The 122,841-nt window shown below is 39.4% G+C and overlaps 1 protein-coding gene and 1 non-coding gene across 4 annotated transcripts; both read left to right on the top strand.

Moving 5' to 3' along the window:
• The first annotated feature begins 34,279 nt into the window (after positions 1 to 34,279).
• On the top strand, positions 34,280 to 110,322 carry RAB10 (RAB10, member RAS oncogene family). Of its 3 annotated transcripts, none has more exons than XM_036872841.1 (7): positions 34,805 to 34,943; positions 47,684 to 47,763; positions 84,256 to 84,316; positions 98,553 to 98,691; positions 102,729 to 102,818; positions 103,162 to 103,263; positions 107,798 to 110,322. In XM_036872841.1, exons 2-7 carry the CDS (start codon positions 47,742 to 47,744, stop codon positions 107,879 to 107,881), a joined length of 498 nt encoding a protein of 165 aa, XP_036728736.1. In that variant the 5' UTR covers positions 34,805 to 34,943; positions 47,684 to 47,741; the 3' UTR covers positions 107,882 to 110,322. The 3 variants fall into 3 exon arrangements, with proteins under 3 accessions (XP_036728734.1, XP_036728736.1, XP_036728735.1); XM_036872840.1 differs by lacking the exon at positions 47,684 to 47,763 and adding an exon at positions 42,656 to 42,741; XM_036872839.1 differs by lacking the exon at positions 47,684 to 47,763 and having other exon boundaries at positions 34,280 to 34,943; positions 107,798 to 110,278.
• TRNAR-UCU lies at positions 99,440 to 99,512 on the top strand. Its single transcript has one exon. It is a non-coding gene; the product is annotated as a tRNA-Arg (tRNA).
• Positions 110,323 to 122,841: the final 12,519 nt, after the last annotated feature.

Here is a 122,841-nt window from a genome sequence, read left to right as displayed (position 1 = left end):
GATTCTTAACCACTGCAGCACCAGGGAAGTCCCAATTTCATTCTTTTGGTGGTAACTTTTTATAACCAGGATTCCTTAATTTTCACATAGACACATTTATCAAATTTTTTCTTTGATTAGCACTTTATGCATTTTACTTAAAAACTCTTCCTCTACCCCAAGATCACAAAGACATTCTATATTATTTTCTAAAAGCTTTATTGTTTTGAATGGCTACTTAAGTTTCTGATTTATTTCAGGTCACTCTCCGTATTGAACAGTTAGGATGTGTCTGATTTTTTTAACTATTATAAATGTCGTGGGAACAACACCCATCACTCTTCTCCGTCTCATTCAGCCCCTCAGGGACTCAGGGAAAGGAAGTGGAGGTTGTGGTGGGGTGTGGGCTATCGTTCTAGCTTTGCTCTCCTTGAATTTCAGATCGCATCTCCCACTGCCTGCCGCCTTCCCTCTGGAATGCTCGCCATCATCACCGACTTGAGGGGAGGCTCCTACAACAGAAACTCGGGACACCTGAGTTGAGGCCAAACTGGGGCCACCCGGGCATTTGACCTTGACAGGAAAAATACCCGAATCTCTTGGCCTCCTGCGGCTCTGATGTAGATCAAGGCGCAGAGTCCCGCATCTCGAGACTGCCCGTCTGGTGCCCTTTCCCCTGACTCACACACCACCAATCAGCAGTCAGACCGAGGGCCTGGCTTTCGCATCCTGGAATGCTGCAGAGGCGGTTTCCTGGTGTGATTCACGAACGGCAAGAATGTTTCAGTCCGACTGGAGACCGACTTAGGGGAGGGGGACCGGGTGTCCTCAGTCAGGAAGCTGCCTCGGAGGCTCCCAGTCCCCAGAGGTCTCATACTGTCTTTTATCCAGGAGGGTCATCGTGTCGCCCCCTTGAGAGGGCGCTCACGCCGTCCTCTTTGCTGTTATTTCCCGTGCGCCGCTGTTTCTCCAGCTGTGAGCAACTCCCGGTCAGGGAGCAGGGCTGTGCTTCCGCGCTCGCCCTACCCCAGAGGCTGGACGTGGCTGACACTCCCTGGTTGTGAGAATGCGCCATCAGATGATGTTTGTGTGGCACTAGGCATCAGCACACTTTGTGGCTAGACTCACACCTGGAGGAAGGATTCCAAAATGATCCAAAAGACCCACCTCTGTCCTGGTGGTTGGCTGACCACTGACACAGAGGAGTAACAAAGGAGCCTGGGCAAATTCCCAAGGGCCCAGGGTGAGTAGATCTTCAAAGACCAAGCCTGTCTCACTGGCAAAAGCTCAAGTGTCCCCTGAAATAGCCCCACCCAAAGGCCATGATAGCCGCCATGGGGAAGGTCATCATCCCCTAAGAAGACCCTGCCTGTACCCTCTGTAGGTTTAGAATCTAAAGAAACAACATCAGTACGTGCTGGGAGCGGAGCGGCTCCAGGAGCTGGGAGCAGGCCCCACGCTGAGGTCAGGAAACCTGAGCTCAGGCCTGTCTCGGCCACATCACGCCTGCCTGGTGACACCGGACCTTCTGGTGACTTCACCCCTCTGAGCCTCTGCCCTTATATGCCCAGCAGGGGGCAGCCCTGCCCGGCCCCTGCACAGGGATGGTGTCAGAACAAATGACACAATATATATTAAAGTACTTTGAAAAGCGTAAGGTGTTATAAATGACATAAAGGATTATTAGAAAGAAAAGCACTGAGAGATGAAAGGAGTGGGCCTCTGACACTTCTCAAGGTAGTTTCCTCAATAGTAGGAACAATCCCTTATTTGTTCAGTACTTGATAATTCACAAAGGTTTCTAGGCTCTTTATCTCACCTGAGCCTCCCAATAACCCCATGAGGCAGGCAGGGCAGGTTTTATCCTCCCTGACCACTGACCAGGTGAAGAAAAGGAGGCTTAGACCATGATTTTCCCATGGTCCTATAGTCACGGACCTAGGGCTAAAACCCCCCCTTTTTTTTTTTAATTATTGTATTTACTTATTTATTTGGCCACTCAGTTTGCAGGATCTTGGCTCCCCGACCAGGGATTGAACCCATACCCTCAGCAGTGAAAGCGCAGAGCCCTAACCACTGGACCGCCAGGGAATTCCCCTTAAACCCCCTCCTTGTAGCTCTCAATGCTCCTTATGATGGGCCTGTTGTGGTCCTCCCTCTGTTTCACTTGCTGCAACCCCATGGGGCAATTTCCCACAAGAGCTGTGTGAACACATCCTATCAGGCCTCCTATGACTGGAAGGGGTGAGGAGGGAGGGGGAGAAGAGGGAGGGGGGATGTGGTTATCCAATGAGTAACGCGAAGTTATTAAAACGTTTTAAGCAGAGAAATACTATGATCAGGGCTGTGCTTTAAAAAAAAAAATGCTTTCCTTCTCTACCTCCTCCTTCCTTTCCTACTCGTTTTCTCCTCCCCCCATCTTCTTTCTCCTTCTCCTCTTTATTCTTCACTTTATGTAATTCCCTAGGAAGAGAAAGAAAGGAACATCCTGGGACCTTCCATCACCAGAACCCTTGGGGTTCCCTGACGGGCTGGCTCTTCGACTTTATAGGGTGCCAGTGTTCAGCCCAGAACTCAGGGTCCCGCCCAGAGACTCCCTTCCTCATGGGGACAGTTCTAGGAGTTTCATGCTCCAGGAGCAAGGCCAGGATTCAGTGAATGAGTATGATGTAGCGGGCATGTGCCCAGACTGCTTGTCTCCCCAAAAGCTGCAACCGGTCCCTTGGGTGCCTCCCTGGCCCTCTGGGAAGCGTCTTGCTTCGAGAACTGCCTGAAGTGGTCAGAACCTGAGATCCTGGCCATGTGCCCTTCTCCACTGGGTGCCTGCCATTCAGAGTTACACACTCCCCAGGCCACTAGCAAACGGCCAGGTGATGATGTGTACATCCTGGGGTGCCCCTCCAGGCCGTCTGGCCCCTCTTCCTCCCCAGCTTCCTTAGGCTACTGGCCTAACTTCCTTCTCATTTGTCTGTGTCCCTCAAAGATCACATGCCTGGCAGCTGAGTCCCTAGTGGGAGGCTCTGGGGAGGATGTAAGCAGAAAAAGCAAGTGTGTGTGCCTGCGTGTGTGTGCGTGTGCATGTGTGCATATATGAGCATGTGGCATTTTGGGAGGAAGAAGTAGACACTGTCTCTGTAGAGAACTTCTGCCTAATGGATCTTGCTCAGTATCGTACCTCCAGCACAGGGAAAGTAGTTGGCTCTTAACAAATATTCTTTGAATCAATGAATGAATGAACAACAAATGAATGAAACAAGATTAGAGCTGGGGAGTATCTGTTGCCTGGATATGGCGACCAGAAAGTCCTTGGAGACCTTGCTAGCACACTTCTAAGGAGTGCCAACAGGGCAGGCATGGTGCTGAGGGTGGAGGAGTGCGGAGGAGGTGAGCCAGGGAGCATGGGCAGCTTTTAAGGAGTCTGAAGTGAAGGAAGGGAGGTGTAGGGGAGCTGGAGGTGGGCTGGGGATGGGAGAGTCTGTTTGAGCTGAAAGGAAGAGTCCGGTAGAGAATGTCACTGGCCGCAAGGCCTTCTCGCACCCTTGGACACATCAGATCTTAACCTTGCTGCTTCCCTTTCCAGGCTAAAACCAAGCTCTCTTTTCTGTGGCTTTCCTCGAACACAGACCTTACACCTTGTCCACACCAGGAACTGTTCGTCACCCAGTTGGTCACTTCTAGACATATTTGACAGAATTTCCATTGGTGCCTTCACTCAGCTTCTTTGACAGTGGCCTTGCCTCCCTGTGGGGTTCGCAGGGCACTCCAGCTTCTGCCAGGTGGGCCCTCCCTCCGAGGAAGCAGAAGGACCTGGTCGGCAGACGCAGAGAAGAGCAGAGGAAAGACCACATGTGCCCCAGAGATACAGAGGGAGGAGCCTCCATTTTTGACTTCCCAGTTCCCCACTCGAGTTAACTCAACGAAGCTTCTGTTCCTTCCAACCAAACGATATTACAAACCCACAGTTTGTTTCCTTTTTTTTTGGCTTCACCTCATGGCATGCGGGATCTTAGTTCCCCAACCAGGAATCGAACCCGTGCCCCCTGCAGTGGAAGCACAGAGTCTTAACCACTGGACCGTCAGGGAAGTCCCCAGACCCACAGTTTGGATGTTCCCACCTGAACAAGTTCAAAATGTAACCACATACACGCCCCCTTAATATTGCCAACCAGGTCCTTCCCTCTCAACTACCCTGCCTCTGTCATCATTACCAGTATTTGGAGCTATATTTTTCTCATGCCCTCATTCATGCCGGAAACATCTCTCACCTCTCCACCCCCCTCCATCCGTATTCCTACTGCTCTACGCCATCCTTCCTTACCCTAAGCCTCCATCTCACTACCAGCTTCCTTCCTGCATCTCTCATTTCAAGGTCTCTCTTCTCCATTCCATTCTGTAATCATCACCTCCACATTATTTATTTTCTTTTTCATTTTTCAAAGTTACACATTATATCATGTTTTTATTCAGAAGAGAGTAAAAACATATATGCATAATTTAGAGTGAACGTATGTGGGCTATAACCATTCCCCATGTTAAGAAACAGAACATTGACTGTACCAGTATTTTCTTTAAATGTCTTTTTTAAATTGTTCAAGAATCTTTTTTTTTGTAGAATTAAAAAAAAATTTATTGGAGAATAGTTGATTTACAACGTTGTGTTAGTTTCACAGCAAAGTGAATCACTTATACATATACATATATCCACTCTTTTTTAGATTCTTTTCCCATATAGGCCATCATAGAGTATTGAGTAGAGTTCCCTGTGCTATACAGTAGGTCTTTATTAGTTATCTATTTTATATATAGTAGTGTGTGTATGTCAATCCCAGTCTCCCAACTTATCCCTCCGCAACCCCTGTCCCTGCTGGTAACCATAAGTTTGTTTTCTACATCTGTGACTCTATTTTTGTTTTGTAAATAAGTTCATTTGTATCATTTTTTTAGATTCCACATATAAGCAATATCGTATGATATTTCTCTCAAGAATCTTTTGAGGCTCCCTATTCCTTGTCTAACTTCCTAGCATGTCGTTTAGTCAGGCCCTACCAGGCTGACCCCACCATGCTTAATAATCCTTTCCCACACTACCATCACTCCAGTTATTATACTTAGTTTAAGAGCACAGGATTAGAATTTAAATATATGGTCTAAGCTTTCTGAATCAGCCAGGACTCTGTTAGTAGCAAGTAACAGAAATCAGATTCAAACTGGCTTAGAACAAGAAGGGAATGTAATGGCTTACCCTCTCAGAAAAATCCTAGGATAATGCTGGCTTCAGGCACAGCTGGATCTAAACACCCAAACAATGTCAACAGAAAATGGTCTCTTGGCTCTGCTTTCCTCTGCATTGGCTTTATTCTCTTCCCCAGTTTTCCAGCAAAGGTTCTGGATGTGAGTCTCATTGGCCTACTTGGGTCACATGCCCATCCCTGAACTGCTGTGGTGGTAGTTCAGTAGTAGACCAGGTCTGGTTAGGCCCACCCTGGATTCAGGGGTGGAGTCAGAACACTGGTTGGTCTGAGAGTGGAGAGAGATGTTTTTCCAAGGAAAACCAGGATGCTAGATGCAGAAAATGGGAGAGAGGGAGGCTGAGCAAACAAAATCAACAGACTCTCTCCAGTTTTCACTTTCTTTGTGAGTGGGAATCTCTGTTCTGTCAGATGCTTGAGGCTGCTGAGAAGATCAAAAAAAGAGCAGGGCTATTAAGTTTCTTTGAAAACTTTAAAATTCAATGGAAATGGGGGTGATTTTGAAGGTGTATATTTCTTTGCCTTTTCCTCACACTGTTCACCTGTCCAGATGCCCTTTGTTTGTTTATCCCAAGCCTACCCTTCCTTCAGGCCCTGTCCAGCAAGAATTGGACATTTCCTAGCAGCTGGACCCTCTTGGGTACATGTGGATCCCCTGAGCCCACATAGATTAGCATTTAATTAGATATGGTCTTTCATTATCTTGTTTAGTCATTTTTTTAGGGATATCACGGTTTATTTGACAGTTCACACACGGATCATCAACACTTACGGATGAACTGGAAACAATTCTGAGTCCCAGGATCAGGACACCTCCTCCCTGCCTCCTGGGATGCTTCACACTCTCACTGTTGCCCAGCTGGTGGCTGCTCAGGGAGTTCATGCTAATTTTCATTTTGGCTTAAAATAGAAACAAAAAATCATATCAGTTGTACTATTCCTTAGGCGTTTCACGTGCCTTGTTCTCCTCTCTCTGATGACTTAGTAGCCTCTTTGAGGGGAGACCCTGTGTCTCTTGTTCTCTGCTCCTCATAAGCCTCAAGCCACAGGGAACACATTTTAAGTGTGTACCCCTGTTGGTTGATTTAAAAGTTGACCTTGTGGGAATTCCCTAGCTGTCCAGTGGTTAGGACTCCACGTTTCCACTGCAGGGGGCATGGGTTCAATCCCTGATCGGGGAACTAAGATCCCGCATGCCACACAGCGTGGCCAAAAAAAAAAAAAGTTGACCTTGTGAAGAAGCAGAAAAATAAGCCAAAAAGCTAGGTTGGAAAGGTATCTATTCATACCATAGTTAACTTAGTCCCAGGGCCAAATCTCCAGTTGACATCTGATCTTACCATGTACACTCTAGTCCCAGAGTTCTGGTGCAACCATGGAACATTTCCCAGGTTCCTTGCTTTGGCTTTTGTCTCTTCCTGGGGAGGTGCCATCTTACCACATCTTTCTTTCTTTTTTTTTTTAATACTGCTTTACCGGGGATGTTCCATCTTTTTTGCCTGATTAATTTCTAATAACATTATCATTAGTTTTTGCTATTCTTCTAATTCAATTTACTATTTTTATTTTGTTTTTTAAACTTTTTATTTTATATTGGAGTAGAGTTGATTAACAATGTTGTGATAGTTTCAGGTGTACAGTAAAGTGATTCAGTTATACATATAAATGTATCTATTCTTCTTCAAAATCTTTTCCCATTTAGGTTGCTACATAATATTGAGCAGAGTTCCCTGTGCTATACAGTAGGTCCTTGATGGTTATCCATTTTAAATACAGCAGTGTGTACATGTCAATCCCAAACTCCCTAACCTTACCACTTACTTCTCTAGAGCTACTCCCTTTTTTGCCAGAGCCAAGAGAGAGTCTCTCTCTGTCATTCCCTGGAACCCTTGCATCAGTCCCAGTTTCTACTTTAAGGAATATATTGTCCAAGTACTTTTTGTCCGAGTAACTGGAAGAAAGGCAGAGCTTGAACATGAACCTCTCCTTCCAGAAGAGACCCTGCCCTCTCTGACAGACGGTGGATAGTTCCTTCTAACCCAACAGGTAGCCCTACTTTAACCATTTAATGCCCTTAATAAGCATACCACACACACACACACACACACACACACACACACACACACACACACACACAAAGTGTAATGAGGGCTTATAGACAGAGTGTCGACCCAAAAAGTATCATTCCTTCAGAGGGATACCCTTCACTCTGGCAGGTCATGGGGAGGTATGTGGGGGACCTGGGATGTTCCTTTCACTTTCTTGTGCCTTCAGAAACCACTTCCAGTGCCTCAATGACACAAACCTAGGTGTTAGGTAGGTGGGCACAGCGTCCCATCCAGGGTTACCAATTTTCCCAGGCACAGGAGTGTGCTGAGGCTGCAGGCAAGAGAGGAAGCCCAACATAGAGGAAGGACAGGGCGTTGGTTCCTCAACTTGCTGAGACCAGAGTCGTGTAGCAAGACAAGCTGGAGCACACTCAGCATTTCTCCTTCCTGGCTTGGGTTTCACCCCGGCCCCACTTCAGTGGCAGCCCTGTTGGCTCAGAGGCTGAGGGATCCAAGAGGAGGAAGCTTGTACAATCCCTCATCTAGTAGGGGTGGGGGCAGGGTGGAGTTTTAAAGTAAGCCTCTGTCAAAATCTGAGTCAGTTATATTGTCCCAGTTCTGGATCTGGCTTCTCCTACTTCTCTACCCCACCCACCCTGCCCTCCAGTCACAGCAAATTTCGTATCACCCCTGACCATTATAGGCATGGCTGCTGTGTACAGATTGATGAGTTGTGCACTGCATAATTCCTGGAGGTGCCATTCCCACAGACAAAGAAGTGAAAAGCAATTCTAAGAATCATGTACAATTGTACCAGGTAGCCCTGAGCCAGGTCCTTTTATGACTTCCTTTCCATGTATTGCTTCCTCTGCCAAGAATGCCACTGTTTGCCTTCCCTCCCACCATATCTTCACCTGGTGAATCATCAAACACTTAGCTTTCAAATTCCACTCAAATAATGTTGATGAACACAAATGTAACAACCGAACGCTTTTAGGAATGCTCAAAGCCACTGAGAAGAAAACCTTATATACAGGAGTCTCAAACTGGCGCACTGTTAGCTCATTCCACCTGGTAGTTTTATTATGTCTGCAGCGTGTTCTGAAAGGCAATGTAAGTAAAATCCATCAGAATGGCTAAAAAGAAAACGACATAATAGCAAGTATTGGTGAGGATATGGAGCAACTGGAATTCTCATATAAACCTAGAAGGAATGTAAATTGGGATAACTACTTTGGAAAACTATTTGGTGGTATCCACTAAAGTAGAAAAGATGCCTAGCTTATGACTCAGCAGTCCTACTGAAAATACATACATATGTACACAAACAATTTGTGCAATCATGATCATAGCAGCACTATTCATAATAGCCCCCAAACTCAAAATAACTCAAATGCCCATCAACAGTAGAATAAATAATGTGGTATATTCATAAAATGGAATGTTACACAGCAACGGAAATGAATTGATTATTGCTTCACATAACAACATGGATGAATCTGACAAACATGTTGAGTGAAAGAAGCCAGACATAAAGTACATACTACAGGATTCCGTTTATATAAAGTTCAAAAACATGCACTGTGGTGCTACAAATTAGAACAGTGGTTATTCTGGGAAGAGAGGTAATGACTGGAAAGGAACATGAAGTTTCTGGGGTGCTAGTGATGTTCTAGTTATTAATATGGGAGGTGGTTACACAGGTGTGTTTATTTTGTGGAAGTTTATGGAGCCATTCACTTAGGATTTGTACATTTTTATGTACGTTTGCTATGTTTCAATAAAAAGGATCACTTAAAAGAATAAAAGCAATGTCTACTTTTGGCTATGATGAAGTAGCAGGACCTAGATTTATCCTCTGCCTTAGTCAATTATAAAATCGAACAAAAGATATAAAACAATGGTTTTAAGACTTTGGATAACAGGGGGGATAGTGATCCCTGAGAGAATGAAAACAAATGAGATGAGTCCTACCAATGTCCCTGCTCACTGTCTGGAGAGAGTTTCCAGGCTACCACAGAGAGAGAGAGAACTCTTGAAGAGTTGGTGTTCCCACCAGCCAGAATAGAAAGACCTCCCAACACACTGGGCACAGATACCAAGCCAAATTAGCGCCCATCTAAGAGGTGTTTTGGACCCACCTAACAAAGCTTAAAAGCGCACAGTAAAAGGATTAAATTGTTTCCAAGTAACAACTGCATCCCATACTAAACTACCCAAATATCTAAAAGAAAAAATCCTAAAACAAAAAAAAATATACTAGTACCCAACAACATAAAATTCAAAGTATCTGGCATCCAATTAAATAATTACCTATCAGTCAAACAAGCAGAAGAAAAATCAACCAATAGAAACAGATCCAGAAATTATACTTCTAATTTTAGATAAGGACATTAAAACAGCTACTATTAATACATTTCAGATGTTCAAGAAGGTAGAGGAGAGCATGAGCATCATGAGAGTGAAGTAGAAGATATAAAAGAGGCCCAAATCAAAATTCTAGAGATGAAGAATACACTGAATGGGATTGATAGCAGATTAAACATTAAATAAGAAAAGATTATTGACTGTGAAAACATAGCAATAGAAACAATCCAAAATAAAACACAGATAGAAAAAAAAAAAAAGACTGGTTAAAAAAATGAACAGAACATCAGTGAGCTGATATAGCATTAAGCAGCCTTACATACATATAACTGGAGTCCCAGAAAGAGAGGGTGGGGTGGAGGAGAGGACAGAAAAGATATTTGAAGAAATAATGACTGAAAAATTTCCAAATTTGATGAAAACTAAAAACTCACAAATCAAAGAAGCTCAACAAACTCCATGCAGAGAAAACATGAAGAAAACCACATCAAGGCACATCATAATCAAATTGCTAAAAAACCAATGATAAAGACAAGAATGTTGAAAGCAACCAGAGGGGAAAAACAGACGATGTGCAGAGGAACAAAGATAAGGATGGTAGCAGACATCTTGTTGGCCATGATGCAGACCAGGAGACAGTGGAGAGACATCTTTAAAGCACTGAGAGAGGACTTCCCTGGTGGCTCAGTGGTTAAGAATCCGCCTGCCAATGCAGGGGACACGGGTTCGAGCCCTTGTACGGGAAGATCCCACATGCCATGGAGCAACTAAGCCCGTGCGCCACAACTACTGAGCCTGCACTCTAGAGCCCGGGAGCCACAACTACTGAAGCCCACGTGCCTAGAGCCTGTGTTCTGCAACAAGAGAAGCCACTGCAATGAGAAGCCTGCGCACCACAATGAAGAGTAGCCCCCGCTCACCACAACTAGAGAAAGCCCGCATGCAGCAACGAAGACCCAGTGCAGCCATAAATAAATAAATAAATTTATTTATTAAAAAAAAAAAAGAAGCACTGAGAGAAAAACTGCCCACCAAGAACAAAACTATCTTTCAAAAATGAAGGTGAAATAGAAATACAAAAGCTGTGACTCTGCTTCCAGGTGTGACAGATTAAGATTCTACCACATGAATCTTTCCTACAGAAAACAGTGGTAAAATCTGGGCTCAATACCAAAAGGAACTACCTGAAGATACTGGAGACTCTCTACCTACCTCTCTGACCCACCTCACTGACTCATGAATGGAGCACACAAAGTAGCCCAGCTAAAGGCAAACTGAACTGAGGCTGGAGCTGGTACTCTGCAGGTAGTGGAGAGTAAACAGAAGCAGATAGACTGAGCCCAAGGCCAAGTGTGTCCCAGGTTGCACACAAAGGGCAGATGGGTTCACAAGGAAAAACACACAGTCCTCATGGCCTGGGAAACCAGAAAAAAGAAGCCAGGAAAACAGTGAAGACTGAAGACAGTAGAACCTCAGAAAGAAGAGAACCAGAGAGGAGATCTCCAAACTCTGTCTACTCATATCTCTGACTGATTCTTGAACCACATATGCATGGAACAGACTCAAAGTAGCTCAGCTAAAGACAAATGACATGAACAAAGGATGAAGATGCTGCACAAGAAACAGGATTTGCCATTCCAGCCCAGCCAAGAAAATTTCCTGTTAAAACAAAGGAAACATACTCATTGGAGAAAAATAACTGTACCAGTCAGGGCTCTCCAGAGAAAAAGAACCAACTGTGTGCGCGTGCATGTGTGTGCAGAGTGTCAATTGAACAGACACTTCATAAAAGAAGATATGCAATGGCCAATAAGTACATGGAAAGATATTTAACTTCATTAGTCATTAGGGAAATGTAAGTTAAAACCATAATGACATACCACAACACACTCACTAGAAATGTTCAAAATAAAAAGGCTGACAATACCAAGTGTTGGCAGGACTGTGGAGCAACTCTCAGTTTTTGTTGGTGGAAATGCAAAAATCATACAGCCACTTTGGAAAAGAGTTTTGTAGTTTCTTATAAAATTAAACACACATTTACCCAAGAGAAATGGAAAAGTGTGTCTTACAGAAACATGTACATGAAGGTTTGTAGAAACTTTAGTTAAAATAGCCAAAACCCAGAAACAACACAAAAAATCCACTATTAATGGAGGGATAAGCAATTGGTGGTATGCCCATTCAATGGTATGCAATTCAAGAAATACAACTGATACATGCCCAATAGAATGAATCTTACAAGCATTATGCCAAGAGAAAGAAGCCAGACAAAAAAGACTACAGAATGTATGGATCCATTTATATGAAATTCTGGAAAAGGCAAAACAACAGTGAGGGAAGTAGATAAGTAGTTGCCAGGGGCCAGAAGTTAGAGGGAAAGGATTGACTGCTAAGGGCCACAAGGGAGCTTTTGGTGTAATAGAGATATTCTATATCATGATTGTGGCGGTGGTTATATATCTGTATGCACTTGTCAAAAGTTATTGAATTGGTAAATTTTATTGTATGTAAATTACACCTCCATGAAGCTTACCCCCCAGAATTAAATACATAAAGGCCCACGTTACACACGTAGATTAACTCCTTGCCTCCTCTCTGTCTCCAGCATGCATACGAGTTTGCAATCCCTGACTAGTACTTTGTTTTCAACGCTCTTTCACATGCTTTAGAAAGGCAAGCAGAATTTGCCTTTCAGAACTTGTCTCCTTGGAATCCAAGAGGAAGCAGAAGTTATAAAACTTGTTAAGATGTAAAAAGAGGGGAGGAAATACATAGGGCAAGGCCAGGGCTGCCACTAGGTTCTGCAAGTTAGGAAAAGTGTCCCCTTCCCCAAGTTAAAAACATTTTAAGTTAGCACATTGTTTGCACAAGCCGTGCAGTAGCGTGTGCTGGCTCAAATCCTGGGCTTGGCCCAGGCAGCCGGTCAGGGTCCTAGCATGAAGCATCCGTGGCTGCATTCAGGCCTACTCACACCCTTGCTCTTTCACACATAACCTAACGCCACTTCTTTCCCTTTGTCAACTTGTGAGCCCACCACAACCTCATCCTTCCCCCAGCTTCCTAGGTGAACTATGTCAAGTTTAGAGTTGGGGGAGGAGTGAGTGTTAGAAGTTGGGCCTCTGAGAGCAGCAAGTGGTGAGAAAAGAGACCTCAGGTCCACCCACCATGCACTTGAGACAGACATGGCTGGGCACTGGCTGTGAGCATGTGCAAGTGTTTGCTGTCAAGTCTGTGCATGGCTGTGTATGCAAGTCGGGGTTTACATAGCAACCCTCCTGGGTTGCTCCAGCCAGGAGGCCTAGAATGTCTGCAACTGCTTGCCCATTCTCATTCAGGTTGATATATGTCTGTCTGGCCATGAATGTTGCCTCCTTCAATGCGGTGCCTTTGTGGAGTGCACTATCTTAACCACTGCACCTGGTGGCCCTGCGTAAAGATCCCTAAAACCTCTCCTTCTTCCTGAGGAAGAACCCCTCCCAGTCACCTGAGAAACAATAGGTAGAGGTGTCAAATCTATTTTCTTTCCACACCTCCCTGAATGCTAGTTATATGATACATGTCTCAAAGTCTCCATGCCAACTTTTCCACACAGTACCAGGAGGAGCTCTCTGGGCGTAGATGAGCAACCCCTACTGGCTACCTACATCCCTGCGGCCAGGCCACCTCATACAGCAGTCGGAGCCTCCTCCGTCCCTCATACCTGACCACCCAGAAGCCTCCTTCTTCCTTCTGACACCTTCTCTCCCAGAATAGCACAGTCGTCAGTCTTTGTAGAGTTCACACTGTTGCTAACAAGTGACAGGAGACCTCAGCCTAGCATGGCCCCTTCCTAGGACCCTCTCTTTTCCACTGTGCAGATGCTGGGCCTCAAAGAAGGAACTGCCTTTTACGCTTTAATATTCAAAGGCTCATCTTTCCATTACATCTTGTTCCTTTTTTTTTTTTAATTAACAAATCTATGTTGAGCAACTATTGTCTGTCATGTGCTGGCTAGATGCCAGCAATATTTCAATGAACAAAAGATATATATAAATATATACTGGACTTCCCTGGTGGCACAGTGGTTAAGAATCTGCCTGCCAATGCAGGGGACACGGGTTTGAGCCCTGGTCTGGGAAGATCCCACATGCCGCAGAGCAACTAAGCCTGTGCACCACAACTACTGAGCCTGCACTCTAGAGCCCGCAAGCCAAAACTACTGAGCCCACGCGCCACAACTACTGAAGCCCGCATGTTGTAGGGCCCACGTGCCACAATTACTGAGCCTGCGAGCCACAATTACTGAGCCTACGTGCTGCAACTACTGAAGCCCGCGGGCCTACAGCCCGTGCTCCGCAACAAGAGAAGCCTCTGCGATGAGAAGCCCGTGCACCGCAATGAAGAGTAGCCACTGCTCGCCGCAACTAGAGAAAACCTGCGTGCAGCAACAAAGACCCAATGCAGCCAAAAAAAAAAAAAAATATATATATATATATATATATATATATATATACTTTCATGTTTTTATCTATTACATCAGGTAATAGATAAAGCAACCTAAGGACAATTGCCTTTACCAAATATTTTCTCCTCCCTGTGTTCACTGTCAAGGTAAATCTTTGCCCTCCAAAACTAAGTTCAAATAGCAAAGAGATTGGAAGGTACACACCACCAAGTTGTTATCAATGGTGTCTTTATGGGTGGCTTTAAACGCCCTTTGTTTCTGTATTTTCTCAAATTTCAACAATTGTTATTTTTGTAAAGAAAAAAATAATAGAAGTTACTTTAAAACAAACAAAACCTCAGTTTAAATATCCCCTCCTCAGAGACACTTTCCTTGGTCATCCATCTCTCCAGTATGACTTAGGGACCCTCTTCTGGACAGACAGCACCCGCTCTTCCCTCTCTCCTCACCCATTGGAGAAGCACAGGAATCATTAGTGTGTGCCTCCTCCCTTGGACTGTGAACTGAAGGGCAGGGACCACGTCTTAGTCATTTCTGAGTCCCCAGCCCCAAATTATTGGTGCCCAGGAGGAGTGCAGAAAGTATCTATTCAGTGAACAAATGGATGAGGTTATCAAGTCATGGCCTAGGAAACACCACTGAGGTCCAGGGGCTAGACCTCCAGCAGTGAGGGGGGCAATGGATCTCACTGAAACACACCCTCTCAGGGTCCAGGTCAGACTAGAAAGGAAATTTGATGCTGAACACTCTGAGATGGGGCTAAAGCCTCTTAAGTCTTCCAAGTGAGTATGGGAGGGGGAGGTTTATAGAACTTGAGGTATAGTTGAGCCTGTGGGAAGGAATTCAGTAATCCTAGGTGAGGAGTGTCACAGTTTGAAATGATCTATTGATTTGTTTGCTTTTCAGTTACGTGGTCCCCCTCATTAGTGTGTGCACTCCATGAGGATAGGGATCTTATCTGACTTGTATCACAAGGGCTTGGACCAACGCCTGCTGCATGGATGGCACTCAGTAAATATTTGGTGAATTAATACTGAATGAATAAACTCACTCTAAACCAAACTCATGAGGGAGAGACCAGATACAGCATTATTCATTCATCCTGTAAAATATAATTGACAATAGGCCTGAAGAAACCCCAGTCAGCACATTCTTTACTCTGTGGGAAGGCGTAGTTTAGAAGCCAGAAGTAGATCTGAGAGTTGCTTGGTAAATACGGAGTCGGACAAAGTGACTTGGAAGATCTTAAGAGATTGTGTCACTGACCTGTGGCACCCCGATGAGTCATGCTTTCCCACATGGGGACAGACGTCCCTTGCCAAACAGGATCCTGCCTTGCCCAACGCTGCCATCCCTTTCCTGTCACTGTAGGGGAAACACTGACAGTCTGTCCTCCCCCATTCTTCCTTCTCCGTGCTCCTTATCAGTAATAATGCCTCAGTCCTTTAGGCTTGACCTCATGTTACAGTGTTGAGGATTACACAGTGTCCCTTATTGGTTACATTTTCCATTGTGGCTTCCCAGGGAGATTTCAGCCACAATTTCACATATCCTGCTCAAGATAAACAATCCTAGACCCCAGATCAAAACTTTCCACCAACTGAGCTGCACAGTCACTGGACCTCAGTTTCCCTATCTTTAAAAGGTGAAATAATAGAAATTTTTCATGTATCTCACAGAGCTGTGAAGCCAAAGAAATTGAAGACTATGAATATGAGAGGCTTAGAAGTTGTGCTTTGACCCTTATGATTAAAGTTCTATACCAGATTTGCCATTAATGAGCTACATGACATTAAGTCATTTTTATGAGGTACTTAGCTCAGTGTCTTGTTCTTAATAAGCCTTCACGAGATATGATATGATAAATCATATGATATGGCTCTATGACCACGGGATGAACTGAGACACCTCCCACTTTCCCAAGGAGAATGCTTGAGGAAAAGTAGTCGGTTGCTTTTCAGGTAGCTATTGTACTATTGCTTTGTTGAGTGTGTATAAACTTGAAACCAGGGACTTCCCTCAGTGGTTAAGACTCCTTGCTCCCAATGCAGAAGGCCTAGATTCGATCCCTGGTCAGGGAACTATTTCCTGCATGCCGCAACAAAGGATCCCACAGGCCACAACGAAGCTCCCACACACGGAAACGAAGATCGCGCCTGCAGCAACTAAGACCCAGCACAGCCAAATAAATAAATAATTAAAAAAATAAAAACAAAAACAAAAAACCTTGAGACCATAGTTGAATGGCTTGGGAAAAAAGGAGGAATTTCAAATGAAGTTGTATAGTAGGAGAGATGGAGAGAAGAGACCTGACAATAGGGTGGCAAGGGAGAAAACTTTGGGCAGAAGAACAGGTCTAGCTAGTCAAATGGAGGGATATAATTTTTTCATTGTGGTGTGCGATGTAATCCTCTTCTCCATCTTCCCATGAAGCCTTCAGTAAACTCTTATTAGTCATAAGTATTGTTGAATTTGAATGTATTGGGGAGGATACAAACAAAGCGCTCAGGCTGGCCTTGATGGTTAGAGGGAGTGAGAGCAAAGCCAATCATCAATTTAAAAATGAGGAGGTGAATTTATGACCCTATGGGCTCTTCCATTTCTAATGTTCTGAGATTCTATATGTGTAAGAGACAGAATGTTCCCAGGAAATTCTGATGCAGTAGGTTGGGGTGGGGCTTGGGAATTCCCATTAAAAAAAATTTCCCCAGGTGATTATGATGCACACTAGCATTTGGCATCATTGTACATATGCTCATCATCTTCTAGTCAAATGTTTAATCACCCACAGAAAAATCACCCTCATCCCCAATCTCCAGCACGTCACATTGCTGACAAAAGCAATTGGGGTGTGATCAGAGAATATAAATTTACATTAATATTGTTCTAAGTAAAACATGTTTACAAAAACAATGTTGTATCCATGGAGGAAAGCATATAACAAATGGTTCTGGGGCAATTGGATAGCCACACACAAAAGAATGCTGTTGGACCCCTACCTCACACCATATTAAAAAAAATTAACTTAAAATGGATCATATAACACTCCATTGTAAAGCAATTATACTCCAATAAAGATGTTAAAAAATAAATAAATAAAATGGAACATAGACTTAAATGTAGGAGCCAAAACTATAAAGCACTTCAAAGACAAAATAGGAGTAAATCTTCTTGACTTTGTATTAGGCAATGCTTTTTTTAGACATGATACTAAAAGCATAAGTGAGAGGGGAAAAAAAAAGGTAAATTAGACTCTATCAAAATTTAAAATGTTTGTGCTTCAGTGGATACCATCAAGAAAGTGAAAAGAAAACATAGAGAATAGGAGAAAATATTTGCAAGTCATATATCTGATAAGAGACTGCATAAATAACTTTTATAATTTAAAAAGACAACACAAGTCAAAACTAGGCAAAGGTTTTGAATATACATTTCTCCAAAGAAGATACATAAATGGCAATAAGCACATGAAAAGATGCTCAACATCATTAATCACTAGGGAAACGCCAGTCAAAACCACTGTAAGATATTACTTAACCCATTAGCATAGCTAAAATAAGAAAGACAAAATAACTTGTTTTGCTGAGGATGTGGAGAAACTAGAATGCTTATATGCTGCTAGTAGGAATTTAAATGGTGTGGCTACTTTGGAAAATAGTTTGGCAATTCCTCAAAAAGTTAAATAGGAAGTTACCATATGGCTCAGCCATTCCATTCCCAGGTATGTACCCAAGATAACTGAAACACATGTCCCACAAAAACTTGTACGTAAATGTTCACAGAAGCATAACTCATAATAACCAAAAGTAGAAACAACACAAAGGTACATCAATGATGAATATATAAACAAAATGTGGTATTTCCACAGAATGAAATATTATTCATCTGCTACAACATGCAAAAACCTTAAAAATATTATGTTAAGTGAAAGAAGTCAGTCACAAAAGTTCACATATTGTATGATTCTATTTATATGAAATGTCCAGAATAGGCAAATTCATAGAGACAGAAAGTAGATTAGTGGATGGTAGGGGTTGAAGGAAGGTTGTGGGGGGAACTGGGGCTGGAAAGTGATGCTTAATGGATACAGTTTCTTTGGGGGTGATGAAGATGGTCTAAAATAAGATGGTGGCAATAGTTGTACAACTCTGACTATACTAAAAACCACTGAACTGTATATGTTAATAGATGAATTTTGTGGTGTATGAATGATATCTCAATAAAGGTGTTTTTTTAAAATGTTGCCTATACCATGTGACCATACAAAAAGTTCTTATACAAAATGGAGGATTTTAGATTATGCATTCCATTGCTCAACTGACAACACACACTCTATTAGTCAGGACTTCTTTTGCAAGTGACAGAAATCTAGTTTAAACTGGTTTAAGAAAAGAATAGAATGTATTGGCTCATGTAGCTGAAAATTACAGGGGTTGCTGGCTTTAGGCATAGCCAAATCTAGAGGCTCAAATGATGTAATACATCTTTCCATCCCTCAGCTCTGCTTTCCTCTGTGTTGGCTTCATTCTCAGGCAGACTCTCCCCAAGTGATGGCAGGATGGCCACCAGTGAATATGGGATTACAACCTAATTTAGCAGGGAAAGAAAATGTGTTTCCCAACAAAAATCCAGGATTAGACTTTGACTGTTGTGGCCTGGGTCATGTGTGTGGAAAGGGAGGCGTATTGGCCCAGCATTATGGTAGGGGACAAACTATAGTGAGTTACTGTTGATGCTTTCAATTTCAGAATTGGATTATTTAGAACAAGTCACCTTTGGGTGTTTTGGAAAAGAAAGATGGATACTTGGAACTAACATTAATTCACTTAAACAAATGGATCAAAACTCTTAATTTAAAAAAATAGATTGCTAAAGTGGCAGATAAGGGTAATGCTTGGCATTTTGCATTTTGATTCTTGCAAGGCACTAGACAAGTTTTTCATGATATCTTTGTAAACAAAGACTGGATAATTGAGTTAGGTGGGATCATGTTTCATTGATCAGCCATTTCCAAAAAGGACTGACGAATGAGTCAACCTAGTAGATCTTGGTGGGTCACAGAGATCTGCTCTTAGTGCTGACCTGGTTGACCTGTTTATTAACTACTTAGACACAGATACAGAAATCATGCTTATTAGATGGAGAGAGGTTACAGGACTAAGAGCAGTTAATACGTTCGATGACAGAGGCAAGATTCAAAGTAATTTTCTTTTAATTTTTCTTTAGGATAATTTCAAACATTCACAGATTTAGACATTATAGTATAATAAACCCCATCTACCAATCATCCAGCTTCAACAACTTTCAACTTATGGCCCATGTTGTTTCTCCTATTCTCCTACCCCAACTTCCCTTCCCTCATTTTATTTTGAAGCAAATCCCAGACATCCTATTTGTTAAAAACAAAACTCTAACACTATTATCACACTTAAAAAGAAAACACAATAATTCCTTAACATCATAAAATATCCATTTTTCAAATTTCCAATTGTCTCACAAATATTAAAAAAAGTATTTTTTGCAGTTTATTTGTTCAAATCAGGATCTAAACAAAGTCTATACACTGTAATTGGTTGATATGTTAGGTCTTTTTTATTCTACCAGTTGCCCTCTCTACCACTTTTTACCTTGCAATTTATTTGAACCAAAATAATCTTGATAACAAAATGACAGTTAGTAGAGATAAATAGATGTAATACTAAAATTAAATCTTATAAAGTCAGCTGTAACAGTACAAAATGTTGGAGACACCTGCAGTTCGTGAATAAAGGTCTAGGATTTTCAGTTGGCCACAAACTTAAAATAGTCAACACTATGATATAGTTGCCAAAGTCCCAATATATACTTAGGTTAGATTAACCCCAGTATATACGCACACCACAAGACGTGGTGGGTCTTTTCTACCATACCAGGTCAAATCCTGCCTGGAATATTGTCCTGATTGTGCCTCCCAATCCAGTTTGTCAGAGGGACTGAAAACTGGCACACTTAGACAAAGCCCTGATCCTGGTTAGAGAGCTGAAACACACTTCCTTTGGCCAGAGAGCAGCGAGGGGAGAAGGGAGTGGGAGAGCTAGCTGTTTATTTGGGTGTGTGACTCAAGGCAGACAGGGTCCTTAGAAACTGGGTATGCACAAGGAGATGGTGCTGGGAGAAGGAACATTCTTCTGGAATATTCACATTCAGGAGTTTTGAAGCTAAAGAAAGGGAAGAAGAAGCTCATTAGTTAGTGGGCGACAGAGAAATAATCAGGTGTGACTGCATGGTGGTAGCCAAGGGAACAAATTAAGAGTATGTAGAATCATGGCGTCAGGACAGTGGTGTAGTGTGGTCTGGGCTGGCAGATGATCAGAAAATGACTGGCCCATGTGGGAATTATGGGAAAGTAGGTCTGAGTACCCAGAATTGAGGCACAAGAGCTGGGGCAAGCACTTGGTTTCAGGCCTGAAAACTTTGATGTCAGTCCAATTTGAGCAGAAGCCAATCCCCAGGTAGAGTGAAGGAAACTGATGGGTGTTGTGCACCTGCTAAGTGCTATACATACACAACATTGTCTGACCCTCACAATAAACCTGCAAGGTAGGTATTTTATTCCTACTTTACAGACATAAAAACTGAGGCTTGGGACTTCCCTGGTGGTCCAGTGGTTAAGAATCCACCTTCCAGGATTTCCCTGGTGGCACAGTGGTTCAGAATCAGCCTGACAATGCGGGGGACACGGGTTCGATCCCTGGTCCGGGAGGATCCCACATGCCACGGAGCAACTAAGCCCGTGAGCCACAACTACTGAAGCCCACGTGCCTAGAGCCCATGCTCTGCAACAAGAGAAACCACTACAATGAGACGCCTGCGCACCGCAGCGAAGAGTAGCCCCCGCACATCGCAACTAGAGAAAGCGCGAAGGTAGCAACGAAAACCCATCGCAGCCAAAAGTAAACGAATAAAATAAATAAATTTAAAAAAGAATCCACCTTCCAATGCAGGGGACGCAGGTTCGATCCCTGGTCGGGGAACTAAGATCCCACATGCCGCGGGGCAACTAAGCCTGAGCTGTAACTACAGAGCCCATGCACCACAACTAGAGAGCCCGCATGTCACAACTACTGAGCCCATAGACCGTAACTACTGAGCCCATGGGCCCTGGAGCCTGGGCGCCACACCTAGAGAGAAGCCCACGCACAGCAACTAAGAGCCCATGCGCTGCAACTAAGACCCGATGCAGCCAAAAAATAAACAAATAAATAAATATTTTTTAAAAAACAAAAAACTGAGGCTCATAGAGGTCAGTTACTAGCCCAAGGTCATGAACGCCTAAGTGGCAGGGCCAGGATTCAGAACAGGCTGGCCTGGAGGCCAGAAGGATAGAGCTGACATGGGGGAAAAGCTAACCTTAGTGACTTAGCCATGGGGTCAATGTCTGGATCCTCCAGTCGCGGTGCCAGGGCACCAACACCTGGGGAATATATCATGTCAGCACTTGCTGTAGCTTCACATCTAGACCAAGAAATGGGTATAATAAGAGGACAATGGGGAGGGATGGGCTGGGATTTTGGGGTTAATAGATGCAAACTGTCATATATAGAATGGATAAACAACAAGGTCCTACTGTATAGCACAGGGAACTATATTCAATATCCTGGGACAAACCATAATGGAAAAGAATATAGAAAAGAATGTATATATGTGTACAATTGAGACACTTTACTGTACAGCAGAAATTAACACAACACTGTAAATCAAATATACATGAATTTTAAAAATTAATTTAAAAAAGAAGAGGACAATGAGCACTCTCCACAAAACACAGACCAAGAATTTGGTCTTCATGTTGCCCCAGCCCTGGTCTCTTCTGGGTTTGAGCCTAGGCATGGAATCCTCCTCTGTAGGAGAGGGGAGGTTTCTTTGTATTTTCCTCTGCTTTTCTCCTAAAGCAAATCCCAGAGTCACCAAGCAAAGGAAAACTATCTTTGGTAGATGGTGGGAGATGCTGGGGCCCAGCTCATCCTTTCTACCCAGGGATAGATTCCTGAGCCCTGTCCATATCTCCAACAGCTCGGGGGTGGTCTTCAGCTCCCTTCAGAGCTGACAGGGGCAGTGCAAGGGTGGGAACCCCAGGTGAGAGTAAGGGAGCAAGAAGCCACCCACGGAAGAGGATGCTGGGATGGGGCAGGGCTGGGCTGGCCCAACCGGTTCAGCCCAGCCAGGAAAGGGCAAGTCAGATCTGGCTCAGCAAGGGGGACTGGGTGGGGGCGTGGTGCTGACTCAGGACCTGGCAAGTCAGGTGACGGCCAAGGACAGCTGTTGCCTGGGTGTTTTTAGAAAACTGGCTGCCAAAGGCTCTCTCATGGGCTGCTTCTGCACCTACTCAGAAGCAGGCAGAGAAAACGGGGGCATCTTCTTTATAATAAGCTGTAGGCGTGGGGAATTAATAACCCGACCATACCCTGTTGATTCTTGCTTTAATGTACCTAGAGAACAGGAGCAGAAATTAGTCGAGTCTTCTGAATTCCCTCTGAATCCTTTGAAAATCACTAATCTGTTCCCCTTAGATCTTTTTAGGTACCTTGCCAGGAATCCAGTGCAGAGGTTAAGAGAGCAGGTGCTGAAGTCAGGAGGGCCTGGGATCAAAACCCAACTTTATCACTTATTATTTGTATGACTTTGATCAAGTTTCTTAACTTAAAACAAAACATACTTTTAATTATGGAAAAATTCAAATATCTACAAGTTAGACATAACAGTATGAATTTCCATATGCCTGTTATCCAGCTTGACAGTGTGAATTTCCTTATACCTGTTATCCAGCTTGAACAATTATCGACCCATGGGCAACTTGTCTCATCCACATCCTACTCATCTACCTCCCTCCAATTATTTTAGAGGAGATCCCAGGCATCATCTCATTCCATCCCTCTTTATTCCTTTAAACTTTTGTTTCCTCATTTGAAAATGGGGATTATAATAATCCCCACCTCAGAGTATTAATGTGAGGTCATGCATGTAAAGGGCCAGCACAATGTAGGAACTCAGTAAATGACAATTTATAGTATTAGATTTAAAATATAAAAATAGGAAATGTCTCTGCTACCCTCCCATCTCTCTGCCTGTGCCCTTCTTTCCTCTTGGTGACCTTTCCTTCTATCTGAGGACTCTCTCCCCTGGTCAGTACTAGGTCCAGTGCTGACATCACAAAAGGGTTAGGATGACTGCCCAGCTGTCCAGGCCTCAGGATGGGCTGGGAGCACAGGGTGCTTGAGCCCTAGGGAGGGAGCTGGAGGAAGGCAGTGGAGACACAGGAAAGAGGGATCAAAAGTACAGCAGCCTGGGAATTCCCTGGAGGCCCAGTGGTTAGGACTCTGTGCTTTCACTGCTGAGGGCTGGGACTCAATCCCTGGTTGGGGAACTAAGATCCCACAAGCTGTGCTGTGCAGCCAGAAAAAAAAAAAAGTACAGCAGCCTTGGGAGAGACACCAGCAGACAGGGGCAAATTCTGAGCAGGTCCAAGTGGCAAGGGCAGCAGAAGATAGGAAAGAGAAAGTGGACATGGTGAGAATATCAGGCAAAGTTGGAGTCACCCTAGGAGTTCTACCAGAAACAAGTGTGTCCATCAGGAATCCTGGTTGCAGCACAGACTGACTTTGGCAAATAGAAGCAGAAAATAAATTTACTGAAGGGCTATTGGGAAGCTCTCAGAATTACTGGGGAGGCTGGAGAACCAGGCTAAGGAATTGGGGCGCAGAAACAGGCCACACATGCAGTCTGTTGAGGCCAGACAATGAGGTCATCACTGCCCTCTCCAGACACTAAAGAGATTCTGCAGCCGGCAGCAGGGCCAGCACCGGACGGGGGATACACCTAGCTCTGGGGCCCACAGGTGCCCTGGAAACCAGGTGCTCCTGCTGTACCCCACTGCCTTCTCAGTACACTCTCCACTGCGCCTGCTTCTTTGGGTCCTAAGCCCCTGTGTCAGGGTTCTGGGCTGGCGCTTGAAACTGGTAGAGCCCCACTCATGTCCCTACAGCCTAGGTGTGTGTTTGGGGGTGCAGTGGGGGTGGGTGTTGGGGAGGAGAAGATAGTGGGAGGAGGGCTCTGCGTACTGAAAACTCACGGTGGAGAGTTTCTTAGTCAAAGAAGGGGGTTCAAGGCTGGGCAGCCAAAGACCTGTCAAATGTCCATTACACAAGGAAGCGAGTGTGAATATGGGTGAGGGGTGGCAGACTGGCACTGGTAAGAACAAGGCAAAGAAACAGGATCTCCATGTGGCTGCCAGGGACACCAGAGCCCTGAGGTAGGGCAAAGGGTAGTGGAATGCTGGATGCACAAGCTACATGGGAGAGAGCCTCGCTTCCTCCTGGGGGTATTTTGGACAAAAGAGATGGCTGAGCTCAGATATTATCTTGGCAGTGTCTAATTCAATTGGTATGTAGCATGAGGGCTTTTGATACCCTGCGCTTCTACCCTCTCTCTGGCTCTGGGAAAGAGGTGGGGCAGCCTGCAAATAACTGGGTGCTTAGTCTGAAAAGCTGGGACCAGACAGGGCTGGGCAAGGGCTGACAAGGGACAGCTGAGAGCAGAGTACAAGCTTTGTGAACAGGCAAGTCCATGAAGTCTGAGCTTCCGTGATCATATAAATGTGAACAAATCAATCTGCCACAAATTTTAAAATCTGTATAACTATTGTTATGCTATGTGTCAGTTAGGCATAAAAGCAAACAGCCAGAATCTGTGTTCTTTTTATCAAACTAAACCAAATATTTAGGGTTTTTTCCCCTCACTTTACTATTATTCTGATATCTATAAGGAGTATCAATATCAGTTTCCTCTATCTCCATGTACAATGTTAATCCCTTCCTCACTTTTTTTAAAGTCCTTGTTTATTTATTATTATTATTATTATTTTTGTTGTGCAAACATCACCACCATTTATTTCCAGAACATTTTTATCACCGCAAAAAGAAATCCATGCCCACTAAGCAGCTGCTCCCATTTCCCCCAGCAACCATTAATCTGCTTTGTGTTTCTGTGAAATTGCATATTCTGGATATTTCATGTAAATGGAATCACTCTTTATTTCTTTTCATACATGTGAAAATAAAATATTTTCATACTTATGAATCATATAATACGGCCTTTTGTGACTGGCTTCTTTCATGTAGTGTAATGTTACGGTTCATCTGTGTTATAGCATGTATCAGTACTTTTTTCAAATAATATTTTGTTTATCCATTTGTCAGTTAATGGACATTTGTGTTGTTTCCACCTTTTAGCTATTGTGAATAGTCCTGCTAAGAACATTTATGTACAAGTTTTTGTTGAACACCTGTTTTCACTTCTTTTGGGTGTACACCCAGGAATGAAATTATGAGGTCATATGGTAATTTTATGTTAATTTACTAAGGAACTGCCAAACTGTTTTCCACAATGTCTGTACTATTTAACATTTCCACCAGCAATGAATAAGAGTTCCAATTTCTCCACATCCTTGTCAACACTTGTTATTTTCCCTTTATTATTATATCTATCCTAGTGGATGTGAAGTAGTATCTCACTGTGGTTTAAATTTGCATTTCTTAATGACTAATGATGTTGAGCATCTTTTCACATACTTGTTGGCCATTTGTATCTCTTCTTTGAAAAAATGTCTGAAAAGACATTTTCTGACATGAAATGATCTGAAGAGACACTTTTAATTTATCTATTATTAATTTATTTTTTGGCTGTTCCATGCGGCTTGTGGGATCTTAGTTCCCCAACCAGGGATTGAACCTGGGCCATGGCAGTGAAAGCGCTGAATCCTAACCACTGGGCCTCCAGGGAATTCCCCCTCTTGTTTTATCTCATTTTATATTTTTCCCTTCTTCCCTTCTCAATGTCCTCTCCCTCCACAGGTTCCCTCTCTAATGTTGGATGGGTGTTATTAAATACCTATGAAACTTCATAAAATATAGTTTTGCATGTTTTTAATTTACATGAATGGCATTGTACTATAAATCAGTTTGTTTCCTTTGTTTCAGTTTTCTATGTTGCTGAATGTGTAGCTAGTTAGTAGTTTAATATTGCTATAAGGTATTCAATAGCATGTGGGGTAGGCCATGGGCAGGCCTGCTACAGGCCCAATAGTACGACAGGAATTTTCTTTTCTTTTAAAGTATTATTTAAAAAAAAATATTTGTGTATATGTATTTATTTATTTGGCTGCGCCAGGTCTTACTTGAGGCATGCTGGATCTTTGTTGCAGCATGCGGGCTCTTAGTTGTGGCATGCGGGGCCTTAGTTGTGACATGCGGGATCTAGCTCCCCGACCAGGGATCGAACCCAGGCCCCCTGCATTGGGAGCACGGAGTCTTAACCACTGGACCACCAGGGAAGTCCCCAACAGGAGTTTTCTTACATGGTAGATGGTAGACCCTTGAATGCTGACTCAGCCCCTCCCCAAGCCTAATCTTATAAAAACTTAGTCCTGACTGAACTCATTAGACAAGTTTTCTCCCTCTGAAAAGCCTGCTCTGATCACCAGAATTGGGGCATGTTTCTGTGAGGAACTAGGAAGGCATTGTTCTTTGCAAGTTTGCTAATTTATTAGTAAACTGAAGTGATAACAAACTTGACTTGGGTCTGAGTTGTCATATTAGCCAATTTTCAAACCCAAGCCAACTCTTTATCATCTGGACTAACTCAATTTGCATCCACAATGTTTTATTTACTCATCCCCCTAGCAAAAGACACTTAGATTGATTCCAACATCTAGCTGCCACAGAGAAAGCAGTGATGAATCTATGTGAGAATTTCTCTTGGACACACCCAAGAGTGGTATTGTTGAATCACAGGCATGTATATCATTTAGTAAATATTGCTTGATTGCTTTTCAGAATGGCTGGACCAAATTGCACTCACATCAGCTATACATGAGAGTTCCTGTCTCTCTACATCCTCACCAACACTTGGTATTATCCATCTTTCTAATTTTTGCCATTCTGATGGGCAGAAAATTTTACCTTATTGTTGTTTTAATTTGAATTTCTCTGATTACAAGCAAATTTGAACTTTTTTTAATATATTCTTCTCTTACATCTGTGAATTGCCTGTTCCTCTCCTTTGTCTATTTTAGATTTGTATATGTAAAATGTAATTTATATGATAATTTATTGAATGGCTTTAGTAACTTAATGGTTACAATGCAAGGTTGATCTGGAAGGCAGTTTCTTTTTTCTTTTTTTTTTTGGCCGCACCTTGCAGCTTGTGGGATCTTAGCTCCCCCACCAGAGATTGAACGCAGGCAGTGAAAGTGAGGAGTCCTAACCACTGGACCACCAGGGAATTCCCCGGGAAGGCAGTTTCTTCTCAGTCAGGTACCAAACCACCTCAGCCTTACAGAGTATCCCAACTGGCCCTTACTACTATAATAAGGTAGCCTGATCTGGGCATTTTCACAGGGTTACGTTATCAACTCAAGCACAGTGTTCAATTATGGATGCCACATTCGAAAAGGGACATGTGCAAATCAGAAATGGTGGCACTAACAGTTATCTGAGGGTCATCTTATTTGAAGAGGGTTAGTTTGGAGCAGTTTAGAGGAAAATACCAATGCTATCTTTAAATAGCTGAAGAGTTGTCAAGTGAATATAGGGGAAGGTTTATTCTGTGTCGCTCCAGAGGACAGAATTAAAACAAATTGATGATATGACATGGAGGCACACTTAGACTCAGTATGTGGAACACTCTTCTGTCAGAAACATCCAGCCCTGCAATCAGCCTTCTTGGCGTCAGCAACCTCACTGGCAGTGTTCACACAGAGGCTGGACAGGCCATAGGTTGGTTTCGGCATTTCTTCACAGAGCAGAAATCAGTTTAGATGACTTCCAAGCTTTCTTCTAATGCAGACACAATTCAACCTAATTAATATTTATTGAGCCCCTATTACATGCAAGATACTGGGCTGGGTATTATAGGAGATACAACAGTGCTTCCTTAGATGATTTACATCTTATGGGGGAAGAGAATCAGTATTTAATGAACCACTTGTTCTCCTGCCAGGTTATTTGCATAGATTAGTTTAATCTTTACAATAGCTTGAATTTGGTAGCTACTGATAACCTCAGTTTCCAGATGAGGAAACTGACTTTCGGAATGCTAAGAAATGGTCTAAGATGACCCAGCTAAAATGAGACGGACCAACGATTCAAGATCAGATCACTGTGGGGACTTCCGTGGTGGTGCAGTGGTTAAGAGTCCACTTCCCAATGCAGGGGACATGGGTTCAAGCCCTGGTCCGGGAAGATCCCACATGCCGCGGAGCAACTAAGCCCGTGTGCCACAACTACTGAGTCTACGTGCCACAACTACTGAAGCCCGCGTGCGTAGAGCCCATGCTCCGCAACAAGAGAAGCCACCACAGTGAGAAGCCCACACACTGCAACTTAAGAGTAGCCCCTGCTCACTGCAACTAGAGAAAGCCCGTGTGCAGCAACGAAGACCCAACACAGCCAAAAATAATTAAAAAAAAAAATCAGATCATTGTGACTCCATCATACCATGCCATGAGTCTACGAATTTATGTTAAGTGTAGCTTCATACTTCTTGTCTTGGCAAAGGGTCAAAGCATTCCCCTCTTGTCATTGTCTTTTTAAGTCGGATGAATCCTCTAGGTCTTGATGCTTGAGATACAGTTTTCTGGAGAGATATCTAAGTTTCTGTTCCATTGGGGTTCCAAGTCTTTCCTTGAGCAGACCTCTTTCCTCACTTTGCCAATGCTCACAGCTTGTCAGTTCCAATTCTTGTTTCTCCCAGTTTTAATCTTTCATTTCTCCTTCTGACCTATTCCTGTTCTTAGTTCAACTTCCTTTGGCACCATTTTTTGTCCAGGATGGCTTGTTGCTTTGATCATTTATAAGTATTCTAAATTTACTTGTAATTTTCTGCTTTCTTTTTCCTTATGGTGCAATTCATTGCTCCTATCTCTTAGTAATAATAGTAATCATTTATATTTGCATAGTGTTTTACACTATATAAAGTACATTTACTTGCATTATCTTATTTAATTTTTAAAAGTCTCATGAGGTACTATATTCTTTTGATGTATGAGGCTTAGTGAGGTTAAATGAATCACAGAGCTAGTCAGTAGCACGGTTGGTTTTTTTTTAATTTTTATTTATTTTTGGCTGCGTTGGGTCTTCGTTGCTGCGTGTGGGCTTTCTCTAGTTGCAGTGAGCGGGGGCTACTCTTTGTTGTGGTGCGCGGGCTTCCCATTGCGGTGTCTTCTCTTGCTGGGAGCACGGACTCTAGACACGTGGGCTTCAGTACTTGTGGTTCACAGACTCAGTACTTGTGGCTTGCAGGCTCTAGAGCACAGGTTCAGTATTTGTGGCGCACGGGCCCAGTTGCTCTGCGGCATGTGGGATCCTCCCGGACCAGGGCTCGAACCCGTGTCCCCTGCATTGGCAGGCGGATTCTTAACCACTGCGCCACCAGGGAAGCCCACACAGTTGGTTCTTGAGTCTATGTTATCTGATTCCAAGTTAAGTGTGCATTCCACTATATCACAGTTGCTCCATTAGTCCTAACAGTATTTCTTGTTCATAGAAATAAACTCTAAAATGGAGTTAGGTGAGTTCTTCATGTATTCTCTAAAATTAATAAAATATTGCTCCAAAGGTATTATCTTCCCATTCACTTCTTTTGAATTTTCAATTCCACCCCCCACCCCACCCCCAGCATCTTGAAAGTTTCTCCAAATTAGTACTGCTTTCCAGGAAAAAAAAAAAAAGTGAATCTCTCTCTGAATTTCATTTGCTTTTTCCTTCACTAAACATGTTTTGATGTTCTGATATATTCAAGGCACTGTGCAAAGTGATGTATGCAATAGTCACAGCCCTCAAGGATATTCCAGTTTGAGAAAATAAGATATGTACATAAATGTCTTTCAGAAAATGTATAAAATGTGTCATAAGAAATGTCTAAATAAAGAGTTGTGGGAAGAAGAATATCCACATAGCTATTCACCAAAATGCTAATAGTGGTTATCTCTGGGGTAGAATTTTTAATAATTAAAATTTTTGTTTTGATTACCTGCAGGTTTTAAGTTTCTAAAAGTAAATATGTATTATTTGTGGAAATGAAAAGGAGGAAACATACTTGATTTTTTAGTGCTAGGGAGTTCAAAGGAGGAACAAGTTCCTTCTTAGAGAGTGTGCTGGGGAAGACAGGCTATGGTGAGGACATTTAAGTTGAAGGGATGTAGGTGGGGTGAGGAGTAGCGTGCATTGTGCATGGAGAGAACCACAGTAAACTAAGCATGAAATCAAGAAGATACAGAGTAACTGTGAGAAAGATGAGTAGTTCAGCCTGTCTAGAGACTAGTAAGTGGAAGATAGATAGGGTAGGAAATAAAGTTCGTTGGCTGGGGCCTGAAGCTCCTTAAGTGCCAGGTGAGGAGGCCAGCATTTCAGAACTGAGATATTCCTGGAGATAGAACAAACACATCCAATGTGCTGGGGAAGGCTCATGGGCCAGTAATTCTCAAACAGGAGGTAGGACTAAATCAAGATATGAAGGCAGAGCAGAATATTGGCAGGCTATGGTGATAAGAACAGTGGGTGGTAGCCTCTGGGCAATCAGTACTTAACATCAGGAAGGTCAAACAAAGACCTTCCTCTAAGAAGGCCCTGGGGAAGAATGAGAGTGTGAACACAGGAACTAGGCAGTAGTAAATAGGCAAAGTCCCAGGAACTGGAGGGGTAGGTTTTACAGCAAGGTGATGACTTAGCAGTGGGGCTGCCATTCAAGGGAAGACGTCATTCTTTTTTTAAAAAAAAAAAATTAATTAATTAATTAATTAATTTTTGGCTGCGTTGGGTCTTCGTTGCTGCACGCGGGCTTTCTCTAGTTGTGGCGAGCGGGGGCTACTCTTCGTTGCGGTGTGCGGGCTTCTCATCGCAGTGGCTTCTCTTGTTGCGGAGCGCGGGCTCTACATGTGCGGGCTTCAGTAGTCGTGGCACGCGGGCTCAGCAGTTGTGGCTCACAGGCTCTAGAGCGCAGACTCAGTAGTTGTGGCACACGGGCTTAGTTGTTCCGCGGCATGTGGGATCTTCCCGGACCAGGGATCAAACCCATGTCCCCTGCATTGGCAGGCAGATTCTTAACAACTGTGCCACCAGGGAAGTCCCTGGGAAGACTTCATTCTTAACACGAACAGAGAGAGCAAGGGGCAGGGAGATTAAAGAGGAAGAAATCAGGGAGACAGACTGGAAAATGTATGTGGGAAGAATGATAAAGACAATCCTGAGTCAGTATCTTTTCACGCAGGGATTTCTTACATGTTGTAGAGGCAGGTCCTGAAAGTTGAAGCTGAAGACTGGACCCATGAGCTGGCCAGCTGTGCACTTTCTAGAAAAATATAGAGACAATACCTTAATTACTGGTATGAACATATAAATATACCTATTTTCTTTCTTGGCTTTGCAAATATTTGGACTAGATTCTGTACAGAGCAATTTTTAAAAACAGGTATAAGCCCCAAGCTACTACTAAATTGGCATTTTCACTGTTTCAGTTATTATCAAATATTACTTTGCAACTCTAGGTTTACCTTTAGGCCTACATAGACTCCCATTTTATTCTTATTTTCTAGAGTCAGAGATCATGCCTGATCACTCTAGTGGCCTTCAGTGGGAGACAGGGCTTGAGGCTTAGGCCTCACTGCAGCAAAACCTTTAATTAATTTTAGGGAAGCCAAACGTTAAGTACTGGCTGAGCCTCCCAATTCTCACCTTCTTGCAGTATGATGTCCTGTAGAGGTGTTCTTCCCTTTTCCCTTGCGCATATAGTGGCCGGCTCTGCCACTGCCAGTGTGACCTCTGGCGAGTCCCTAACCTCCCTGTGACCTCTGGCAAGTCCCTAACCTCCCTGAGCCTTAGACTCATCTGTAAATTATGTGCAGGAGTTGAATTATGACTTAAAAGATATTACAGCTCTAAACTTCTAGGATCCTGATCCAATACTAAATAAACTTCGTTAATAGTATAATTAATTACTAAAGTTCCAGAATATTGAGTGCATGGAGAAAAGGCTCTAACTGATAAAACTGTTGGAAACAACTGGGATAAACAAAGAAATTTTTAAAAAATTATTTTTCATTTTTAGTTGCCCACTGTCCCCAACATTTATGTAGTGGAACTAATTAGGATTTCTATGTTTAAAAATCATAACTTTCTAAAATGCTTCACAACATTGGGGCTTGAGTTAATCGTAGTTCTTTTGAAAGGGAGAATCATATTAATACTGATGATTTTCCTGAATGTTATAACTCTGAATTGATGACAAACCTGTGAAGCACTGACCATAGCTCATTTTGTGATTTGCATGGCTAGGCTATTTTAGAATTGTGGCATTATTCCTAATAAGACATTCCCAATTGGAGAAAGAATGATTCATAGAGGATAAGGTTTAAATGACAAGAGCAATCCCAGAAACAAACTGGAGAGTGAGATTAAAGAAGACAGGCATCTTCAGAAACGAAGCTTTAGGGGTAGCTGGAAAAGAAGAATGTAAGACAGGTCTTCAAAGAACGGGAGACTGAAATACGATTACCCTACTGCCTAAAGACTAATTTTAATTACATATTAAATACACAAACATTTTGGTGGTGGTGGGGTGTAAAAATGCAGTTTTTACTTCTCTTGCAGTTCCTGTTTCTTGCTTTCCAGATGTCTCAGGGTTTTCTCCTGTATCGGGTTGAACCAGCCCACCAGGTTCAACTACTCTGCCATCACATCCTAGGTGTGCTTTGGAGCCATGACGCACACTAAGAAAGGTAGGGCAGGAGTATGAACATTTAAACTACAGAAAGGAAGAAGAAAGGGAAGGTATACCTGAGACTGATGGAAAGAGAGGGAAGGAAGAGTGCTAGGCATATGAAAAGAAAGTGCAAGGAAAAGGCAGCGGGGTTGGGGTTGGCTTCACTATCTCTCAATTTGGTACACTGGTGGTTCGACTCTGGCAGCAGGGAGGGGCCCCGCTTCCTCTGCACGGTGCTCTTGGGCTCTCCCTATTGCAAAAGGGTGGCCAAGGGCTTCCCCGGTGGCACAGTGGTTAAGAATCTGCCTGCCAATGCAGGGGACACGGGCTCGAGCCCTGGTCTGGGAAGATCCCACATGCCGCGGGGCAACTAAGCCTGTGCGCCACAACTACACAGCCTGCGCTCTAGAGCCCCCGAGCCACAACTACTGAGCCCGCGTGCTACAACTACTGAAGCCCATGCTCCTAAAGCCTGTGCTCTGCAACAAGAGAAGCCACCGCAAAGAGAAGCCCGCGCACCGCAACGAAGAGTAGCCCCAGCTCGCCGCAACTAGAGAAAGCCTGCGTACAGCAACGAAGACCCAACGCAGCCAAAATAAAAATAAATAATAAATAAATTAATTAATTTTAAAAGAAGTGTCCAAGTTCTGGAGCCGGTTCTCCACGTAGACCACAGCACCGGCGCTTCCACTTGGCGGGGAGGTTCGCCCTGCACCCAAGTGTTCCTCGGCCCTCTACTCCTCGCCCTGGAGGGCAGATTACATCATCCCAACTTGAGCAGCGTGGCCAGTTTTTCCCATTTCAAACTCCTGCTCTCTTGAACGCCAACTCTGGTTCCTTAAGTAAACCGGGACGGAGCTTAATGTTTCCCCCGCCCCGACTAGCCACGAGAGAGGGCACTCCAGGATGCGCCTCAGTTTAGCAAAGAGGCTATTAAATGACTCAGGGCGCTACTTTTTCTCGCATTTACGAGCTACAGCTACACAGGAACACACGGCGACCCAAGCCCTTGGCTGCGCCAAGACTCTCAGCGAAACACACGCGCCAAATGCGGCCCGAAGCATCCTCAGCTGAGCCCGGAGAGCGACCACAGGAGGAAAACAGGGGGTGTCAAGGGGCTACTACAGCATGCCGCGCCTGCGCAGTCACTAGGCAGCGCCCCCCGCGGGGCGTGCTCATAACGCCGCGCACCCTATCAGACGGCCGCAGGGAGCGCGCCCGCGGCCTCGCCCTCTCTCGCCCCTCCCCTCTCTAGTCTCCGTCGGGCCTTAGACTGAGGCTCGGAGACCTAGAGCTCCACTCCTCACCCCCGCGGGCCCCCACACCCTCTGGCGCGCGTGCGCAGAGGCGGCCCGCAGGGCGAGGGCGCGAGGGGAGGGCGGGCGTACGTCCTTGCGTGCGTCTCAGGCAGCGCGCACGCCGGCGTGAGAGGGCACGGGGAAAAGGTGGCTCTGGTCGGGGCGGCTTGGCTTCCTGTGGCTATGTAGCTGAGCTCGTCGGCTCCGGGTCCTCCTTCGCTGCCATCGCCGCGTCCTAGCGCAGAGCGGCTGCTCGCGAGGGATACTGTCTTCACGCCCGCCGCTCTCCCTCGACGGCCGAGCTTGCTTGCTCGCCCGTGGGAGCGTCCCGGCCGAGCAGCCCTGAGGGGGGAGGGGAGGCCATTTTGTCCCGACCGACTCCCCGGAACCGGGCGGAGCGGCTGGGAGAGGCTGCGGAGCCGCGGTCGCCGCCCTCGGAGGCACCGGACGCAGCCACCGTCGGGGCTTCCTCGACGAGGCCGTTCCTAGGTCGCCCGCGCCCTCTCGAGCCCTCCTTTTTCCCACGCTTCCCCGGTCCTCCGGCCTGAGAACGCCCGAGAGAGGAGGAGTTGGCCGTTGTGAGAGGGACCGATCCCTTGGGGCCGCCGGCGGCGAGAGCCTGTGCCGCTCCTCCCAATGGCGAAGAAGACGTACGACCTGCTTTTCAAGCTGCTCCTGATCGGGGACTCGGGAGTGGGGAAGACCTGCGTCCTTTTTCGTTTTTCGGATGATGCCTTCAATACCACCTTTATTTCCACCATAGGTAAGACCTGTGGGAGGGTGGTGTGCGGTCTCTGCATCTGCAAACCGTTTCTTTTATTCCAGACATCTTGCTTCCAGTAATATACGCCTTTGTTTCAGTGATTCTGATTCCAAGCGACAGACCCAAGTTACTGTTTGAATCGGCATTGAGCTTTCTGGGGCGGGGTCTTCCCAAGCTTTGCATCCGGTCTTTTGCTTTCAAGTCTCACTCTGCTCAGTGCCTGCTGTTACAAAATATGCAGCATTAACAGCGTTCTAGAATCCTATTTCTTTAAGCGTCTGGATTGGCTTTTTCCATGTTGGTGTGGCGTTACTAGCTGTACGATATTTGTAAGGGATTTATTTTGGTGGTTGGGACTGAAGCACTAGGAGTCATTTGGTAAAGGCCTGGATTCATACTTCAGGGCAAAGAGAAGATTCCATGTGGTCTTAAAGTAAACTTGAGGATTTGTGTGAGGAATAATTAAGGTAAATTAGAAGGGAAAAGTGAGTTGCTCGGCGTTGACTAACCCATTGATGTGTCAAACAATTGGAGGCTCTTCGTGCTTGGGGTGGGACTCTCTGGCATGTTTGCTCACAGAGCTGTTCGAGACATCAACAGAAGCAGTAATCTAATGGAGACGATCAGCTTCTGTCCTCGAACCCGAAAGAATGAAGTTCTCCCTTCTGTTTTACTCTAGAATTTACAGGGAACTGTCTTGCCAGTCATAGCCTTGGGACTTATAATGTACTTTTCACCTCATGTGTCAGAATTATTTAGTGTGAAAGTAAGAGCTAAAGATTGACCTTTTAAATCGGTTTCCCGTTTAGGAAAAGAAAAGGGAACGCTCTAGGAAAGTCCCATTTGACTCTGCTGAGAAAATTTAGTGCATTAACACGAATTGTGTTAAATGGGTTGTATGTGAAATCCGTTTTTTCCCCACACACAATAAATATCTTAAAGGACACATGGTTGTCTCTGTCACTTGGGGCCCAGAACACAGCGTTTGGGCAGTGCAATGAAACCCATTTTTAAGTGTAACTAGTTTTATATTAAGATGATTTTTGAAAGAAGCAACTGTAGTCTTCTTTGAACTCTGGGAATTGTCACAATTAAGCTGACTTCAAACAGTTTATAGCATTTGGAATCGTTGATTTGGATTTCTTGTGATAAATATTTGTCAGCTACTTAATTCATTTTCATAAAACAAATTTTACTGAATTTAAATTGGGCAAGTGATCATTTTAACTAGGTTTTGATTTTACTCCCTTTTTTGGGGGGAGGGGGTCATTGTAATCATTATTTTCTGAGTGTCATACTGCTCTCTAGACCTGTCATAAATTTCACGAAACTTAGAACTTGTTCTCTGCCTGTGGGTTAGCACTTCCTACCACTATGTTTACTTTTAATATTTCCACTTTTAGCTGTATCTGGGTGGGTCAGGTAGTTAGATAGTTCAGTAAATATTTATTGAGCACCTAATGCTAGGCACTGTTTTAGGCACTGGGGATAGATAAGTGAACACAATAGACCTCTTAAGGAGCAGTCTAGTGAGGACAATCACAATAGAGTGTGGAAAGTGCTACAATGGGGGTGAGCATAGGAAGGAGGGGTGACTAGCCTAAATTAGGCGCTTGCATGGAGATGATGTCTAAAATGAAGTCTGAAGGACAAATAGGAATTGGACCACAGGGGTGGGATAGGGCCTTTCTGGAAAGGGGAGCATAGAATAAACCTGTAGTAAGATCAGGGATTTAATTCATGTGGTCAACTTTAACCTGTCGTTGAGAAGGGTAGGGGGTGGAGGGTAGGAAGCAAAACATTAACTCCATCTACTCTTGTCTTTTTTAATGAGTGCATACCCTCAACTAAAGCCCAATCCTGTAAGATAATGACATAATCTTCTTGTGTAGTCTTTCTTTTTTACTTTTTTTTTTTTTTGGCTGCCCCGCAAGACTTGCGGGGACCTTAGTTCCCTGACCAGGGATTGAACCTGCGCCCTCTGCAGTGAAAGCTGGGAGTCCTAACCACTGAACCGCCAGGGAATTCCCTTGTGTAGTCTTTTTACTAGGGAAAATGTGTAGTAATTTGGGATCAAACCTGCTGGGTTGGAATCCTAGTTCCACAGGTTACTAGTTATGGAACCTTGGCAAGTTAATTAATCTCTGTCTGCTTGTTTCTTCTTTAAATAGTGTTAATAATAGTACCTATCACATAAGGTAGTTGTGAGGATATTATGGGTCATTGAGAGCAAAGCACCTAGCATGGTGCCAGGCACACTGGAGGAGCACCGTGCATGCATATTAGCTATATATGGAACTCGTGACCCTTCTGCTGCTGAAGTGAGGCAGAACAAGTTACTTTATGGATTGACTGCCCTGCATGCAGTGGTCACACAAATATTTGTTAGTGCTCTGCTAAACAATTTCACTTTAGATTCTGAAACTTTCATATTTTGATATAAAAGTGTTTGATATGTGTGATACTTTGATATATAAGATATATTGAACAGTGTAAGCTGAGAAATGGATAAATACATGGGTGTAAAATTCTGAGTACAGCTCCAACACGTTGCATGTATTAGCTCTGTGTGCAGGTTTAGAAGTCTGCTGGCATCTTACACCAGTGCATCCAAAAGAAATATAATGTGAGTCACATAGATCATATTTTTTAGTAGCCACATTTAAAAAGTAAAAGAAGTATTTAATACTATATTTTAACTCATGTTATCCAGTCTTAAAATTTTATTATGTAATCAAGGTTAAAAAATAGTTGAGACATTTTACATTCTTTTTCTCCAGAGTGTATGTTATATTTACAGCTCATCTCAATTTAGATTAGGCACATTTCAGGTGCTGAGTGTGGCTAGTGCTACCATATTGGACAGTGCATGTTTAAACAGTATAAACTAGCCAGTTGGCTAATGTGCAGATGATTAGAGATACTTGGAATGAGTACTACTTTTAGGACATTTTAAATTTCATCAGTTGACTAGGATGTTTTTTTGTTTTGCTTTGCTTTTTAAAAAATTTAGAGCACTCTCTAATTATGAATGATACTGAAATTTGAGTTGTCACTTGATTATTAAAACCTCTTGAGGTTTGGACAGAAGTAGTTACCTTGCAGGTGTTCAGTAGGGCCAAACTGCCAGTATAACGCTGGCCCTCATTATTTTAGGCACAGTCATTTCAATTACTTATTGGTTATTGATTCTTGGAAGAAATAATTTTTATAGGCTTATGGTGCTTACTTACAGTGCTTACACAGACTACCGTATTTAAATTTTTCTGTATGTTTTTCACTTCCCACACATCTATGCCAGAAATTGTGTATGATGTTTATGGTCAGATTTATTGCAGACAGAGCTGTAAAAACAAATTACCGGTATGTTCCACACTCACCAATCGCAAAGTGAATCCAAGGGCACTAGAATATAAGCTGCGCAAGGGCAGAGGGCTTTGTCTTTTTTTTTTTAGCTGATAGATGCTAAGCACCTAGAAGAATCCCTGCATTTAATGGGTGCATGGTAAATAGTGAATGAAGGCAGGCAGACAGACAGGTAGTAAGTATAATCAGCATCCTCTAGAATTGGCTAGTTTTATTTTAACATTTCTTGTCTATCTATTTTCTGAGCATTAAATATGTGAAGTAGATTGAGGTCAGATTTTACTTAAGAAAATCAGCTGTTTGGCTAATAGAGTAATTTTAGGGTAAAACTGGTCTTGGAAATTCAGATTGTTGAAGTATTTGCTAAAGAGAGTTACTGGTTTTGGATGAGCAGATTTCATTGGTTGATTTGGCTATAACCCTGTTGGCAGTATGAGCTCAGGAAAGCATTACCCTTTCGTGATACGGTAGTTACTTGGACTCGTCCCAAAGCAGAAATTTTTTGTAGGCTGTTATACTGAAAGTGCTATCTTTTGGTGTTGTTAATCCTCCCTCCACCCCTCAACTTCATATTACTTTTTCTGTAAGGACTGTCTTTCACTAGGAAATGGAGTCTCTGGGTTCCATGTAAAAAATTAAATTGGTAAAGACTCTTGCCTCTGGGAGGGGTATAATGAACACACCCTTTTTGTTGTCTTTCTGAGTGTTTTTACTAAGCGTTGGAAGAGTAGGATGGTTCCACTAACATGCATTTAAGAATTGGTTTATTTAATTGAAATGAGCCCATTTTATATGGAGAGGCTGCTTTTTAGAGAATTGAGCAAAACCTTTTTCATATTAAACGTGACAGGACTTTGCTGTGACACCCAGGCAGTGGCTCATGCTGCAGGAATGCCAGTGTGCCTAAAGAATTTCTTTCTTTTTTTAAAAAAAAATTATTTATTTATTTATTTATTTTTGACTGTGTTGGGTCTTTGTTGCGGTGCGCGGGCTCCTCATTGAGGTGGCTTATCTTGTTGCAGAGGTCCGGCTCTAGGCACGTGAGCTCAGTAGTTGTGGCACGCGGGCTCAGTAGTTGTGGCTCATGGGCTCTAGAGCGCAGGCTCAGTAGTTGTGGCGCACAGGCTTACTTGCTCTGCGGCGTGTGGGATCTTCCCGGACCAGGGCTCAAACCTGTGTCCCCCGCATTCCCAACCACTGCGCCACCAGGGAAGCCCGCCTAAGGAATTTCTTTCATTTGAACGTGTATTTTTTTTTTTTTTAATTTTACACTTTATTTATTTATTTATTTTTGGCTGTGTTTGGTCTTCGTTTCTGTGCGTGGACTTTCTCTGGTTGTGGCGAGTGGGGGCCACTCTTCATCACGGTGCGCGGGCCTCTCACTGTCGCGGCCCCTCTTGTTGCGGAGCAGAGGCTCCAGACGCGCAGGCTTAGTAGTTGTGGCTCATGGGCTCAGTTGCTCCGCGGCATGTGGGATCCTCCCAGACCAGGGCTCGAACCCATGTCCGCTGCATTGACAGGCAGACTCTCAACCACTGTGCCACCAGGGAAGCCCCTGAACATGTATTTTTAGGATTGATTAAGAACTGTCCTGAGATTTTCCCAAAGAAGATACACAGATGGCCAGTAAACACATGAAAAGATGTTCAACATCACTAATCATTAGGGAAATGCAAATCAAAACCACTATGTGACGTTACTTCACATCCATTAGGATGACTGACATCAAAAATTAACTTTGGTAAAAAAAAAAAAAAAAGAACTTTGTCATAGACTTATCTGTTCGAGTCCCTGCTTTCAGTTCTTTTGGGTATATACCTGGAAGTGGCATTGCTAGATCATACCATAATTCTATTTTTAATATTTTGGGAAACCACCATATTGTTTTCCACAGTGGCTGCACAACTTTATGTTCCCATAGCACTGCACCAGGGTTTTATTTCTCCACATCCTCACCAACACTTGTTATTGTCTGTTTAGCAGCATTATTCACAGTAGCCGAAAGGTGGAAACAACCCAAATGTCCATAGACCAATGAATGGATACACAAGATGTAGCATATACATACAATGGAATATTATTCAACCTTAAAAAGGAGTGAAATTCTGATAGATTTTACAACATGAATAAACACTGAAAACACTATGCTAAGTGAAACAAGCCAGACACAAATGGACAAATACTGCATCAAGTCATTTATGTGAGGTGCCTAGAATAGGTCAATTCATAGAGAAAGTAGAATAGTGGTTACCAGGGCCTGGGGACTGGGTAATGGGAAGTTATTGGCTAATGTGTACAGAATTTCAGTTAGTGGGGAATTATTGCTTAAAGGGTACAGAGTTTCAGTTTGGGAAGATGAAAAAGTTTTGGAGATGGATAGTGGTGATGGTTGCACAGCAGTGTGAATACATTTAATGCCACTGAATTGTATACTTAGAAATGGTTAACATGCGCAGAAATACAAATACTGCATGATTCCATTTATATGAGGTATTTAAAGTTGTCAAATTCATAGAAACAGAAAGTAGAATAGTAGAAAGTAGAATGATGGTCTCCCAGGGACTGGGGGGAGGGGGAAATAGGGAGTTGTTTAATGGATATAGTATAGTTTTAGTTTTATGAGATGAAGGAGTTTTGGAGATCTGTTGTGTTATCAGTGTGAATACGCTTAACACTACTGCACTATACACTTAAAACTGGTTAAGTTGGTATATTTTTATGTTATGTGTTTTTTTTACTGCAATTAAAAAAATGGTTTAAGTGGTCAATTTTATGTTATGTATATTTTACTACCAAAAAGCCCCAAAAAACCTCTTTGCCACTTGACACAGCTCTCTAAAAGAGCATTTAATCACAGACAGCCCCTCACTGTTTCATGTGATAGCTACTGTTAACCAGTGGTCATTAAGTCAACAGGATCCTTTAAGGTACTTTCCCATGCTTTATTATTACTGGTCTGTACTTTTAGATACTGAAGGCAGGTTTGTCTTTTTGTTCTGTGTATCTACATAGATCTCCTTGGAATATTAATACAGGAAAGTACCCTGCAATGAATTTTTTTTTTTTTTTTTTTTTTTAGCTGCATTGGGTCTTAGTTGCTGCGCACAGGCTTTCTCTAGTTGCAGTGAGCGGGGGCAGGGGCTACTCTTCATTGCGGTGAGCGGGCTTCTCATTGCAGTGGCTTCTCTTGTTGCAGAGCACAGGCTCTAGGCGGGCGGGCCTCAGTAGTTGTGGCTCGTGGGCTGTAGAGCACAGGCTCAGTAGTTGTGGCGCACGGGCTTTGTTGCTCCGCGGCATGTAGGATCTTCCTGGACCAAGGATCGAACCCGTGTCCCCTGCATTGGCAGGTGGATTCTTATCCACTGCACCACCAGGGAAACTGAGTCAGGAAACTGATACTGATGAGGGGAAGTAACTTGCAGAAGATTATATGGCTAATTAGTGAAAGAGTTTTGACTAAAATCCACATCCAATCCTGTTCATGGCTGTGTTTCTCATCCTGAGAATTTCATTGTTTTGTTTGAAAAAATTAATGATAGGATCATTCTCCTACTCATCAATTTTAATTTGAAAAGTGGAGTTACAGTGGTTTATTGTTGTTTTGTCTTTGTTTTGACAGAAGTGGGAAAGTAACAAGTCTCAGCACCAAATACCAAGGGGTTTGTTCAGGTTACTTGTCTTTTGCAAACAGAGCATAACACAGCAGAGCTGAGCTTATAATGTTAGAAATAATTATTTTATTTTCAAGAATTATGGTGTATAATGGTATACGAGATGTGGCAAAGGAAATACTGATATTCCTGTTTGGTTTGTAAAGGGAAAGAATGATAGGAGAAATACTGTCAATCTGTTTCAACTTTTAACAGTACAGAGTTGCCCAGCCAGTGCTGTGATAGCAATTGTGATTAACAGAGAAATAGGGGCTTGTTGAGTTGATTTACAAATAAGAGACCATTATTTAGCACAAAATATAAATTTGTGAATAGCTAAGAGATCTGCATGGGAAGACTGCTTATGGAGATGGTTCAGTCCTAAAGGTAGAGTGTAAAAGAGCTATAGAGAGTGTTGAGACCATTGTCTGAACATAAAGACTGATAAAAGTCTTGTAAAGGTCATGGATTTGCTTCCTTCAAAGAGGTGAATATTGGGGGTTAATGGAATAAGTCCTTTAAATTTGGGTTATAAGAAAAGGAATTTGAAAAGATGACTAGAGTAAAATTTTGGTGAAGAAAACTCATCTGAAGGTAAATCTCAAATGAGAAAAAACATTATCTTTGAAGATAGTAGTACCATATATTTTGAGTTACAAGCAAAAGTGATTGCTTGATGTTTGTCCTTCTTTCCAGAGATGAAAAATCATATTTTTGGGGAAAACAGCAACTGGTGATGGAACACTAAATTTCCAGCATGACCCAGAAACAGAGCATCCAAGGTTGTAAAACATTAGAAAATGGAAAAAACCATTATTCTGGAGACCCAAAAAGTACAATGTAGCAAAATCAGAACAGAGGACAGTATTGATTTGTTTCTTTCATATCAGTAGCAATGCTTATGCAGGCTTTTTTTAATTGACATTTTTATTAAGGCAGTTGTAAATTCACATGCAGTTGTAAAAAACAATGCAGAAGGATCCCTTGTACACTTTGCCCAGTTTCTCCTAATGGTAACATTTTGTGAAACTGTAGTATAATATCACAACCAGGATATTGTCATCTGTTACAGCACACCAGTCTTACTCAAATTTCTCTAGTTTTACTTGTACTCATTTGTGTGTGTGTGTATGAAATTCACTACAATTTTGTCACTTCTGTAGGTTCATGTAGCAACCACCACAGTCAAGATACTGAACAGTTCCAAGGGACAAGGATCCCTTGTGTTCTTTTTTAACTATACCCCTTTCCTCCCTCCACCCCCCCCATTCTCTCCTCCAAAAATTTGTCCTCCATTTATAAAATTTTGTCATTCACGAATGTAATATAAATGGAACCATATATGATGTAACCTTTGGGATTTGGTTCTATTCAGTCGGCTTAATTCCCTGGAGATTCATCCAAGTTGTATGCATCAATAGTTCCTTTTTTATTATTGAGTAGTATTTCATGGTATGCATTCCCCAAGTTTGGTTAATGACTCACCCATTGGGGAACACCTGGGCTGATTCCAGTTTTTGGCTGTTATAAATAAAGCTGCTGTGAATTTTTATGTAGAAGGTTTTGTATGATCATAAATTTTTGTTTCTCTGGGATAAATGCCTAATAGTGCAATTACTGGGTCATATGGTAATTGCATGTTTAGTTTTATAAGAAACTACCAAACTGTTTCTCGAGTGGCTGTACTATTTTATATTCCTTCAATAGCGTGTGAGTGATCTTGTTTCTCTGCATCTTCACCAGCATTTGGTGGTTTTACTATTTTGTGTTTTAGCTATCCTGATGAGTGTGTAGTAATAATCTCACTCATTGTTGTTTTAAATCGCATTTCCTTGATAGCCAGAGGTGTTGAAAAATCTTTTTATGTTCTTATTTGCCATCTGTGTGTTCTCTGGTGAAATATCTGTTCACGTCAGTTGCCCATTTTCTAATTGCATTCTTTTTTCTTTTTTTTTTTAACTATTGAGTTTTATGAGCTCTTTATACATTTTATTTTATTTATTTGGCTGCGTTGGGTCTTCGTTGCTGCACGCGAGATGTGGTGAGCGGAGGCTACTCTTTGTTGCAGTGCGCGGGCTTCTCATTGTGGTGGCTTCTCTTCTTGCGGAGCATGGGCTCTAGGCACGTGGGCTTCAGTAGTTGTGGTGCGTGGGCTTAGTTGCTCCACGGCATGTGGGATCTTCCCGGACCAGGGCTTGAACCTGTGTCCCCTGCACTGGCAGGCGAATTCTTAACCACTGCACCACCAGGGAAGTCCCTTGAAAGCTTTTTAAAGTTAATTTTTATCAGTGATGTGTACACATATTTGAAGTTAAGTAAACTGCTAAAAGATTTATAGTAACAAAAAAAGCAGTCTCCTGTCTCATTTCCTCTCCATCTTCAGTCCTGTTCTTTAGAAGCATCTTCTACCTCTTCTGTTATATACTCCTGTATTTTCAAAAGATAAGGTATACAGCCATCTCTTGAGTATTAATTTAATATTAGATGAAAATTTTAACCTGTTATAATCTCATCCCACTTTTATCCCAGTTTTTTTTGTTAAATTGATATCCAGTGGTTACATTAATATGCCCATGTGAATATTCCCTATCAAGCCAAATAGTCTGTTATGACTCTATTTCCTTTTTTCTGAAGTTGAAAGTTCTTTTTATTTGATTAATTTCCTTTACGCATTATCAAGTCTTCCTACATCCTCCAACAACCTCTCAGAATGAATTTCTACACAGTCAAACTATTAGAGATATATATATTTCTTCCTGGATACCTCTCTTCTAGGTCTTTCTCCTTCTTGCTTCAGTTCCCTTAGCCTCTCTCATGTGAGATACTGTTGTTAATTTATTGCCTTGGATCATATCATTCTCTAGTAGCTTCTTGCAAAAAGGGTACATGGCAAAGGAAATTTTTTGAGACTTTCCATATTTGACAATGTCTAAATTCTTTCCTTTCACTCAATTGAAAGTTTGACAAGGCCTAGGATTCTGGTTTGAAAATAATTTTCCCTTAGGATTTTGAAAGTATTACTTTTGTCTTTTAGCTTCTGATGTTGTTGGCAGGTACAATACCATTCTGATTCTTTATCCATCATTTATGGCCTAGTTTGTCTCTGGAAGTTTTTAGATTTTTAGTTTTTTTGAATTCCTGGTAACAGATCATGTACCTCAGTGGGTGGGTCTTTTTTTAAAATAAATCTATCATTCTCGATACTTGGTGGGCCTTTCCAGGTCCTTAACTTCTTCACGTTTTCTTACATTTTTCCCTCCTGTGATTTTCTTCCCTTTATTTTCTGTTTTTAGTTGGATGTTGGACTTCCTGGATTGATTGTATAATTTTCTATTTTCTAGCTTTGCTAATTCGTTCTTTCTGGGAGATTTCTTTGACTTTACCTTTTAACTTTTCTATTGAAGATTTTATTTCAGCTGTAGTATGTTTAAGTTTCTAGTGTTTTTTCTGGTTTATTCCTTAAAATTTGTTTTTAAGCATTCTGTTCTTGTTTTATAAATACAGTATCTTTCTTGGAAGATAGCTTTTTTGACATTTTCTTCTTGACTCTCTTTTTCCTTCGAGTTTTCCATACCCATGTTTGTTTTATTCTGTATTTTATTTTAGAGGCCTTCCTCAAATGATTGGTGATTTCAGGACATACATTCATAATTAAGAATGGGTTGTTGAATCAGCTGCACTTCAATAAGATTTTTTTTAAAAGTGCCAAAAAAAAAAAAAAAAGAATGGGTCTTTGAAAAGATGTTCATGAGCTTTGTAAACATGGGTGGGGCTTTTTAATCTCCCTGGTTTTAGTTTCATCTCCACACTCCACTGAACCTCTTGTTCCTGAATTCAGAGTGTGTCAGTTTCAGATTTTCTAGAGAATAAATCTTTAGACTCCTGCTAGGTCTTGAGGAGTGGTAATATCTGGTTATGTGAAATGGAGACTAGGTCTTGGGGTGTCCTTATATAAACCTTCAATCAGGCCTTTACTTTCTGCCTGGTACCTAATACCTCCTATTGCTAAACCTCCTATTTAGACGTGAATTGGCTTGCTCCTCATTGGTATCTTCTTCAGTGGGTTCTGAGGTCATAAACTTCTTCATCTATTGTGGTTAGTTACAATGTCTCTCCATTGCAATGAAGGTAAACTCTTTATATTTCTTGTTTTCCTTAAAGTTTTGGTGTGATTTTGGAGAGAAGGGATCAGAAAGATTTTTCTCTTTTAGTTTAACTGGAATTTGAAGTAATTTTTCACTCCAAATGATTTTTGACTCCACTTTTTAACTCATTAATAACATCCAGTAGGATTAGGGATGGATGATACTTTGCTACTGTTCTTGTAAATATCTAGTCCATCCTCAAAATACTGATATTTTTGTTATTTAGGGTAGTCAAATGAATGTAGTAGGGAATCAGAGTATTCACAACAGCACCATTTAAAGGAAAGAGCTTTAATTTAGATGTATAATTCTTGGCTGATTTACTTGGGGAGAAGGGAGAGTATTTTTTGCTTTTTGAACAAAGTATGACTGTAGTCTTAAACTTCAGTCTTTTGCTCTCGATGTATACTATTTTATAGAATACTGACCAACAAATGATTCAGCAAACTCATAATCTGTCAGAGGATTGCAGTGGGTCCTATATATTACAGCACTTGGCTTTGAATGATAAGGTATCGCCCGCTTGATTTTTAGCTGGTTTGAAACCTACTAGTAAATATTTTTCCTTACAAAGTGTGAGTAGAGTTACTCTGCCTCTTTGTATATTCTCAGTCTTACTAAAATGGCTTTGCCTTCCTTAAATTAGACATTAATGGATACGTGTGAATTTTTTAAAATCCATTCGTGTCTTTCTGCATATTTTTGTGTGTGGGAATATATAGTCAGCATAATAAATGGACAAGAGTGCTGTGGAAGGTAAATATAATATCAAAGTAACTGTTCAAGTGTTAGCTCTTTGCTTAAGTGAGTAAGAATTCTGAAAACTTTTTTCTTCTTTTGGAAAGTTTCAGACCTACAGTAAAGATACTTATTATAATGAATCCTCTTATATCCTTCCTCTAGATTCACCAATTGCCAATATTTTGCTACATTTGGTTTTATGTCTCTTTAGATAGTTTATTTTATGTATGAAGTGGTGTCTGATTCAAAATAGATTAAAGATTTGTATGCCATAGTCATTTTTCAAAAATAAAGTAGGAAATTAAGCTATAAGCCTTTGCACTTGCCGTTGAGGTTTTGCAATGTGTCAGGCACTCTCTGTGAGCACCAGAGATGCAGTGGTGAGTAGTACAACTTGGTGCCTGTCCTTGTGGAGTTTAAGTTCTAGTGGAGAATTTTGAAAAGTGCACCAACATACCACTACTTTCTTAGCACCTAAGTTAGAATCTGATTCTCAATATCTTTGCTGCTCTTCTAAGACATTTCATATTTGTGGGAAATACAAGCTTTATGCTCTTTAAGACACCTTATTTTTCTGTTCTGTTTTCTTGTCTTACAAAGTTACGTTTGCTATACCTCATGAAAGAAAGTTTTGTTTTGTTTTTTTAAGATACAGAATTTTAAACAGTCAGGTAGTAACACTTACATGTATCTAGAGACTAGTCTTCCATTAACCTCTGAACATAATACAGACGAAAACAAATCATATATTCACAAATCACCTAAATTAAAGCCACACGTAGCACTTAGTGTTTTCTTAGTGCCTTACTGACTTTGTTTTTTAATTCCATTTTATTAGACCCTGAAGAAGCAGCAGACTTTTGTTTTTATGCCGGTGACATGTCCAGCCAGCAGAAATGAGACCAGATAGACATTTAGGTAGGAGACCTGAAAACTAAGACAAAGATTAAAGATTGTATTACCGTACGATACAGTTACAGATTTGTGAATTGATGATTATGGCCAATGAGAAGTTCCTTTTTTTTTTTTGGCCGTGCCGCACGGCTTGCGAGGTCTTAGTTCCCCGACCAGGGGTTGAATCCCGGCTGTGGCAGTGAAAGCACCGAGTCCTAACCACTGGACCGCCAGGGAATTCCCTAGAAGAAGTTCTTTTATCTTCAGTAGTCTCTGTTGAGGTAGAAAGTTTGATATATTTTGGAGACATAATAAAAAATGAGTTTTGGTGCCTTATGTATGTATAATCAGAGTTTAACTTTTGTGGAATAATTTTTCCACAAGATGCTGGATAAATGCTTTATTATAATAAAATGAAATTATTTCTTGTATTCAGAAAGAATTTAAAAAATTGGGATGCATTGATGGAAAAGTGAAGCCTGAGGGTGAATATAATCCAAACAAAGTTATGAGCTTAGATGAGGTAAATTTAAGATTTACTCACTAGTTCTCAAGTATTAGGATTGTTGGAGGATTATCCTTTAAAATGTGAGTGAACAGTTTGGGGGATAAATATAAGGATTTTTTTTTCATGTTGAATGAAACATTTACAGAAGTAATTTCTCTATTTTAAATGGATTCAAAAAGGGTCTGCACAGATGTGTGAATGTCAGGACCATAAATAGCATCTTAATGAAACTGGCTTATACCTAAGCTCTAAGATGGACTTCCAGGAAGTCAGCCATGCTCTTAACTTAATATGCCTCCCTCAAGAATAGTGGGCTTTTTGAATAAGTCAGACAGGGTTTAGCAGTTTGTATTTCTCTGTACAATAAAATATTCTAATAAAAGTATTTAATAATAATATCTTATATAACACAGGTAACTATAAATTAAGCAACAGGTGGACAGTTTCCTTTGTGGAGTATTTGTGACTGATGATCAATGTGTGCTTAAGGGAATAAAAATAATTTCAATGTTAACCTGATATACTCAAATAACTAATTTTTACACTATAATATCGTGACTTCCCCCTCTAATTTTTCTTTTTCTTTTTCTTTTTTTAAAAATACGCATGCATTCCTCTTGGGTGTGTATTTAGGGGTGGGATTGCTGGGTCATGGTGTACGCATATACTTAGCTTTGGTAGGTACTAGCTTTCGCAGATAGTACTGAACAATTTTACAAAGTGGTCCTATCAATTTTGGTTCATCTTTTTTTTTAAATTTATTTTTATGTATTTATTTTTGGCTGCCTTGGGTCTGCATTGCTGCGCGTGGGCTTTCTCTAATTGCAGCAGGGGGGCTACTTTTCATTGCAGTGCTTGGGCATCTCATTGCGGTGGTTTCTCTTATTGTGGAGCACGGGCTCTAGGCACGCAGGCTTCAGTAGTTGTTGTGAGTGGGCTCAGTAGTTGTGGCTCACGGGCTCTAGAGCACAGGCTCAGTAGTTGTGGCGCACGGGCTTTAGTTGCTCCGCGGCATGTGGGATCTTCCTGGACCAGGGCTCGAACCCGTGTCCCCTGCATTGGCAGGTGGATTCTTAACCACTGTGCCACCAGGGAAGCCCCTTCCCCCTCTAATTTTTCTTCAATTTCTCTTCTGAAAAACTTTCTTTAATAAGATGTCTATATGTAGGTGCCACAGATTACAGGACTTTTTTAAAACTTTCTTTTTTAGCCCCCAACACATTTTCTTGAGCTGATTTTTACTTTTTTTCTACGTTATGCTTTTTAGCAGGCACTGTTTAAGTCATTGGTGATGAATATATATATATGTATATATATATATATATATATACATATATATATATGAATGCTCTTATTCTTTGCCCTAGGTTGTGGTCTTTCTATTAAATGATGATTTCCAACTCCAGCAGTGATTTAGTTAAGCACAATTTGCCTTTTAAAACTTGCCTCAGTCTCAGGTAACATCTTCATCCTTGACATTCTGTCTCCCTTGGAATGCGTGAGCCCCCTGGAATGCTTTAGCCCCTGCTGAATGGACTGTTTCTTCAAACATTTGCCTTTTTTCCTGATCTATTGAATTTTAGCAAACCTACTGAGTTTAAAATTGCTTCAGTTGAGTGAGAGTTTTTTAGGGTACTGTATTTTCAAATACAGTTTGTTTTATCATCTGTTGTTAGTTGAATTTGTTGGTTGATGGAAATGAGTGGCTAGAAGGGAAGAAATGGAGGTATTAAAACATTAATTTTAAGGAAAGCATTATAGGTAACTTAATTTCAAGAGTAAATAATTAAAATTTTTTGTTAGTTTGTTCTTGACTCTTCTACTGTAAAACACATCTTCCTCAAAGCAATGGTGTCAGTGTGCCTGCTTGGTATTGTATGATATATGCAATGCAATTGTACATATGTTGTTTTGCAGATTTTGAAATGTACCATGGAGTACTATTACAGCTTGGCTCATCCTCCTTGCTATTTGTCAGTTAAATTTTCTCACATAACTGCCATGATCTGCTTCAGTGGATGATTTTCTTTTAAGACCATATTTGGCTTTCCTCAGCCATTGAATTTGAACAATCTGTGGTGGGTTGATTTTCTTTAAAGATGATAAAGAATGATCCTTTTTTTTTAAATACCTTTATTGGAGTATAATTGCTTTACAATGTTGTGTTAGTTTCTGCTGTACAACAAAGTGAATCAGCTGTATGTATACGTATATCCCCATATCTCCTCCCTCTTGAGCCTCCCTCCCACCCTCCCTTTCCCACCCCTCTAGGTTGTCAACAAAGCACCGAGCTGATCTCCCTGTGCTATGCAGCAGCTTCCCACTAGCCATCCATTTTACATTTGGTAGTGTATATATGTCAGTGTTACTCTCTCACCTCGTCCCCTTCCCCACCGTGTCCTCAAGCCCATTCTCTATGTCTGCATCTTTATTCCTGTCCTGCCATTAGGTTCATCAGTACCGGTTTTTTTAGATTCCATATATGTGCGTTAGCATCTGGTGTTTGTTTTTCTCTTTCTGACTTACTTCACTCTGTATGACAGACTCTAGGTCCATCCACCTCATTACAAATAACTCAGTTTCGTTCCTTTTTATGGCTGAGTAATATTCCATTGCATATATGTGCCATATCTTTATCCATTCATCTATTGATGGACATTTAGGTTGCTTCCATGTCGTGGCTATTGTAAATAGTGCTGCAGTGAACAAAGAATGATCCATTTTTTGAAATACGCAATGACTGTGAAGACAGTGGTTCCAAAGTGTGGATCTCTTCACAGCAGCACCAGCATCACCAGGAAGCTTGCTGGAAATGCAAATTCTCACGTTCTACCTGTCAACTGTTGAATCAGAAATTCCTTGGGTAGGACTCAGCCATCTGTATTTTGATGGAGCCGTCCAGATGATTTCCATACAAGCTAAAGTTTGAGAGCCAAGGTTGTACTATTAAATACATCACAGAAGTAGTTGTATTTTACTTTTTTTCCTCCTTCCACAGTGTATCTTGGAGATCATTCCTCATGATTAGTTTCTTCATTTTTTAAAAACTGCTGCATAGTGTTCCATTAGATGTATCACGATTTAGTTAATGAGTTCCGTGTTTATCAACATTTTGGGTCTGGAGCATAAAGTGTTTAGAAATTATGTGGTGCCGACTGTGAAGGGCCTTATATGATCTGGCAGTAAGCTTGTACTTCATCCTGTAGATGGGGTAGTGAGTGGCAGGATTAAGATCCATGTCACATAATCCTGATGCTACCACTCTCTGGGCGAATCGGTGCCACTAACTTAGGGAATATGCTAGTTAGGAGCATGTCTCACAGGCATGATGGTAAGTTTTTTTAACCAAAATGTGAAATTTGAGAAGTACATGGTAAATATTCCAAAGGTTTATTGGGGCAAAAACTGTGAGTACTTTAGGATTACGATTATCATAACTAGTCAGATAATTTAAAAAATAGAACTACTGTATGGTTCAGCAGTCCCACCTTTGGATATAGATCCTGAGGAATTGAAAGCAGAGTCTTGAAGAGATTTTGCACACCCGTGTTCATAGCAGCACTTGTTACAGTAGCCATGAGGTGGAAGGAACCCAAAGTCCATTTGTGCTTATCAGGAGCTGGGGGAAAAGGGGCAAAGGAGCGTTGTTTAATGCATGTAGTTCTGCAAGATGAAAAAGTTCTGGAGATCTGTTGCACTACAGTGTGAATATACTTAACACTACTGAACAGTACACTTAAAAATGGTTAAGATGGTAAATTCTATGGTACTTTTTAAAAAAATAAATTAATTTATTTATTTTATTATTTATTTATTTATTTTGGCTGCGTTGGGTCTTTTGTTGCTGTGGCTTCCCCTAGTTGCGGTGCGCTGGGGGCTACTCTTCATTGCAGTGCGCTGGCTTCTCGTTGTGATGGCTTCTCTTGTTGTGGAGCATGGGCTCTAGGCATGTGGGCTTCAGTAGTTGTGGCACACAGGCTCAGTAGTTGTGGCTCATGGGCTCTAGAGCACAGGCTCAGTAGTTGTGGTGCGTGGGCTTAGTTGATCCGCGGCATGTGGGATCTTCCCAGACCAGGGCTCGAACCCATGTCCCCTGCATTGGCAGGTGGATTCTTAACCACTGTGCCACCAGGGAAGCCCTGGTACTTGTTTTTACCACAATAAAAAAACCCCACATCACAACTAGGTTGGGATTGTATAGCATACATAGTTCAGGCCATACCACCATGGTCATGTCCAAAGCGCACTCAGTACAGGCGTACCTCATTTCACTGTGCTTTGCTTTATTGTTCTTCACAGATTCTTAACTTTTTACGAACTGAAGGTTTGTGGCAACCCTGCATTGAGCAAGTCTGTTTTTCCAACAGCATTTGCTCACTTCGTGTCTCTGTCATATTTTGGTAATTCTCATAATATTTCAAAAACTTTTTCATTATTATTGTGTTTGTTATAGTTATCTGTGATCAGCGATCTTTGATGTTACTATGACTTGCTGAAGGCTCACATGATGGTTAGTATTTCTTAGCAATAAAGGATCTTTAAGGTATGTGCATTTTTTTAGACCGAATGCTATTACTGAATAGACTACAGCATTGTATAAACGTAACTTTCACATGCACTGGGAAACCAGAAGATTCATGTGACTTGCTTTATTGTGGCATTTGCCTTATTGTGGTGGTCTGGAACAAACCCCCAGTACTTTGAAATATTTCGAGAATTATCAAAATGTGACACAGAGACAGGAGGAAGTGAGCAGTGCTGTTGGAAAAATGATGCCAACAGACTAGCTCAACACAGGGTTGCCACAAACCCTTCAATCTGTAAAAATGCGCAACGTCTTTGAAGCACAATAAAGTGAAATGCAATAAAATGAGGTATGACTGTACATTATTTCAGTTCATTCTCACACTAATCCTCTGAGGAAATTTGTATTATCCCCATTTTGTTAATGAGAAAATTGAGGATTAGGAACATTAGGTAATTGAGCCAAGAAGGTCACACAGCTAGTGAATGGTGAAACTAGAATTGTTAATCCCGGTCCCTCAGACTCTAAAGCCCATATTCTTTCCAGTACATTATACCAGAGAAGCTGGAAATACAGACTTTTACAAAAGTGAAATCATTTTTAAAAACCTAGAACAAAACAATACTGGCCAGACCTGAAATATTGGTACAAGGGCTACCATTTTGTGACTCATAAAACTTTATTGAAAAGTATGTTTTCGGACTTCCCTGGTGGCGCAGTGGTTAAGAATCCACCTGCCAGTGCGGGGGACACGGGTTTGATCCCTGGTCCGGGAAGAGCCCACATGCCACGGAGCAGCTAAGCCCACGTGCCACAACTGCTGAGCCTGCGCTCCAGAGCCTGCAAGCCACAACTGCTGAGCCTGTGCACCACAACTACGGAAGCGCATGCGCCTAGAGCCTGTGCTCCGCAACAAGAGAAGCCATCGCAATGAGAAGCCCGTGCACAGCAACGAAGAGTAGCCCCTGCTCGCTGAGAAACTAGAGAAAGCCTGCACGCAGCAACGAAGACCCAATGCAGGCAAAAAATAAATTAAAAAAAAAAAAGTAGTTATCAAAACACACACACACACACACAAATGAGAAGAAAAATATCTTTTACAAGAGTAATTTCTTTGGGTACATAATTTTGGGGATGGTTATAAACAGATTAGATGTAGTTTCTTTCTAGACAAAGAATTTGACTTGCTTTTCATATTTTTAGGTTGAAAGAGCTGATACGTAGTTGAGATTTTTTTTTTTCTATTTATCTCTTTTGTTGATAATTTTAAGCAGCCATTGCTCTTCCCAGCATCAAACATCATACCCCTTAAATGGGACTCACTGGAACGTCAAAATCTCTAACTACCACCAGCCTAAGGTTGTAGGAGCTTTCAGAAAAGGGTTGGAGTTGGTTTCTATATATGATATTTAGTTTGGTTTAGAATATTTTTATCATGTGGTAAATCACTGTAGTAAATGCCTTTACTCCTGGGCCAGGAAAGTGATTTCCAATGACAGGTGCATCTGTTTTTATTTGAATAATATTTTGTTTTAATTATATTTAAAGTAATGCCTATTAGCTTAAAAACATAGCATTAGAATGTATAGCATAGAAAGGGTAAGTACTGTGATGTCCCTCTTCTTTGCTGCTAATTGTTGCACATCCTTAATGTAATTTTGATGGCAATACTTTTTTTCAGTACATTTGTGTATTAGGAGGTGACAGCTCCTTGCTTTTCCCTGCCCCCCCCCTCGCCCCCCGCCAACCCAGCTGGCTTAAACAACAACAAAATGTTTATGTGTCACTTTTAGGGTTAGTTTGTTAAATGCTCAGCAACCTCACCAAGAACCCAAGTTATCTTTACATCCTGCCACTCAGTCAGTTAGTTTGTCCTCAGGCTAGTTCTCTTCATTGGTGTGGAGATACATGCAGCAATTTTAGGCTCCAGACATACCGAGTCATAACATCATCCAGAGGAAAAGGGACAATTTTTTCCTCGTGTCTCTTTTTTTCCCTTCCAGCTTTTTATTTTAAAAACTTTCAAATGCACTGAAAATTTGGAAGAATAGTGTAACTATTCACATATATGTCCTTCATGTAGATTTTCTATATTATTAACATTTTGTGCACTCATACCATTTGTATTTGTATTTCTTTTATTTGCTAGGCCATTTGAAAATTTGTAAGTAAGCTGCAGATATCATGACACTTCATCCCCTAAATACTCCAGTACGTATCTCCTCAGAACAAGAATGTTCTCTTATATAACTACAACCTCATAGTTACACCCAAGAAATTTAATATTAGTCAGTAGTATATGCTTTATAGTTCTTATTCAAACTGCCTCAACATTTTTGCCTTTTTTGGGGAGTGGTTGGTGGTGTAGGTGTCCAGAGTCCCATTCAAGATTATGCATTGAATTTAGTTGTCCTGTCTCTTTACTTTTCTTAATCTAGAATAAATCAGATTGTGACATTGAGTTTTTTGAATGAGTGTAAATATTTTATTAAGAATGACCCACATTTTGGATTTGTTTCCTCATGAATAGATTCATATTAAACATTTTGGCAAAAATACTACCTAGATGATGTGTCTTTCTCAGTGCATCACATCTCAGTGCATAATGTCATTTTGTCCTATTATTGGAGATACTAAGTTTGAGCCCTTGGGTAAGATAGAGCCTGCCGGATTTCTCCATTAAAGGTACTTTCCCCCTTTGTAATTAATAAATTATAGGTAGGGTGATGCTTTGAGATGGTGCAACTATCTTATTCTCTAGTAACATTTTACCTGTTGGTTTGATCTATGAATGGATCAGTTATTACATTTTTGGTTGCAAAAACTGTTTGTCTTTCATTTCTTTTTCTCTTTTTTTTGGGCAGGGGGCACACCTCGCAGCTTGCGGGATCTTAGTTCCCTGAGCAGGGATTGAACCTGGGCCCCGGCAGTGAAATTGCCTAGTCCTAACCACTGGACCACCAGGGAATTCCCCCATTTTATCTTTTAAGAGCATAAAAACTCTGACCAGAAGCCCTTTGGCCGGCTTACGTTCACATTTCATTAGCTAGAATTGTGTTAACATGGCCATGATTAAGCAAGCATTTTCCTGACTTTTTTTTTTAAAGTCATATTTCTAAATCATGTGATTATTATACTGCTGTTTATTTATTAATTTTAGACATTATTTGTTGATTTCCTGTTGTGGAATATGAGAGTTTGAGTCCAGACATTCTGGAGCCAGAATATATAGGAATATAGGAATGGAGGAGTCATTGGTACATGGTGTGTTTGGGGACTGCAGGTAGTACAAAGAGGCTAGAATTTGAGGCATGACAGGACATAAATTGGGGCTAGATTGTAGAAGACCTTAAAAGTCTTGTTAAGGAGTTTAGATTTTCTAAGATATCATCAAGTAGGGCAATGAGTTCAGATTTAAAGTATGACATTTTTCTCTCTTTAAAAAGTGTGCTGTAGTTGGCCCTCTGTATCCGAGTTACAGAGGGCCAACCATAAGGGACTTGAGCGTGCACTGATACCAAGGGATGACTGTATATATACTTCGATGTGTGTGTTAAAAAGAACACAAAGAGATATATACCAAAATATTAACATGGGAATTAATGGAGGCAGAGAGACAGATTTGCAAAATGCTAGGTAGAATCCAAGAGAGAGAGATGATGAGGGTCCAAGCTGGGAAGGTGAGAATTAAGATATTAAAGATTTGGTGTGATTCATGTTGGGGACAAGATTGGTGAGATCAAGGGACCTAACTTAGGTAACTAGTAACTGATATCTTTAACTGAAGTAGTTAATGGTAGGGTGGGGATGGGGATTTCCTCCCCTTATTTGTGGATTCATTTATGTGAGGTCTCTACTAATCCATATAAACTCTATTGGAAAGATCAAAGGGATGAGCTCTTCAGTAAGTTGGCAAACATGTATTCAGTACTCACTATGGGCACTGTGCTAGGTTGGTGGAGAGTGAACAAAGTTGAGTATGCCTAGTGGCTGGAGTGACCATGTAATTTATCATCCAGACTGAAGTCTGAGAGTGAAAGGGGTGCTAAAAATAGTTACATAATTTGTTGAAATATTTGACACTGTTTTTATTAATTTATTCCAAAACTATTTTTAAAAATAAGAATTTTTAATTCTTAAAAATGAATGTCTGTTTTCATGAAAGTAAAACTTTTTTTTTTTAGTATCAAGTATTTGATTGTTAAAAACATGATCCAGGCAGAATAGTCTTTGTGTCATAGTCATATACCTTTATTAACTATTAACTTTGTCTCTAATGCCATGTCCCTTGTATTTCTGTGAAGAATGTGTTTTTTCCAGTATGGTTGCGTTTTTTAAATAGAGTTTTCTGCAGTTCTCTGAGTTGTATTTTAGGGTTTATATATTGCAAATACATAATTGGAAATTTCATTTGGCACTTCCCTGTTTGCGACCTCTTATTTTCAAGAACTGCAATTTGCCAAAGGCTTCAAAGCCTGAAGATGTTTTTGGCATTCCACTTCATTAAATACTTGGATTAAATACTTCCAGCTGATTTTTAAAAATGCAACCAAAATTTAGAAGACTCATTTATTAAAAAAAAGTTCAGTACCACTGTAGGATACTTAGATTCATGAAGTAGTTCTTTAAAGGCTCAAACAGTTCTAAAATATGATTGAGGACATGTAACAAATCACATGCTGCCCGTTCATTCATATGTATTATTAACAGCTTGATCACAGGTTTTATAGTTGAGTCACTGTGTGTATTTCTAAGGTTTAACATCTAAGCTTGTCTTTCAGTTGGTAGAATATTGTAGCCTTTTTGTATGCAGTTATTTATTTATTTTAATTTTTAAAAATTTATTATTTAATTTATTTATTTTTGGCTGTGTTGGGTCTTTGTTGCTGCGTGCAGGCTTTCTCTAGTTGCTTTGAGCAGGGGCTATTCTTTTTTTTTTTTCAAATATAATTTTTTTAAAAAATTATTTATTTATTTATTTATTTTTGGCTGTGTTGGGTCTTCGTTTCTGTGCGAGGGCTTTCTCTAGTTGTGGCAGGCGGGGGCCACTCTTCATCACGGTGCGCAGGCCTCTCACCATCGCGGCCTCTCTTGTTGTGGAGCACAGGCTCCAGACGCGCAGGCTCAGTAGTTGTGGCTCACAGGCCCAGTTGCTCCGCAGCACGTGGGATCTTCCCAGACGAGGGCTCGAACCCGTGTCCCCTGCATTGGCAGGCAGATTCTCAACCACTGCACCACCAGGGAAGCCCCAGGGGCTATTCTTTGTTGCGGTGCGCGTGCTTCTTATTGCGGTGGCTTCTCTTGTTGTGGAGCACAGGCTCCAGGCTTCAGTAGTTGTAGCACGCGGGCTCAGTAGTTGTGGCTCGCGGGCTCTAGAGCTCAGGCTCAGTAGTTGTGGCGCACGGGCTTAGTTGCTCCGCGACATGTTGGATCTTCCAGGAGCAGGGCTCAAACCCTTGTCCCCTGCATTGGCAGGCGGATTCCTAACCACTGCACCACCAGGGAAGTCCCTGCAGTTATGAATAATGTGTTCTACAGTCATTCCAAGTATATTTTTTGTTGTATAGGTTTTTTTTTTTTTTTAAGCTTAGTGGAAATACTAAGAATGTATGTCTTACCATGACATCTGTACTCCGCTGGAATTTGTATCTTCATTATCACTAAGGGAAAAAAAATTGTCTTCAATGTTACATATATTTTTAACTCAATTCACAGTAGCATTCACAGTAATATCAGATGTTTCACCTTCAACAGAATGAACTTACAGAAGCTTTACTCTTATTATTATTTATTTACCCACAACACTTTATAGGGGAGAGGTGTGCCTAGTAAATGGGAGTATGGCAAAACCAATAGTTGCTCAAGTTCTAATTCTCTAGTGTTTTCATGATGAGTCCACTTGTGAAACAAAACCTCTTTAGAATAAAGTCTCCAGTTTTTTACCATGTGTCTTAAAGTGATTTCTGTTCCTGTTTGTTGCTCACGTAAAGGCTTATTTGGTGTTTTTAGAAAACACTTGTAATGACCCTGGGACTGACTTTGAAAATACAGTATTTTCAAAATTTTAAAAAGTGCAAATAACCATTTTGCCATAATGTTCATATATAACTAACTTCTTAACATGTAGTTTTCAAATTACATTCTGTTTTCAGTGCCAAAAGCTTAATTTTCATTCCATAAATTGGACAAAGTAAAACATGCCATTAATGGGATGATGGTTTTTCTATTTGAAACATGACTATCTCTTTGTCAAGTTATTCTGCTAATGAAGCCAACAGATTAATAATTATTGATTTATTAAATTTTTTTGAGTGACGAGAAACTTGGAATTGAAAAAATGAAAAATTAATTTAGAGGAACAGTCATTTGACCTAAATTAAGTCATGCTTCACAGAATGTTTGTAATGGCATCTTTTGTAGCTGCATGTGTTATTGTCATCTTCAGACACAGTGTTACAGTAACTACTACCTTCTGAATTAAATGCTGATGCTGCATCAGATTTTTTTCTTCTTGTCAGTATTATCACTTTAAACATAAACTTTTTCTGAGTAAATTGCTGCCTAGAGGGCTTACTGCAAAATATATAGATTGATTGTAGATATACATTGTATAATATAAAATTATCGTAGCAAAAACATTTTTACTCTCTGTATACTTTATAAAAGAAACATTTCATATACACATATAATTTTCCATGTTTCCCATTTATCCCACTGACTGGTGACCTGATGACTTCTTGCATCTTGTTGAGGCAGCAGCTTCAAACTCTCTTCCCAGCATCTGTTAAAACCAGAGGGAATTGAGGACTTCCTAGGTGGTCCAGTGGTTAGGACTTGGCACTTTCACTTCCATGGCCCTGGGTTCAATCCCTGGTCTGGGAACTAAGATCCTGCAAGCAGAGCGGTGCGCCACCCCCCTCCCCCCACCAAAAAAACCCAAACCCCCCCCCCCAAAAAAAAACAGGGAACTGGCTGCCTTTTATTACACTTTGTCAGCTTGCTATGCTGGAAAGGGAAATGTCAGTCATTTTGCATTTGTAAAGGGTTGGGAAAGAGCAACAGGTTATCACTGGTTATCTTTTTAGATGCAACCATGTGTTAAAAAGTGATAACTGTTTACACTGGACATTTGTCTCACATAACTACTTGGTAAGACCTTGGCAGAAGTTAGTAGCAATTCAAGGTCTGCCAAACCCTCTCCACATACTTTAACGCAGCTTTGTTAAAAATATGAAATCTGAGACAGTAAATTTGGACAGGACATTGGGAAACATGACAAATGAAGACTGTTTTGGTCAAACAGACTTAATGATCACCATACTTGCAGCAATTTGGTGGGGGTGATGTGATGCATATTCATCAAACAAAAACACCAAACCAGAGTAATCTCTAATTAGATAATTACTAGGAATACAAAATATATTGTGAAATTAGAATAAACAGGTTCTTAATCTGTTTCAGGGAATGGGGAGGCAGCTCATGGAATTCGGTCCTGAGGAATTGGAATTTATGCTGCTATCTGAGATATTATTAGAAGTTAGGTAGGAGAAAAGAGTGAGAAGGAAGAACATTTCAGACAGAGGAAATAGTCAGGAAAAGGTCCTTGGTGAGTAAAGAAGCTTATCTAGTTCAAAGAACGAAAAGGTCTGTGTTGCAGGTATGAGTCAGGTAAGGTGAGCAGAGCAGTAGATGTTGAAGAGGTAGGCGTTGGCCAGATCATCCGGAGCCTGGTAGTCCATGCTAACGATCTGAATTCCAGTGAAGGTCTAAGCAGGTGTGTGATGTGGTCAGATTCAGCTTTAAAAGGATGGTTGGCCCAGACAATGTGCAGAATGTATTGGAGTTGGAATTTTCTAGTGAAAGACTTAGCAAAGGTGTGTTTAAACTCTTGTTTGTGTATTGAGTGATTTAATCTTTAAGGATCATGATAGAGTATATGTGAAAGTGCCTATTGGTGACTGACAATGAGCCTTTAATTTTTTGGAAATAGTCTTTTAGTGCCCAAGTATATGTGAGCCAGGGGACAGAATTCTAATCATGGTTAATTTGCTCTGTGAGCTTGAGCAAGTAATTTAACCTCTGAGCCTCTTGCTTTATCTGTAAATTGGGCATGTTAGAGAAATGTGTGTTTAACCTAATTGTGTTAATCGCTTAACTCATATTGGGCTGAGTCTTGCTGAGTCATTTTCTCAGACTGACTATGTGGGCAAGGCTTAATAAAGGCCAGTTAAACTTAATGATATCTCATACCTCATCTGTAGAAGTCAGGGGAAAGAAAGAGTCGTGTGTATGTTTTATTTATTGTTTTTAATAAAAGGGTTTTTTGCAGAGCAGTTAGCGTGTCAATTCATGCAGATTCGTTGTTGAGGAGAGAGAATACAGTACACTATAGCCAGGGGACAGGACTACTGAGGCACCTCCTTGTATTTTAACTTTAAGAATTTCTGATTTGCCTTATGCCTGTTACGTCTATAATCTCATACATTTTTTAAAAAATTTGAGCTGCTAGTACATTCTTAGTGTCTAATGCAGCCTCTTTTTCCCTCTAAACAGCATTGAGATGCTTTGGAATTTTTTGCCCCAAAAGTTGGCTTTAATAGAAGTGGTTTAAATTTTCTGCAGCAGGACCGTGGCTGAAGCTAGTGGTCCTGTCACCAGTAGCAAGCACCTACCTAGTAGCATCAGTAAAACTGCATCTTTGTCTCTGTAAATAAAAACCATAATCCTAACTGTCCCTGGAACTGTTGGACTGCAGTGTTCCAGCATTTACAGATTTATGTTTTTCCATAATTTAAACTTTTTGAGGTGTATCTTGAAGATATTAATGTATTAGATAGGTGTTTAAAAAGGTGTTTAAAAAACTTTGCTCAGATAACTTTGTTGGTAACAGTCTTGGTGTGGAGCATTGTACTTCATTGCATGTTAGTCTTAGATTTCTCTTTACTTTTCATTGCTTGTTATATTGAGCCATAGTGGACGTGTAAGCTACAAGTATTCTATGAGAGCTCCTTGATTTTTAATGCTTGGGCCCTTGAACTTGAAGCTACGTATCCTTGGCTTTATCACGGAAGTTGGTCTTCTTGGCTTTAAGTTTCTCTTTTTCTGTGTTTGACTTCCTGGCTTTTTCACAGAGTGTAGAGGACTTGTTTTTGGCTCTTCTGGGAAGTTCAGAAATTCGAGCTTGCTTCAGAAGGATAGGCTAGAGAGCTCAATAAGATTTGGTGGGGAAGACTAGATCAAATCATGAAGTTGTGATTTGAGCAAAACAGTATTAAATCTGGTTTTATCTGTTTGTGTGTGTGTTTTACCATTTTAAAAAACATTAAGTTTTCACAGTCACTTAATAGAGTGACTGTACATCTTTTTGAACCTCAAGGACTTATTTTTTCCTTTTTGGAATTGATTTTTTTAATATATATAAATTTACTTATTTTTGGCTGCGTTGGGTCTTCGTTGCTGCACGCGGGCTTTCTTTAGTTGCGGCGAGAGGGGGCTACTCTCTGTTGCAGTGCACAGGCTTCTCATTGCGGTGGCTTCTCTTGTTGCGGAGCATGGGCTCTAGGCTTGTGGGCTTCAGTAGTTGTGGCTCACGGGCTCTAGAGCGCAGGCTCAGTAGTTGTGGCGCATGGGCTTAGTTGCTCTGCAGCATGTGGGATCTTCCCAGACCAAGGCTCGAGCCCATGTCCCCTGCATTAACAGGCGGATTCTTAATCACTGTGCACCAGGGAAGTCCTCCTCATCTGTTTTTTTAAAAAAAGGAACCAGTGAAATACATAATGAAAGCGTCTAACATTGTATGGCATGTAAATTATCAACAAATGTTAGTGTACCTCCATGGTTCTCAAAATTTGGATCTCCACTGACCCCACCTGGGATCTTTTTGACCAGATAGTCAAAACTATTTTCATATTAATTCTAAGATGTTATTTGCCATTTTCATCACGGTACAGAAACAATGGTATGTAAAATTGCTGGTCTTAGTGTGAACTAAGACAATGGCACCAAGCTGGCCTAGTTAGTTATTGTATTCTTCACCACCATGGACTCAAACAGGAGAAAACAAAGCTTAATTTCACTTAAAAATGTCCTTGATGAAGCGGAAAGAATTTTCAGTTTTATTAAATCTTGACGCATGAGCACACATCTTTTTTCTGTGACAAAATGGGAAGTAAATGTAAAATACTTCTGCCTCATTCTGTGACAGTGATGGTTGTCTCAAGGAAAAGCACTTGTGAAATTGTTTAAATTGGCCACCTTTTTCAGGAACTCGATTTATTCTTGAAAGAAAACTGGCATCGTATGGTTATTCAAACGAGTATTTGGCAGATACTTTCTCGAATGAAATGATAGTATTTGTTGCCAATGATAAATTCATGCTTTTAAATGAAAATTAGAATTTTAGAAAACTTGGGTCTGCCTCCATGAGCTTGACAGCTTTCCAGTTCTTAGAGATTCTCCTGATGAGGTCCATGGTGATATTAATGAATATGATTTTCTTCATATTGTGTAATGAGATGTGTCAACATTTGGAACTTATGTTGTTAAGCTTAGTGAACTGATGTTTTCCAAAAAATTAATGTTTTATATGTTATAAAATCATGCATGGATAAAAAGATCTACTCAAAGTGTAAAGTAACTGATGGATTTAATGTAATAGAATATGAAAAATTCATTGACATGGTTTAAGGTTCCACATTGCAACTAATCTTTAAGAAAGTACCATTTGTTGAGTTTGGTGGTGTCAAAGAAGAATATTTAGGGTGATCTGAAAAGGCTCTTAAAATATTCTTCCTTTTTCCAGCTACATATCTGCATGCAACTAGACTTTTCTTCATATACTTCATATTCTTAATGCGTTTCAATCAGAAGAGCATATTGCAACAGACTGAATGCCGAAGTAGATGTGAAAATTGTGGTCTGTTAAGCTGGACATTAAAGTTACAAAACTATAAAATCATGCCACTCTTCTCACAGTTTATTTTTGTTTTGGAGAATATAGTTATTTTTCATAAATATGTTTATTTATGGGTTTGTTGTTATTTTAAAATATATTAATAAATATTTTAAAATGTTTCTTAGTTTTAATATCTAATGTGGTAAATATAAATTGATGTAATCCACATAAACAAAAGCTTGTTGGGCTCTTTAGTAATTTTAGAAGTAGAAAGGGTTCCTCAGCACAAAAAGTTTGAGTCCTGGTGGTCTACCTCTTTCATTGCTTCTATGTATGGTCGATCCTAACTCAGTTTATAATCTAGTAGGATAGACTGACACAAAATGAAAAGTCAGATGGTAGGATAATGTATGAAATAATGGTACTGAGGAAAGTCACTTAAAGGGAATCCATTCAAAACAGTAAAAGAAATTTCCTAACAAGTAATGGAAAACAGACAGAAATGTTGGGAAATTGTTGAGAAATAAAATTAAAACTTATGAAACCTAGTTTGTTTTGTCTTGTATTTGACAAAATTTAGATTATAATTTTGATTCCTTGTTACTATTTGGCAGAGAAAAAGAATCTAACGTTGGAAGTGTTGGCATACTTTTTCTGACAAAATTATATAAATAAAATCCTTGAATCTTATTTTTGACTTTTATAGTATGAACATAAAAAGCCATTAAAAACACGTTTAAACAATATGGAATAACAGGAGATTAAAATAGGGCAGAGGGATCCAACAAAGAAGCTATTCTAACTATGAAAAATACATTAAGTCCATGGCAGTATCTCAGACTGTTTTATTTTGAAGTGATATTACCTCAATTCGCCCAAAAAAGTAACACAATAACATACTGTTATGATTACAATTTGTTTAAAAAATAAACATACATAACACCTTCAAAAAAAAAAAAGTTTGAGTCTTACTCATTTCTTCAAGGGACTCTCTTAATCCTTTGTTCATATAATTTTTTTAATATAAATTTATTTATTTAATTTATTTATTTTGGCTGCGTTGGGTCTTCGTTGCTGCCCATGGGCTTTCTCTAGTTGCGGTGAGCGGGGGCTACTCTTCATTGCGGTGCGCGGACTTCTCATCGCGGTGGCTTCTCTTGTTGCAGAGCACGGGCTCTAGGCACGCGGGCTTCAGTAGTTGTGGCTCGAGGGCTCTAGCATGCAGGCTCAGTAGTTGTGGCGCACGGGCTTAGTTGCTCCGCGTCATGTGGGATCTTCCTGGACCAGGGCTCGAACCCGTGTCCCCTGCATTGGCAGGTGGATTCGTTACCACTGTGCCACCAGGGAAGTCCCTGTTCATATCATTTTAATTTTAGGCCCACTTGTGCTGCCATCTTTATCTATTTCTGTTTATATGTTAACTATCCACTCCTTTGTTTGTCAGTGACTTATTTCTTCCCTATCATTTTTCAGTGCATCTTTTACTGGATTTCCAATCTCTCTTTATAATTAGGTTTACACTATATTATTAGAACATCTGGTAAGAGACATACCAACGATGTATATGTGATGGCTGAGGGATAGATGCTAGTAAGTTGTGTATTTATTAGTATTTTCATGGTGTTATAACTTTACCTTCTTTTTACAGCCTTGTGACTTGGAATGTATCAGTAGACAAGGAAGACTTCCGTAGGCATGCATGGAATCACACGTTTCAGGAAATGTAAAGAGCAAATGAGGGTACTCCTTTCAGGAAGTTTGGAATTAATGCTTTCTGTATTGTTATTACAATTGTTAATTTCTGTTTGATTTAGAAATAGTTAATTTTAACAGTGTATTAGTAGAATGTTTTTAGCAGTCTAGGAACTCTCAAATAGAAAAACAATTCCTTATTCTGTGTTTACAGTGAAAGATAACCAAGGTAACCAATTAATGGGAGGTTGATACAAACCACTATGAGTTAGAAATGGGCTTGAAGTTCTTAGATTTGTGACTATCATCATCGTTCTGTAGCACAAAGAGTAGAAGAAGAAAGAGCAGTTGATGAAAGTTATAGAATGGAGAGATTAAAAGTTGAGTGACTGAATGAATCCTTGGATTTTTAAACTAATTCCAGAGGCTATAAACTGGAATACTTTCTTTGTTCTGCTATGTAGTAATCTTTTGGTAGTATAGTAGTAGACAGAACTTTGTATTGGAGACAGAAAAGTAGCTTTGGTAACAATAAATTTTTTTAATAGGCAAATGACTTCATATCTTGGCCTTCGTTTCCTGTCTGTAATAAAAGTGATATGATCTAACACTTAAGCTAACTAATGTGCTGGGAACAGTACTAAGGGGTTTATATTGATTGTCTTTGTGGTTCCTGTATTAGCATGGTCTGAGAGATGGTTTGTGCAGTCCTACATATAGAGAAATAGCAGTGTACCAGCAGTAGTGCCTCTATGAGAGAATAAAGCAACATTTCTTTAAGAGATTTGGAGGAAAGTGACTTAACTGATATGCAAAATAACTTATATACTACTTTGGGGCTTCAAAAGGGAGCAGTAAAGTGAAAGGCTGTGATAGCAATGGTAGTGTTACATTGATTGGATCTTGAGGACTCTTAAATCTTTCCACCTTTTCTTTGTCATCTGTCACCTCTGGAAACAACATAAGATAGGTCCTGTAAAGGAGGGAGAACCATTGGTCTGATTTCTTGCACAGGCATTCTGTAAGTTACAGATTTTATTTTTCAAGGTAAAAAACAGAAGCGGTGGCATTCATAGTTAAGAGCGTGGACTTTGGAGTCAAACTGACGGAGTTAAAAAGCCAGTCTTAGTAGCCATGTGTAAATGAGCCTTGGGTAAATTACTTATCCTCCTTGTGCCTTAGTTTTTCTCATCCACAAAACCCTAAGAGCTACTATGAGGATTAAATGAGTCAATGGGTGTAAAGTGCTTGTGTCTGGCACATAGTAAGCAGTATATAAGTGTTAGATAAAACAAAAGCCAGGGACCTCTGGGAGGAATAAGAAGTTGGGGCCAAAGGCAGAGGTTCTTCTCCCACATTTGTTGTGAGTGGAAACTGAGATTAATTTGGAGGTCTTGAAGAGGCATGCCTGGTTCTAAATTTTGAAGCAGCTACATGCAGCAGTGTGAGAGTACAGGCTTCCTAGACAGTAGAAGAAAAAAGATGCCAAGATGAGATAATTGAAAGTGGAATATTGCTAAGGAATTAGAGAACATTATGCTTAAATTTTATTAGTACATCCCTTTTCCCCACATCAAACATTCTTAACAAGCCATGTCTCCTAAATTCTTAAGTGCCAAAAGTAGAACTATCCTTTATTTTCCAGTAGGGAAAACAGTCCTCATCTCCTCCATTAAGTCATTTATTGCCTGATGCCATTTGAAGATCCTTCCCATCCACCTCCTCCCGGTTCTCTGTTGGAATGAAATGGTTTTGTGCTTTGGCTGGCAGTGTCCTGAGTGGATCAGCACAGATTTAACTTGTTTAAGCAGATGTTTTTGTCTCTCTGATAAATAAGCTAGAGAAGAGGGTTGCTTGAAAGGTTTTTTTGTTTTTGTTTCTTAAGACTAAAAAAAGGACTTCCCTGGTGAGGCAGTGGTTAAGAATCCACCTGCCAATGCAGGGGACATGGGTTCGAGCCCTACTCTGGGAAGATCCCACATGCTGCGGAGCAGCTAAGCCCGTGCGCCACAACTACTGAGCCTGTGCGCCTAGAGCCCGTGCTCCGCAACAAGAGAAGCTACCGCAACAAGAGAAGCTACTGCAACAAGAGAAGCTACCGCAATAAGAAGCCTGCTCACCGCAACGAAGAGTAGCCCCTGCTCGCCGCAACTAGAGAAAGCCCGTGTGCAACAGCAAAGACCCAACGCGGCCAAAAATAAATACATTAAAAAAATAAAAAGACTAAAAAACGAAAAACATTAAATAAAACCTCATCTGAAATCTAAAGGGGAGGAGGACTTAAGGATTTGGGGAAGTCAAGTGAATTAGCAGGAATTTAAAGTGGCTTTGTTTTATCTAATACAGAATAAACAAATGCCATTGCAAAGTATTATTCTGATGTAAAAATTTCGTGACCAAATAACAAGTCATATTACTTAGAGAGTAATAAGCATTATTCATTAATAAGTTTGAAACAGTTGATCAACAAGTCCTAGATTCTGAAGATTTGGTGGCCTTTAAAGATAGTATATGAACTCATTTTAATGATTTAGAAAACCTTTTAATACTTGAAAAGTTGCAAATATCCATAAAAGGGGAAGGAAGATAGAAAGCAACAAAGGGTTAGAAGATAAGTGAGCAAGTTCTGGAAAAATTGAGAACAATGTTGCTGACTTGAGATGCTGCTTGGAATACAGTTTGGTCTGGATCAAGGAGGTATCAGGAGAATAAGATGAGGGCAGGCCAAAAAGAGGAGAGACAGTTTGACTCACTAATGGCAAAGCGTTAAGACTGGGAGAAGGCTGAAATTGGGTAGCTAGAGTAATGTTCAGAACCAATGTAATAGCTTAATTGAGGGCTTTTTATGCGCCATCCTAGACTTTTTACACATTAATCCTCATGTAATCCTTATGTAATCCTCACAGCATACTGGTGATAGAAATTTTAATTCCTGTTGTGGATGGGGGAAACAGGTCTAGAGAGGTTAAAAGTTTACCCAGTGTAACACAGCTACGTGGCAGAGTCAGAGAGCATGTTTGTCTGTATCCTCTTAATCACTGTGGTCCATACTGCCTTTCTTTTCTCCTTTTTTTAAAAATTTATTTATTTATTTATTTTTGGCTGCATTGGGTCTTTGTTGTTGGGTCTTTGTTGCTGCACACGGGCTTTCTCTAGTTGCGGCAAGCGGGGGCTACTCTTTGTTGCGGTGCGCGGGCTTCTCATTGTGGTGGCTTCTCTTGTTGCAGAGCTCGGGCTGTAGAGCACAGGCTTCAGTAGTTGTGGCACGCAGGCTTAGTTGCTCCGCGGCATGTGGGATCTTCCTGGACCAGGGCTTGAACCTGTGTCCCCTGCGTTGGCAGGTGGATTCTCAACCACTGCACCACCAAGGAAGTCCCCATACTGCCTTTCTTAATTCCTAAAGTTAATTCACTGTCAGCCCTAACCTTGTATTTGCTTATTGATGTGTAGTGTATAACCTAACAGATCATCAATATGATTGGAGTAGTTTGGGAGGGATCATGATGGTTATTTGAGGCAGAGTTACTCTTGATGCTGTGGTACCAAATAAGAACATATGAAGATACCGCCATGTTCTAGAGAACACCACCTTCTGGAAGGTGCCTCCAAAATTTTGAGTAGTGGAAGTAGCAACAAAAGCAGCTAATGGTGTTTTATCACAGAATCTACTTGCTCAGTTCTTTGACATGAAAAAAGTTTGTCTTTCCTTTTTAGAAAAGTGTCAAAGGAGCATTATAAAAGAAGCTCAGGAATAAAGGAATGGAGGAAGTTCATTAGGGACTCAAGGAGTTAACTACACATGCCAAATTTAAAACTACCTCTGGAAATGTATGACTCCAATAAAACAAATCTTATGACTTCTGTGAAACAAAGCAAAGCTTATTAATTGCTACTATACTAATTTTGAATTCAGAATAATTAAGACATATTAAGTGGGTTGTGTTTTACTTTTTCAGAGCGTTTGAGTTTTCAGAAATTGTGTGAGATGTACATGTGAATTGGTTATATTTTTTTCATTTTTACCAAATTTCATAGGTGGTAAAATGCAAATTCTAAGTAAATATTTAAAATGCCACATGGATATTACAAATATAGGTATTAAAGGAAACTTTAAATTTTCAAATAGGAAAACTTATTCTGGCAGGTCGAGAAAAGGCATCACATCTTTTGTGTATAGAGAAACATGTTAATTTTCTGTTTTTGTGGTATTGCTTCTCTTGCTTTTATATTACTGTCTATAAACTGATGTGGAATTTGTCAGATTTCCCAGCTGTCTTTTCCAGCTATATTACTTGTGAGAATCCTAATGACTTTATGAATTAGAGGAGTGTCTCTAAAATTAGTGCATAACAAATAAGACTTTCTTTATCCTGACTTACAGATACAGCAGTTCTTGGGCTTTATTATATATTACCATGTGATGTCAGCTTCTTTGGTTTACTTGGATGAAATTATTTTTTGTTAGAATGACTTTTGTTGGCATCTGTAATGTAATTTTAAGGTAATATAATGTACAGATACTTTAGCTACTTTGGTTTTTTAAAGTCTATGAATGAGATATAAGAGCAATATGCAGAAATGAAATGTATTTATATACACTGGCAATGAAACATCCAAAAATGAATTTAAGACAGTAATTCCATTTACAGTGGCATCAAAAGAAACCAGTATTTAGGAATAAATTTGGCAAAAGAACTGCAAGACTTGCACACTGAAAACACTGTTGAAAGAGCTTAAAGAAGATCTAAGTAAATGGAAAGATTACCCCACTGTTCATGGACTGGAAGACAATATTAAGATGGCAGTACTACCCAAATTGACCTACATATTCAGTGCAATTCCTATCAAAATCCTAGCTAGCTTGTTTGCAGAAGTTGACAGGTGGCCCCTAAGAGTCATGTGGAAATAGAAAGGACTCAGAGTAGCCAAAATTACCTTGAAAAGAAGTACAAAGTTGGAAGATACACTACCTGATTTCAAAACTTAAAGCAAAGCTACAGTAATCAAGACAGTGTGGTACTAGTGTTAAGACAGACATACAGATCAATGGACTAGAGTGGAGAGTTCAGAAATAAACCTTTACATTCTGGTCAATTGATTTTTGTTAATTTGATATTAAGTACTGCAAAATACTGTCCTTTCTAATTCACCCTTCTGTCTCTACCCTCTCAACTTCCTTCCATTACTTAAATCAACAGGTGTTTATTGTGAGCGCATAGGACTAGGGTGACTTCTGAGGTGATTTATTCACATACATCTGGCCTGACAGAGCTGGCTTGTACTCTAAGGACTTGTATCCTAGAAGAATGCCAGCTTTTAACAGCAGTTAGAGAAGAATGGTGAATAAGTATGTATATGAAATATATACATTTATAACTCAGTATCAGTGTTGCTCTTGCTGGTGGCTAGATTTGGGATAGTAAAAGAAAAGAATTCGCTATTTAATAATTATATAATGAAAGAAAGCTAATTACAAAATCGGGTACAAAATCCAGATTACTTTGGCTTTGTTTCTTCACTCTGTAGTGTCAGACTGCCAGTATATCATAATGAAGATATGTGAGAAATATTATCTGTCACAGGTGGAGAAAGAATAATAGCTGGATTGTTTCTGAACTTTGTAATAAACTTTAAAAAAAAAAGTCTCATTTGATTTAAAAAAAAACTTCCTTGGCTCAGATACTTTAATTTCAGACTTAGCAAGTTTTCAGTAAATAAAAATTGGCCCTAAAACCTGGAAAGAATTGATAGTGTAGTGTACCAATACTATAAGTTACAACCCTCTGGAACAATAGAAGGTGGGGGGACTGGGGCAGAGGCTATGAACTCCCTGAAATTCTACTTACAGATTTTGTATGTATGCACACTGGTGTGAGGGCATGTGCAAAGGATCCATGATTTTCATTAGGTTCTCAAATGATTTGGAACATATCCCAAAAAAGATTAAGGATTGCTTAAACCTTTAAAAGACAATAAAGCTGTTGAGAACTTTTACTTCTGGACATTACAGAGTAATTTACTGGTACCAGATTAGCCCTCTGGCCATAAATAAGGAGGAAACTGGACAAAACACATTCAACAGGCAGGGCAGGACTGCATTCCCTGAGAGAAGGAAAATAAAATTCAGCCCTGCGAATCTCACAGGCTTTCTTTCTGAAACTAGATTCCAGTTAGAATCTAAGTTAATTAGAATCTAAGCAGGGTGAGGCAGTCTTGTTGGGCCAAGGAGGTAGAAGTCAGAGAATAGACTTGGGAGGCTGGAATTTGCGGGGGTGATTACCATAGAAGATGGGGTTACACAGACAGTGAAATCCAGAAATCTGCAGAGGAGTTCTTTGACTCTTTGGCTGGATACTAAGCTGGGTGGAGCTCCATAGGCTGGGCAAAGAACAACTAACTATTAGAGGAAGAACAACTACCAGAGACTTGGTAGAAGTATTGGGACTTAATGTTGGGTTGTGAGACATTTCTAGTTTTGACCAGCCAGAATGGAGAGACTTTGTGGAATATCAGAACCATTTGGGAGAGTCCCCAGATATGGTACTCCTTAGGAGTAGGGCCAAAGTAACTTTAGAAAAGAGGCTACTCAAGTCCCACCTTAAAACTGTGCTGAAAAATAGGCCTCAAAAGGATTAAGCTGATTCTCAACTAATTTAGCTGCCCACCTGAACAAAACTCAACATGTAAGAAACCCGTTGAAGCATTTAAAGGAAGCATGAACGTGAGAGAAATGTAAGATGTAAAAAAGATCTGTTAGAACTCCTAGAACTGAAAAACACAATATCTGAAATGAAAAATTCAGCTGATGGGCTTAACAGCAGATTAAAAGAAGAAAAGACACTGCAGAAGAAAAGATCAGTGTAAGGTAATAGAAACTGTGCAGAATGAAACACAGGGGGAAAAGTCTGGGGAAAAAGGGAGAGAGCCTCAGTGATGTGTGGGACATTATCAAGCAGTCTCATGCATGTGCATTTGGACTCCAGGACGGTAGGTGGGGGTCCTGTGGTTGCAGAAGAAGTATTTGAAGAAATAATGGCTGAAAATTTTCCAAGTAATGACGAGAACTATAATCCCATAGACTTTATGAACCTAGGTAGGAGGAACATAGAGAAAATCACAGTGAGACACGTCCTAATCCAGTGGCTAAAAACCAGTTACAAAGAGAAATCTTAAGAGAAGCCAGAGAGCCAGAGGGAAAAAAGACCACATTACATATACAGAGGGACAAAGATAAGAACAGCTGTTGACTTTTCATGAAACAATATAAGCCAACAAATGAGCAACATAACCACACTAAGGAAGAAGAAAAGAATAATCAAAATACCTTTAGAAAACAGTATTTGATTAGCTATTGTAAGACTAAAGATAAAAAGGACTGTAAACATGCATTTTGGTAAATCTGATTTCTCACAAGGGTATGGGTTAGCAAGTTGGAAACTGTATATACTAGGAATGAACATACAAGTAAATATATTTTAGATGAGAGCCAGGTTTCTATTGTTAAAGAGGTTAAGGAAAGGAAGAAGACTAGAAGGAACTCTGTGATGTTGAATTGGAATCAGAATTATCAGTATGAACTCATGGTTTTATATATTATACCTGCAGATGGTTGTAGAAATACAGGTGTGTGTATATGCATGGATTAGTGTACATAAATATATTTTCTCACTCTGTCCTCTGGGAATGCCTAGAAGAAGCAGTGAGCATACCTAGTGCCCAGATCTTGGACTCTACATTCAGTTTTTCAACAAAAGGAACCAGGACTCTTAAAAAGAACTGACTGATTCCAGAACTAGGATATATGGGAACATCTTTGGTGCCAGAAAATGAAGACGTGCTCAGAAAAGGATGGGATATGTCAAAAGTATTTAAGAACTGGGCTTCCCTGGTGGTTCAGTGGTTAAGAATCCGCCTGCCAATGCAGGGGACACAGGTTCGAGCCCTGGTCTGGGAAGATCCCACATGCCGTGGAGCAGCTAAGCCCATGTGCCACAACTACTGAGCCTGTGCTCTAGAGCCCGTGCCCCACAACTACTGAGCCTGCGCTCTAGAGCCCTCGAGCCAGAACTATTGAGCCTGCGGGCCACAACTACTGAAGTCCACGTGCCTAGAGCCATGCTCCGCAACCAGAGAAGCCACCGCATGAGAAGCCCGTGCACCGCAATGAAGAGTAGCCCCCACTCGCTGCAACTAGAGAAAGCCCGCGTGCAGCAACGAAGACCCAACACAGCCAAAAATAAATAAGTTAATCAAAAAAAAAAAAGTATGTAAGAACCAGCCTGAAAGAGCTTCTAATGTCCAAAGCTGCAATGAAATAATTATAATATTGCATTACTACCAATAGAATAAAATAGCCATTAGTCCATATTGGTATGTATAAAACAAACAGGTAGGTTGGTAGGTAGAAGGGACAAATCATAAATGAAGAATTCCAATTAATAAGTGTAAAACCGTGACTGAAACAAAATCACCATTAGGCAAATACTGCAGTAATAGTTGTCACAGGCAGTCCAGTGATGGAAGGTAAAATCAGTGGGTGAAGGTACGATGAGAAACATTTGCATAGTCTCAAAGTATTTTCTCCTAGAAATTATTGATTACAAAGGGAAAAACAGCAAATTTACAGTGGAGAGAAGCTCTGTAGATACCACCTTAACTAAGTTATTAAGGTTAATATCATAGAACGAAGACATCCACAATATATACTTGATACAATGAACCAAGAAAGGCAAAACATTACATCTGTGGTGTTTTGTGGTATTCTTATCAAAAAATGCAAAACCTTACTCTAATTATAAGAAGACAGCAGACAAACCCAAATTGAGGGAGAATTCTACAAAATACCTGACCAGTATTCTTCGAAAGTATCAAGGTCATGAAAGACAAGAAAAGACTGAGTAACTGTCACAGATTGGAGGAGACTAGGGACGTATGACAGCTAAATACAAAGTGGGAATCTGGATTGGATTCTGGAATACAGTGACATTAGTTAAAAAAAAAAAACACACAACTGGTGGATTAGGTCTGTAGTTTGCATTGTACCAGTGTTACTTTCTTGTTTCTGATAAATGTACGATGGTTATGTAAGTGTTAACATTAGGAGAAGCTTAGATGAAAGGTATATGTGAACTCTGAGCTATTTTTGCAACTTTTTTGTAAAATAATTTCAAATAAAAAATTCTTAAATCTATAGTTCTCCCCAAATTGGGGAGTTGGAGAAAGAAACAGTGCAATCCAGAAGACAGTGAAATTACATATTTAAAGTTCTGAAAGGAAAAAACTATCAAGTTAGAATTTAATCCTAACAAAAATATCTTTCAAAAATGAAGTCAAAATAAAGACATTTTCCATACAAAAGCTGAGAGAATTTCTTGCCGGCAGTCTTGCACTATTACAAATGTTAAAGGAAGTTTTTCAGGCTGAAGAAAATCATTCCAGATGGAAACTCAGATCTGCACAAAGGAATGAAGAGATTAAGAAATGGTAAATATGTGGGGAAATATAAAACACTTTTTTCTCATTTTAGTTTATTTCAAAGACAATTGACTATTTAAAGCAAAGATTTTTATGTTTTATAGGATTCATAATATTTAGCAAACGTAGAAGTGTAACATGTAGAAGAAAAAAGATTTTTTAAATAGCCCAGTAATAGGAGAAAATGGAAGTATACTGCCATAAGTGTCTTATATTAATACCAGAAGTGGTATAATACTGTTTGAAGGTAGACTGTCCTAAGTTAAAAATGTATATTATAAATGCTAGTGCAACCACTTAAAAAAGATTAGGTATATCTAATAAGCTATTAATCATAAAAAAGCTCAAATGACTATTAATATTTGACAAAATAGATTTCAGAGTGAGGGATAAATACAGACTTTACAGTAATACAGACTTTTCAGAACAATAAAGTTGTCAATTTATCATATTTATATACCTAATAACAGTTTCAAAGTACCTGAAGCAGAACCTGACAGAATTGGAAGGAGAAATAGACAATGTACAATTACATAGCTGGATGTTTCAACATTCCTCTTTAGTAATTGATTAAGTAGACATATATTAAAGAAATTGAGGGACTTACCTGGCGGTCCAGTGGTTAAGACTCCGCACTTTCACTGCAGGGGACACGGGTTTGATCTCTGGTCCAGGAACTAAGATCCCGCATACTGTGCGGTGTGGCCAAAAAATTTTTAAAAATTAAAATAGTAAAGAAATAAAAGAAACTGAATCTTAGTTTAAAATTCTCTGAAAGAAACCTCAAGGCCCAGATGGCTTCACTGGTGCATTTTATCTAATGTTTAAGGGAGAAAATACCAATCTTAAACTACCTCAGTAAATATAGGAGGAGGGCACACTTCCAAATCATTTATGGGACCAGCTTTATCTTGGATACTAAAACCATATAAAGATAAGACCTATTCCTAATGATCATTGACATGTCTTTCATGAACATGTATATAAGAACTCTTATCTAACTTGCAAATCAATTCCAGGAACTTATAAAACGAATAATATGTCACAACCAAGTGGGATTTATTTCAGGAATCCAATGTTGACTTCATATTCAAAATCAATTTAAATTATCCACCTTAATGGAATAAAGAAGAAAAATCATGAACATCTTTAATACGTATAGAAAACCCTTTGACAAAATGCAACCTCATTTTGCATCATGATACCTCAGCAAACTAGGAATAGGACATTTCCTCAACCAACTAAATGATGTACAGTTAACACGATACTTTAATGGTGAAACTTTCAGTCTAAGCTTTCTCTCTTGAGGATCAAGTACAAAACAACGATGTATTAGAGGTCCTAGCTAGTACAATAAGGCAAGGGAAAGAAGCAAGTCATAGAGGTTGAGAAGGAAGATGATATGGAAGTGCCTTTATACAGACTACCTGATTAAATACATTGAAATTCTAAGCCACCATCACCCCCCCTCTGAAAAAAAATGAGCAACTGTAATTACTAAGTGAATGTAGCAAGGTTGCAGGATACAAGGTCAATACAAAAATAAATTGTATTCTATAGTTAGCAAAAAAAAACAGTTGGAAAATGAAACTTAAAATCATCATTTACGGTATTATCCACAAAATGAAGTAGGGATAAATTTAACAAAATATGTGCAAGACCTAGGCACTGAAAACTACAAAATACTGTTGAGAGAACTTAAAGAAGACCCAAATAAACAGAGAGCTCTACCATGTTCATGGATCAGAAGACTTGTTATCACTGTACCCAAACTCCTACTTATCTTTCCTGAACATGCCAAGCATATTTCTACCTCAGACCCTGTGCACTTATTGTTTCCTCTGCCTGAAACACTCTCCTCACGTATTTTATTTTTTTGTCTCCTCTCCCTGGAATGTAAATCCCCTCAACAGAGGATTTTGTCTGCTTCATTCAGTGTCAAGTATATAGTAAGTGTGGTTTATTCTGCTGTAACACACATTGCTATAATGTGAAATAGCTTGCAGACAATACATATATAGACATATATGTTACATTGCACTAGAAATGCTTGTGTTATCCCTTTATTACATCTTAGGATGTAGTTGGAAAAGTTGAATTTAGCTTTGGTTTTGTCAGTAACTTCTCAGTTCCCAGGAACTTACCCTGTCTCATGCATTTCAGAAATTAAAATCAGTGTAGTTAATGGCATGCAGCAAAAGAAAAAAATGGATCATTTAATTGGACTTCATCAAAATTAAGAACTTTGATGCATCAAAGGTAATTAAGAAAGTGAAGACAGCCTATAGAATGGAGGAGATATTTGCAAACCATATTTCTGATATGACTCTGTTTTCCAGAAGATATAAAGAACTCTTACAACTCAACAACAAAAAGATAACTTGATTTAAAAATGGGCAGAGGACTTGAATAGACATTTCTCCAGAGAAGGTATACAAATGGCCAGCAAGCACATGAACTGATGTTTAGTATCAGTAGTCATTAGGGAAATGCAAATCAAAACTACAGTGAGGCACCACTTCATATGCACCCCCTAGAATGACTTACAAAAAGGAAAATAATAAGCATTGGCTAGGATGTAGAAAAATTGAACGAACCCTCATACATTGCTAGTGGAAATGTAAATGGTGCAGCTGCTGTGGAAAACAGTGGTTCCTCAAAAAGTTAAACAAAATTGCCATATGACCCAGCAATTCCACTCCTTGTATATACCCCAAAGAATTAAAAACAGGTACTCATATAAACACATATACATGCATATTCATAGCAACACTTTACCAAGGCCAAAAGGCGAAAACAGCCGAAATGTCCGTCAACAGATGAGTGGATAAGCAGATAAGGGTGTATATACATATGATGGAATATTATTCAGTCATAAAATGGAATGAGGTACTGACCAATACATGCTACAATGTGGATGGACCTTGAAAACATTATGCTAAGTGAAAGAAGCCAGACACAAAAGGTCACATGTTATATGCTTTCATTTATATGAAATATCCAAAATAGGTAAATCTATAGAGACAGAATGCAGACTGGTGGTTTCCAGGGGAGTGGTGGGAGGGGATAATGGAAAGCCACTGCTTAATGGGTATGGAGTTTCCTTTTGAGATGATGAAAATGTTTTGGAACTGGATAGAGGTGCTGGTTGTACAATATTGCGAATATACTGAATTGTTCACTTTAAAATGGTAAATTTTATGTTATGTGAATTTTACCTCAGTAGAAAATAGGTTAAGAGCATGCATGGTCTGCAATCAAACAGACATGGAATTGAGTCCTGGTTTTTGCCACCTATTAATTCTGTGACCTTAAGTAAATTACTGTATATTTTGTCTTCTATAAAATAGGCATATTAGGGGAATTCCCTGGCGATCCAGTGGTTAGGCCTTGGCACTCTCATTGCCAGGGCCTGGGTGTGATCCTTGATCTAAGATCCTGCAAGCTGTGTGGCACGGCCAAAGTAAAATAAAATAAAAAATAAAATAAAATAAGCATATTAGTACTTTCTCAGAGGATTTTTGTTAATATTAAATGAGATAGTATATGTGAAATGCTTACAATATTTAATTATCCAGTGAATATTAGTGTTAATTGATTTTTCTTTTGCTGCTGCTATTGGTTTTTATTTCACTTTTCATTTGTAGAATAGAAATAATAGTATGGACTAGGGTTGTTCTGATGACTTAACGAGTTATCTATGCAAAGGGCTTAAAACAGTGCCTGGCACATTGTAAATTCTCAAAGTGTTTACTAAGCTATTACTATTAAATGAAAGGATCTTTAGAGGGAACTTTTTTGCATTCTCCATTTTCACATCCATATGGAGATGTCCATTATGGAAAATGGCCTTTTCAAAATTTGTGCTGTTAATGACAGAGCTAGGACTAGACTTGGTCTTTTAAATTTCAGACTAAGCTACATTCAAAGGATTGTAGGTATGCGGTTCCTATTTCCTCTCCTGGTGTGGTGAAAACACTTGATTTTCACTTTTAAAAACCACAGATATTGATCATTTAGCTATAAGTTGTTAAACTTTGGTTGTCTGGAGTTTATTATATAGGTTGTTTCTGCCTGCATTAATTACTATTGATGTGTCATCAGAAGCCAAGCTTTGGAGAACTGATATTTACAGTGACTAGAAGTTGCAGTTACTTTTCTTGCCACTGGATGGTGCAACATCATTAAGGCAAATGTTTTGCCTGATATTGTTTCTCACTTTCCTGAGCAACTGAAAATTGATAAATGAGTTAGACTGTGGTAAATTGAAATACTCGTTTGAACTGGGTCCCAGGAATCTGTAAAAAGTGAGGATTTCCTCTAGTATGTTTTTACGTAAGCAAAAGCTGGAAAAGAATCGCTGGTTGGATCAGACCCTATGATTTTGCTCTAGTCTGTGGTAATTTAAAAAATGATAGTGTTGCAGGAGAATCTGATTCTTCCTGGCATAATCGTAAAGGGTGATAGGTTTTCCTAGCTTCTCTTGGCAACTGAGTTACTGATTTTGCCCTAATCTTTAAATTGTATCAAAAACTTTTCTGCTCTATCTTAAATATAGGTTTTTTCAACCTATGTTTGAGGGTGTGGAAAGTACGTGCTGGAGTGAGTGACTAAGGTATTTACTTGGGAAAAGTGCACAGTTGTAAAAGTTGTTTCTGAGAGTGACTGTAGAAAGAAGGCTGGAAGGAATGAGACTGTAGCGGTGGCTTGGGGCCATGCTAGAAGTTCGGTGATCAAGTCGGAGTGTTTGCGTAGTGGAGAGAACATTTGTAAACATACCTCCTCCTCTATTAACCTAATTTTTGTTTCTATTAATGTAATAGCTACAGAGTTTTAGAAGTTAGTACTTTAAGGCCTATGACAACAGCAGCAGCAACAATAAATCCTTGCCCCATGCTCACTTGTGTGTTACCTTTCCCAAACATTTTTTGGCCTTTACTTCTGATATTCAACCCCATATTCCCTAGTCATATGTTTTTAACTTTTAAAAAGACTAATTTGAGAAATTTTGTCTTGTTGTTATGGAAGATGAGAATTAGAATACTCTAATACCATGAGGCATTCTTGGTGCCTCTCCCTTCATCTTCTCAAATAGTTATAACACGTTTTGTTAACTGCTAAACCAAGTAGTGTACTATAATTGCATTTCCTTTCTTGGACAGCTTTCTGTTTTTACTGAGTTTACAGTCCCTTCATTGTTACATATGCTTAGATTTCAAGGCACTATTCATACTTTATCCCAAACTCTACAACAGAATTGCCAGACCCTCTGAACTCTTCTTTTCATTTAAATTCCATTAATACCATTTCATCCCCTCCCTCTCTTAGGAGGCATACCTCTTGGCACTTTCTCTGCATTTTAGCATTTTATTCTGTCCTGTTGTTTTCTGTCCTCATTCTCTCCTGAACTGGTTGCTTCTCTAGGCCAGTTTGAACTGCCCTTTACATCACTCTTTTTTTGGGGGGTGGAGAGGTGTGCTGCATGGCTTGCGGGATCTTAGTTTCCCGACCAGGGATTGAACCCAGGCTACGGCAGTGAAAGCACCGAGTCCTAACCACTGGACCACCAGGGAATTCCCTATATCACTCTCTTTGCTGGATTCTTTTTCTTCCTATTCTTGGTAAAGCAATCTCTCCTAGTAGCTGTCTTAGAAAAGATACACAAGAGCTAAATATTTTGAGATCTTTCATCTTTAGAAATGCCTTTTTTTTACTCTTATTTGATTTTGGCTGGATATAGGTTGAGAATGCTTTTTTCTTAATTTATTTTTGGCTGCGTTGGGTCTTCGTTGCTGCATGCGGGCTTTCTCTAGTTTCAGTGATCGGGGGCTACTCTTTGTTGCAGTTCACAGGCTTCTCATTGCAGTGGCTTCTCTCGTTGCGGAGCACTGGCTCTAGGCATGTGGGCTCAGTAGTTGTGGCGCACGGGCTTAGTTGCTCCATGGCATGTGGGATCTTCCCGGACCAGGGCTCGAACCCATGTCCCCTGCGTTGGCAGGCAGATTCTTTTTTTTTTTTTTTTAAACGACAAATACTGTTTTTTGTTTGTTTGTTTAATTTTATTTATTTATTTATGGCTGTGTTGGGTCTTCGTTTCTGTGCGAGGGCTTTCTCCAGTTGCGGCAAGCGGGGGCCACTCTTCATCGCCGTGCGCGGGCCTCTCACCATCGCGGCCTCTCTTGCTGCGGAGCACAGGCTCCAGACGCACAGGCTCAGTAATTGTGGCTCACGGGCCCAGTTGCTCCGCGGCATGTGGGATCTTCCCAGACCAGGGCTCGAACCCGTGTCCCCGGCATTGGCAGGCAGACTCTCAACCACTGTGCCACCAGGGAAGCCCAAGAATACTTTTTATTTACGTTTTTGTATTCTGGATTCTAGTGTTGCCGCTGAGTAGTTCAGAGTTGTTATTCTTGATTGTTTAATGTGGCCTGGTTTCTCTGCAAGCTTTTATAATGTTATCTTTATTCCTGAAATGTATCTTTAGCCCTGAAATTTCATGATGATATAATTTGGTATAGATCTTATTTTATTCATTATGCTAGGCACTAGGTGAGTCTTTCAGTCTAAAATAGATTCCTTTGATTCTGTTAAGTTTTCTTGCATAATTTTTAGATTACTATTTTCTGTGTGTCATTTTCTCTGTTCTTTCTTGAACTTCTGTGAGTTAGATATCAGATCTCCTGGTATGATCTTCTGACTTATATCTCACATATATTCCATTCTTTGTCATTTTGTTATATTTTTTGAGAGATCTTAATTTTCCTTTACAGACTTTCTGTTGAGTATATTATTTCTGCCTTTTTAATTTCCAGGAGTTTTCTAGTTCAGATTACTGTTTCTTCCCCCCACCCCCCACCCCATCTTGTTCTGAGAATATAAAAAGAGCTATATCTTTTCCTCTGTATTGCCCCTGTTTCCTCCAGGTTTCCTTTTTTTTTTTTTTTTTTTTTTTTAATAAATTTATTTATTTACTTTTGGCTATGCTGGGTCTTCGTTTCTGTGCGAGGGCTCTCTCTAGTTGCGGCGAGCGGGGGCCACTCTTCATCGCAGTGCGCGGGCCTCTCACTGTCGTGGTCTCTCCCTTTGCGGAGCACAGGCTCCAGACGCGCAGGCTCAGTAGTTGTGGCTCACGGGCTTAGTTGCTCCGCGGCATGTGGGATCTTCCCAGACCAGGGCTCAAACCCGTGTCGCCTGCATTGACAGGCAGATTCTCAACCACTGCGCCACCAGGGAAGCCGCCCCAGGTTTCCTTTTTTGTTTGTTTTTGCTTGTTTATTTTGATATCTCATTGGAACTTTGTCCTTCATGCTTTTGCCTGAAGCTCTAAAAAGCTGACTGGAAGCTAAGTAGGCAAGTGTGGAACTTGTCAAGTGGTGAGTTTCGCCCTAAAGGTGAAGTATCTGTGTCTTTTCTCAGGGACCCTTTTATTTTCTCTAGAAAATGTCATTTATCTGTTTATTCAACAGTGATTTCTTGAATGCCTGCTTATATGTTAGGCATAGCTCTAGGTGCTGGGAATTTAATAGAATTGAACAGATAAAAATCCCTACCCTTGTTGGATCTTATATTTGGCAAAGGGAGGCAGAAAAAGAAAAGGAATAAGTAAATATATACAGTATATTTAAGGAATGTTAAAGATTAAAAAGTAAGGAATAGGGTTAAGGGAGTATTAACAGATAATGGACATGGGGTAAGGGGCATGAGGAAAAGTTGCAGCTTAGAATATGTTAGCTAGGGGAAGGAGCTCTGATGGAGAAGAAAGTATTCCAGGATGGGAGAACAGTATATGCAGAGGCCTTGAGGTGGGAATCTGCCTGACCTGTGTGTGGAACAACTTGGGGAAGCCAGTACTGTTAGCTAGATCAGAGTAAGATGATATAGAAAATGCTGGGACTTCCCTGGTTGTCCAGTGGGTAAGACTCCGCGCTCCCAATGCAGGGAGCCCGGGTTTGATCCCTGGTCGGGGAACTAGATCCTGCATGCATGCCACCTGCCACAACTGAGGAGCCCACATGCTGCAACTAAAGATCTCGCATGCCGCAGTGAAGGCCCAATGCAGCCAAAATTTAAAAAATAAATAAATAAGTAAATATTTTTTTTTAAAAGATGATATAGAAAATGCTGAGGTCAGAGTGAACAGGGGGAGGTGGACAGAATGTATAAGACCTTATGAACTATTTTAGGGACTTTTGCTTTTAGTCTTTGTGAAAGATGAGATTTAGAGATAGCCAGTAAGCAGTTGGGTATCTTAAGTTTGGAGTTCAGGGGAGCAGTCTGGGCTATGATATAAAATTTGAGAGCTGCCAGTGTGTACATGGAATTTAAGGCCATAAAATCAGGGAAAAGAAGTTCACTCCAATTTTTAGAAAAGTTAGATGAGGAGAAACCAATAATGAAGATTGACGAGTGGCCGGAGAGGTAGGAACACTAGCAGAGTTTTTGTGCAGAAAAGAATGAAGAACTGCTTCAACTGCTGCTAATTATTTTGAGGATAGACAACATGAGATGGAGAGGGAAACTCATGGAGTCTAGGATGAGGTTTCTGTCTTGAACAATTAGGTAGGTGGCTTAAAACAGTCTAAATTCTTGGAAGTTTTCCAGTGTTACCTGGTTTCTATCACAAAGGGTTTGGAGCTTTCAGACTGTCCTAATTTCACTTCTATTCAGGAAAGTTTTCTGAAATAGTATTGGCTGTCAGGTTTGTCATTAAGATTAATTTACAAATTCTATGCCTAACTGGGATTGTTCAGTTCTGTTCAGAGTTGTTCTTGACAACCAGGTCATTTTAGGATGATTTTCTCAGTAATTCCTAGAGAAACAAAAATATGGGCTGTAGACATAGTCTGAGGTTTGTAAGTGTCAGACAAATGGCCCTCTTTTTTTCTTTTAATTGGGTATGGGAAACAAACTGAAAGGGCCAAGTTGAAGATTTTAGTTAGTTAAAGAGCAGACAGATCCTGGGGAACCTATAATACTTTTGCTTCATGTACTGTGACACACTGTGTTACTAGATGCATAAACATCTAGTACTTTTACACTTTCTGATTCATTGACCTGTTCATCATTATGAAATGACCTTCTTTATCCCTGGTAGTATTCTTTTCTGCAAGCTAGTGAAGGCTATGTTTTTTGCTAATAGGAAACATCTTTTTATTCTTTTGCATTGAAATATTAGATATTAAAAAAATTTTTTTTTTAATTTCCTAATTGTAAAATCTCTCTGTATATAACTATTTCTTCTACTGTCTTGGATCTTATATCACACAGGTTTACAATTGGACACTTTTGCTCAGAATTGCATACATAGTAAATTTCCAGAACCAAATAAAAAATTTTGAAAGTGTGTTTTTACACCAATTAATTTTAGTATAGCCATGTTCAGAGCCATAGATACAATTTACCTTTTTTTTTTCTATGTTGTAGGAATAGACTTTAAGATCAAAACAGTTGAATTACAAGGAAAGAAGATCAAGCTACAGATATGGTAAGTAATGCTAATTTATTCACTTTATGTAGTAGAATGTTAAGTTCCTGAAGGTTAGGCAGTGAAATCCTTCCTTGTCAACTGTTTAAATTCTAGGAAACTTCCCATTCTAAGCCAGTAGTCAGGTGACCTTCTTTCAGTGATGTAAAAAAAAATTGTTGCCATGGACTTCGGAGTCTGTGAGATCTGGCTTGAGTGTTTTACCTTTTCTACTTACAGTATGAACTTGGGTAAGTTACGTACCACCGTGAGGCCCTTATATCTTCATATGTTAGATGGAGATAATATCACCTATCTCAAAAGGTTGTTATAAGGATTACATGAAATAATCTAGGTAGTGCCTTTAGCACAATACTTTGCTCAGAAACACTATATAAAAATTAATATAATCTTTTTGTTGTTTGGAGAGTCTTAAGCTAAAAATGTATTTAATGTGTTTATAACTTTTTATAGGCGTTATTATTTTCATTAGTTTGTATAGGATTTGCCCCATAGAAGCACAATGAAGTTCTTTAAGTTTGTATTCAGGTATGAATCATAGACTTTAAAATTATAATAGCATTTTTCAGTGAATATTAGGTGATCACAATTACCCTGTGAGAGATATATTACTCCTTTTTTTTTTTCTTTTCCTAAACAGCCTTATTGAGGTATAACTGGCATACAATAAACTACATATATTTAAAGTGTACAGATTGGTAAGCTTTGACATATATATAAATCTGTGAAACCATCACCACAGTCAAGATAATGAACATATTCATCACCTCAGAAGTTTCCTTAAGCCTCTTTGTAATCTTGCCTTCCTATCCCCAGTCCTCAGGCAGCCACTTTTCTGCTTTCTGTCACTATAGACCTGTTTCCATTTTCTAGTACTATATACAAATGCAGTCATATAATGTGTTATTTTTCTTTGTCTTTTTTGAGGGGAGGGGTCTGGCTTCTTTACTCAGCATAGTTATTTTGAAAACTATCAATGATTTTATGTGTATCAATAAGTTCATTACTTTTTATTGCTAAGTAGTGTTCCATTGTTAAGATAAATCACAACTTGTTTATTCACCATAAAGCTGCTACAGATCTTTGTATAGGCAAATGCTTTCTTTTCTCTTGGGTTATTCCTATTTTATAGATAATGAAATGGAGGCATTTTGAAATAATTTAACCAAGGTCATACAGCATGTAAATAGCAGAGCTGGGATGCATTACATGCTCAGAATGTAGGGTTGAGAGTGACATTCTTAATTGCTATACTTCCTCCTATAAATAGTAGTTTGTCGATTGATTTTGCTGCTCTTTCCAGTAACTATCATTTTTCTTTCTTCATTGCCAGTCAACAGTTGTGTTAAATATGAATTCATGTTAATCTTTGGTTTTACTGTAGTAGGACCTATCATAGAGTGGTTATGAGGATTAGTGATACATGTAAAGCACTTAGAGCAGTCTCCAGTGCATAATTAATGTTCAAGAAATCGTAGATATTATTATTTGGGGATCTCCCATGATGAGGCTAGAACCCTAAGAATGGTAACATTTTTGAGCAGAGGAACAAGTTAGCAAAGGAAATTGCAAAGCCATAGTTGGAGAGTTAGAAAGGAGAATTAGGAGAGAACAATGTCCCAGAATCCAAAAGACAGTTTCAGAAAGTTAGGTATAATTAGAAATCGGGTATGTCTAACCAGAATGTCTTCGTTACCTGACCATGTAATTAGAAGTGCAATCTTTATAACATCTTTAAAATTTAATACAAATTTAAATAAAACCTAGATATTTTAAAGCATTTCCTAAATTTAATGATTCTCTTTGAAGCACAACCCACTTGATGATCATTGATTTTTTTCTTTTCTTTAACTGGGAAATAACCCGGCAAATGAAAAATGCCTCATATTCTATTTCATTATAATTAAAGTGATCTCAAGGGAAAGGATGTCAATTACTTATTCTGAATTTCAACCAGCCCCTCACGTGTTATTCTGACCTTGTCCCTATATATCATTTGTGTTTCAAGCCCCCTCCTAGGCCTTGTCAGACTGGTTGGCTCTCTTCTTAACTGTATCCCCTCTGTATAGGGGATACAATTATTATTTAAGCCAATAATTCTCAAACTTTTTTGACAGTAGGTAAGATACATTTTACATTGTGACTCTGTGACTCAATATACATGTACATGTATATGTGAGTGTGTATATAACAGAAATAGGAGCATACAAAACAATATTTTTTAAGATATATTTTTCTTTATACAATATATAAAACCTTTGCCCTACTGAATATGTCCTGTTCCTCCTCCTCCACTCTGTCCTCCACAGACTCTCCCTTCTGTTTCTTGACCTGTGGCTTTAAACATTTTTCCCTCTTCTTACCATTTTAGTTTCTGTAGCTTTTAGAAGTAAAGAGTAACACGTAACTAACACTTGTTTTTAAAAAGAGAGCCTTCCTCAGAAGGTGCTCTTTTGAGATAATAAGTCCTCCAGTGTAGCCTTCAAGATAATCTAGAAAAGATTTCTAGTGTACCTATAAAATCAAGTATAGCACAGAAATGGCAACATTTATAATTTAGAGTTGTTTATAACACTTTAGAAGGAAAGTTTGATGTAGTTTAGGTTTTCATGTATACAATTGACTGCTTTTAATTTTTTTTTTTTTTTTTTTTTTAGAAATTCACGTTCTTTTATTTACTTATTTATGACTGTGTTGAGTCTTCGTTTCTGTGTGAGGGCTTTCTCTAGTTGCGGCAAGTGGGGACCACTCTTCATCGCGGTGCGCGGGCCTCTCACCATCGCGGCCTCTCTTGTTGCGGAGCACAGGCTCCAGACGCGCAGGCTCAGTAATTGTGGCTCACGGGCCCAGTTGCTCCGTGGCATGTGGGATCTTCCCAGACCAGGGCTCGAACCCGTGTCCCCTGCATTGGCAGGCAGATTCTCAACCACTGCGCCACCAGGGAAGCCCCTAATTTTTTTTTTTTAATTAATATTTATTTATTTATTTTTGGCTACATTGGGTCTTCGTCGCTGCACGCTGGCTTTCTCTAGTTGTGGTGAGCGGGGGCTGCCCTTCGTTCTGGTGTGTGGGCTTCTTACTGCGGTGGCTTCTCTTGTTGCGGAGCACAGGCTCTAGGCACGCAGGCTCAGTAGCTGTGGCTCGCGGGCTCTAGAGCGCAGGTTCAGTAGTTGTGGCGCACGGGCTTAGTTGCTCCGTGGCCTGTGGGATCTTCCCAGACCAGGGCTCGAACCCGCGTTCCCCGCACTGGCAGGCGGATTCTTAACCACTGCGCCACCAGGGAAGCCCTGCTTTTAATTTTAAATATCCATTTTCTTATAAAGATTAGGAATGAGTGACTGGTTAAAATTTGTGATTAATAGTTTTCAAGAGGTTAGCATTATGCCAGCTGATTTTGTTTTCTTTGCTTGAGTTGATATGCATGTTAATATTCCAGGGAGAAAAAAAGTCATGTAGCTCCAGGTTAAGAGATCTGCTGGGATATGCTGCAGTGATTCAAGAAAGCTTTTAGGATGAAAAACCCCATTACTCTTAACTTATGATGATACCAAAATCAAAATGCTATTCTCAACTTTAGTGCTTTGCTTCCAGTTGCTACTGAAAGAAAGCACAGTGATTTTTCTCTCTCTTTAGTTTGAATGAATATATTCAGGTTCTTGTTTCAGCATGAAAAGTTGTTCTGTGATTGAATATTAGTTTTGGAAACTTTCTTTAATCTGTGCTAAAACTTTGTCTTACTTTTCTTACTCGAATAGTCTTCACTCATTTCTTTCTAGGAATCTTTTAGTTTAACTGTTGCATAAGGGTCTCACCTGTCCAAGGCACATATGTGTGGGCCTGAAATTAGCTTGTTTGGCTGATAGAGAAGCAGCTAGCTATGGTTTTTAAAATCCCAGATCTCTAGAAAGTTTCTACCAAAGTATCTTTTGCTGTCTACATTTTCCATAGAGTAGTGGGTCCTGCCAGGAAAACAGTCATAGTGAGTTACTTTAAGTCTGCCTTTTCTTTCTGTTTTTTTTCTTTTCTGTTATTTTTGTTTGGGGGGGGGGGGTCAGAAATGTTTGCCACTGTCAACATCTGTATCTTGTACCAGCAGCAGATTTTAACATCAGCACCGTTACCAGAAACCAGTTAGTATCATATTGTAGAGAAATTAACCATTTACCTACATAAAGTGCCGGATAGATGAGAGCCATCTTTGAGTTTTCCCATTCCCTTAACCCCAACATCCAATTTAGCAAGTCTTATTGATTCTATCTCTAAAATATGTCTAGAATCCAAATACAATCTGATGTCTCCATTGTTACCCCCTAGTTCAAGCCACCATTACCTCTTCTTTGGACCATTGCAGTAGGCTTTTAATATTCTAACAGGTCCTTACTTCCCTTTTTGCCTTCTTCCAGTACTTTTCCCAGGTAACAGCCTTAGTAACCTTTTTCAAATATAAATACGATCATGGTTGTCATTCCTTCCCCTATTTATAACCATTTTGACTTTCCATTGCATTTCGAATGAAAGCTGAAATTCCAAATCCAAACTCCTTTCCACAGTTTACAGAGTGGTCCCCTGCCCGCTGTTCTGACCTCCTTTTGTGCTCCCTGTATATATAGTCTCTACCCACAGCTCATCTCCTTTCAATTCCATGAACATGGCAAGCTCTTTTCCAGTTTAGGACCTTTGTACATACCCTGTAGATCCCCCGTAACCCACCCAAGTGTAGCTAGACTAAGCATTCTGAAGTACCTCTTCATTCCAGAGGCTTCCCATTTCAACAGAAATAAATTTGAAAACTCCAGGTTCTGGCTACTGCCCCTTCTGACCTCATCTCTTACCAGCTTTGCTCCAGCCAATGTGGTCATTTTTTCCTCTCTTGAACATGCCAAGCATATTCCCATCTGTGGGCCCTTGTTATTCACCTGTTCCTTCTGCTTGGAATGCTTTTTATCAGATCTTTGTGTTGCTGCCTTCTCTCATTCAATCTCAGTTCATTGTTAGCCTCTGAGAGAGGCCCTGCATGATGACAAGCTAAAGCCACCCCAGTCCTTTAGGCACTATCATGTTTATCTTAGTTTATGTTTGTCATAGTATTTTTTTAGTATCTAAATTTACCATATTTAAAAAATGTGTTCATTGTTGTTCCCCCCACTAGAATGTCAGCTTTTTGAGGGTGGGGATGCCATCTGTCTGATTTGTGGTTATGTAACCACCCCCTACAACAGACCCTGGCAGATTCAGATGCTGAATAAAATATTTGTTGACTGAATGACTTTGTTTGATTGGTTTCTGTTCATACTTCACTTCTCACTTACCTTAAACATCACCTCTATAGAGAGGACCTCCTTGATCATACTATCTAGATTACTTCCTCCCTCCCCTTTACATCATTCTTCATCACTCCACCCTGTTTACCTTGTTAACATTTATCACAATTTGGAATTACATATTTATTTACTTGTTTGTTCCTGTCCCCACTGTAATGTAAGCTCTGCAAGGGTAGGTATCAGGCTTTTGACTTTTGACCCATTTTGGGCAATGAAGATGAGCATAATTTAAACTCACGGTATTTTAGGTGTAGAGAAGTTGCATATCTGTGAGGAAATCCAGGCCTTGTTAAAATAAAACTCAATGTGAGAAATTTAACATCCTAATTTATAAAGTAAATAACTTCATTATGTTACCAAAAGCACAAAGTTACGAAATCTGGGGTCTCTGCCTTGCCGAGCAGCTTGATGTTGTCTCTGGCCTGTTCTAGTGCTGTCAGTGTCTAGACTAAAAATAACTGTCATAATAGCAGCCAGAGCACACGGCTTCTTTGACCCTGTGTGTGGGACTAACAATTAAGTAACTAAGCTCTTTTAGTTCCTAGGAATATATCACTCCTTTCATTATATGTCAGTGGGAAAAAATAGGATTTTACAACATTCTCTTAGCTGTGCATCTATCATTTTATGTAAGGAAAATTCTATTGCCATTGATTCATAATTTCAGAAATCTGATTATACTACATAGGCTGAGAAGAAAAAATTTTTAATAGGAGAGGAAAACCAAGTGGTTTTGAAAACAGGCTCAAAAACCTGTAATATGGGACATAAAAAGATAATGTGAATATATACAGTGTTTAATTGCTCTTCAGATAATAAACACCTGCTTTTGCTGATTGGAGTCAACCTGCTGCCTTTAGACCTGGGTGTATGTGTTTTAGGTTTTATGCAAACCTAAAAATAATTTGACCATGAATTAGCAGCTGTGGCTATTTTTAGCCCTGGGCAGAGGGTCACCAATTAGCTTAGAGGTAGTGAGGCAGGGACTCCCTTTCTGGTTTGAAATAAATTGTTGATTGCATTAACAATTGGTAGGGATTGGTATTAGGAGGATCCAGGAAAAGGATAATTTTAAAAGACTTAGCAAGGAGAGCATATAAAAAGAAGGAAGAGGGGGTGTAAGAAGTTTTGGGAGATGGAGGAGACAAAAATCAAAGAACAGATGGAGTAGTATGCCATCAATCAAAACAAAAACTCTGATTTTGTTTTGAAATCATGATTACTTTTTCAGAAGGGCCATTAATATTTCAATATCTTTTATATCAGTATTTCATAACTAAGCATAATAATATAAAAATAAAATTTCCTCTCCAGGTGCCATTGATTTAGATTTAGCTAAGTAGTTTCTTTGCAGTGTGTTTTTTCTTGGTGGAGAATTTAGTCATAGATTTGACACTGAAGTGTGTATATAATTGGCTAATTGTGTAGTGTGAATGAATGGGGACGTGAGCCATATAAATACCTGGGTGTAACAGTGTTCCAAGAATGTTAGACAGTGTTGGGGGTGGTATTCATAGCAGAATGCTGTGGAAGATTTTTTCCCTAAATTGTTATTACTTATGATAAAAATTGAAATGCAAGTTTTCTATCCCTCCTACATTATAGCTGTTAGACACTACTGGAAGCCCGGTCCTGTATGTTCTTTGTCTTGGATAAGTACATTTTTAGCCTGGATTTTAGGTAGGAAACTTTAACCCCTCTCTAATGGGATAGAATTATTAGTTAATTTATACTTCTTTTTGCAGTTTACAAAAGAACTAAACTATTTCTACTGTGATAGGACAAATTTTTATTGTTTTTTCATGAAAACATTTATAATTACATCTGTTTTAAGGCAACTTGTAACTAAATAGATTAATAAAAGATAAAATAAGAATTTGGAATTGAGAAGAATGGAAAATGTAAATATACTGTCTCTAAAGGACAATTCATTTGCTATGCTTAATTTGTAAAATTTACCTATAAACTTCTTGGCGTCCAACACAAAAAGGGCAGGGAGGGAGGGCTACCAACAAAAAAAGTAAGTTATTCTTTTCAGAAATAACGTAAAAAAGCAGGAAAGAACAGGTCATAACTAATACAAAATAAGTTTTCATAAAGCTATTTGTAATGATTCTAATTTGTTAACATAATATTGAGATAATGGAGATAAAATTGTGGTCTAAGAAGGTATATAGATACGTAAATACAAATGCATACATGTGCGTGTGTGTGTGTGTGTGTGTGTGGCCTCTTAGTAGTCTAACCTAATTTAAGGATGCAACATAGAAGAATTGATACCAAGTCTGTTAGATGGTTTTTCTTAAATGTCATTTTTTTGGATAGGTATTACATTACCTCCTAACTCTGCTTTTGCACACACACCCATTTTTAACACAGTAGACAGAACAATTTTTTTTTAAACCCAGATTAAGTTATTTCTTTTCGTAAAACCCTCCAGTAGACTTCCCATCTCACTCAGAGGAAAAGCTGCGATGCTTGCCGAGGCCTGTAAGATCCTACACGATCTGCACTGCCGCCCCACCACCTCTCTGATCTCCTACTAGTCTGGCTTCACTCCTTCCATTCCAGTCACATTGATCTCCTTTCTGTTCCTCAACCATGCCTCAGGACCTTTGCACTTGTTCTTTCCCCTCTTGGAATACCATTGCTCCCACGTATTTGTATGGCTCACTTTCTTATTCCCTTCACTTCCTCTGCCCTGTTTAAAATTTCACTTGCTTGCACCATCCCCAGCATCAGCCCCTAGTCTCTTTACTTTTTGTCTTCTTGGCACTTTTCACCCTCTGAAGAAGTGTAATTCCAGAAATTAGTATGACAGGGCTGAGATTCTCTTAAGAAAATTGAAAAGTCCAGCCAAATCTTTAACTTGGCTAAATAAAAAAACATACTACTTTTTTACAGAAATAGACTTCAGGTTAGGATAGGCCAAGGTTTTCCTTGTGAAGCAATTTTGATTATAGCTTAAACACACACAACTATTAACTTGAGAGAGCTCTGAATACCATAGACATAGAGCATCTCTATAGAGATGGTTTTGACTTAGGACATTTTAAAAGCACAATTAAATTTTGGGTCACACATAATGATATTATTACATGTTTGCCTATTTTTATACTATAGATTCTTTGGGGTTATCTATAATAAATACAAATTAACTATAAAATTTTACTTTAGTTATCCCTACTACTTTGTAAAAAAAAACCCCAAAGATCCAGGGAGGTTAAATACCTTCAAGGTCACTCAGCTGGAAGGATTGGAACCTGACAATAAAGTTGGATCTGACTCCAGACCCATGTTCTGTGTGTGTTCTTGCATAATGCCTAGCACATGGTAGACCCGCAGTATATATTTGAATTGATGGATAAATGGATAGGTGTCAGATATATGAACATGTAATGCACACTGTGATTAAATGTAAGGAATATTAATGTATTAGTAGTTCTTTTTTTTTTTTTTTAAACATAATTTCTTTTTTTTTAAACTTTGGGTTTATTTATTTATTTATGGCTGTGTTGGATCTTCGTTTCTGTGCGAGGGCTTTCTCTAGTTGCAGCAAGCGGGGGCCACTCTTCATCGCGGTGCGCGGGCCTCTCTTGTTGCGGAGCACAGGCTCCAGACGCGCAGGCTCAGTAGTTGTGGCACACGGGCTTAGTTGCTCCGCGCATGTGGGATCTTCCCAGACCAGGGCTCGAACCCGTGTCCCCTGCATTGGCAGGCAGATTCTCAACCACTGCGCCGCCAGGGAAGCCCTGGTAGTTCTTTTATATTCCTTGCTACTTATATTTTTAGACATATAAGCACTATTTTTAAAAATGTACGTTTTTAAGGGTCACGTAACTAAATTGGAATGCCTTGATTCTAAAATATAATAAAGGACTGCTAGGTAAGATTCTGAAATACTGACTCATTAACAAACATTTGAGTGTTTATTCACCATGTAGATACTGTGGATTCTGCAGTGAACAAGACAGACAAATCTCTGATGGAACCTACATTTTAGAGGACATGGGAGACAGTAAATAAATCTGTAATAAGTGCTTTGTAGAGAAGTAAAGCAAGGAGATGGAATGGAGAGAGACTGGATGACTATTTAAATTGGATGGGCAGAGAAGGCTTCTGATAAGGTGATGGTTAAAATGCAAAGATGAGGTGCCAACCATGTACAGGACTGTGGGCACAGCTAGTACAGAAGCTCTCTGGTGCGACCAAGATTGTGAATTTGGAGACATGAAAAAAATGTGGTTCTAGCTGTCAGGGAAAAGAGTGCCTCAAAATTTGGGGGGGCTGGTGAAAAGTACAAATCCTGTAATACTTTGTAAACTTCAGGGTAAGGATTTTGGGATTGGCTCTGGTTATAATGAATTGCCATTGGAATTTTTAGTTTGTTTTTTTAAGCCTAGTCATGTTTTCCGTTTGTTTACTTGTTTTGTAATGGCTTTATTGAGACATAATTCACATACCTTATAATTCACCCACTTAAAGTGTACAATTAAATAGTTTTTTAGTATATTTGCAATGTATATTCACCATGATCACAATTTTAGAACATTTTTATACTTCTGGAAAGAAACCCATACCCTTTAGCAGCCTCTTTCCATCCTGCCCAAACCCGTCATCCAGGGTAACCACTAACCTACTTTCTGTCTCTGTACAGATTTTCCTATTCTGGATATTTCATAGAAGTGGAATTATATTACAATATGTGATCTTTTGTGTCTGATTTCTTTCACTGAACATAATGTTATCAGGGTTCACCCATGTTGTAGTATATATCAGTACTTCGTTCCTTTTTATGGCTGAATAATATTCCATTGTGTGGATATACTACATTTTATTTACCCATTCATTAGTTGATGAACATTTAGGTTGTTTCTACTTTTTGACTGTTATGAATAATGTTATGAACATTCTTTTATAAGTTTTTGTGTGGGCATATGTTTTCATTTCTCTTGGTAATATACCTAGGAGTGGAATTGCTGGATCATTTGGTAGCTGTATGTTTAACATTTTGAGGAACTGCCAGACTGTTTTCCAAAGTGGTTGCATCATTTTGCATTCCCACCAACGTTAGAGGGTTCCAATTTATCTACATGCTCACCAACATGTGTTATTGTTTGGTTTTTTGATTATACCCATCTAGTGCCTGTGAAGGGGTTTTAATTTGCAACTTCCTAATGATGTTGAATATCCTTTCATGTGCTTATTGGGCATTTGTGTATCTTCTTTGGATAAAAATCATTTATCCTTTATTGAGTTGTAAGAGTTCTTTATATATTCTGCATGTACAAGTTCCTTATCAATATATGATCTACAAATATTTTCTTCCATTTTGTAGGTTTTCTTTCCACTTTCTTGATGGTGTCCATTGAAGCACAAAACTTTTTAATTTTGATGAAGTCCAGTTTATTATTTTTTTCCATTGCTTGTGATTTTGGTACAGCATGTTTAAGAAACAGTTGCCAAATCTAAAATCATGAAGCTGTTCTCCTATGTTTTCTTGTAAGAGTATCATAGTTTTAGCTCTTAACATTTAGGTCTTAGATCTGTTTTGCATTAATTTTTATATACGGTATGAGGTGGGGTCCAACCTCATTTTTTTGCATAAAGATAGCCAGTTGTTTCAGCTCCATTTTTTCCCCATTGAAGCTTTTGGAAATTTTAAGCAGCAAAATGATACGATCACACATATATTTAAAGATCACTCTGCTATTGTGTAGAGAATGTCAGCTCCTACTTCTCTAAATGTTAGAATGCCAACAAAAGATACTGAGAGTTGAGCAGAAACATGGTTTCTGAAAAGTCATGAGAATAAAATGTTTCAAGAGAAGGTGGTCAACTGTGTAGAATCCTACTGAATGATTACTGTATATGTAAGGGAACTAAATACTGGATTTGGCCATCAGACTTTTTGAACAAGAACAGTCTTGGTAGAATAGTAGTAATAGCAGTTGGATTAGAATTGGTTGAGGAATGAATTTGGAGAGACAGAAACTAGAGATAACTCTTTAAAGAAGATTGCCAGGAAGATTTTTTTTTGTCAGTGTAGACAAGCTTGTCCTAAAATGTGTATGAAAAGGCTAGAATAGCTAAAACAACTCTGACAGAAAAAGAAGTGAGAGGAATCAGTCTACCTGATTTTAAGAATTTATTTAGCTAAAGTAATCAAGACAGTACAGTATTGGGGGAGGCACAGATAGATACACAGATCATTGTAACAGAATAAAAAACCCAGAAATAGATTGAACCATGGCCTACTGGTTTGTGCCAAAGGTGAAAAGCAATTCAATGAAGAAAGGATATTTCCTTAACGTTTTCAACAAATGGTGCTAGAGCAGTTGGGCATCCATGAGTAAAAAGGTGAACCCTCTACTCAAAATTCACACATTGTACCAAAATTAATTCAAACTGTGTCATCAGTTTAAATGTAAAATGTAAAACCATGAGACTTTGAGAAGAAAACATAGGAGAAAATCTTTGGGACCTAAGATTAGGTGAAGAGTAGATATAACACTAAACCACAATCCATAGAAGATTTTAAAAATTAATAAATTGGATTTCAACAAAATTAAAAATATTTGCTCTACAAAAGACCCTGCCAAAAGAATGAAAAAACTAGTTACAGACTTGGAGAAAATATTCCCAAACCACATAACCTGACAGAGGACTTATATGTAAAAAGAACTCTCGACACTCAATAGTTTGAAAAAAAAGGGGGCAGGGGGGAAACCATCCAATTAGAAAATAGGCAAAAGAGGGAATTCCCTGGCGGTCCACTGGTTAGGACTCTGTGCTTCCACTGCAGGGGACACAGGTTTGATCCCTGGTTCGGGAACTAGGATCCTGCATGCTGCACTGTGCAGCTAAAAAAAAAAAAGAAAGAAAATAGGCAAAAGACACAAATAGACATTTCACCAGAGAGGATATATGGATTGCAGATAACTGCATGAAAAAGTGTATAACATCATTAGCCATAGAGAAATACAAATTAAAATGATGATGAGATATCACTGCATGCCCTATTAGTACAACTAAAATAAAATACAGTGAGAACACCAAATGCTGATGAGGATGCAAAGAAACTGGGTCTCTCATACATTGCTAGTGGGAATGTATTAAAGTAGTATAGCCACTCTAGAAAAGTCTGGCAGTTTCTTATAAAGTTAAACATATACTTACCATCTGACTCAGCAATAACATTCCTGGGTGTTCATCCCAGAGAAATGAAAACTTACGTACACACAGAAACTTGTACACAAATGTTCATAGCAACTTTATTTGTAATAGCCAAAAACTAAAAACAACCCAAATATCCTTACACGGGTGAGTGATTAAACAAACTGTGATGAGTCCATTCAGTGGAATACTACCCAGCAATAAAATGAAACGGACTAGTATTACATGCAACAACTTGGGTAGATCTCAAGGGCATTATGCTGGAAAAAGTGAAAACAACCGTTTCAAAAGGTTGCATTATGCATGATTCCATTTATATAACATTCTGGAAATGGCAAAAGTAGAGAAATGGAAAACAGACTATTAGCCAGGGTGTAGGGACTATAGGAGGTAGAGGAGTGAGTGATACAACAGTTTTCTGCCTTCTTTGTGGCAGTGACTACACAAATCTATACATGTGATAAAATTGCAGAGAACAGTACTCTAATAATGTCTGTAGATTGTACCAGTGTCAATTTCTTTTTGTACTATGATGTAAGATGTTACCATTGGGAAAAACTGGGTAAAGGGTACACAGGACCTCTTTGTACTGTTTTCGAAATTTCCTGTGAGGGTATAGTTACTTTAAAACAAAAGTTTTAAAAAGAAGTTTCCTGGGAAGGGGAACAGAGAAATGCAGTGTTAGTTGGAGGGATGTGGGGTTGGGAGTGGGGTTTTTGGTTTGTTTGAATTTTGCTTTTTTTAGAAAAGATAGGGGAGGGACTTCCCTGGTGGCGCAGTGGTTAAGAATCCGCCTGCCAATGCAGGGGACTCGAGTTTGAGCTCTGGTCCGGGAAGATCCCACATGCTGCGGAGCAACTGGGCCCGTGTGCCACAATTACTGAGCCTGTGTTCTAGAGCCCGCGAGCCACAACTACTGAGCCCGCGTGCCACAGCTGCTGAAGCCCACACGCCTAGAGCCCGTGCTCTACAAGAGAAGCCACTGCAATGAGAAGCCCCCACACCACAACAAAGTGTAGCCCCCGCTCGCCACAACTAGAGAAAGCCCGCGTGCAGCAACAAAGACCCAACGCAGCCAAAAATAAATAAATTTAAAAAAAAAAGGGGGGGAGACTTAAATATGTACATATGCTAATTATAATGATCCATAAAAAGAAATTGGTGATGCAAATGAGGGAAAAATTACAGGAGCAAAATATCTTAAATCTTTGGCTTGAAAGCATTGAAAAATACTACAATTTACGTATTTCTGTCCTGTTATTTATAAATGAGGTTATCTTTACAAATTTTTGTAAATGATTCTAAAGATAAATGTGGCTGTACTATGGTGTAGTCCTTTAATGTTCTAAAAATTCCACAAGCTTTTGTATTACATTATGGAACTAGATCACTAAATAAATGGAATTCCAAGAGTTTTTATCACACTTGCTGGTATTCATCTTTAAATAACTTTAAAAATAATTTTATGTCACTTTGTACTGTTTTCCCTTTCAGATTTTCATCCAGTATTGGTAGGTTGTTAATTTCCTTAGACTAAAAAGTATTTACACATATATATGTTTACGAATAACCGTAATTGTTTGCTATTTAAGAATTAAATGATTGGTGGTTCTGTTTTGTTTTGTGTCATATAGTGGATTTTAATCTCTATTTTACCAAACTGTTCTACTGTTTTGCCCTTTATCTAGAACTTAGTAATATCAAAATGCTCAGTGCAAATTATTGGCTGTTTATTTCAGGGATACGGCAGGCCAGGAGCGATTTCACACCATCACAACCTCCTACTACAGAGGAGCAATGGGTATCATGCTAGTATATGACATCACAAATGGTAAAAGTTTTGAAAACATCAGCAAATGGCTTAGAAACATAGATGAGGTAAGACCTAGAAATTGTGTAAACCCTACATAAACACACATTTGTGTGCTTGGTTAAGAAGAATAAATATTCCAGTTGATCTTATAGTGTTTGCTATCATTACTATTGAATATTTCTACTTGTTTATAGGGTAATGTTATTTTTTGCTTACTTTTTCTTAAAATTTTGGGCAGATCTGTTTTGAACCCCATCCAAGGCAATTACCAGATTACCCAGAAACTCTATACAGCCATCTTGTAAGATGGCCCCAAATAGAAGCTACCAGTGGTTTTACACACCTGTCTAAATGAATTCTTTTTTGGGGAATTTTTATTGAATGAATGAATTACATTTTCAATAATAATTTTAAAAACGTATTTTTGGGAATTCCCTGGCGGTCCATGGGTTAGGACTTGGCACTTTCACTGCTGTGGCCCAGGTTCAATCCCTGGTCAGGGAACTAAGATCCCACAAGCCGTGTGGCATGCCAAAAATAAATAATAAAGAAATAAAAACGTATTTTTAACTTATGGAAATACCATATCACTTCTAGACATTTTGAAAGATACAGAGTACTAATACAGTAAAATGCTAACCAAGAAAATAGTGCCATATCATTGCACGTGAAGATGTCAGTTTTTATAAGGTAGTGTGTCAAAGCATGTCTGTTTCTGTGCTGCAGCATAGGTAGCTTCTTGTTGGAATTATTTTTCATGTCTTATTGCTACCTTCTATGCTTTGAATTTCATTAAGACTAACTCTTGGGAATTCCCTGGCGGTCCAGTGGTTAGGACTCTGCACTTCTATTGCAAGGGGCCCAGGTTTGATCCCTGGTCAGGGAACTAAGATCCCGCAAGCTGTGTGGCACGGCCAAAGATAAAAAACCTCTTTAAAGCAACTTTTGGCTGGAAACACAAAGACCAAGTCTTAAGCCAGTATTAGACCCAAGATAATAATATCTTCAATGGTAGCAATCCTAAGGGCTTATTACTAACTTTTCCGTTGCTACAAGAAGTCTGTTAGTATTTAATAATCTGTTAATGACACAGATTTTGAAACCAAAAACAAAGCCTCCATTTTAAAATTTCCTTAGCCTTTATTTTATTGTTCGGCCAAGTAGCATGTGTAATAAGAGCAATTTATATAGAGAGACTATGCAATGTTCCAGCAGCAACCGATTTTCCAATTCTGTGACATCAACTGGATGTCCTACAATTCAATCCTGTTCTGACACTAACTACTCAGTCTTAGTGTCAGACTCCACAGGTTTAAGGACTCAGTCCCACAAGACTGCTCTTCCTTCAAATGCAAGTCCTGGGTCCCCCAGGCTACCTGCACTTCTGTGTGACTTGGCTACAAATTTGGAGGTTCCCATGACCCATTTGGGGGTTCAGTAATTTGCTAAAATGACCCACGGAACTCAGGAAAGAGCTATACTTACAATTGTATTATAAAGGACACAACTCTGGAACTGCTAAATGGAAGAGATGCATAGACAGTGTATGGGGGTTGGAGAATGCAGAGCTTCTAGGCTGTCTCTGGACATGTAGCCCTCTTGGCACCTTGATGTGTTCACCAACCAAGAAGATACCCTAACTTCATTGTTTCCAAGTTTTAATGGGGGCCTCGTTACATAGTCATGATAATTAAATCATTGACCTCTGGTGATTGACCCTAATCTCTAGCCCCCTTCACCTCATGGCGGGTGGGGGTTAAAAGTCTCAACCCTCAGTGTTTGGTTCCTCTGGTGACCAGCCTCCATTGTGAAACTCTGTAGAGGCCCTGGCCAGAGTCCTTTATTAGCATAAATTTAGGTAAACAGAAAGAGGCTTGTTATGAATAACAAAAGACACTCCTATCACTCAGGAAATTAGGAGTACTGTGCCAGGAATAGAAACAAAGACCAAAAATATGTTTTTTATTATACCACAGGCTCATACATTTAACTTGGTAGGCTGGATGGCTTAAGTTTCCCAGCATGAGAACTAACATACGTAAAACCCAGCCATTTAAAAAAAATGTTTTTCTGATATATAAGAGATTGACTTTGTCTAATTTTTAATGTGTTGTAGAAATTTAAACTTTAACAGCTGAATTGATCCAGCAGCATTTAAGAAAAGATTATATATCATGGTCAAGAGAAATTTACCTAGGAATGCAACATATGAAATAATGTAATACACCATATTAATAAAAGACAAAAACCATATGATCTTGTCAACAGACACACACAAAAAAACCCATTCGACAAAATCTAAAAGACATATGTGAAAATCCCACAGACAACATCATCCTTTCCCCTACAATCAAGAACATGATTAGGATGCCTGCTCTGGCCACTACTGTTTAACATTGTACTAGAGGTTCTAGCCAGGGCATTTAGGCAAAGAAAAAAAGAGCACCCAGATTGGAAAGTAAAACTATATTTGTAAATGGTGTGATCTTGTATATAGAAAATCCTAAGGAATCCACACACTTCCACCAAAAAATAAAACTATTAGAACTAATAAACAAGTTCAGTACGGTTGTAGGAAGCAAGATTAGTATACAAAAATCAGTTGTACTTATATACATTAGCAGCAAATAATCAAAAATTGAAATTAAGAATATAATTGTATTTATAATAGCATCAAAAAGAAAAAAATAAGAAAAATTTAACCAAAGAAGCACAAGGCTTTGAAAACCATAAAATGTTGTTAAAAGAAACTAAAGAATATCTAAATAATTAGAAAGACATCCCATGTCCATGAATTGGAAGATTCCATATTGTTAAAATGGCAGTACTACCCAAAGTGTTCTGCAGATGTAGTGAAATCCCTATCAAAATCCCAGCTGCTTCTTTTGGATAGGGGCGGGGGTTGACAGGCTGATTCTAAAATTCATATGGAAATTCAGGGTACCCAGAATAGCCAAACAGTCTTGAAATAGGCAGTGACGTTTAAGCTGAGACCTGAAGAGATGACTAGAAGGTATCCAGATAAGGATGGGGCTGGTGGAAATAATATGATGGATTCAAATTTAAGACAAACCAAGTCTCATAAATTACTTTTGGTGTCCAGAGAACATAATTGTGTTGCTGCAGGGATATTTCAGGGAAAGGTGCATTGGGCCAAAGATAGACAATTTGAGATATTTTCCCCATCCCATGGGTTGCTTTTTCATTCTGCTGATAGTGATCTTTGACACACAGAAGTTTTTAATTTTGATGAAGTACAATTCATCTGTTTTTTCTTTTTTGTTGCTTATGCTTTTGGTGTCATATCTGAGAAATCATTGCCAATTCCAAGGTCATAAAACTTTTTCCCTATGTTTTTTTCTAAGAGTTTAATAGATTTAGGTCTTCTATTTAGGTCTTTGATCCCATTTTGAGTATGGTGTTGTAAGTTAAAGATCCAGCTTCATTCTTTTGCATGTTGATATCTGGTATTCCCAACACCATTTGTTGAGAAGACTGTCCTTTCCCCCATTGGATGGTCTTGGCACTCTTGTTGAAAATCATTTGATGGTGTACACAAGAGTTTATTTCGGGTATCTCTATTCTGTTCTTCTTGTCTATGTCTGTCCTTATGCCAAGAGCACACTGTTTTGATTACTGTAGCTTTTTGTAGTAAGTTTTGAAATCAGGAAGTAAGTGTGAATCTTCCAACTTTGTACTTCTTTTCAAGATTGTTTTGGCTATTCAGGGTCCCTTGATATTCCACATGAATTTTAGAGATGGATTTTCCTATTTGTGCAGAAGATGTCATTAGGATTTCAGTGGAGCAACATTTGTTTTTAACTGATTTTTGTGCACGGACTCCCCTAGCAATGTGACTTTTTGAGACTCTAAGGGCTCTATAGAATTTTAAACTAAGGTTTCTTATAGGGTAATACACATTATCTAAAATCATGATCCAGCTTGGATTTAGACTATGTGTAAGAAATTACAGTTTCAGATCTTTTGCATATGTCCTCTCTTGTTGAGAATGTTTCTAGAAACTAGACAGCCTCCTATAAAGTCATTTTTATTAAGCCATAATTCATGGTAGTGTGTAAATTAAAATTTTATTTCATTTTAGCATGCCAATGAAGATGTGGAAAGAATGTTACTAGGAAACAAGTGTGATATGGATGATAAAAGAGTTGTACCTAAAGGAAAAGGAGAACAGGTAAAAAGCTCTGAATGAGACTAATATGCTGCCCTTTCTTTGTAAAGATGGTGTTGCATTTGATTGTTTTTACATTAGTGGTAGTGGAGTGCACTTGAGCTATTCGCATCCTTTTAAAAATGCTATTGGAAATGATAGCTTATCATTTGAGTGAATTTTTGTTTGTTTTTTAAGGAGCTTGACCATTTGAGTCTTGACCCATTGAAATAATCTGTTCATTTTAGATAACCTAGTTGAGACTACTACCTTTAGAATAGTATTACTATTTCCTTTAGGATGCTAAAGTCATCAATTGGTAACCTGTACTTGATAATTTTATGATGATATTTTGCTTCTATTTTAGATTGCAAGAGAGCATGGTATTAGATTTTTTGAGACTAGTGCAAAAGCAAATATAAACATCGAAAAGGCGTTCCTCACATTAGCTGAAGATATCCTTCGAAAGGTAAATTTCTTTTTTCTTTTTCTTCTTTTTTCTTTTTTTTTTTTTTTTTTACTGCTAAGGTGCCTGGTGTCACATTTGAACATTTCATGTTTTCTGAAGTACTAGACTTACATACAGAAATTGGGTTTGGGTGGTGTTGTTTCTAAACTTTTACCCATCACCAATATATAATCCTCCAAAGTAAAGAAAGGAGCTGGAAGGAACAGGCAGCCATCTAGAAATCTCTAGCATCTAGTCAATGGTAACAGTTGATATTCTGAGCTCCAGTACTCAGTCTCTAGCCTGATTTCATGCTCCTTTTTCCAACTTTTTGTCTGGTCCATGGTGTTATGGTTCTTCTGTTTCATTTCTCTTATATATCCTTTGCATTCCCATAGATAAAAAAATTTAAGATAAGAGGTGAATCTATGATGCAGTTATTGCTACAAAATCACTATTCTTCTATATAGTCATTTCTCAGACGTGCCAGTGAAGGGCATGTATATACTATATACTGAATAAATAGAGTAAGTCTGCCCCCAAATTTCATTTACCCAATCATTTCAACCTGTAAGGTAAAAAAAAAAAAAAAAAAAAAAAAAGGCTGAAAATTGATCTCGGGGAATTTTACCTCGAGGTTAGTTTCTGGGTTTAATTTGTGAATCCCAAAATTTGCCAGTACAAGTAACATGTAGCAAAATTGGGAAATCTGATTTTCATATTTTTCCCTCAAATGACTAGATAAAATACACAGTTATGAATTAAGGTTATGAGTCCTGAATTCTCTCTTCAGTCTTAATGGTATATTTAAACGCAAATAAAATAGAGAAAATCTGACACAGTCCTGAAGGAGAAGCAAGTATTGTATAAGAGAAAATTTAATTGCTTCTAGTAACCCTTCTGTTTTTATACTTGAGATATCAGTATTTTTCCCCCCAAAAAAACCCCTCAAATTTCATACACACACACACATATAAATCTAAGCTGTAATAGAGGTGGTATTATCAAGTGTAAATCTAATGGAATTTCTGAGGAACCAAGCAACTTAATTTTTTTGAGGGGAGAGCTATCTGTTTACTATAGTGTTCAAACTAGAAAAAACAGTTATCACTCATTGCTGTTTAGAGTAACTACAAAAGTTGTGCCTGTCCACATCTGCCGACATCCTGCATATCATGTCTGATATCTATAATGTATTGATATATTGAGTAATAAAAAGCAAGTTAGGATATAACATGTGTGGTAAATGATCTTTTAAAAATTATATATGATACCAAAAACACATGTACACATACACACACACACATTTGGTTATGCTTAGCAAATAAGGATCTGGAAGGATATATACCAGACTCTAAGTAGTGAGTACTCTAGTGTGATGGTGGGAAGGGGAAGGGGATACAGGACAGAATCACTTTTACCTCATGTACAGTTTTGTTTTGAAATTTTAACTTGCTTCTTTTTAAAGTTATAAAAACAATTAAAAAATATTTGTACACAACTGGATATAGGTAAAAACCCATTAGAATTCTTGAGGAAATATATTTTTATTTTAAAATATTCCTGTAAGAAACAAAAATTAAAATAGAACAGAAAAATACTAGGTAGACTACGAAAAAACATTTGTATTTTTAATTAAATGAAAGGAATAACAGATAGAAAAATACTTTAATTAGTGGAAAGTATAATACTTTGTATTTCTGAGATTGGTGGGTTACAGTGAAAAATTATTTCAGTACTTATAGGAATTATCACAAAACTTACTGAAATACCCGTGTTCTCTGTGTTTTTCCTCTTTCTGGAAATTTGGTCTTCTCCATTGTTTCTGACTTCTTTCTGTATTATATCCCTTGATCTTCTTCCAGATCTTTGCATTTCAAAAAAATAGTGCTATATAGGCATATAATTTGTGTGTCAGTGAGGTAGATCTTCCTTATCATATTAAAGGTTAAAAGGTATGGATGCACCAATAAATAAAGATCTCAGTCTAGAGTCTTCCCCAGGTAGGCAGGCCCAATTGTGAGGCAGCATTTTTTCCCCATACACATACATGCACTTTTCAGTGTGATAAAGTTATGAGTTAAAACATCAAATGTAAACTTGCTTTAAAAGATGTAAAATACAGTAGTGATTCCTGACTAGCAACCTTCTGTGTAGTGCTTTTCCTCCTGAGTTGATAAAAGAAAAAAGAACTTTAGAATGAAAGCAATTTAAAACATTTAAAACTTAATTATTTGAATAGATAATTCATTCCCATGATTCAGACATTTAAAATAAAAAGAGTAAACATACAGAGAAGTTTCTCACTATATTCCCCCAACTCCTCATTCCTCCCCCATGGGTAACCAATAATTAATTTCTTAGTTACTAATATATGAGTAAATATGAATATATATACATTTTATTCCCATCCTTCCTCCCCCCCCCCCTTTTTTTTAAAAAAAAAAAAACAGGTAAGGCAACATGCTCTGCACTGTTTGGCACTTAATATAAGTAAAATAGTTCCATTTTTAAAATAACTGAGTGCTACTCCTTTGAGTATTATAATTAATACAGGTTTCCCAATGAGGGACATTTAGGTGATTTTCAGCCTTATTATCTCATAAATTGTGTTGTAGTGAATAATCTTTATATTATTTTACACATGTGCAAGTATATTTGAAGGACAGATTCCCAGAAGTGGCCAAAGAGCATATAGTACATTTATAATTCTGATACATGCTTGCCACCTTCTGCCTGAGGGCTGTACCCTTTTATACTCCTGCCAGCAGTATATGAGAATGTCTGTTTACTCAAACTCTTGGCCAACATAGTGAATTATAAGACTTTCAGATGTTTTCCAACCTGACAGGTAAAAAACACAGATTTAATTTGCAGCTCTCTTATGAATAAGATGAGCACTTTTAAAGATATGTTTAAGAAGCACCTTTGTGTTTCCCTTTTCTGTAAACTTTTTTGTTTATTCTTTTGCCCACTTTTGCTATTTAGTTATTGGCCCTTTTTTTTGAGAGTCTGTTTCAAGGGTCTAAGTTAAATTGTGCAAGGACAGACTGTGAGTGATATGTAACTGAATAAATGTAGTAACCTCCCTGGCTATAAGCACCCATATATCTTTAACTGACCCACACCCAGGAGTCCCAGAGAAAGAGTACTGCCTATGCAACTTTTCTTGCTGTGGCCAGGTGCTGAGCTGCCTATTTCTCTTCTGTGCATTTTTCACAAAGACCTTTTTAATGCAAAACTTGCATCTTTAACATACAGTGAAAAGAAGAATTCCGTAAGGCTGTGAGAGTAGGTGGGTTAGCTCAAAGTGCAAGTAGAAATTTCACCTCAGTATGAATTCAGCAGGCCTCTCTTGGGCTATGTGAGTTTTAGAAATTATTTTAATTTTTTCCCCTTGAGCTACCTTAACTTTATATTGTTTCCATGAGAAAATAAGTTCCCACTTATATCCTAGCTTCTAAAATTCCATTCATGATGAACACTGTTACACACACAACAGCATGGATAAATCACACAGGATAAATTGCACAGGCTGATACTGAGTAAAAGGAAAAAGAAATCAGATACAAAAGAATACATAAAATATGGTTCCATGTATATGAAGGTCAAAAACAGAAAAAACTAATCTATGGTGGTAGAAATCAGAGTATTGGTTACCTTTAGGAGGGTAGTACTGACTGGAAAGGGACACAAGGGAGCCTTCTGGGGGCATATTATGTTCTATATTTTGATCTGGTGGTTTCACAGCATATATTAAAAATCCATCAAGCACAGTTAAGATTTGTATACTTTACTGTAGGTATGCTATCCCTAAAATAAATTCTGCTTTCATACATATAGGCTATCCACTTAAAATAGTATATTCTTCTGATTATACAAGTAATATTTAGGGTGTTGGGGGAATACAGGATTATACAAAGAGGAAAATAAAATAATTCATAAACCCACCACCTAAGGGTTACTACTATTAACATTTTGGTGTCTCTCATTTTGATTTTTTTCTGTATCCATTTTTAACATGAATAATACAACTTTGCATTCTGCCCCACCCTATTTCCTCCACTTAATGTTAGTGTATCATAGTTAAAATTGCCTTTTTAAAGCAATGCTATGGAAATACAAGCTCCAATCTCAAAAGGCAAGTAAAACTAAACAGAAAAGTGCTGTTTCACTACTCTGAAGTTAGACATGATCCATCATTGGTTTTATACATATGCTTGATGATGCTTTTTAAGTACTAAATACTCAGGGGTCAGGCCAGGAGATAACATACCTCTCTTCACAAGAGTTAGGGCAGAGAAGGTTTCAGAAGTTCTACAAAGGAAAGCCAGGAGGCCTCAAGACATTTCACAACTTTGAAGAAAAAGGCAAAATGAAGATCAAAAACAAAACTTCCATTTCTTTACTTTGCATGGGAGGGAAAACCTGTCTCATGTGACTGTAATTGCACTGTGTTACTTAAATTAACATTTATGAGAATATTGCTGTTAAATCTTGATTTATCCATGGCAGTGTTTTTTCACGGGTTGCTTTCCTTGTGTGTTTGTTCCAGACCCCTGTAAAAGAACCCAACAGTGAAAACGTAGATATCAGCAGTGGAGGAGGCGTGACAGGCTGGAAGAGCAAATGTTGCTGAACGCTCTCCTGCTCCATCAGTTACCATCCACCACCCTGTTTTCTCTTCCTGCTGCAAAATAAACCACTCTGTCCATTTTTAACTCTTCAACAGATATTTTTGTTCCTCATCTTTTAACTCCTAGTCCACCTGTTTTATTTGTTCTTTCATCTGTGACTGCTTGCTGACTTTATAATTTTCTTCAAACAAAAAAATGTATAGAAAAATCATGTCTGTGAGTTCATTTTTAAATGTACTTGCTCAGCTCACCACTGCATTTCAGTTGTATTATAGTCCAGTTCTTATCAACATTAAAACCTATAGCAATCATTTCAACTCTATTCTGCAAATTGTATAAGAATAAAAGTTAGAATTAACAATTTTATTTTGTACAACAGTGGAATTTTCTGTCATGGATAATGTGCTTGAGTCCCTATAATCTATAGACATGTGATAGCAAAAGAAACAAAAGCCAGGAAAACACTCATTTTCACCTTGGATATGTAAATGGGGTTAATTTTGTCCTGTGCCTTATGTGGAAAGGAACTTCTTTGGTTTTTCCTTTTTTTGTTTTGGTGGAAGCATGTGCAGGAGACATATCATCGAAACATAAAGCATTAAAATGTTTGTGGTTTGCTTGGCTGTAATTTTCAAAGTAGTTAATTGAGGACAAAGGATAATGCAGAAATGATTGCTTTGGTTTGCGGCGTCTCATTTTAAGTGGCCTTGATATTTAAAACTATTCCTGCCACCGGTTCTTTTCCTTGGCCACTTTTTCCTTGTGTCTCTTCCTGCATGCTGCTTTATTTGCTTCTCCCCCACCACCCTGTGGTATGAGTTATTTAAAAATGAAAGGGGTAAACTAGCAGGTTTGTCAAGTTTAACATAAAGCACTGATTTAACTTGCTAAGTAAACTGAAAGATAAATTCTAACTGCCTGTTATCAAATGTCAGTTAACTGTGTCCTCCCCTCATTTTCTCTCTCCCCTAAAGCTTCTGTCCCAGATTCCTTCATTTGCTGTTCGACTTCATGTTCCTCTTCTCTTTCCCTCTTTGTTCCCTTCCTGTCTCTCCATTGAGTTTATGAAATGGAAGAGTTAATTGCATGCACTAGTGTTTGGAGGGTGTTGTGGTTTGTCTTTCTAATTAGGTGTATAGCCTATTCACTTTCCTAGAATAAACCTCTTAACCTAAATTTGAATAGTCTCCATTTTGGCAACTCCTCTAGCAGTTTGGTAGCCCAGTCAAGGTTGTTTCAAAAAGGTGGGAAGGAGGAGTGAAATTTATTAACATGTTTGCCAAATATATTGAGATTTGGCCTTTGAAGAACATTTTTTCAGTGTTAAGTTGTCTTTACCTTAAGATTTAGAAGTACGTTAGAATATTATTAATTTTAAGTCCTATCTTCACATCCCTTTGGAAAACTTGTATTACCATGGATTTGGAAAAAGGACAACAGAGGCTTTTCATGTGAAGATAAGATACTCTAGCTCTCTCTCACCCTGTCATTTTTTCACTTCATTTTTCTAGTTTTGCTTCATTGCTTATCATTAGGATAGGGTAAGTTAAGTTTGCTATGCTGCTGGCATCCTAAGATGATACCTTTGTTGAAATAATTGTGAATAGCATGATTCATTTCTAGCAGAGGCTGAGTTTAGGACAGCAGCTTCCATTGAAAAGTCTTTTTGTGTCGTGGATAGCATTTTAATGACCTCTTGGCTCACATAAACAACATAGGGACGTATCTGCTATGAACATCCATGAATTTTCAGATAGTGCCCTAAAAGTGATTTTATATGCCTCACTGGTGGTTGTTGTTAGGTTTTTTCCCTCACTTGACTTTATCATTGTTTACTACTAGTAAAAGCAGCATTGCCAAATAATCCTTAATTTTCCATTAAAAATAATAATGAAATGATGTTAAGCTTCTCAAAAAGTTTTAGGTTAAACCTACTGTTGTTAGATTAATTTTAATGTGTTTGTTGCTTTCTTTTATCTGGAATGTGGCAGTAGCTTTTTTTATTTTTAACCCTCTTTAATCCTTATTCAGTTCAGTGACTTAAGGTTTGAGAGCTAAACACTGGGATTTTTGGGTAACAGACTGACAGTTTTGTTGTTTGCATACTTATAATTGGCATTGTACATAGAAAGGATATGGCTACCTTTTGTTAAATCTGCACTTTCTAAATATCAAAAAAAAGGGAAATGGAGTATAAATCAATTTTTGTATAACCTGTTTGAAACATGAGTTTTATTTGCTTAATAATAGGGCTTTGCCCCCTTTTCTGTAAGTCTCTTGGGATCCTGTGTAGAAGCCGTTCTCATTCAACACCAAACAGTTAAGTCCATTCTCTGGTACTAGCTACAAATTCGGTTTCATATTCTACTTAACAATTTAAATAAACTGAAATATTTCTAGATGGTCTACTTCTGTTCGTATAAAAACAAAACTTGATTTCCAACTGCGTGGCTTGGTTTTCATTTATTTATGGAGTTTAAGATGGAGGATTCCTTCTGGAAATAATGCAGAATAGCAAACTGGGTATTAGAGGAGCAGAAATAGAATAACTTTTTCAACTAGGGAATGCTGGGAAGGCAATTTCAAGGGCTATCATTGGAAGAAACTGCATTTTAAACGCAGAGTCATCCTGGCATCAAGTGCACAACCATAGTCCCTCCCCAGCTAACACTTGCTAGAATGTGCCAGAGGCCAACTACAACTGAAGTCAGCTGATTACCCGGGGGCACCAAGGTAAGGCTGCCATGCTGGAGGATGAATCCTTGTTTTAGCAGTGACTGTCCTCTTATCTGAAAAATGTAAAGTGTTTCCTACTTTTTTTTGTGAACCATAAAAAACAACTTTGGCTTTTTTTATATGTAGTATTGATGAAAGAAATGTTTGATCCTGTATTAAGGCCTTATTAGTCAATAAATAAAGATAAATATTTGTTGACAAGATTATCTCTGCTGAAAGGATATATAGAGGTTTTCTCATAGTGCAGTTTTTTATAAGGATCACCTAGAGTGATGTTAATGCTTCCCTGTTCACATCCCATCAACACAGAATTTTGTGTTTCGGGTGGGGCCTATGATTTCTGCCTTTAAGATTGGTATAGGAAAAGAGACCATGGCCTCTGCCCTTACATCTATGATCTAGTTTAGAAAGCAGAAGGAATTGGTGATCAGGTAAACATATACAAGAGCCAAATAGTTGTGATCCAGATTTAAGTGCTGTATTAATAGAAGAGCAAGTTCAGCTGGTGAGAGTAGTTGGGGTGGTGTTCGAGAGAGGAGGGAGGGACATGAATTGGTCCTCAGATACGTGGATTGAATGGCTAGGGCTAAGGGGAGGTTAAGAAGAGACCACGAGCACATTAAGAACAAGCTTTGCTTGTGTGGCAGACTACAAGTCCAGCTGGACAATGTGATAGACAGTAGGAGTCCTGGTGAGCCCTGCAGAGTGGAGAGAGCAGTGTGTTTGAGGAAAGCGAGTCTGGGTGGGCTGGAAGAGGAGAAACAAGGGTTCTAGAGATCAGACAAGGTTGCTGAATTACTGCGATTTGAATAAGACCAGACTAAAATGATGGCAGAGGGCAGGCTTAATATACAGGGGAGTATGTGAAAGAGAAAGACTGTCTCTTGCCTACTAGGAAGCGGATTAGGTACTTGTGGCACTGTTCTTTGGGTTATGTCATCAACAACGTGGTGTAGTACCATTTGTACAAAATGAACTGTCTCAGGGTTAAGTAATTTGCTTCAGGTTGCACTGCCAGTTGGTGCTAGAGTTGGATTTTGAAACCAAGCCAGTGCTCAGTCTATTTTCACCTTCTCCATATCACAGTTTCTCAGGATAAGGTCCTAAGGTTTGGTTATACTGATTATAATGGGGGTAATAAAACAAACATGTGCCAGAGCCAACAGAAAGATAGAATGCTCGAGTGTAACCTTAGCTTATCGAGTTAATGTAGCCATTTAGCCTAACCTTGGTACCCTCGAACAAAGAACAAGTGCCTTGAAAAGTACTTAGCATCAGTTTACTACTACTTCTTTTCTTGAAACCTATATTACCCCTTACCATCTTGTTAATTTTGTTTCCTCCTACTTCAAACCATCTCTTGGCTAGAAGTAAATGATGATGAAGTTGCTTTTCACGATTCTCTTAATTGGCTTTCTGAGGCTATGTATTTTGAGGGGGACTTTTGTTACTTAATAATGGCCACAGCAGTGAATAATAGTAGTGAAGTAAGTCAAAATACAGGGGCGGGGGGAAAGGCAGCTGGGTATAAGTTCATGCCAACTTCCTAGGTGGATTTGAGATCAGTATGACTCCCTAAGATCAAGAGCCATGTATGGGATGTGAGTGCTCCAAGTCAAAGTGTTTTGCTGGGACGTCGAATTTAGGTCTGAAACTTACAGCACCAAGATAAAAAGAGATGGTGTGTTCCTGTTGCATCTAGTCAACGGGAGAATAACAGCTGCTTAGGGAAAAATCTGTAGCAAAAAATTCAGGAACTTCTAACATTAATTGTCATTGAACTACAAAGTGAAAATGTCTCCAGTGCAAGTTCAGAGAAATCCAGACATTTTATGTATCTTCTGACAACACAATACTTTCTATGCTGAGGCCATGCCAAAAAAAAAAAAAGATCAAACCTCAGGTCAAACTTACCTAGATCCAACTACCAATTTTACAGGAAATCTAAGGACAGAGGAATGTATTAAACTACATCAGTCAACAAAATCCAGACTGGTAAATTTTACAGGATAATTGATCCAGTCTCTTCAACAATTAAGTTCAATGGAGAGAGAGAGAGATTGTAAATTAACAAAAGATGGAAAGGAAAAGGGAAACTAAACAATGTGTTTAGGGAAGTACAGAAATAATATAAAGAATATTAAGGAAACGATTAAAAGTCAGGTAGGGGTATTCGTAGCCAGGAGGGAGGAGTTACACATTGTAGGGGGACATGAAGGGTTTGGGGATAGCAAAATCCTATCTTATGACATGGATGTTGTTTACAAGGGTGTTTGCTTTATAGCAATACATTAATCTACACATTTGTCCTATATGGGTTTTAAAGTTTGTATTTAACCATAAAGGGTGCCGTGTGTGTGTGTGTTTAAATGATATCACAATTTTCAGGACTGTAGAACCAGTCTGAGAGGCTATGCAGCCAAGACCAATGCTCAAAATCAAGCTTAGCAGAATTGGTCTGCTAAGGCGCTACAGTCCCTGCTGCTGAGCATCAGGCCCCAAGAATTGTCACTGAATAGGGACTTCCCTGGTGTTCCCGTGGTTAAGACTCCACGCTCCCAATGCAGGGGGCCCGGGTTTGACCCCCAGTCAGGGACTAGATCCCGCATGCCGCAACTAAAAGCCTGCATGCCGCAACTAAAAGATCCCTCGCAGCCAAATAAATAAATATTAAAAAAAAAGAATTGTCACTGAAACAGTAATAGCTGCCACCAATGCAAAATCTTTGCTAAGTCTATATAGTTCAGCCTCTCTTTCTTTGTTTTCAGTAGCTTTCGCTGCAAAGTCTGGGTTGGTTGGTGGAGCCCAAATTCCAGGCAAGTGAGGGAAAGGGAGTATCTCTTGTTTTCAGCTTCAAAAGTGGGGGTGGGCTCTGACTCTAAGGGTCGGGGATTCAGGTGCTGGGTGGACAAAATGAATGATAAATGCCCCTGGTGTCAGTGATGCTCAAACTTTACTGCACATTAGAATATCCGGGAAGTGCTTTTAAAAATACCAATGTTAAGGTTGCACCCCAGGCCAATTAACACAGGATCTCTAGGGTGAGACTGTTAGTGGTTTTCTTGTTTGACTTCCTGTGTGATTGTCATGTGCAGCCAAGTTCATGAACCAGTGCCTACGCTCTTGCTACTCAAAGTGTGGTCTTTAGGTCAGCCACACTGGAATCACCTGGGAGCTTGTTAGAAATGCAAAATCTCAATGCCAGGCAAACACACACACACACACACACACACACACACACACACACACACACACACACACACACACACACACACACACACACACACACACACACACACACACACACACACACACACACACCATGGCTGTACTGAATTAGAATTGGATCTTGAAACAAGAGCCCTAGGTGATGCTTGTTATGCATATTCCAATTTGAGAAGGGCTGATCTACACTGTTCTTCCAAGGCCAGCCCAAGTCCCACCAGCAAGGATATTCCCTACTCCTGAGCAGGGAAGTGACCTTGCCCTTCTCCATCCATTCTGTAGCACTTTTGAGCTACATTTCCACTGGGCATGTATTGCAGACTTCCTTGGTTGTGGTTAATTGTCTTCTCTTGGCTCATCTCCTTACCAGACTATAAGCTCTGGTGGGCAGGGACCCCGTCTCATCTCCTTTGTGTCTTCACAGTACTTAGCGCACTGCCATCCAAGCGGCGGGAGCTCAGGATGTGTGATCAGTGAACCAGTGACGGCCTTCTCCATCTTTCTCCCGCTGCACTGGCCTCCTTTCATGCATTCACATTTGTATTCCAATTTAAAGGCAACTTCAAATATAACCATAAAAGAACCTTAAAATTCAAGCCCAATCTATTTCTACAACTACCTCCAGACACAGGATAAGCTGGATGACTCCGTGGATCTCCGTTGCCTTGGAGGAGGTGGGCTAGGAAGCCCTCGGAGACTCAGTCCAATGTAAATATTCTCTGATTCTGTGGTTCCTCTCTGCCTGATTAACCAAGACTCAAAATACTCTTAACTCTTGGCGAGTTGGCAGGGATGGCCATGGAGAAATTATAAATTAAGTAGAGTCACTGAGCCACCTTGTGACCATTCCTGGGAACTGCATTTCTTCATTGTGCACCGGAAACTTCAACAGAGCCCATCAGTCTGAGATCCGTCATCAAGAATTTGTGGTAACACAGCCACACAAAATTAAATTCTCTCTCCCAACCTCCAGTAAGATGGGAGTAAAGGAATTTACAAGTATAAATCCTACAAAAACCAATAAAAAAAGGCAAGAAACATCTGTAAGAATAAAACATTTTATTTATGCAATATCGCCCTAGGTCTTTAAAAAGTGGGAGATGGAAACAGCGCTAACTATTCTAGAGCAGAGTTACAACCTAAGTGTTTTTCAAAGGTGGATGCCAATAAAAAGTGAGTAGATTCACCCTGAATCCGAGTTCCAGAGTTTAGCGGTACTAGGGACAGTGGAGAAGATAAACATATGGTGATGGGTTAAAAATGAGGACGGGTAGAAAGTCTGTGTAAGAAATAATGGGATCCCCAGGTGTCCCTGCCCACCTCTTGCTGCCAGGAGTTTGCTGCCACTCTTCCTGGAGGCTTATTATTTGCAGAAATGGAATGACAGAACCTCCAGACTTGAGGACACAGGGCATGGGGAAAGGTGGAGGTGAGTCGGAGGGTCGAACACCAGGAGTTCAGTGAATATCTGCATTGGGGTTTTTTTTTTTAGTTTGTTTATTTATTTATTTATTTATTGGCTGCATTGGGTCTTTTTTTTTTTTTTTTTTTTTTTTGCATTGGGTCTTTATTGCTGCATGTGTGCTTTCTCTAGTTGCGGTGAGCGGGAGCTATTCTTCATTGAGGTGCGCGGGCTTCTCACTGCAGTGGCTTCTCTTGTTGCGGAGCACGGGCTTGAGGCACGCAGGGGCTTTAGTAGTCGTGGCTCGCGGGCTCAGTAGTTGTGGCACACGGGCTTAGTTGCTCCACGGCATGTGGGATCTTCCTGGACCAGGGCTCGAACCTGTGTCCCCTGCATTGGCAGGCGGATTCTTAACCACTGTGCCACCAGGGAAGTCCCAATATCTGCATCTTGAAAGATGAGCTCCTCAATTCCTTCCTTCCTTCTCCTCCCTCCCTTTCCCAGAATTTTGGCAGCCAGACACACATAGCCAGGCGAAAGATTTGGAATGTCCTCTCTGGAAAACCTGTCCCAAAGAAAAGACTCACAAATACTGGAGGTTCACCAACTACAGTTAGGCTCAATTGCAGATTATTCTATGTTGAAGGTCTCCAGTCATCAAGATAGATGAATATACATAAAGTTTCCAAACTACCTAGAATATATATATGAGATCATTTAAACACAGAAACATATAGACAAATTAATAAAAATCCACGTTCCTGACCCTCAGACTTAACAGATATTTGCATTCAATCAGATATTCAGTTCTTCACATTAACATAAATGAGAGAATAAAACAACAAACAAAAAACAAAAAGGAAACAAAGGGGGGGAGAAATGCAGAAAATCAAAGAAAAATCCCAAACTCACTTTCATTAATATTCTTGGATATGAGATGATATTGTATCCAAAAAGCAAGATTAGGATGTCATAAAAAGAGAAACAAAGAATGAGATAGAATTCTCTAAAATAAAAACTGTCAACTGAAATAAAAGATTCAAGAGAATTAGAAGATAAAAGTCAAGGAAATCTTCCTGAAAGTAAAACACACACAAAAAAGAGTGAGAAATGGAAAACAGGAGGAAATGATAAGATATTTAGAAGGCCAATCTAAAGGCCAAAATTTGATTAGTTGGAGGTCTAGAGAAAGAAAATAGAGAGGAAAGCTGAAGGAAGGTGGTTATCGAAGAGAGAATATAAGAAAATTTCCTAGAATTGAGGGATTTTAGTCTCCAGATTGAAAAGGCCTAGCACGAAAAACAAAAAATTACCTGCACCCAGGAATGTCATCATGACATTTCAGAATTCCAAAGATAAATGATTTTTAAAAAAAAAGCAGAGAAAAAACAGGTCCAATACAAAAGAATCAAGGACCTGAATGATTTAAATGTTCCTAAAGTAATACTGAGACCTTGAAAACAATTCTGAGTGAAAAGGATATTCTATGTAGAATTCTATACTCATTCAAATTACCTGTTAAATGTGAAATGATGTATTCAAATATGCAAAGAGGTAAATGTTTCCTTCCCTTACTCGCCTTCTCAGGAATCTATTGGAGGATATATTCTAGCAAAATGAAAAAGTACACCAGGAAAAAGGGAGACCTGAGATCCTGCAGGGCTGTGCCGCTGGCCTAGGAAGCAACCGATCTCGAGTGGACCCGGAGGACGTGGTCTCCAGAAACGCAAGTGGGAGAAATAATATTGATAGGTGATGGATGTTACAGAGCTGATGGAGCATGTGAAAAGAGTGAGGAAAGGGACCAGGCTAGGGACCAGGCTCTCTGAGAGCAGGGAGAAAATCTGCCTAGTTTGCCACGGGATCTCCAGTGCCTAAGTGTTCCTGGCACACAGAAGGTGCCCAGTAAATCATGTTAAAGGAGTGAGTGAATGAACGCATAAACGAGAGTTGATCAAGCTTCACGTTTGTGCTTTGAGCCAGGCAATACAGCAGACACCTAGAAATACAGGATAAATCTAATTTTAAATGCATAGCAAAATTCTCAAGAAAGCAAGGATAACTGAGGGACAAACAGGTCACTTAGAAATCATATTGCAGGGCTTTAATTTACAGATGTGCAGAGATGCCACATGACAGGCTCAGGATCACACAGCTGACAGCAACTTAGTGGGCAGGGAGCCCAGGTGGCCATCCTCCCAATCCAGGCTGTTCCCACTTTATCCCTCCCGGCGCCTCTCCACTTACTTGAGAACTAGCGGAACCAAGTACAGGGGTTGTGGTGATATTTAAACCTCCACTGCTGGGCTGTGATAAATCCACACACTCAGTGAGATGTAGAAAGCAGGGGTGAAACAGCCCCTTGAGTTTCCCTTTTTAAACCGGTTACAATAATTAAAGAGAACAAAACTGAGTGGCGAATTCTGAAAGAAAATGCTTTCCAGAGAAGTGGTTCCAAACTATTTAGAATAGGGGAAATCTCTTTTAACGTTTCACACAAGAGTAGGGCAAACAACAACTTGAAGCATGCTGGAAGATCTCTAATACTTGCCAAAAAGAAAAGCACCCTCCCTTGATTCCCAACTCCACATCCTCTCCAGCTCCCACCTATTTCTCTACTCCCTTTTATAGCAAAACCCCCTGAAGGGCTGTCTATATGCCTCTCTGCTCCTTCTCCTCTCTGCTCAATTAAATCAGGGCTGCATTCCCATCACCCCATCAGGAAAGCTCTTGCCGAGGTCAGAGCGGTGCTGAATCTGAAATGTTGACTCATTAATCTCACTCCTTCCTGAAACACCTCCTTCACTTGGATCCCAGGACACTGCTCTCTCCCTCCCTCACTTGCCCTCCTCAGTCTCAGAGCCGGTGTCTTCTTCATCTTCCTTTTTTTTTAAATGGAGTATAGTTTATTTACAATGCTGTGTTAGTTTCAAGTGTACAGCAAAGTGAATCAGTTATACATATACATATATCCACTCTTTTTTAGATTCTTTTCCCATATAGGTCATTACAAAGTATTGAGTAGAGTTCCCTGTGCTAATCTGATTTCAGCTAGTCCTGATTTAGGATACATACTCCGTGAGGTATGTGTTATTGTCCGCATTTGGCAAGTGAATAAATACAAGCTCAGCAAATTATGTAAATTGTCAGAATCACACTAGCAGAAAGAAAAACTCAGGCCCATTCCCAGGTGGGTCTGACTCCCATACCTGGGCAGTTACCTTCCCTGGAAGTCCATGCCCTAATGGAGGGCCACTTTCACTCCTTGATATCTGTTGTAAAAATAGAGCAGTACTTTAGAAAATAATATGAGACGTGTGTATACTATAATATCATCACTGAGTATGGGACTTGACCCTGCACCACATAGAAGTATATACACAACTGACTAGAGTTTACAAGTCCTTTTTTTAGAACTGATTAAATGTCTTTTATTAAAATTTAAATTCCCATAATATTGTAATAATAAGTGCTCACATAAAAAGCAAATAGAATAGACTCTGGTCATTTATAAAATAGCATTATATGAAACGAGTCTCAATAAATTTTAAAAGATTGAAATATTTAAAAGTATCTTCTCTGACCACAATGGAACGAAACTAGAAATCAATAATAGAAGAGAAACTGGAAATTTTACAAATATATGAAAATTAAACAACATACTGTTTTTTCAATGAAGGTATAATTGACATATAACATTATATTCATTTCAGGTGTACAAAATAATGATTCAATGTATGTATATATTGCAAAACAATCACTATGATAAGTCTAGTTAACACCCATCACCAGACATAGTTACAGATTTTCTTTTCCTTGTGATAAGAATTTTTAAGATCTACTCTCTTAGCAACTTTCAAACATACAGTACAGTGTTATTAACCACAGTCATGAGGCTGTACATTACACCCCCGGACTTATTTTATAACTGGAAGTTTGTACCTTTTGACCATCTTCACTCATTTCACTCCACCCCCCAGCCCTCTGCCTCTGGTAACCACCAATGTGTTCTCTGTATCTATGAGCTCGTTTTTTCATTTGTTTTTTTTTGTTTGTTTGTTTTAGATTCCACATATAAGTGAGATCATACGGTATTTTTCAATTAGCATAATACCCTCCATGTTGTTGAAAATGGCAGGATTTCCTTCTTTTTTTATGGTTGAATAATATGCCATTGTGTATGTATGTGTATATATGTCTATCATATATATATATATATATATTTCACATTTCCTTTGTCCATCGATGGACACTTCGGTTGTTTCCATGTCTTGACTATTGCAAATAATGTTGTAACGAACATGGGGGCATAGATATCTTTTCCAGTTAGTGTTTTTCTTTCTTTCAAATAAATACCCATATGTAGAATTGCTGAATCATATGGTAGTTCTATTTTAAATATTTTGAGGGACCTTCATACTGTTTTTCACAGTGACTGCACCAATTTAAATTCTCACCAACAGTGCCCAGGGGGTTCTCTTTTCTCCACATCCTCGCCAACACTTGTTATTTTTTATCTTTTTTACAACAGCAGTTCTAACAGGTGTGAGGTGATATCTCCCTGTGGTTTTGATTTGCATTTCCCTGATGATTAGTGATGTTGAACACGTTTTCATGTACCTGTTGGCCATTTGTATGTGTTCTTTGGAAAAATATATATTCAGATCCTCTGCCAATTTTTAAATTGGGTTGTTTGGGGTTTTCAGATATATGATTTGCAAATGTTTTTTCCCATTTGGTAGGTTGCATTTTCATTTTGTTGATGTACAGCATAGTGACTACAGTTAATAATACTGTATTGTATATTTGAAAGTTGCTAAGAGACTAGACTTTAAAAGTTTTCATCACAAGAAAAAAAATAGGTAACTATGTATGGTGATGGATGTTAATGATACTTATTGTGGTGATCATGTCATAGTGTATACAAATATTGAATCATTATGTTATACACCTGGCAACTAATAATGTTATATGTCAATTATACCTCAGTAAAAAACAAAAACAAAACCCCAAAGCAATATGGTCTTGGCATAAAGACAGACATATAGACCAATGTAACAGGATAGAGAGCCCAGAAATAAACCCTCACATACATGGTCAAGAATCCAACTTCCCCAGAAGGCATTCCTACCAACTGTTCAGTCGCTATATGAGTGACTGAGTGGGAGCTCTCCCACAAGTTCTGGAAGCTTCTTTGCTTGACAGTAAGCCCAGGGCTCTCAGTTGCTGTCTTCCATACCTGATGCCTGGTTGGTGGCAAGAAGACTGGTGAAAACAGCAGCAAAGCAAGTGGTAAGGGTAAATTTGTGATCTATAATAAGTCAACTTGCCCCGTTATAAAAATATCAACCGTGTTGTGTTGCCATCTTCAAAACGTCAGATCTTAAGTCTAGAGAAGGAAGCTCACATCTTTCAGACCCATGAATATTATACAGACTCTATTGCTCAGATGGGCAGAGCAGAGGTTTTAATTTTAATGAAGTCCAACCTACCAGTTTTTTCTTTCGTGGATCACGCTTTTGGTGTTGCATCTAAAAAGTTATCGCCCAACATAAGGTCACTTAGGTTTTCTCCTGTGTTATCTTCTATGAGTTCTATAGTGTTGTATTTTACATTTAGGTCTATGGGCTATTTTGAATTAATTTTTGTGAAGGGTGTAAGGTCTGGGTCTATATTCTCTCTCTCTCTCTTTTTTGCATGTGGATGTCCTGTTGTTCCAGCCCCATTTGCTGAAAAGACTATTCTTTCTTTTACCATTTAATTGCCTTTGCTCATTTGTCAAAGATCAGCTGACCATATTTGCCTGTGTCTATTTCTGGGCTCTCTATTCTCTTCCATTGATCTATTTGTCTTATTGCTCAGATTGGAATTTCAGTGGAATTATTGGACAATCTGTCTCAGCAGACAAAAGCAAAGCTGTCAGAGCCTCAGCTAATTCGTTGACTTGATTCACAGAGAAGACGTTGGACAATTTCTACAGTTTTGCTTGGTTATTTGCTGTCGCTTGGGCCCAGATGATACCAAGGCCATCTGAAATGTTTATTCAGGCAAGTGTGGTTCTGAATGGTATGAAAAACAAGTAGCACAAAATCTCTTTTTTAGAAAACAATTTGAATAAAGTCATTTTTAAAGGATTCTGAAGCTTCTCATGTCGTGAACATAAACACCACCATTTAAAAGCAAGAGATGAAAAGGCTAATGAAGCTTCAGTTTAAAAACATCTTAGTGATGGTGAAGCTTAATTAGAAGAAATTTTACAAAATGAAAAATATGGAATAATGAAAATAATGAAACATGTTGATTGTTACTTCTTTCCTAATATTATTTAAAATACTATTTAGAGTCAAAATGTTTTATTTGTTTTGGATAAACATGTATTATTTACTTGAAAAAAAAGTGTATCAACTAACAAAATACCCAACTTATAAGACGTGTAGTTTGATTTACTGTGTTCACTATTGACCAAAACTTAAAATTCTAACTTCCCGAAATAAATATTTCATGAGTTATTTATTTTTTGGAAGGAGCATTTCAGGAACAACCTATAGATAAGGATTGGGTTCCAATTCCTCTTTATCCCTATAACATTCTCTCCTTTTATGATAAAATATAAACATGCAAAAAAACACACCCCTTGAATAGGCTCCTTTCTACATTTTTTTGCCTAATGAACTACATTAGGTAAATTACAAAGGTCAACCAAACTGTGGTTCTTTCCTACTTCGCAGGATTCTAAGACACTTTATAGTTCACACCACAGAAATAAGAAAGAACATCTTCAATGAATTCTTCTTAATTGTAGAGAACTTATGAAAAGGAAATTAACACAATGTTATGTGATAACAAAATGAGGGCTGAAAGTCAACAAATTGAGCTCATTTTTAAAATGTCGGGCTTCGCTTGTGGTGCAGTGGTTAAGAATCTGCCTGCCAATGCAGGGGACACGAGTTCGAGCCTTAGTCCAGGAAGATTCCACATGCCGCAGAGCAACTAAGCCCGTGCGCCACAAGCACTGAGCCTGAGCTCTAGAGCCCGCGAGCCACAACTACTGAAGCCCATGTGCCTAGAGACCGTGCTCCGCAACAAGAGAAGCCACCGCAATGAGAAGCCCGTGCACTGTGACAAAGAGTAGCCCCTGCTCGCCGCAACTAGAGAAAGCCCGCGCACAGCAACGAAGACCCAACGCAACCAAAAATAAATAAACAAACAAACAAACAAACAAATAAATAAGTAAATAAAAAGAAAAAAGTGAATGGCTTTAAAATAAATAAATAAAAAATAAAAATGTCCTTAGGAATGTCCCAGCCCTTTATAAGAACACACGATGACATGGGAATTCCCTGGTGGTCCAGGGGTTAGGACTCCACGCTTTCACTGTCGAGGGCACGGATTCGATCCCTGGTCAGGGAACTAAGATCCCACAAGCTGCGTGGCTCGACCCCAAAAAAAAGAACACACGGTGACAATATCCATATGGTGCTTCAAACATCAACAGGAAGACTTCCAGACTGTACTTTGGTCTATCCAGCCTGCTAGCAGAGGGGTAAGTGATTATGGTGTTCCAGCCGCAGAACTATGTAGCAAGTGGACAGAATCGTG

This window comes from Balaenoptera musculus, chromosome 13 (assembly GCF_009873245.2).
Source record: "Balaenoptera musculus isolate JJ_BM4_2016_0621 chromosome 13, mBalMus1.pri.v3, whole genome shotgun sequence".
Classification (NCBI taxonomy): domain Eukaryota; kingdom Metazoa; phylum Chordata; class Mammalia; order Artiodactyla; family Balaenopteridae; genus Balaenoptera; species Balaenoptera musculus.
The sequence above is the reverse complement of the archived record's forward strand: the minus strand, read 5'-3'. Positions and strand labels throughout refer to the sequence as shown.

What these genes read in the sequence shown, in the direction of transcription:
- RAB10 (XM_036872839.1), top strand. Translation starts at nt 34,817, where the DNA reads ATGGCGAAGAAGACGTACGACCTGCTTTTCAAGCTGCTCCTGATCGGG. An exon ending in AAGATCAAGCTACAGATATG is followed by an intron (nt 84,317 to 98,552) that starts GTAAGTAATGCT and finishes TGTTTATTTCAG; the next exon opens with GGATACGGCAGGCCAGGAGC. An exon ending in CTGAAGATATCCTTCGAAAG is followed by an intron (nt 103,264 to 107,797) that starts GTAAATTTCTTT and finishes TGTTTGTTCCAG; the next exon opens with ACCCCTGTAAAAGAACCCAA.